This window comes from Enhydra lutris, unplaced genomic scaffold (assembly GCF_002288905.1).
Source record: "Enhydra lutris kenyoni isolate GAN:26980312 unplaced genomic scaffold, ASM228890v2 scaffoldscaffold54, whole genome shotgun sequence".
Lineage (NCBI taxonomy): Eukaryota > Metazoa > Chordata > Mammalia > Carnivora > Mustelidae > Enhydra > Enhydra lutris.
Window position 1 is genome coordinate 5481922 of NW_019154138.1, and position 144179 is coordinate 5626100.

General features: G+C 42.8%; 1 protein-coding gene across 2 annotated transcripts; it reads right to left on the bottom strand.

Annotated features, from left to right (window-relative positions):
- Positions 1-2589: 2589 nt before the first annotated feature.
- LOC111157354 (TOX high mobility group box family member 3) lies at positions 2590-109092 on the bottom strand. 2 transcript variants are annotated; one of them, XM_022518695.1, is made up of 7 exons: positions 108741-109092; positions 31883-31948; positions 27464-27715; positions 14391-14660; positions 10107-10334; positions 8222-8302; positions 2590-3909 (listed from the first exon to the last, which is right to left on the bottom strand). In XM_022518695.1, exons 1-7 carry the CDS (start codon positions 108825-108827, stop codon positions 3151-3153), a joined length of 1743 nt encoding a protein of 580 aa, XP_022374403.1. In that variant the 5' UTR covers positions 108828-109092; the 3' UTR covers positions 2590-3150. The 2 variants fall into 2 exon arrangements, with proteins under 2 accessions (XP_022374403.1, XP_022374402.1); XM_022518694.1 differs by having other exon boundaries at positions 27464-27718; positions 108741-108827.
- Between the last annotated feature and the right edge of the window lie 35087 nt (positions 109093-144179).

A 144179-nucleotide genomic window follows, 5' to 3' on the forward strand; every position in this document is an offset into this window, starting at 1 on the left:
ACCTCCGTCAGGTGGTAATAATATATGGCAGAAATTATGCTGCACGAAGGCATTTAAGCTTTTGTTCTTTGAGTTGAGAACTAACGACCCCGTGTCAGCTAAAAATGAGAACCCCCTTATGCTCCTCCATCATATGGCGGTGCAGGTTAATGCGAAAAAGGAAACGTGTTTAGCAGGAGTAACCTGGCAGGGGGAGAGAAAAGGTGTGCGTGATGGAGATGGGGGGGGTTGTGAGGTGAGGGGTGCGTGATGGGGGGTGGGTAGTGCGCAGGAGCCTCCTTAATGCCCGAGACCCCTTAGGAGGGGAGGCAGTTAGACCGTTTAGAAATCCCACTAATCAGTTACCACATTTCTCGCGCCTTATTTTTCATTGCCCTGATTTATTTCTGACCTGTAACCAAAGCAGCACAGCAAGTACTTACTGACGTTTCAGGACCAGAAACCAGTCACATGTATAAACTGAAATACAGGTTGTTCCATAATATGCTTTAGCGAATCCTGAGAAAAATAATCGGGTGACAAGGTTGGAGAAGTCTTTTCATGATTCAAGCCTTTTGACATTTTAAACATACAGTTTTGCCTGATGATTAATTTTCCTAAACTGTAGTCATTAAACTATTTTTTTCCCCTTGAAATGGACCGTCAGTGGCTTAGCAGCGTTTAATCAAATGTGATAAAACCCAAGATTTATAAAATCATTTAATAGATGTTGCAACACCTGCTTCTAACTGCAAACAGTTGAAAACAGACTTCGCTTGCAATTAAGTCTTATCACCAGTGACATTTTTTTTCCCAAGCAATACTTCATGGGTTTTCAAAATGACTATGACAAAAATACACAATTACTGTCACATGTAGTTTAGCAATTAATTTTGAAGACATTTGTCTAAAGGTTTCACAACAGAATATAAAATGGTTCTTATTGTTATGTAATGTTAGTTTCAATTCACAGAAAATCTCTTACCATCAGCTCTGCTTCTGATGGGTCCGAGGCAGATCATTTCTTTGTGGAACACAATTGCCTTCTTGTAGATGTGATTAGGCACCGTTCTAAGACTGTTTGAACACTGATACCTGTCAACTAATACATCTTATGAAAAGCTTCAATTTAGACATAAATTTTCCTACAGCAAGAAATCTATAAATTTATAATTAGAATCTCTTGCTGTTCAATATTTGTACATAATACAGAGTACAAGAGGATTATGAAATATTGAAAGCTGAATTCATTATTCATAGCCCACAACATACAGTAAATATTCTTTGAAATACAACAACAACTTTGAGGAATCCATATCCCGTTCTTTCTGAATGTCTCACGCACAGGAACTGTGGACACCATAACCCACACCCTCATTTTTGCCAGATTAGGATTCTGGTCAGGGTTGACACTTTTTGTTTTTAATTTTCATTTTATCATAAGCAGTTTAAGACTGTTGCCAGTGGTAATTTGCAATTTTTATCAAGACCTCTTCATTATAGCTTCTGACAGGACAGATGCTGTAATTAATCATGCAAGACAACTGGGGATAGTGGTTCACACTGTTCTCAAAGAGGAGCCACTACAGAGCAAGAAAAGGGGGGAAGAAATGAACACTGAAATAATTATTTTCACCATCCTTTTTAATAGCAATAACACAATGCCGTAAGTTCTAGCCCCAGACAGAGGACAACCGCTTTTTCCTCTATACTTACCTTGACACTTGCATCTTAACAAAATGATCATTTAAAAAAAAAAAAAAATTCCAATTTTCTTAAGAGGTCCTGGATTTAGACCATACGATCCAAATTCCTAGCAACGAATATCCTATTTCCAACTGAACACAGAAGATGATGCTTTGGCTCAAATAAATGTTGGTATGTGGCGTCCTTTCCCATCATATACGTATTCAAGGAATCGAAAGTGAAATTTGACATATCATTTTATTTGAAAAGTGAACATTTTCCTGGTTGTTGCATCAAAATACAGTCCACAGTTTTTACTGAAATGTGTTTATTCTATAGCAAGATAAAAGCATTTTTGTTTTAGTTAAGCAAAATACAAACAACTTAATTGCTGCTATCATAACTCATAAAAAAGTATAAAACAGCATAAAAACACAATAAGCAACGTAGCAATGAATGGTTTATGTCACCAGTGTTTACGTTAAAGCCTCGTTTATGAAAACTTTACAACACATGATATGAAAACTTACAACTTTGAAAGAAAATATTTACATTGATTATTCAGATGTGGTGCGTTTTTTAAATATTCTACCGGTATCACATCATAATAAAAACTCTTGCATTTTTTTTAAATCTTAACTTTTTGTAATAACTGTTTTCATTTAAGTGCATTTCCCTTTTTAAAAATACAGTGTTTTTATTTTTCGAAACTTGTCACTCAAAACACAGAATATAATATTCACATTCTTTTCCTCTAATTGGAATGAGTATAATGGGCTAACAGTGGCCATAGATATCGTTACAACATATACTGTGGTCTGATTTGGAGAAGTCATGGGTTAAAAAAGTGGAAATGAGTCAATAATGGAATCTAATCACTTGCATTTTTTTTTTTTCTTTTCTGGAGAGATTTAGGAAAAAAAAATAAGAGCTTTGGCAAAAGTCTGTGATTTACATTATTTTTTTTTCATGACAAAAAATGCCATCAACGATTCACGTCATACAAATGTTTGTATGAAGCCGGATCTTCATATTTCAGGTAATTAGGACTGTGCTTTTTATTTTTTTAGGGCTCCGGAAGTTCAAATAGCCTCGAAGTGTGGTTTATTCACTTCTGGGGGGAAATAAGGCCGTTTTCTATGACTCAGAGAGGCCAGTCTACAGTCATCACTATGTCCCAGGATTCGTTAAACTGTTTGATTCACATATTGTAGGTATATAGCCTGAATAAATAAAAAAAGGCATCACATAAAAGAGCACAGCTTCTCTTGTTTAAAAACAAAGTGATTTATAGTCAGCTAGAAGATGATACTCAGCTACACTGTGTTCTTATTGCCTATCTAATAGACACTTGAGAGGACCATGTGATCTGTTACACGTTTCCGCGTCACCGACAGCAACTTACGAGCCGCGGCCGCGGGCGCGCGGCGGACCCTCCTTCCGTGCGCCCGCCGCAGAGCGCACCTGCCTCTGCCGCGGGCTTCTTCAGAAAATACTGACCTGCGACAGTACTTGAGTCTGTGTCTGAGCCTGTATTTGCGACTGGTGCTGCTGGGAGGCTGGCTGGGGGCTCCCGAGGGCGGGGAGGGGCGACGTCATCTGGGAGGCGGCGGGGGAGTGCTGCCGGGGGGAGGGCTGGGACGGGTGCTGCATGTGCTGCAGCTGCTGCAGCTGCATGTGCTGCTGCAGCTGCTGCTGCAGCTGCTGCTGGCTGATCTGCTGCTGGAGGTGCTGCTGCTGCTGCTGCTGCTGCAGGTGCTGCTGCATGTGGTGCTGGAAATGCTGCTGCTGCATCTGCTGCTGGATCTGCTGATGCATCTGGTGCTGCTGCAGTTGCTGCTGCTGCATCTGCTGCATCTGCTGCTGCTGCTGCTGTTGCTGCTGCTGCTGCATCTGCTGCTGCATCTGCTGCTGTTGGGTTTGCACGGAAGGGCTCACTTGGGTGGAGGAGGCTGAGCCCACCAGGGTCGCTCCCATGGAGCTTATCAGCGGGGCCCCAATGTTCGATGGCATGTTGGCTGCGATAGTGACCGACGCCACGATCTGGTTCATGGGGAGTCTCATGGTTAGGGGTTTGGGGGCGATTGACCGAGGGAGCGATTGTTGGAGAGTCTGAGGGGAGGCCGACACGGTTGCGTGTTGCGACAGCGGAGGGTTGAGAAGGAGCGAGGATGTCAGATTGGTGGACGCCAGGGTCTGCTGAACGGAGCGGATGGTCTGGGCTTCTGCTGATTCAGCAGCAGCCTGCATCGTTGGGGAGAAAAGTCCCCAAATATTAAGACAGCCAGAGACAGACAGATTGAACTGTTTTTAAGTACTGTAAATGGATTTTTTTTTTCAAAGATTTTATTTATTTATTCGAGAGAGAGAGAGAGAAAGCGAGAGAAAGCATGAGAGGGGAGAAGGTCAGAGGGAGAAGCAGACTCCCCGTGGAGCTGGAGCCTGATGTGGGACTCGATCCCAGAACTCCGGGATCATGACCTGAGCCGAAGGCAGTGGCTTAACCAACTGAGCCACCCAGGTACCCCTGTAAATGGATTTTTAAAACATGACTGCCGTTACTCATTCTTCCCTAGACCCAAGTCTCTGGTCATGTGACTTTTTAGCTTCCCCTCCCCAGAGGGAGAGTGAAATCCCCCACCCCTGGGATCTTGGCCAAGCCTGGTCCCTTCTAATCGCTCTGGGAATCCGCCATCACCATGTGTGTGGTAAGGGACATACGGCCCAGTCACCACTCGGAAGTCAGCCCAGCCCCCACGAACCTCCAGGCTGACTGCAGACTGAGAAGCAGGACCAGCAGATCCTGTGGGGCCGAGACTGCGTAACTAGCCAGTTCTCTGGTACCCTCTGAGATAAAGACTCCTCTGTTTTGGGAGTCTTTGGGGCTGGTTGTTACACAGCACGATGTAGCAAAAGGTGGCTGATACACTTCTTCAGCAGTTAAGTCTGAGCTGACCTGCATCACTAAGAAGCATATTGAAAGAAACAGAGTATTGACTGCCTGCATTCCAGTTGCGCTCAACTAGTTAACAACTTTGTGACTTTGGGCAACTTAATGTGCCCATCTGTTCCACACTTTCCTTACCTACAAAATGAGGTTCTATGGCATTTACCTTACATAGAGGTTTTAAGCATTAAACTGACTCATATTTGTTAAGCATTTAGAATAGGACCTGGTCTACAGAAGCATTTAGCATATGTGAGTAATTTTTATGAATTAACAGTTACTATTATCAGAAAGCCACGACTCGAAAACATCAGGGTTCTGCACGGGCATAGCAGTGTGGGACCGTGCTCACGTGAATGTAAGAAAAATGTAACTCAATTCTGCAGAGATACTAAATGGAAGTATAAGAAATATAAGAAATTGTTTTAGTTGACCTGGTATTTTCAAAGATCTCCACAATTTACCACAGGAGTCCTAGATGAGGGGAGAATGTTCAGCACTCAGGTGATCCCATAACCTCTCACAGGATAAGAATAACTGATCTGATGTGAGGCTCAACGACAGAGAGAAATGACCTATTACATTCTGCACTGAACATACACAAATATAGCCACAAAAATAAATACTTTTACTCATGCAACGGTGATGGACATAATTGTGCTTACTATTTTTTCTTATTTGTCACAGAATTAGGTGTTTCTGGAGGCATCGAGCTGATATCCAGTCTCGTCAGTGATACGGAATGCTTACTTCCAGATTTGTATTACTCACATTTTAAAAATCTACTGTGAGAAGGAACCTGAGAGGTGATCTTGTATTGGAAATCACTCAGTGTGGGAGAAGCCAAGGCTAATGGCTTCTGTTTGAACACATTATCATTGTAAAGCACCATGCACCCATGGACAGCTCTCTGGTTTCGTGCAGAGGCTTGGTGGCCTCGCATGCCTACTGGAGGGGCACATGCTAAAGCCTTAGGGTAAGAAGAAACCTGCAAAGACTCATCCACCATCTTAAAAAACCGTTAAATCACCCATAAGGTAAAATACACACAGTGTGGTACATATTCACAAGAAAATAATTCTTATATACTCTAATGTTTAAAAATCACCCAGCTAGTCTTAGTATGAAACTACAAGGGAATCTATATTTAGACACCTGGGCAATCATACCCGTGTGCCTTTCAGATGCCACCCTAGGGGCGAATAGAAATGAGTAGATGAAAGAGGTCTTGCTTGCCTGCCAGGTTTACTCCCTTATGTTTTACTATTAGGCTATTAATTTTTGTTGGTTGTTGGGAAGATTAAAAGTAATATAGTACAGTGGCGCCTGGGGGCTCAGTGGGTTAAAGCCTCTGCCTTCGGCTCAGGTCATGATCTCAGGGTCCTGGGATCGAGCCCCGCATTGGGCTCTCTGCTCAGTGGGGAGCCTGCTTCCTCCTCTCTCTCTGCCTCCATCTCTGCCTACTTGTGATCTCTCCCTCTTTGTGTCAAATAAATAAAATAAAATCTTAAAAAAAAAAAGTAATATAGTACAGAAAGATCTCAAGAGAGGGGGCCCAGGCTCTGAATGTAGGGGCAAATGTTAAATGCATGTATGATGCAACCCTACTCACGATTTCTAATGAACATTGAATTTTTGCTGCCCGTGACCTCATTCCTTGGATGAGATCTTCTATCTGGGGCACAGAGTTCAAACTTGGGCTTCCCACATGATGGCCTTTAACTTGAGGACCAAGATCACATGCCCCCGAGTCTCTGCCCCCATGATTCTTTCAATTATTTGAATATAGTCTGATTTTCAGTCTTTACCATCATGGAGGCAACCCTCCAGAAGGGTTTTCAGCTGGTTACCATTCCTTTTTAAATTGTAGGGGCCAAAACAGAATGAATTCTTCAGATGTGGTCTCATCACCACGCGGTACAACGGATACTGCTTCATGTGAGCTCACCACTTTGGACGCTATCTCATACGTTTGGTTCAGACTGAAATTATTCGGAACATCTACCTCAAGGACTATCTTAGTTCCTGCTAGGGCTCTGAATATAAATTAAGGATGCTCTCAAACTGCGCTAACTTAATGAAAAACAAAACAAAACAAAACAAAAAAAACCCAACAAACACTATTTTAAGATTTTTTTCCTTTTAAATTCCATCTTACTGGTTTTCGGGAATCACTGACTTCCATTCGGAGCTACTTCTGAATCCTGATTCTGGAACACATATGTAACTTTCACAGTACCCCTTCCACCTTAGTGACAGACTCGATGAGTCCAATCGTGGTTGCTGTTTCCCGAATGCCTTTTGAGATACCCGCTCTTGGCTGAAATCCACGTGTGGTCAATTATTCATGCTCTAATGCACAAAGATCACCTATTCCTGCTTCTGGGTAAATGAATGAATAAATGATCCACTTAGGAAGTACATGTACACTGTTCCTATTCACGTCACCCCATCTCATTAGCCAACTATATACCTCCCTTCTTAACATCTGTAGCCCACACATTCGGCTGTTGTCTGCCAATATGCAAATCTGAGGCCAGGACTGGTACATCTTACACGATGGGTCTTGCAGTGCCTCAGATAAAGGTTTTACCATTGACCTGATGAATGTTTTCTCTTTCTAATGAAGTGGAAGGTGTCCTAACAGCTGGCAGTGGAAAAAAGGGAGGACCTCTCCTGATCTGATTTGAGCAGCTGCCAATGGTACATCTTAATATAAAGAAAAAGCAGCTCAGGCGAGGAAGAGAAAAAAAGGAATGACACCCTTTCTAAATGGCTTTGCTGGCAACGCCTACCATGCCTTGTAGCCCTACGTGGTACCTGAGGCAACGCGCAAGATGATGGAATGGAATGCCCGATTGCCAGAGGAAATACATCAAGAGCAAAAACATTAGTTCAAGTTATTCTCCCCAAAGCCTCTCTAAATTCTAGGAAGGCCAAAGACAAAGTTAATTAAATCTTAAAATATAACCTAATAGCTCATGCTCCTTTTGGATCAAGGTAATAATAATCTAGACTGACATTTGCTTTGGGATACTGGTGCATTTTATAATACACCAAGGTCCATTTTATACTCTATGTATAATACATATACATGTCTTTTTTTTTTAAGTACTTGGAGCATAATTTTATTTTAAATAATCATGAGGTTTATTTATTTATCTGATGGGGAACAGTTTGGTCAAAAATGCGACACCCCCTATTACAATAATATAACCACTGGAGAATTTACTTTAGGATGTCCCAAATATGACCAAAACACCACCTGTTTAAACAGAGGACATTCGCATAGATCTCAGTCCCCGACAAAAAGCAAAGATAAAGAGGCTATTAAAAACCTGTCTACCTTATTTGTGTCGTTAAATAGTTTCAACACGCAGAAAGAAAGACCACAGAATCTTCTGGAAACAACTCAAGATTCAGCAGCTTCCATTAACTCCTACTTTCTGGGCCATCACTGTGGTCATCTCTCATGGAAATGAGTTTATGAGTTGTCCAAGATGTCTTTTTTTTTGTCAACTCTAAGGGGAGCTGCCTTGATGTTTTCAACGCCCAGGGGGTGTTCTCAACGCCGTGACTCAGAGACCCGCCATCCCCACGCAGGCTTACCTTAGAAACGAGGCTGGCCCGGTATGCGGCCAAGGCCTTTAGGTACTCCTTTTTGGCAGCTTCGGTTTTCCTTTTATACACCTATTAAAAAAAGACCACAATTAGCACCACCTTTAGCACACAGTTTCTCAGCCATAAAATCACAGCCACGCAAATGAGGTCACAACTGAACTCACCGAAAAAGTTGGTCTGTGTGGCTTTGATTTTCAAATGTGAACACACACACACACACACACACACACACACACACACACAGACATATTAAAACAAAACCCTGCCATGCTCATTAGAGCACAATCTTGATGTTTCCAATGATAAATGGAAACAAGATTTCCAGTTGTAGCACAGATACCTTGAGAGAAACAGTGGAAGGCCTCACGCTAGGGCAGGAGATAAAGTGCAAGAAGAGTCAAATTGGCTACCAAGTATAAAATTACAGAAAATCGCAAGTTTCTCCATCAGTGCCTCCTTTCCCTCACACATATTTCTAACCCGCACCAAATCAGAGGATTTAAAGACCAACCACAACAGGTACGTGTTGTGAAGGCACAAGAGAAAAGAGGAAACCACCTTGGGTTTCTTTGGAAGGAAAAAAAAAAAGTCAGGAATGAGAAATTTCCGTTAGTGAGGCCAATGAGTTACATAAACAAGTCCCAATATATTAAATGTGATGGGCGCTTCCTTTTCTTAACGGTGTCTGATGGCCGTCTGTTAGACCAAAATGCAACCATCTTTCCGGAGATAAAAGAGGTAGGAGTCTGCCAGTCCCCTTAGGATTACATTCCGGGGACAGAAAATCAGTGTGCCACATACAACAATAAATGGTCAAATTCTACAGCTGCACTGCACCATCCCAAGCTAGTAGGAATGAGGTCATGATTTCTAAAGAAAAATCAAGGATTTTCCCCCCATGTTCATTTCTGAGATGGTGATTCTATTTTGTTACTAAGAGAGGTCCATTCATCTGAGGACATGGAACGTCCATTCCTACTAATCGTCATTGGGAGTTTCACACAAGGAGCAAGGAAGCCATTCTTCCTCTCTGTTTTTGGCGGAGATGCTGTAAGGGGAAGCCCAGGAGTCCAGACCCTAAGGAAGTATCTCCTGCCAGCTTGGCTAATCACTCAATACCTCTCATATGGCCGAGCTTTTCAATGACCTTGGAATAAAATTTCAAATGCCCAGTGATGGTAGTGAGACTCGCGGAGGTGGGTTCAAAGTTTGGAGACCCACCAGGACGGCATAAGGGTTTGGACAGATGATCAAAGAAAAGACAAGAGGGATGGACCTAATCCCTTTGTAGTGCCCTTTCTGAATAAAGGGGGCAAATTTCACATTACTTAAAATGAAAAGATGATCATCAAAATTTAGGTGGGCAGGATGCCACCTGAATTTCCCCAGTTCTCCTCTGAATGGGTTCTGAACACGCACCCTTAAGGGGGACCGAGAAATCCATATAACTGGAGAGGGGCTTGGATTTACTCAACTGTGTTTCTAAATTCCATAGCTTAGAAAGGCCTTGATGAGAAACAGTCATATTAAGTGAACTTTCATGCAGGAAAGATGTAAGAGGGGCGCCTGGGTGGCTCAGGCTTAAGTTAAGCGTCTGCCTTTGGCTCAGGTCATGATCCCGGGGTCTTAGGATCAAGTCCACATGGGGCTTCCTGATCAGTGGGGAGTCTGCTTCTCCCTCTCCCCTTTGCTCCCTCTGACCCCCGTTCATGCTCTCTTTCTCTCTCAAATAAATAAATAAATAAAATCTTAGAAAGAAAGAATGGAAGGAAGAAAAGGAAAGGAAAGGAAACGAAAGGAAAGGAAAGGGAAAAAGTCCAGGAAATACTCTGGTGACTTTTTCCTATATGGCCATGCTGGGTCTTTACCTTACCTGCTTTTGTTCTTCTCCAAGGCTGTCCCACATGGATGCCACGATTTTTGAGACCTCTCCAAAAGTGGCATTGGGGTTTTGCCCTTTAATTGCAGCCTGTGTGTCCCTGAAAAACAGGGCATATGCTGACACTGGCTTCTGGGGCTCGTTGGGGTCTTTCTTTTTCTTTTTCTTTGGAGTCTTGGGCTTCTTGCCAGTATCTGGAGCAGCTCTTTTCTCTCCAATGGCCTGCAAAGCAGGAAGAAAATTCACTGCTTAGAATGTCCTTGCAGAGAAGGTGGCAAGACCTACCCAGGTCCGCAACTGTACTGTGAAGGTTTTGTTCAGCTGATTCATCAATAGAGGAATCCCCAGCAAAAGCAGGGGAGGGGTGAGTTTTCTTAGAGTTAACTGGACAGCAGAGATTAGCATTTAGAACATTGATTAATGAGACCCAGAAGTATCTTCAATACATTCACAACATATGCTCTAAATAGCAATTATGAGTAATGAAAAACAGAACAGTCTCTGTACCAGGCAAAGACGTGCGTGCGTATGTGTGCATGTGTGTGTGTGTGTATGTGTGTGTGTATGCATTCCATGTATACACATACAATATTTTACATTTTCAGAGGCTTCAGAAGTAACTGTAAGTAATTCAGGATGTTGATCTTATCCAGATATTTTAAATGAGGTCCCTGGCCATAGTCACATGAATCGACTTTCGCAAAGTTTCATTTTTTTATTTTACCAGAATGTTACCTTGCTCATGGGTCTCCAGAAACTAGCAGAAATTAGCTACAATCCCCGAGCTTGCACAATAAAAGAAAAGTCATCTTTATTTCTTTAAGTCATGATAACATTCGAAACAATAGGCTAACAAGAACTATAAAAAATGTCAAAATTCCTTTAACTGGAGATAGAGAGGAAATTTTCTTCATTAAAATTAAAAACCTCTAAGAGTGCAATGATTGTTAAAATCACCAAGGCTGAAAAGAAGACTGATAAGAAAACAGTCCCACGGAAAGTAACTCTGTTCAAAAGCTGACTGCCACAGGGACAGTAAGTGCCTCACACATAGTTACCATAGGTACGCTCTGAGATCAAGGCCACAGAAATGACCTGGGTATAACTCTCCACTTTCATATACCCTGGAGCTCCAGATTCACCTGCTACTCCCATCATCTAATTTCAGTGATCATATAATATACTTATTAGAGAGGCAGGAGGAAAAATTTATCAGCCTTGCATTCTCTCCCTAGATTACAACAGGACTGAACTGAAGATCATTTTGTAGCTAACTTCATCGGGAAAGCTGAAATATGTGACAAAATCGGTTTTAAAAGCCAGCCGTGGGGAAGATCAACAGAGATAGACTCAAGTTACTAACAGATTGGTTTTTTAATGGCCTTGAGTCTCGGATCCTAAATTCAAATTTTCCGAGAGTATCATTACCTCCTGAATGAGAGTCATTTGGAACTTAATCCGATTACTAAAATTCTTAAGGAGAAGACTGTGAAGTAACTTGTCTCTGAGAGCTCTGAACCCTCAAGATGGGGGAGAGCCATAAGTCTACTTCTCTGTGAACCCCCCTCGAGTCATAACAACTGTGTACTTCACACAAATAGTTTACACACCTCCAATGGTGGTAAGCCACATCTCAACTCTCCTCCAAAATGCCATCTTTCATAACTCACGATTAATTCAATCATTTTCAATAATGGTCTTTTTTTTTTCTCTAAATTCTCAGGATAAATGAGTCTTATTTATTTCTAGTTAATGAATCTGAACTTTTAAGAGACTCGGATTCTTTTCAGTTAGAGACTGAACAGGAGCCAAGTTTTCCTTCAGTGAAAAATATCACTTTAGCCCCACAGGAAAAAATATATATATAGGGACACAGATTTTTCTAATTGAGTCCAACAACTATACTGTTTTCCTGGAAGAAAAGTTGATACTGTTGGCACCAACAATGCCCCAACTGATGGCAAGGTGAGAGTAATTTCCAGGGCAGCTCGATCTCTCTCTCTGTAAACCAGCATTCCATGGTGACAACCTTTGATATTTCCCTTGGATAACCATGACTTGCCCTAATCATCATTACCTTTGAAGAGTAAACCTGAAATGAAGAATCTCACAGTTTAAACAGAAGCTCAGAATTAATTCTCCAAAGGAAACCTGAGCGTTGGGGAAGGGGGAAGGTGGAAGGTGGAGTTTACCCTCAATGATGATTTTAATCTTTCTTTCTCAGCTCAGGTGCTTGGAAGATAACCAATTGGATTCTGTGCCTTTACACAAAACCTAGACGCTTGCTTACAACGGAGTAAGCGAGGAGTCGCAGATAAGGTTCTCCTTAGCCAGGACAATTTCAGAGTGGTACAAAAGTGAGTAGAAGATCTGTGGCCATGTGAGTGAAATGAAAGGAATCCATGTGACTTGTGTCCTGGCCAGTTGTAACTTAGCAGGGCCTTTTTCACATCTCCTGAGTTTCTTTATAATCATTGTTCTCAGGTCACCTTCACAGAAATCTGTGAGCAGAGACTGTTAATACATTAATGCATTGACCCCATCTGTGTCCAGCAGGGTGCTAACATGTCCAGTGAGGTGCTAACATGTCCAGGGGGTGCTAATGTGTCAGGACAGATCAAACCCTTCTTCTTCCAATCCCTGCAATATATTCTTACCTCCCTTCCCTCCTCTTCCTCACTTTCAACCCTCTCTAGTTCCTCTTCTTCCATTTGCTACTTAAAAATAAATGATGCCCAGGGCTCTGGCCTTGACTTGTTCCTTACACACACTGAGAAATCCCGATTACTTCCATATCTTCACATCTAGGTGCTGATGGTCCCCAAATGTGTAGTCCCACCCCCCATGAACTGAGTTCTAGACTCAAACATGGCTGCTTTGATTTCAACCCAGACCATGCCAAACTCTCATCTTCTCCATGGGAGAAAAAGTAACACTCCTCTTTCTGGGCCAATTCTCTCATTCCCTAATAATCCTTGCTGGCTCTCATACTAAAATCCCATTTATCTTTCATGCCTTCAAATCCCAGTGGATTACCAATCCCAGTGGATTACCTCATGATTCTCCCTCTTACTTAAAAGTCTCGCTCATCTGGTACCTCCTGTCCATTCCTTCCTTGGCTAAAAGGAAACACTTCATAGCAACTGTTGATCATTTCCTTTCCTCCAGTCCCTCCCTCTGTAATACATTCTCTACACAGCCAAAGCCATCTTTCTAAAGCATGAGTTGCTTATGCCCCTCCTCTGTGCAAATAATTAATCAGCTCTCAACTACCTGCAGGAGAAAGGCTACCACATTTCAGCGACTGCTTTCTTCAATTCCTATTTCTTTCTTCCCCACATCAAACTGTTCATGATACTCATAAATTGACGTGTACTTCCACTGCTCCCTCGACCAGAATGCTGGCCTCTCTCTTCTGCCTCACAAACTTTTATGTATCCTCTTAGACCTAATTCAAATATCACCTTCTCAATAAAGTCTTCCTCAAATCACTCTCCCAAGCAGAATCGATTACAATCTTAGCACACCAAGATACATCAATTATACCTCTAATCACATCTAATCACACCTGGAGCTAGTATTAAACATTGCTTTTCATCCCCAGTGGGGAGTCCCCCAGGTAGTAATTCTCTTATAAATCTTTATATCACCAGAACCAAGTAAAAGGCCAAGCACAGAGTAGGCGTACAAAATATGATGAAAAAGGAAAGTACCCAGGACAGGTAACTTTAATGAAACAGAATACCTTTCTAAGCACTCAGAAAAGTCCTCCCTGAAATTAAGTTTTGATTTCAAACCATGTATATTTGAATTATCATTCTCTATGAAAAAAGCAGAGATGTGGAATGATTATAACTTACTAAGTGATCAACACAGAAGGTGTAAGCCTGTCAAATATGACAGTGGCTCAGCCAACTAAGTGGATGAACCTTATCCACATGAACATTAACCCAGAATCAGAGCACTTCAGAACTCCTGGGGAATCTAGCGGAAGTCCTCCCTTCCGCAGAATGGGAAAATCACGCCTATAAGAGTTAAGTGACATTTCAATGCCTTATAACCAGTAGGAGAAGCCAGATCTCCCAATTTCCAGTGGAATACGCTTTTTCACAGAAAACAAGTAAGTAAAAGAGAGAAGAAAAAAATTAAACTGTCATGAATTTAAATGCTAGCCAAATGCAGAAAGAAGGTAATACCATGAGTGAAATTCGAAGACACAGCATGGGGTGATTCCAAGTTCTTAGGTAGTGACATAACGAAGGCAGTCAGTCAACTTACTCTGTTGGATTCATCACCATCCTCTTCATTGATGGAGCTGGAAGGGGAAGGGGTCGCAGACTTGCTCGCTGGTGGTGAAGGAGACGTGTGTGGCATACTGGCACCTCCCAAATTCAACCCCAACTGGGCGCTGAGCTGAGACTGGTTGATGGTGGTGAGCTGAGTGGGAGGCATGATCCCAGAGCGAGCAGCATCAGTCATGTGGACGATGGACCTCATGATCAAGGAGTGATCCTGACGGTACTGGGGCACTTGTGTGTGGCTCTGGTCCTAAAAAGACAACAGACAATGGTGGGGGTGGGGGGGGGAATCTTAGTCTTCCCAAGTATCAACAAGCTGAAAATGTTAGCACTGGTTCCTTAGATAGGTCTGACCTAGTCCAGGATGATAGTCCCTGTTCATTAACTCTAAGGACTCATGCCCCAAAAGTTGAAAGGTCAAAAGCACAAAGCCCAAATGGTCCAGCCTCATTAGTCTATTTCACTCTAGAACTGTCACTGAATGACTTTTAAAGAAAATAATAAAAGACCTGGCAGTGAAAGAAAACGTCCAACTCTTATGGAGGAAATGGGTAAGAAAGGGTTGAAGCAGAGGCTCAGGCCTTTCTGGCTCAGCAGTTGGTCTAGTCCTCCATCCTTCTCACACACACTTTCTAGCTCCATTCCCCTTGACCCAGCTCTGTGAAGGAAAGTGAATCCAGTCTTTATTTTATCCTTCCGGGAATGCATCTGACATGTAGAGAGGACGGGCTTAGGGAAGCAGAGAGCCAACATCTGTTTGCTTCAGGGCACCCTTTCTATAAAACCCTCTGTGGTTAACCAGAGGGTCATTCCAATTCTGAATTACATTGTCAGAGGCATCTGGAAGTCATTCAATGTCTTTGGAATTGGATATCACTTTCTTCTTCTTAAACCTGCCTTGTTTTCTTTCCTTCAACCCGCCATGATTTAATGGGCTAATGGATTTTAAAAATATGTATAAGGAGGAGGTAGAGATCGTCAGAATTAATTTCTCTGAAAATTACTGCAGTCCCTTCGAAAGTAGCCTTCTGTTTTTGGCAGTCATGTAAAAGGCTGTAGAGTTGTTGCCGCTGCTTCTTTTTATAATTCCAAAGAATCAAAAAAATGAAGACATGCTTTCAAACAACTTACTTTAAGACTTGTCATTAAGTGTGAGTCTGTGATTTTTACTGAAGCCAAATTCTCTTGACTCACAGTCACCCAGAATCCAATTCTATACACAAGCCTACAAATTTTTAAGTGTTCTTCTTTTGAGTCTTTCCAGTAACTTATTTTTGCTTTTTAAAGAGGCAACAAAATGAGTTGTAAATATCTAAATTGGAACATTTGGTTTCTTAATATTAAATATATAAATGCCACTAAGTAAGAAGCCATAGCTATCAATACGGAACTGGTTGAATAAATTATGATCTACCATACTACAAAGTATTATGAGGCTTTTTAAAATAATGAATTAGATTTATGTGTATTGACTTAGAACAGGGTTTCCAATCTTGGTTCTATTGACATTTTGAACCAGATAATTCTTTGTTGTGGGGCTGTCCTTTGCCTTGTGGGATGTTGACCGCAATCCTGGCCTCTATTAGATGCCAGTAGCAACCTCTCCCTCCCCACCAGTCATGGCAATCACAAATATCTCCAGACGTTTCCCTTGAGGGACAAAATTCTCTCACCTGAGAACCACTGACCTAGAGTGATATCCCAGCTATCATAATTGAAAAAATGAGTTGTAAAATAATTAGAGTATAGCCCCTCTCTCTTTTTTTTTTTTTTCAAAGAAGTATCTAGGGGCACCTGGGTGGCTCAGTGGGTTAAGCCTCTGCTTTCGGCTCAGGTCATGATCTCAGGGTCCTGGGATCGAGCCCCGCATCGGGCTCTCTGCTCAGCAGAGGAGCCTGCTTCCCCCTCTCTCTCTGCCTGCCTCTGCCTACTTGTGATCTCTCTCTCTCTGTGTCAAATAAATAAATAAAATCTTTAAAAAAAAAAGGGAGTATCTAAACTTTTAACAATGGTTATATTATAAGGGGTAGAACAGGAAGGGTGAAGAGAAGAGCATCTTAAATGCTTCCATTTATAAAAACACAAAATGAATTAAAAAAACCTAAAAAACTTGAGTCAAGAAAAGCTAAAAAGAGCAATGAGCCATTAAAACAGAATAGCTAATTGCTTGAGTTACATCTTAAATATATAAACTTCCCATTCCTAAATAGTTTGAGTTATTAAATTGCTGTGCCATCCCAGGAGAAACGTGTCACATGTACTAGAACAATCGCACTCTTTTCTGTCTCACTGACAGTATCGATATCCTCTTCCACTGTTCCTAAAATATCACATTCTATTGGCAGGTGTTCCTCCGCAGACTTGTATCACAAAAGTGGATTTACATTATCGGTTCGTCCTCTTTTTTCTTTTTGATTAGCATTCTACTACTCGTATAGCTTTTTCTCCTCAAGAATTTGAGCTGTCTACTCTTCCATGTTCTTTTCAAGATTTTTTTTTAAAGATTTTATTTATTTATTTGAAAGACAGAGATCACAAGTAGGCAGAGAGACAGGCAGAGGGAGAGGAAGGGAAGCAGGCTCCCTGCTAAGCAAAGAGCCCGATGCGGGGCTTGATCCCAGGACCCTGGGATCAGGACCTGAGCCAAAGGCAGAGGCTTAAACCCACTGAGCCACCCAGGCGCCCCTCAAGATTTTTTTTTTGTAATTTACTTGTCAGAGAGAGACAGAGAACACATAAGCAGGGGAGATAGCAGGCTCCCTGCTCAGCAGGCGACCTGATGTGGGACTCGATCCCAGGACCCTGGGATCATGACCTGAGCCAAAGGCAGACGCTTAACCCACTGAGCCACTCAGGCGTCCTTACTCTTCCATGTTCTGTTGAAGTTCCACCATTGCTTGCTTACATCATTTCCACCCTCCAACTACTGGCAATTAAGCTACCCTCTTCTTTTTATTTTTTTCTAAGTTTTACTATTATTTTTTAAGTAGGCCCCATGCCCAACATGGGGCTTGAACTCACAACCCCAAGATCAAGAGTCACATGCTTTACTGACTGAGGCAGCCAGGAGCCCCTGAAGCTATCTTATTCTTCATTCTACACTCCATATGTGTTCTTCAGAATGCACTTTAAAAGTCCTTTCAGACTTATTTAAACCTAGATGTTTTAAGTGTTTACAAGCAACTTCCAGAGTCCATTTGAATTAAGTATTTTAATTTGGACTGTAAAACAATAAATTAGCTGACTGGCATGACCGGGAGATACGATGATCTGATTTATGCAACTTTCTCATTAACATAGAAGTTGCTTTGCTCCAATACCTATGAAAATCAGCACATACAGATACTTGATTGACTTGTCTCACATCTACAGCATTCCAGATGAATCTCATCATCAAACAGAAGGCCAGGAAGTAAGTTTTCTTGGCTTCATCAGCTCTTTCTAGCTTCTATGGAGCTAGGGTGATGGGAAAACTGTGCTCTAGGGAGCCATGGTCCACCAGTAGAGGCATGTGTTGACAGAGAGAGATGAATGGGGCCCCAAGCTCTCTACCACCATCACCTCCCCACCCTGCCCTTCAATGAAAGCACTCTGTATTCATTTATTTTATAAGTTGAGTGTGCTCGTAACATTTCACTTTAAAAAAGAGAGAAATAATGGGGATGTTCTGCAGTGGGGACAGGGGAACACTATTCAAGAAACATACTGGTGGTGAGGCCCAGGCCTGACACAGCTTAGAGCCTTCACATCTGCAATCATGTGGGCCCCATCTTTCTGACCTCCCACGGGACAACACACCGAGAGCCTCTGAAGTCTTTTCAAGGAACCCCTGACCACATCACTGATATGTCAAAATGTGCTAGCTTTTGCCATGGTCCACAGCTGTCCCATAATAACTTCCTATGCGTGAGGGTTACGGGATGAGGAGATTAACGGTAAAAGGGTCTTTTTAGAAATTCAAGTTCCTTTAGGGCTGCCAATTATTCACAACTACCTTGGGGAAGTTGGTGACTCTTAACAGTTCCAATCGTTTTCCATAAAAAAGGGTAACCTTTGAAAGATACTTCCTTTGATCTTAGATTCCCACTTAAAGAAAGATGTCAGCACAGTTCAAAGGTACTTACTGAGCACCCGTGATGTGCCAGGCCAGAGAAACCAATAGACCGATTGCTCAAATCCTTGAAAACTAGAAAACCAGCATGTGATTCTTTTAAACACTACCCGAGTGAAGCATAATTTAGAGTGGATTAATAGATTGACAAAGCACAGGCAAGAAGAATTCATATCTACTTCTCAAAAATAGCTTGCAATTTCTCCTAGTAGTCATGACACAATAAGGAAATATATAACCATCGATAAAGCCCTAAGAGATGTAATGCATTTTTGAAAATCATTACCTCTCCCCTATTTGAATTCAGTCTTAAAAGACTTACCCATGATCACTGAAAGGCAAAGCAACTAGTGGGTTCTAAGAGATTGCCATGATTATGTCCGACGTAAGAGCTGAATGCTAGCTTTCACAATTACATTTTCTATCTATCTAGAGTTCTCTTGTATCATTTCCTAAACTGTTCATCCTTTGGGAAAAAACTTCTTTCCTTGGTCTTCTTTCCAATAACTCTTTCCAATAACTTCCAAACTCCTTCTTTCCAATAATTCTTCATTGGGGGAGGAGTATCTTGGGCACAGTAGACTGCTTAGCACCATCTCTGCTTCCTACACACTAGATGGCAGAAGCCTCCTCTCTCCAACCTGGTTGTGACAATCAAAATGTCTCTCAACATTGGCAATTGTCCCCCTGAGGATGGGGAGCAAAATGCCCCTCGTTTGAGAACTACTTTATTAGGCAATTATAATGCAAACATCTTGGGTGTGGAGGAAGAGGCGGAGCCAACCAGGAAAGGAGGGGAAAGAAATCATGCTCCAGGCAGAGGGAACAGCATGTGCAAAGTCTGAGGTAGGAGAAAGCTTGGCATGCCTGAGAAATGGAAAGGATGCCAGTACAGGTGGGAGCAGGGTGGGCCAAGTGAAGAGGGCAATGCAATGGACGGAGAAGTGGGAATGCTTCCCGAGGAGGTGACCCACTAGAGCCAAGGTGCAAAAGGAGAGTAGAAGCTACGTAGCTAGAAAAGAGGGAAGAGCATCTAAGGCAGAGAAGAATATGTGTAAAGGCCCGGTGCACGAAGAAGTAAAGGAGAGGCCAGTGTCACCGGGTCAGGAAAAGCAGGACTAGCTATGAAACTGGAGAGGCAAGGAATGGCCATAAAATGACAGTGTATCCTAGGAAGTCTGCATATTATTCAGAGTGTAGAAGGATGTCACGGTAAGTATAAAGGGTGGTTATCTATCTAGCAGGGTTATTTATTCCAATAGATATTAATTGATCGCCCCTCCAGGGCAACCCATCTAAATCAATGGTGGGCTATTGGATTATAATATAAGTAATATAAATATATATCCTAACACTTTAACCTACATTTTGAAGAGGACCCAAGTCTTTCTGAACGGGCAGGCCATGGACTTCACAAGATAAGAGGAGGCACACTGCTTTCTAGTTGCCCATAAGCACAATTCAACAGAGCTTTGATGGTCTGCACACGTCTTGGTGCGGGGAGTGCCCAGCTGACATACCCTTCTCTCTCCACCTGGTAAGAGCCTCTCTGTCTTTTTTTCTTAAAACAGGAAACCATGGAATGGGTATTTCTGGTAGTGGTCCCTCATTTTCTTAAATTGCCTGAGATCCAATTTATTCCTGAACATTAATTATTTGAGTGAACTGTTAAAATCCGAATAATTTTATATGAAAAGGGAAAACTTTGGATCACTAGCATAAATTAAAACCCAGGGACACGTGGACCAACGGAATGCCAAAAAAATACCCAGAAAAGGAAACAACACGGTTGTAGTCTGTCTAAATACGGGGCCTGCCTAAGGCTCTGAGCCAGACCTCTGCTTTCTCTTATTTAAAAAGGATAAAAGAGGTGTAGAAGACTTATTAGCCCCACACTGAGACTTTCTCCTGGACTTAAACAAGACTAAAAGCAATTGGCAAGGTGAAAAATGTCCTCACTAAATTACAGTGGGGTATTACCCTTGGACACGAATCATATAAAGATATGTCGGGATTCTGGGGGTGGGAGGGGGCTGGGTGGAAAATGGGCAGTTTGCTCTTTCCTTCTCAGCCAACAAAACTCTACCTCCTCTACATATTAAATCTGTTCTTTCTCATTCTACCAGTCCTGGAGCAAGGGCCGGTCCTTCATGGCATTTCCTTGGTGCATGGGTGAAACCCCTTTCCCTCCTCCATTGGCATTTATTATAATATCTGTGTGCTGCACGCTTAGTAGTGTATAATTACACATCCTCAAGTACTGGGTTCGGGTTTCTTTGGCAAATGTGAGACGGAGGCTTTCGAACTGATACCTTATTTGAGGTATCACACATGACTACTCTATTTTATTTATTATTTTTCTCATGGCAGTGTCACTTACTTCCTTCTGGGTTGATTTTTGCCATAAAAGATTTTTAAACATCTAATGTGCATCTTCTGTGCACGTTTACAAATAAATATTCTCTGTAACGATCCAATGTTAGGTTTTCATAACAGAAGACAGCACCTAATTAAGAAGCAAATAACCCAAATATATTAGCGAGTGTGACTAAACACATTTGCACTGGGGTGGTTTTTTTAATCAATATTTCTTGAGAAATGGAGCAATTAAACAATTATCAGTAATAAAAATTGCTTTGTATTAATAAAGATCAGAGAACTACAGATACGAAATTCAGGTCGGTAATTTTACGCTCAATTATTTAAGTTACTGCGTCCTATAGCGATGTTAAAACTTGGTCTCCAAATGAACAACAATCAACTGTCACGGCCAGCTAGTGTATTCCTGACCCCAGTAAACCCTGAAATAAACACCGTTATGACAAATGCATACCAAGGATAATTACAGACCTACATCCCACAAACCTTAACTTCATCAAAATATCTGCCCTGAAATAGATAATTTTTCCTTAATAGCTACCCTCAGGGTTATAATCAAACATACCTACACATGAGTGTTTTGTGAAAAACGGTCTTCCTGAAAGTTAATTAATAGTTTCTTAGCAAAATAAAATTTCCAAGAGTTAGCCATAAAACACTTAATGGTATTGCACCTGTAGACCCCGTAACTCCTTTCTTTTACCAAGGAGTCGGCTCCTTGTTGATTTCATTCAGGCCCCAAAGAAAAGTTCAAGGAGGAATTCCATGTTTACAGCTGTTTATACCTCAAATGGCCTTTCATTTTTACTTAATAATCAAGTTATGCTCTTAATAGCAAATACGCAGTCTGTCTTTCATTCATTCATCATATATGCAACAGATAAAACACTTATTGAGCTCCTAGCGTATTCTAGCCCAGACACCGTTCCAGGTGCGAGCACAAGAGGCAAGACAGGCAAGAGGAGGGGACAGGCTGTGTATGGGCAAAGGAGGCCACTTCAAAGAGTGACAGGTGCCACGATTAAAGGAAATGGGACAACAGCACGGAGTATAACCTTCACCCCTCTACAAAAAAAGTCTGAGCCCTCACGCCAGTTTTATTCGTCAATCTGAGCGATGTAAAAAATGCTGTCTCTCCTGTCCCTGACCCACTGGGAGGTGCTGGCGGTATCACCATATAGTAGGTTACTATAGGTTATATAAGCTAAAAACAAGATCCGGGGCAATAAATCAGGGCATGACTTTCTAACAATTCTTTTTCTTGAGTGTTATCAATCAGGCAAGTGATCACGTGTCACGTTTTGCACACACGCGAACTGCGGTTAGCAGGAGTTTGGAACACGCTCCACCTTTTAATGGATGACCGTGAAGTTAACTCAACTTTAAAGACAGAATAAAGAACATTTATTTTAGGGGCACCTGGGTGGCTCAGTGGGTTAAAGCCGCTGCCTTTGGCTCAGGTCATGATCCTAGGGTCCTGGGATCGAGCCCTGCATCGGGCTCTCTGCTCAGCAGGGAGCCTGCTTCCCTGCCTGCCTCTCTGCCTACTTCTGATCTCTGTTTGTCAAATAAATAAATAAATAAGCTTTAAAAAGAAAAAAAAAGAACATTTATTTTAAGCTATGCATGGGCCAAGGCTATTTGCTCTACAAAGAAAGGCAGATCATAAAAATGCCTGTGGCCTGTGTATTTGGGGCACACAATGGTCAAGGTGTAGTAACTGCTAAGTTAAAAGTGTGGATGAGAAGAACCTTTAAAGCAGTTATCAGACTCCGCGAGTTTTTGGATGACCTGGAAGAGATGCTGGTATTTGAGAAAGCAACTTTGTACATAGGAATAATCACTCTCTAATCATTGAGAACAATATATGGCACTTTGGTAGGTCTCAGCAAATACCTGCTAAAGGTTGATACCATTTCAATGTGCTCACATTTGGACTTGAAATGGATAGGTCCCACTCCACTCAAAGTGGATGTTCTGTTGAGGTAATTGGTGCCTTTTCTACTGTTGACTCAGAATAAAAATACTTTTTTTGACTATCACTTGACCAAAAACATATCTAACTCGTCGTTATCATTCAATCTGTAATCATTCAATCTGTATGAGAGACTGTCGGTCCCTCCAATGGCTACGTGGTAATTATCCTGTGGCATGTAGCTGTGCAGACTCTGTTGACAATGGCGATGAACATGTGCATAACAATAATAAGGGCTTGTTTTAATAGAACGTTCTACGCGTTAAACACATTAATGACCCATGAAATAACTGTTTTATCTGTAACACATTAAGCAACATTGCTAAAACAATGTATTAATTGGAAGTCTGCTATTTGTCTAAATGTAAGATTCTTTCTTAAAGTGGCATAAAAATGGCATGAAAGTCATTTTATAAAATCGAAAATAATTCAACTTTGAAATCAGAGCCATAAGAATAGCGATTGCGAGAAAAACTTTGAAAACAGGCCTGGTAGTTTTCGATGTGTTATTCTGCTTGTAGCCCCATTTCTCTGCTTATAAGTGGTATCCGTCCAGAGTGTGACTTAAGAATCTTATGAATATTTTAAAAGCTTTTAATTTTCTTCTCTGCATGCATATCTTCTAAAAGACTTTTATCGCTCCTTTTCTTTTTCCTTAACAGGTACAAAGCCTCCCATACTTCAATACACTTCCCTTACTTCCTGCCTTTTCAACTTCCTAACACTATGTCTGATATGACCAGAGCAACGAGAGTAGCATTTTCCATAAATATGCGGTATCACAATTAAATCCAAAGCAGTATCAAACAGAAGAATGTCAGTCCTCTAAACATGAAATATAATGTATGAAGGAAAAGTATGTGAATTATCAGTGTGTTTTATAAATTCTCTTTTGGGGGGCATACAAAATATCAGACTAGAGACAATTATTTTACTGTCTGTTTCTTGGATATCAAAGAGAATTTTGAAATTCATCAAAGCTAACCTTCTGTTATGTACAACAGGCTAAGCCGAAAAGAATGTTAACAAGTTCAATTTTCATTCAATCAGCACTACTGCTCTCTGAAATGTTTCATTGCAGGAAAGAAATAAAAATAATCTATATGGTAATTATGAGGATGAATCCCCCAGTAACTTTCAGCTACATGAAAGGTCAGTTCTATTCAAGATATTTTATCAGTCCCCTGCACATACTCCTGTCTTGTCATTTTAAATCTGAACAGCATTTTATTTTCCCATTTACAGCTACCTGCAGAATTAAGTACTTAAGCCAAATAAGAAAAAAAAAAAAAAAAAAAGAAAGAAAGAAATGTTGAACGCTGGCAAAGGCTATAATAGCACAGAGATAAATCGTTCAGCTGCTCTCTCAAGCCTCTAGGGCTGCTGATTTTTCTTCTCCTGGTGCACTGTGGGTATTCAAAACTTGTTCAACATGATTTCATTTCATTTCAGGCACTGCCTCAGAAAACTAAATTACAGAATCAATCATACAGAAGGTCAGAGTGAGACTTCATTACAAGTATTGCATGCTTGCATGAATATCTTTCATTTATGACTGACCCAATATGTCACAATGGCTGTCTAGTAAAAATAATCCACTTTCTGAAATTGATGTACTACTGATGTCAGTACTACTCAGCAGGCTGGGCAGATTATAGAGAGGTGTTAAAAAACAAAACAAAACAAAACAAAACAAAACAAAAACACCACCAAACCCTCTGGAGCTCACGTTGTAGATTTTTAGAATTGCAATCTTTTGGAGATTAAAATAATTTCCAGATGATCATCTGTACTGACAGTAATGCTTAGAGGTAGAGTTGTTTTTTGTTTTTGTTTTTGTTTTTTTAACCAGAATATACTGTTGGTTTTGACTGGCCAGCCGCGTCCTGTTTCAAAATACACATACCCCCCCCCCCCCCCGCCACCACACACATACACGCAAATCAAGGTTGTTCTCTGAAGTCACAAACGCATTCACGTTCAATTTTTCAACAATTTGCTTTCGACTACGAGGGCATTCTTTGCATATGTTGAAATATGAATGCTAATCACTGGGCTCTTTTTAATCCCTCCTGTTTTGTTCCCCGCTGTCTGTTTTTACGTATAATGGCATAAAGGTAAGGAAGATAAACACGTTGTGTTTGTTGCCAACAAAAATGCGGCTCATCAGTCATGTGACGAAGCTGTCAGTCTTTCTAAAGGAAAACCGTGAAGCTCTGAAGAGAAGCCGGTTGGATACAGCATGAACAAGCTGGCTTCTCTCCTTCTGGGATAGTCTTAATTCACCGCAGCAATCCTTAACAGACGGCCACATTCATTTGGATAATAAAACTTCTTACTTGGATAAGGTCTGAAATATCCTGAAATATCCAGCACACACCGGGAAACCGAATGCATGATGTATAAAGTATTATTTATTATTTTTCTGGTGACCTTCCTAAGGCAAATCTCCAAGGAGCTGCTGTGGAGTATTATGATGAAGCCAGCCAACTCAGTACCCGGAGGGAGATCTAGAAGAACCTTGACATAGCCTATTTTTAACCATGCCTCTGGCGATTCTGAATTCAAGTTTATAGGTGAACATGTCAGGTAGTACATAGAACAAAGCCAACGACACATTGTATTCATCATAATTCTGTCCAAGTACATTTTATTCTTTCCAACATTTGTGATTTAAAATCCCATGACATTTCTTCAAGGTGAAATCCGACTAGAATTTTCAATACAAGATTAGTTTGTTTCAAGCCAAAATAAATATCACTCAGGTTCAGCAAAACTTCAGAAAGGCACTCCGTAAATGTGATGAGGTCTATGTCCGTACCGTGACAACAGCCTGCACTTAGCTAAAGCACTTCTCCTTTTAAAAATCAATGAAATAATTCAACTGCTTTAGTGATTAGCAATACATTACAAAAGAAGCATTAAAAATTGAGTCCTCTCTCCCAAGGCCAGTCCGTGAAAGCATTGTTCTTTAAGTGTATGTGAATATCATAATTATTTTATGATTCCATCTTTAGTTCTTTCCAATATAGTAAATTCAATTGACCATGAAATGAAATTTCATAGTCAAAATGCCTCCTTTACACTTTTTTATAGCAGCAATAACAGTTAAGGCAAGGTAATTCATCAGATGTTTAATTTAAAGGCAGATTCTTATATTATTAATAAATATTTACCAATTTAATAAAATACACATTTTAGCATGCATTCTATGGTCTTTTAACTATTTCTGCAACTGAAATGAGCCTCGCTGAGCATCTGTGAATAATGGCGAACCCCGATAAACTCCCCTGGTGACTAAACACCCTTTTTATTTTCATGAGTTTCTGGGCACAGCGCTACAAGGCTGATTGTAGAGGAACAGAGGACAGAACCCTCCATTCCAGTGTCAAAGGGACAGAAATGTTAAGAAAGTCCACAGGAAACAATTATTTGCGATGGTGAGGGACGTTTATGAATACTTAATGACCATTTCCCGACTGTTCGCTGCATTCTTTTCTGACAAAAAAAAGTAAAAATAACAGCTCTGATGTTCAGCTCAAACACAAAAGATCACAAGCAAAGAAAATTATGTTGCCGCAATCCTATTTGGGAAAGTAATCTTATATCTCAGAGAGCACGCTGAATCTTTGCGCCGCTAATCCACTATATATTTTGCAATCATCTGTTGTTATCTGGGGAATTAACAATGAAACCAATAAACGTCACTGGCATGGTCCTAATGTGCAGAGAAATATGTAAACAAGAAATAGGATTTGTTTTTTGTTATACCAACACATCTGTTTCATTTTAGCAGGGTTAAAAAAAAAAAAAAAGCCCTATAAACTATTAATCTTGTTTTAAGACGTCTGCTTAGTACCTCACCTAGATAGACACAAATGTATTATATATAGTATGATGGAAGAAAAAACCAATCCCAGCAGAAGACTTTAAAATACTTAAGCAGATTTACTCTGGTGATTGCTGACTATAATTGCACACTAAGAAAAACAGAACCAAAATTATTGCATTAGTGATTTTGGCTCTCTGGAGTGCCTTATTCCATGTTTATGACAATAAATAACACAATTAGGTATATTTCACACAATAACCCACTCTATGTTTTCCTCTGCTGGCTATGAGCAATTACTCTTTTTCCCTTTCTCTGTATCACAGTTTGATATTTCATTTGAGGTAGGAGCAAATCATGTAGCATAAACATTATGTTATAATCCAACGAATGCAAAAGGCCTAGGTACCCGGTATGGGCCTCCATTTCTAAAATCTCTCCTGGGCAAACTTTCGACTCAAGTACATCTCTGTGTTAGACCAAAGCCAAGGGAAGACTGCCTACTTCCCAACCAATGGATCAGACTTGTTGAAAATCATTTCATATCAGAAGGATCTTGCTGGGTCATCCTCCATCATGTGATCGTCAATCAACCCATAACCCTCTCGCCTCTGTGCTTAAATGGCACCGGGAAGAATAATCCTCAGGTCCATCGGCAGATGGGCAGAAGCCCGTTTCAGAATGTGCATTCTCAGGTTTTTACCATGAGAAGTGCAAACAATTAAAAAAACACTTTCAAGCAATAAAGGTAGCACCTACCATATGCAACCCACTGCTATGAAGCACGCCATCTTGTTCCACGAGATTTCTTGAGATTGTAATGGAAGGAAGATCCAGGCTTTGAGGGGGGAACTGGGGCGTGAACTCACTTCCCTGGGAAGGCAATGGATCACTGAGGCCTTGAAAGGGTAGAAGAACATCGGGCATGCCCAGGGCGGGGTCTGACTCTGGAGGAGGCGTGATAGGGGGGATCTCAAACTCCTCATCCCCAAGGCTTGGCGTATGGAATGTCTGCTAAAAGGAAACAAAATAGAGACATCTTCATATTCTCTTCCTACATCTTATTTCTCCTTACAGGGAAAAAGAAAGATTTTGCATGATAACACTGCATAGCTAGGCCAAATATTTATTTCTCAAATGAAAACATCTTAAACACAGATTTCCATATATAAAGTTTTGCTGATCGTTCTGATTAAAGATTTAAGTCTCATTATCATATGGTTTTAATGGAGTATCAGTATTAACAGTTTTTTAATGCGTACTTAATTAGCAACATCTGTCTTTGTTGTTAGTGAGAGCATCAGCGACATTAGACTTGGCTATATAACAAATTGCCACTTTATTGATATGTTAGCGAAACAGCTCAAGCCGCTTACATTATCCACATGCTTCATAAAATGCTGACGATTTTGTGGTGCACACACACAACATTAATCCGGAAGTGAACATTACACATATTTACTTTCTGCCACAACATATAAAACATGTAATATTAAATTTGGGGTGTGCTTTTAAAATTTCCTTATTGGTCTACTCCCAAGCGCAGCGAAGGCTTCTATGGAAATTGTTACGGTTTATAATACAAAATTTTATATAAGGATTATCGGAGCATATATTAGAAGGTCCCAGGGCTTTTATTTAAACTATAAGGAGAGTTATTTTCTTTCATGATGATTTTAATATGTATGCATCAGAACACTTCTGGCAGTCTTCAACTTCGAAAGACTATCTATAGGGGTGCCTGGGGGGCACAGATGGTTAATCATGAGTCTTGATCTCAGCTCAAGTCTTGATCTCGGGATTTTGAGTTCAAGCCCCATGTTGGGCTCCACTTAAAACAAAACAAACAAAAAGACAAAACCAAACCAAAAAAGACTATAGAATGAACACAGAAATACACTGATACAGACGTACTGAATCGACTGAGGTTGCTCACTTATTCAGAAAAGTGTGATTTCTCAAGACCTAAAGAAATAATAACACTACACTCTTCATTGCTACTTCGAGTCTTAAAGATAGTGTTTGAAAACTGGGCATTTGGATGCAAGCCAGGGCTGCCATGTTCTATCAAGCTAACCACCTTTCTTAAACTAGAACTTGGATTTGGTGGGGTTGGGGTGGAAGACTAATATCCAGGATATTAGTTTTGGCGGGGTGAAGGGGTCAGATATGATACCTTCATCTGATGTCAGATGAAGGTATCATCCATTATTAGTAGCATTTTTTTTTTGAAAGATTAACTGATGCAAGGTAATCTGAATCTGCGACAATTGGTTTAGAGAACTAATTAAGAGCTACAAACCATCACTCCTCAAACTATTAATGACGCTATAACTTAATAGTCACTTGTGAGAAAATAGAAACAAACTCAAGGAAAAAAAAAAAAAAAACATTCCGCATCTAGGATCTGTCCACTGTTACTTGTATCTTCCCAGAAATAAAGAGGTCACAAGCTATGGGAGGCTACGGTGGGACAAGTGAACATCTTGAGGTCCCTAGCAGATTTGCTATATATGCAAAACGTGAGAGCATAAAAAGATATTTGAAAGCTAGGATGGAGTACAAGATTCTTTGACATACTTATTCTAATCCTGACCCCCCAAAAGATATCAATGTCTGACTGTGGTACCCCGAGTTCTCAAACACAAAGGGATAGATTGGCCACAAACGTGGTTGGCTAATGAACATAGCCCTATAGCTGGCATTTGCCGTTACTTTGGCACTAATGTGGTCTAGTAACAGATGCAACTGTAATTTGTGACTCATTTGCTACCCCATTACTGCTTAATGAAATCTAACATATCACATTAACAATACGGATAAACACTCATTCTTGATATGTGGCATTTGGCTGTTTTCATTACCACTGTAATTAACACTTGAAATATTATTTCAATAAATATTTAAAGTACTTTAAAAATGGTCAGGGTAATCATGACACAGACAGAAAACATAAAGCAAATGTGTGAATTTCAAACTCGGAGTATCTGAGTCCCCGTGGTGTTATCTACAGGGCAGTATCTATGGGAAGGGAATTGGTTTCAGGCACAATTTCGACTTTACAGCATTCAAACCTAAAGTCTGCCTGAATTACTTTGCACTCATTAAAATGTTAAAAAACCAAATAAATTTACTTTTAATGCAATGATTGGGAAATTAGGCACATGCTATAATGCGGTGCATTAACATTTACTTGGGCTTTATTTTTTGTTCAAGAAAAGATGTACGGCAAAATCATTGCGTAAGATTAGGTCTTAAACTCTAACGTAAAGCATGTCTTCTGCTAGGCGGTCAAAATTAAAGAGGCTTTTGTCTTTATTTTTGTTAAGGGACAGAGAGATGTCTTACGTGTAATACGTCCCTGTGGGGTAATTTAAAAAAAAATTAATTTTAAGGGAGACTCGGGTCCATTACTAGAGCATAACCTAGCAAAACAATATAATAAAACGACATTATCATAAATAACCAAAAAAAAGCTAAGATCTTGAAACACTTTTAAAGAGAGGTAATATATGAACAATAAAGTTAAGCATTCCTTAGAGAAAAGAGAAGGTGCAAACACTGGGTATGTCTGAGAAGCTACAATAACTATATATGGTCCCACCACCAACAAAAAAAGACAGACTTTTGCAACCCTGCCGTATGACCGGTATCAGGTTCATCATCGAGAGCCTACATGATTCCTTCTCACAGATACAGACTCTTCAAGTGTTTACCTTGAACATGTTAAAATAGTATGTACATGGTTAAATACCATCTGTACTGAAATGTTCAAAACATTTGTTCCTTTTGATAAAAATGCAAATCCCGAGAACTGTTGTATCAACATATAACAGCCAATGTCTGACACGGTGAATTATCACAGCTGGAATTAAATTGTCTCTGAACAGCTGCTGGCAGTAGAGCTTTCATCAATGTTTGATTCAAATGTAGGGAAAAAAATCCTACAGAATGAAACATCATGTTGTCCTTACAGATGGGGTTTGTGTTCATTATCACAAACAACACAGCAGCCAGTGCCAGACAATATCCCTTATCTGGGCCGTCTTCTTGGTGAGAGAGAGGATGGTCACTGGAAAAAACGATTCATCCACGAATACCCTTAATTCTTAATTCCTCATTTTTTCTACTAATTTCTCCAAGTTAATTTCTTTCGTACCACTTGCTTCCCTGTACCGAGATCATTTACAAAGCCATTATGATTTTCATCCTCTGGGGTCAAGTTAGTTCAGTTTCCTAAATTTGAGAATGTATTTGGGAAAATGAAGACTTTTTATTATAGGAACCCCAGGAGGAAATGTCCCATTTGGACCACTTTCACCTGTGTGTTCTTGTTTTAAAATCTGAAATCTCACGGTTTGCCTTTTTTTTTTTTTTTTTAGGAAACTGTTTTCTTGATCTCGTCAAGATCGAGATTTTTCTGGAGGGCCAGCCAGTGAGCCCAGAAAACAGCCATAGGAACGTAAGCAGGGCATGTAGTAAAAACAGCAACAAGAAGACGTTTGATCCCTTTGTTCTAGTACATTCTAGACAGACCCAGAGCCCACGTGGTGCTGCCTCTCAAGTCTGCCACCCAGTTTTTCCCTCCATGGCCAAGTCTTGGAACATACCCTCTCATTCATTCATTCTATCTATATTCATTGAACACCTACTAAGTGCCAGGCACCGTAATAGGCTGTGGGGACTCTAAAGAGAAAACAAAACACTCGCTTCATATCATTCCCCTGAAGTGAAGACCCAAGAAACCATAATACTACCCTGCCACATCCTTTCCCCAACCGGGGCATCTTAATGAAATTATCTCCAGAGCTCAGTGAAGTTGAGATATTTTCTATTGAAAGTCACTTCCACCCTAAGTTTTAAAATCACCACTTGCTCAGATACCAATTTGAGAAGATAGATTTTATGTACTTTCTTATGTATTCACTTTCGTTTGCATGAGCATTTCTTTCCATCAAGAGATGTGTGTGAATTACTAACGGTAACAGCCTCTGGACAAGTGATAGACTTGTCAGGTCATTTTCTTTTCCAAAAGGTTTTTCTCGTTTCTCCTCCAGAGTCGTTACCTTGCACCACATAAGAGAGATAAATTCGATACTTTGCTTTTTCCCTGCAAGCCTTTTAAACCATCTAAATGACACACAAAACATGAACAGACATATGAAGGCAGACACCTACCTCACTGGCTGCAAAGAAAGCACTGTTTGCCTCAGCCATGTTCATGTAATTATTGTTACTCCCGAACTGAAAGAAAACAGATTGTTTTACGTTAATATGCAGAAAAATAAAGAATCCTGATGGTTTCCTTAATACTCAGATGGGATTTGGCAAGAATGGCAGTGTCAAAAGATAAAAGAGTGGTTTTCCTCAGACCAAATGGGACCTGGGACAGAGGCTCTGTGCTACGTGCTGTCTGCTGCTTCTCTCAGGAAAGAGAGCACAGAGTTAAGCTAACTTGAAAATTCTAGAAAATGGTGTTCCTCATCAAGACTGGCGGCGAAGGGAGACGTACAAACATTTGGCCAACTGGCCACGAGTGGGTGTGGCTTGCTGAACCGGCCTTTGTCAGAGGGCGGAAGGCAAAGTTCCCAAGAAAATCACCTTGACACATTTTTAGAGCATGTTGGGATTTCGCAGCGTACTTTTCAGGAACATATGTCACAAGTGTGAGGAGGTTAAAATGTGAAATAAAGGAAATAGAATTCAATTCTCGGGACTCAAATTCTATTTTCTTGTGAATGGGGTGTGGCATGAATATAAATAAATAATGAGATGAAAGAATTTTTTTTTTTTGATCTCCAAACAGAGTTGAAAACGATATCTGTGTCCATCAGAGCTGTTGAAAACAGTAATATTTAATCTCTCAATGTTACATTAAGTGCAAAGAGGTTTAAAAAATAAGCGGGATCCTATGAACACAGCAATTTTTATTTAATTCCCTACCACAATAGCCTATTCATACCATCACAAATAAGACTGTATCAGCATTTCAGACATAAGCTCTTTACTGCGACAGACCTGTTATCAAAATGTAAAACTTGGATTTTGCCAGAAATGTATTTTCAGGTTCAGAGGGTATAAGTAGGCACATTTTGTTGCTTTAAACATTTCGTTATCCATCTGGCAATATGGAAAGGCTCCATGAGCACAATTATTTGTTGCTATATTATTTTCATCATCTTTCCATGGTGGAAAAATGCCCTTCTTTTTTTTTTTTTTTATAACGCGTATTGTTTCCTCCCTTCAGTGCATCAAATAACACGCAGGTTTGGCCTCCAAAGGGTGAAATGTATATGTCCATTCTCTAATGTAAACAGAGCTAGTTAATTACTTAAAGTAAAAGCATAACTTTCCCAAGGAGTGAGAGAGAGAAAGAGAGAGAGAGAGATACAGATACATGGACAGGTAAATGTAGAGAATAAATATAGACTTGGAAGACCTACATAATCCTCCCCTCAGCAATTCTAGGGGGCTCTCAGCCCCTGACTCAACCTGTAAGATCTGCGCACAGACGCGGGATTGACATGCTACACTTTATCATGTCAGGGATCCAAGAACTAAGCGGGATTTACATGAAAGGCTCTAATGGCTCCGGAATGCCGCTCTGGTCTATGGAAGCAAAATCCTACCCTGGAAAACGACCCCTAAATACATACTCACACAATGAGCCCTCAGATTCATTTGGATAAACATCTTTATAAGGATTTCTGAAAGATGTATTTGTTAGCACTTAAGAAAGACCTTTATCTGGTTTCTCTGAAGGCGTGTGATTCCAAAAACATGGGAGGATGCTTTCACCCACGTATACTTGTCTCCAGACTCACAAAGGCGTCTACGTGAACTATGCACAGTTTGTTGTGTGTCCACTGCATTTCAATACAGGGGTTTAAAAATAATTTTAAGATTAAGAAAAGTACATATGGGAGCAGGTACACGTGCACTGCTGCCCCCCTCCCCAGACACCGACATCTTTCCTCCATTTTTCTACAATGTTAGTTATATGCAAGAAAAAGCATAGGTTTCTGTCTTGGAATTTTCCATGAATTAATGGTGCTAAGATAAAATCTCAAGGCCCCCCCTTCCGAACGTTCTTTTTGGGTATTTTCTGAGAACCTGGGTCATGACGTAAATTCCAGGGACCCATCCCGCCTCCCCAGATCGCCCGGCAGCCTGCATCCCAGCTTTAACGTTATTTAAATGTAGGTTTTGCTGGGGAATTAGAAATCCATTTAAGGAAAGCAGCTCATTATCAGAGAGTAATTTTTTTTTTTAAGATTAAACTCACTTATTATCTAATAGCACCTAAAACAACAAAGAAAAATAAAATGGCTATTAAACTAAGGGCCTAAACAATTCAAAAAACAAATTAAGCTTAGAGTGAAGTAAGAACTGGGTTAGAAATCCTCTTCTGAACAGTTAGTCTGCGAATGTAATTACTGAAGAAACTACAGCTAATCAGCTGTGAATTGTATCCATTAATTAGTATTTGCCCTGGAGAAATGAGAAAAATCAGTAACAACGCTGGCACCGCGGTGTGCTGATGAGCCACAGGCCCGCCGCGTTCCGTTTAGTCAAGCAGGTGGCTCCAGTGGTCCACGTAATTTGAAAAGCTCTCACCTGAAGTACGGGGCTGGAATTACAAAGCACTACTTGCATATCTTTTGTATCTATATAAGGCCTTAATTAATGGCTTTTAATTTGGAAACCCTTGGCGATCAGGCGGGAACAGTTATAAATCATTTCAAATAGAAGCGAAGGTTTTCTTTTCAGTGTGGGGTTAAAAAAAAAAAAAAAAAAAAACCTCCCCTACAAAGATGCCGCAAGTATTGACTTAGGTGGGGAATGAACGGCCGCTCTCTCTCTTGCACAGGTGGCTGGGCCCCTGGTTCAGCGTGGTAGGGTAGCTTAACAGACAGAGGGTACCCAGTTAAATTTGGTTTTCAAATAAAGAACTTCAAGTGTAAGTATGTCCCATGCACTATTTGGGATATACTTCTACTAAAAAAAAAAAAGTGTTCTCTATCTGCACTTCAACTATAACAGACCACTCTGTATTTTTACTTGCTAAATTTGGCCATTCTACAGTGTGGTTAAATTGATCAGGGTGAAAGGGATGCCACTTTCCATCTGATTTACCTTATCTGGTAACACTAGCTTAATTTAATTTGTTTTATTTTAAAATGTGACCTATGAATCCTCCTCTACTCATTTTGTGTATGAACAGATCTGATTCTGAGAGAAAAAGTGATCCTTTGGGGCAGATCTCTAATATAATGACCTCGGAACAATTAACTTTAACTGAATTGTGTACAATTAAATTTACTTTATGTTCTAAGAGACAGCGACATTGGTAAACACAATATATTACAAAAAATCCCTAGGTCCATGAGGGAAGGGGCCTTCACTGCATTCACTACTGTCTCCCCAAAAATCAACAACAAAACTCAGCATATTATAAACCTTCCAATGTTTGTTGGAAGGCTGTTTAGAAAGATTGGTCACATTTTTTTTTTTAACTTCAGTGTCTCATAATCACACATCTTGACTGGAGCAATTTCATCATTTTTTTACGATGATATTGAGACAATAATGATAGCAATAATAATAATTATCATGAGAAACCCTCTACATACATTACTTCCTTTAACTTTCCCAAGTGTGACTAAATGCAATTTATTTACCCCAGAACAAGTTAGGAAAAAAAGTCATTATTATCCCTATTTAATAGATAAACAGACTGAGGCTTCTTTTAAAGGTCAATGGCCAAAATCATAGATGTAAGCATGGGAGTCTGGCATCCCTCTTGCCTCACAGTATGTATCACTTATGTTCCAAGGGCCACAAAACCTTGACTATTTCACTCAATGATCAATTCAAGGTTAAGACTCCATTTTCATCAGTTTTATTCAGGGCTAGAATTTCCCGGGAGGTACTTCCAGGCACCTCATTCTGGGAAAATGCTCCTCAAGGGAAGAGTTCCAAGGCTCTTAAGTTTGAGAAAGGCTGCAGACCACTCTCCTTCTTTGATGAGCCACAGTGCCCACCACACCAGGTTCAATGTTCCGAGAAGTCCTGCAGCTCATTCATTCAACAAACATTTACTTATGCACCTCCTGTGTGCAAGGCACTGGCCACAAAATGGTGAGAAAGGTGACAAAGTTCCTATCTGGATGAAGCTTATATTTTTCTTTAAGTGGGAGATGGCAAACCCTCCCCCTCTCCCCAAATTTGCCATGGGATGCTGCTTTTGCATTCCCCCACAACAGTCTGTGGGAACACTCTGCGAAACCTTGTTCCAAAGCCTTTATTGACAATACTCTTTTATCTTCCCTGAATCCTTACCAAAGCTAATATCCTCATTTTGTACCACGGTAAACTTCACACATTTAGTGAATCACCTGAGTAAGAATTTCTAAAAATTATGCATTCCAGGTCATCTTAATTGGCTGATTTCCAAACTTTCTAGATAGTAGCTGTTCAGGGATATTCCTTGGAAGATCCCTAACTCAACCAATATAAGGTTTTATAATGTGATTTCAGGAGTCAAAACAAAATATTTCAAATAAACTAAATGAACATCGGGTGAAATAGGGAGTTACCTATGGCAAAGACCGTATAAAAACATTGTGAAAGAAAGAGTCCAATTCCAACGGTTTCCAAGGGCTTATATACTGGGGGAAATGGTCACTACAAGGGAGGGGCATTTATGAAGTACACTGGGGATGATCGGTCCTTTCCACTCTGATAGGCTCTAACAGATGTGATCCCCAAAGATATAATCCCCAAAGATATAATTATAAAGCAGAACTAAATTACTCTGCCTGTCGAACTTCTGTATCTTAATAATTTCACAAAAGAACATCTTCATTGTACCTGGAGGTAGATTTGCTTTGGCTGCTTGATGAATAATTACAGCTTCGGCAAATACAATTTATGAAGGACATCAATTAAAAAGGAGCATTGCAGGATTTCTAAAAAAATTTATTAGAAAACATCATGTTCATGGCCTGTCTCACCGTGTGAAGTGCCAAAGTAAATTAATGGAGATTGTTAATTCTAGCTTGTCCAGCAAAAGGCCTGGAAGAAAGCAGAGCAGCACAGACAAAAACCCATCTGTAATCACAAGACAAAATACTCCAGCCCGATGAGTCCACACAACATCATTTCCCCTGAAATTATTTTGACGCCCATGTGAAGAATTGTATGGGCTTCTAATAAAGTGGCATTAACTACTGGGTATCAAATAGCTAAATGGCACAAACGTAATCCTTTAAAAAAAAAAAAAAAAAGATAATCCTTCGAATTCTCTTTTCTTTTTTCCCCATTACATCTGTTAGCAAACACCATCCAATTTAGTGCCTCAGTAAGGACATCGGTCAAGTTGCTTACCCAAATGAACTGTGCCATCGGGGCTCCAGCGGGCCAAGCATGGTCACGTGAAGGGAAGAGCAGAATCCCGCTCACTCACATAGTTCACGCACTCTCAAAAGCTCAGCTACCTACCCCCATGGAAAAGAACTTCCCTGAGATAACCAAGTTTTCACCATTTCCAGCAGTGGTCGTCTGTTTCAAGATAGACAGCCCCAAAGAGTGAACACAAGTCCAGTAGGACAGAAGACAATAAATACTGGCGATTATCGGGTGCACCTGCAATAAAGACGGTCTACACCAAAGGTTATGGACAAGACCACAGCCTGGACATGAAACACTGCCAACAATGGACTAGGAGGTATAATGAGTGGGAGAAGATATACAGACGTGCGCAAACACGTCTGCTAATTATGTATATACAGTGAAATAGAGAGAGGCTGATGTACACACATATGTATAATTATACACATGCATATACATTTGCATACATATATTAACAGGTCCAAATATAAAGCAAGATTTTTTTTTAAGAAAATAAACTTTCAAAAATATTATTTGCCTTTTCCATATGCTAAAAACTCCTAGATAATTATCTCCCGAGTGCCAGACTCATCTATCCAACTGCCTACAGCATTTGCATTTAGATGTCAATAGGCAGGCTCGATCATATGCACGAAACTGAATTCCTCATCTTCTCCCCAAACCCGCTCCACCCACCGCCATCCCCATCTCCTTTGATGGGGAGATGACTCACTTCTGGTGACTCAGGCCACAATTCATCCTTGAATCCACTTTTTCTGCCTGCCCCCATCAAATCATCAAAGATTCCATTGGCTCATCTTTCTGGTTATGCCCCCACGGCTGACCACTCTGTCACCCAGGCCCAAGCGACCCACCCCCTGGTGGGCCACAGCGCTCACCTCCCAGCTGGTCCTGCCATCTCTAACATGCTGTCCATCAGTGTATTCTCAGCACAGAGCCAAAGAGATCCCTTGAAAACCTAAGTCAGAGCCCATCTCTCCTCTGCGCAGAACTTCCAATGGCTTCCTACTCCCTCAGGGAAGAAGCCAAGACTTCACAATGGCGCCCCGTTTCTTCTCTGACCCTTGGACAATGTTCTTCCCCTTGCTTATCCTACCTTAACCCTGTTGGTTTCTCTGTTGTTCCTGCAGGACCCCAGACACATTCTGACCTCAGGGCCTTTGTACCAGCTCCTTCCTCTACCTGAGCCATCATCCTCAGCGATGTCCTCATGCCTCTCTCACGTTCCATCCGTTGGAGACTTTTCTCAGATGTCGTACTCTGACTACGCTATCAACTGTCTTTGCAGCTCTCCTCCTCCTCCACCACTTTCTATCCCTCTTTCCCGTCTTGTTCTTTTCTGCAACACTTTTCCACGTAACATGTTTATTGTCTTTCTCCCCCAACCAGAAATAAATTTAATGAGGATAACCATGTGTTGCGTTGTTTGCGCTAATATCCTGGTGCCAAGGAGAGAGCTTGATAAATAGTAGGTGTTCAACAAATCTGCACTGAATGAACCAACAAAGAAATTAATTTCCAGATGGGAAATGCTGGTATGCAGAACTGCTCTCCAGGCCCCATCTAAGCACCTGAAATTCAAGCCAAAGGAGAAACCAGGCATCTATCCCCACAGGTTCCAGCACTAACCACACCTATGCGAAAAAAGGAAAAACAAGAAAGAGTTCTATAATCTAATAAAATTAATATTTTAAACAGTAGAGTTACTGAGCTTGAAAAAAAAATGCTTTGCTCTAGAAAATGCACCAACCCTTTTATAGAGAAGATATAGAGGCCTGGGTGGGTGGGGTTGGAGTGTGAAGGGGAGGTGGCTGAAAACACACTGCAGGGAATCACGCTGATTTGAGTCTTCAGGCAGAGAATCCAGAGAAGAAAAAGCCAATAACCTAACATCAAAGGGGCAAGAATCTTCAGTATTAAATATTTAGTAATAAATAGGACAGTTGATTTTTTTTTTTTCTAATTTAAAATACTCTTTTTAAAAAAAATGTTTGCTTTATTGGCTAGGTCGGAGTTTCTCAAACTCTGGGCGCCAGGGAACGCCAACTGACCAGGTTGAGCAGATGCCTGTTAAAAATGGGGATTACTGGGACGCCTAGGTGGCTCAGTTGGTTAAGCAGCTGCCTTCGGCTCAGGTCATGATCCCAGCGTCCTGGGATCGAGTCCCACATCCGGCTCCTTGCTCATCAGGGAGCCTGCTTCTCCCTCTGCCTCTGCCTGCCATTCTGTCTGCCTGTGCTTGCTCTCTCTCCCTCTCGCTCTCTGACAAATAAATAAATAAAATCTTTAAAAAAAAAAATGGGGATTACTTGATTCCCCAAAGTTTACTGTATCAGCATTTCTAGGTGGTGGGGCCCCACGAATCTGTATGTTTAACCAGCTTCTCAGGAATTCTAGGACACACTAATATTTGAAAATGACTAGCCTCATTCCTTTTAGACAAATATGGAATTTTTTTTTTTAAATAAACCTTTCCAAACATCTGATGATGATCTCATGGAAATGTTGATGGGGCATGAGCTGTTTTGTTTAGAGCAACAAAGGCTCAGCTCAATTATTTCCAATATCTTCTTGCCGTCCTCACTTTCAGGAAAATGGAACCAGCCATGAGGGGGATCATCGGCCCCTCTCCCAACCCTCATGCACAGAAGGAAGGATGGGAACATCTTAAGTTGGACCAAGTAGGGAATGCAAGTTCCACTACTAGATTTCTCAACAAGTTCTGTGGACCCACACAAGGGACAACAATGCCTAAACATATGGGCTATACCCAAACACGGGGGCCTTTGGATTTTCATGATCTGGACACATTTGAGTCTGTAAATTGCATAACCATCTGGACTAGTTAGAGGTGGCAAGGGAAAAAAAAAAAAATACCCACAACACCCTCTCAAGCCCAACTGCACTTGTTTAATATCAGAAAAACAATTAGAAGCAGAGGAGAGGATCCTAGGCTTCCCAAATCAAGCTTTCTTTTTAACAAAAATGGAGCAATCTTTGGGACTGGCCCTGCCGGCAAGCATCACCAATATTCAGAGAATGAAGAAAGAAAGACCTGATTTGCCTTAAACACACACCAACAAAAGAAGCCAGTTGTGCTGCACAGAGGGCTAAGTGGTCACCTCTTTGGTGTAATTCTGGTTTCTTCATGCATCCCCACCCCCAAAAGGCCTTACCAACTCTAAACCCAGTACCTACTAGATCCCAACTAGTAGCATACGTCTGGGGAATACATCTACCTTTCCTAAGACAAGAAGCAGAAGTAGAAGATACTCTAGTTGCTTTTAAGGGATGACAACCCAGTTAGGGAGATGAGGGCAAAACATTTCTCCACCTAAGGGCCAAGTCAGGGAGTGACACTGACCCATGACATGCTCATTTAGAAGAACCAAAAGGGAATGAGGAACTTGTTCCACTCTGAGGAACAAGTCTTGAACCGAGGAAGGAGGGGGAAGGAGAGGGGGTCCCAGGTGGAGGTAACAGAGTGTGCGAAGCTGCAGACCTACATGAACAACACAGAGACCAATGTGGCAGCAGGGAGGTGTCTGTGACTGGGGGGAGGGGGGAGGCTGGGGGAGATGGCAGGCAGCCACGCCCTGGAGAGCCCCCAAGGCCAATCTTAACCACTTTGAAATGCACTAAATTTCAAGGTCTGTGAAGGATTTTGTTGGGAGGAAGAAGGAGAGAGAGATGGAAAACCCAGCCCCGAGCACAAAGATAGTCTGACGTGGACAAGGTTAATTACAGGGAAAAACTGGAAACAAGACCAGGTAAGACTTCAAGGCAGGCATGAGGCTGCAGGTGTCTAGAATGGGCAGAGTCAAGAGTGGGAAGACTCGAATACGGAGAACACTTCATCTCGAGAGTCACACAAAGTGGCTTCGAACCCCAGTCCTGCCACGGTAGCTGTGGGTTGGTAGTAGGTAAGTCACTGAACTGGTCTTAAGGACAAGTTCGAATCCCAGCTGAGGTACTTGCTAGCCACGGAACCGTGCACCAGCCACTGGGCCTCCGTGCGCTTCAGGGTTTTGAGGACTGAATGGGTTTGTACCTAAAAAGCCAACTTTTCCATCTGTACTAATGGCAAGGTAACACTTCAGTGAGCCCGGCAGACACCAAAACAGACCACGCATGTCTGTTTCATACACTGTCGTGGCTTCTATAGTCAGAACAGAAGAGTTTTACTACTCAAAGAGCTCCAATGGCTCCCCAATGATATTTACAGTAAAATCCAAGTTCCTGTATGATGTGGCTGCTGGTTGCTTCTCCAGACTCCCTCCCACTGAGCCCCAAGCACACTGCTCTGACTCCTCCTCACTCTCTTCTCGGGGCCTTTGCACGTGCCCTCCTCCTGACCTGACCATTCTCTCCCCTCTCCACCTTTTATGAAGCTTTTGGCTTCACAACTGGTTCTACGTGGTTTCCTCTGGCCTCGGGGCAATGGGTGGCCCACGGTTTGTAGGTGCTCAGTAAATATTTGTTGAACGTATGAGTGAAAGAATGGGCCAGAGAGATCCAAGTTTAAATCCCAGTTCTGTCACTTACAAGCTGAAGATCATCAGGTAAGCTGCTTCATGTCACCACTATGAATTTCTGTTTCTTTACTTCTAAGGGGAGAAGAAAGGAGCTTTAGGGGGACTAGGCTGTGTTAGAAGAGAGACAACACGAGGTGCCTCCCCAGCAAATGGTCTTAGATGGAAGAGGCACTTGGTAAATGTCAGAAAGCTGAGAGTGAGGAGCCTGGAAAGCTAGGACTTGGATCATCTGGGAAAAATAAATGGGTGATGGAAATATTTTACGTAGTATTTATTAGGTGCCTATAATCTAAAAGAGATAATGGTGGATATTAGGTAGGAAAAAACATGTAAGACTCAGACTCCACGTGGCAGGTGCCACTGCGTATGGATATAACGCAAAGCACTCCCCATGAACAGTCAGCAGATCTCAAAGAAGAGAAGTCACTGGAGTGGGGCTTTGAAGGATGCATAAGAGCTTGCTGGTGAGACAAGAGCATCGTCGTAGAGAAAACCACTCGGGCAAAGGCCCAATGTCATAAAAATGGGCCTGGCTGACAAAGAAATGGGGACACAAGCCTTCTTGGCAGAGACAGCAGAAGGAGGGCTGAAACAGGAGCCAGCAGGCACAGAGCATACTTTGGAGAGGTTTAGCTCACACATGCTTTACGGATAAAAGGAGATTCGCACGTGTTTGTAGGTGGCAGCAAGACCAAACACCAAAGTGAGGGGAAGAGCAGCCAACACGAAGCAGAAGATAATACGATTCAGAGCACATTTTCCAGAGAGTAAGAATAATGCCTATTCTGTGTGTTTTCGATTGTTTCCAGCAAACTGGGGGCATCTTTCATGTAATGCCAGCGACTTGTGAAACCGATGTGCGGGGTCTGTTCTGGTTTCTTGAAAAGCACTGAAATGATAGCTAAGAGGAGTGATTAGTCCGGATGGAAAAGGTGGCTCCTTTCTCTGAGGTCAGGATTAGAACCAGAAAGACCGTGGCCCCTGACGTTTTGACCGTCACATGCAGATTTCCATCACTAGCCGCAGTAGACTGCTTCACGCGCGTTTCGAAAGGGCTATGTCTCGTGATAGATTCTAGTATCTCTGCGAGGAATAATAACTTAGCTCTCATCTGGTAGAAGCACCTCAGTGCGAATTCGTTTACAGGGAATGGATTCCCCTGAAGCACACAATAGGTATCGTCAGCAAGGATGGTAGAGAACTAGCCCCTCAGAAAAGTCCTCCTTGGGACCACCTTGCCCACCGCTGACTGCAACCAAGTTCTCCTCCTCCAAGCTCCAAGGCAGGCTGTGTGTCTCTCTGTACTGTGCTCAAGTGATCTACTTCCACACCTGTCTCCCTTGAGGGCAGAGGCTATATGAGAGCCCCACTGGCCACCAAGCACCATTGCCTGGCACACAGTAGGTCCTCAACTGATAAGGCGGTGCCTCGGGGTCAAGCTCAGAAGTACTTCCAATTGGCAGCTTCGGTGGCATTAAAAACCTGTAACCAAACTATTTCTTTTTCTGTACACGTGATTCCGTCCACTTCGAATTCAGGTGAACCACCATTAACATCAACCAAAGTACGGCCAAGCCTTGAAACAGAACAGAAAGGGAAAATCAGAGAAGAGAAAGTCAGTTATTTTCCTCATGCTTCCAGACTCCGTGGTTCACGCTGCAGTCAAATGACTAAGGGCCTCAGAGACTTTCCACCGAAAACAAACTTTAAGGTCTCTAACGATGTGACCTATTTATACCAAACACCCTTAGTAAGTCTCCTGGGCGGTGTTCCTTACACACCGTATGAAATTTCAAATGTAAAAAAAGGACCAACAAATGAAGCCAAATATCCCTCAGTGGTTTTTAAATGAAAACGTTTTAACCAATTACAGTATTTCTTGAGTTCCATAACTAAACTCTATTAACCAATGGTAAAGCTCACCCTCTCTCGTTTCAGCTGTCCCTGTAATTATGATTTATCATGAATTCCTTCAAAACATCCATGACTTCTATTATCGGTCTTCTGTTCTTTGATCTCTGAAGTAGAAAATGCAGTGCTCTTCAAGAGTAAGGTGTTCAGGTGCCTAGAACAAATATGCTACTACAGAAATGGCAGATAAAGCCATAGACGTAGAGAGGCAGATAGAAGCAAAGAGGTCTGCAGATCACACATTCCCAACCATGAGCAGTTTTGTCCCCCTCCCCCCGCCAGGGACATTTGATAATGCCTGCAGAGTTTTTACTGTCACGACTAGAGGCCCCTTCTGGCATCTAGAAGGATACGGCTAAACATCCTACCATGCACAGAACAGCGCCCACAATAAAGAATGATCCTGTCCACAATGTCAACAGTAGCAAGACTGAGAAACCCTGGTACCGATCAGTCTACACATTCAGCATAAACAAAAGACATTCAAGTATTTTAAAAATAAATATTACAAGATTATTGCTTCTGCACTATCCAAACACAATCAGGGGTCTTTCTTCAAGTGGGCATTACGCTGACTTTAGATGGATCTACGTGTGAGACTATCGCCTAAAATCAAGGATTACTTAAATGCGTTTCCAGTATGTATCAACTAGTTGGTTGTCAGCTAGGAAGCTTTCCATATACATAAATACTCTGTTGCTTTTTTTCCCCCTGCTGCACATACATCAAGAAATAGAAACAGTGTAACATGGTATGCTAAGGCTAACATTTTAAAAAGAGCAACAAATCTATGAATTCTTCCTGAAGAACTGTAAGTGATTTCATGTGTTTGTTTTCCAGTCTCAATCATATTTGATAAACCAAATACCGCAGGCCTACTTTACTCAAAAATCATCAGTGATAAGAAGATACCAACCAGATATAATATGTCATCATTTAAATCAAACAGGATTCACGCCTATGAATTCACATCTATCATTTCCAAAAGTTAAGAAAAAAGGCTCATCTACTTGATAAGAACGAGCATTTAAGAAACTACTGGCTGGGTCTTGGCTACTAGAACAGGTCAGGGCTAGAGTTTTATAGCCTGGTGGCCCGGAGCTTTTGCTCACACTGCAAGAACATCTTGATTACATACATCTTTCTGTGATTTTATGATTGCCTGAATTCTGTAGGGACAACTTTTTACCAGATGGGTGATCGTACAGCTTTCATTAATTTCCTGTATCTTACCAGTTATGTTTGTTTTTTAATCTAACATCTTTGACTAGGAAAGGGCTCACACAAGACTCCAAATCCCACTTCGGATAAGGTCTTGGGGCAGGAGGGAGGAAAACTACGTTCCTTGCAACCAGCTCTTCCAAAATGTGTAATTTAAGATTTCATAACACGTTTATTTTTGAAAGAGGGGGTTTTGTTTTTTTCCCCCCTAGACTTATATTTTAATTGGAGTATGAGGCTAATGGCTTCTTAAACATAACCATAAAATTAAATCTCTTAGATTTCATCTGGGAGACAAAAAATGGAATTCAGTCAAGATGCCGATGTTAATATGGTATATAGCTCAAACTTATTCTAGAATTTTCATACAAAATAACCATGAATTTAAGTAGTCCTAAATAAAGGAGGCATTTTATTCTTGCAACCCCAGAAGTCGTTGTGTACTAATACATTCAAGATTACCTTAGCATTACCTTGCATGAATTTAAAGAGATGTGATTATACAGCAATCTGTCAGCAGCTCTCCTTAAATCATGTATCAAATTTTATGCACTTCAGCAAAATCCCAATTCTATCCCAGAAGAGTGACTCAACTATATACGAAGGACAACTGTATCCAGTAATAAATGCAAAGGCAACCAAAAACGAGGTAAAACAGACACAAAAATCTTAAAACAATCATAAAAGCGTATTTGTGAGGCTGCTTTTTAAGCTAAAGACAGTTTACGGATACTATCTAAAAAAACTGCCCAACCCTTTTGACACACCACAGTTAAAAAACGCAACCTTATTTGGGGAGGAAATTTTTGCTTGGAAACTTTATCACAAAAGGACAAATTGCTTAGCTTTAAAATAAAATGTTAGCACCTTTTTATGGTGACTCAAGTATACACACTACCAACCTGTACCGACTCCATTTATTCCTAGAAAGAGATTTTTTTTTTTCTCATTGCTACTAGCACAAGAATATATATGGCACAAAGGAAAAATTGCTACACATTTCACAGCGCTGGTTAATAACGGAGGGAAAAAGTAAGATCCGTCTATAAAGCCTATCTATAAATTTCTTCGGCTACCATAAAAATAAGTTAGAGGTATGATCTTTTTTTTTTTTTCAAGAACTGCAGCTGCTTTCATATCAGGATTAATATTGAAAACAAACCCCATATAATAGGGCCCCCTGGGATAAGTAACAGATTCCATGAGGGGTGTCCATCTGGTACTGGCCATAAGCGACTCCCTTCCCCATCGTGCTGTGGAAGCATTCCATACCAAAAATAAGCGCTCACAGAAAGACCATGCCCTCAAAAGCCATGCTTATTGCCCAAATTGTTTCACTCTTAAGTTTTAATAACTTTCATAAGGTGATAAAGCGGGGAAGCTGGTATCCAAATGAACAACAGGGAAGGGGGAGTGTGGAGTACATAGAGAACAGAGTTTAACATAAAGATGAGGTTCCGGGGCACTTGGGTGGCTCAGTGGGTTAAGCCTCTGCCTTCAGCTCAGGTCATGATCCCAGGGTCCTAGGATCCAGCCCCGTATGGGGCTCTCTGCTCGGAAGGAAGCCTGCTTCTCCCTCTCTCTCTGCCTGCCTCTCTGCCTGCTTGTGATCTCTCTCTCTGTCACATAAATAAATAAAATTAAAAAAAAAAAAAAAAAAGCTGCTGCCTCTACTAGTCAGGGCAGTTTTTATTACAGGAAAAGTAACTTAACCAAAGAGACACAATTACATTTCTAATGACAGACCCCGAAGTCCATGCTTTATGGGGTCACCTAGAACTGTATAGAGAGTGGCTCAGTGACCAGTACTGACCAAGGCGTCCTCAGCCTGCTCTTGAGAAACGTGAATGATGAAAGGTCAGAGGATAACACGGAGTTTTACAAAGTAGCAGCAGGACTGAAGTAGAAAACGTACCTTTGACGCTAAACACAACGTAATACACTTTAAATGCACCCTAACTTTCAACAAACCTTATGGACTCCAGGAGTGTAGAGAAACCCCATTAACTAGGTAAGGTCTTTCTGAGAGCTTAACTGCATCAACTATAAACATTCTGGAAAGGTTGTAGGTCTCAAATTTATTCATTTTAAACAGTTCTGAAGTGGTTTTAACGACGTAGGAAAATGGCCAGGGTGTACAGACCATGGTTCAAAACCATACACAGTGTGATGTAATTTTTCTTCTTTTATTTTTGTATGCTTTCTAAAATTAGTACCTACTAGTTCTGTACTCAGAAAAAAAATATATTTACAATAGAACTGCTCAGGAAGGATTTCCCTAATCTCTATCAGCCTAAAGCATGTAAGTAAATAAAAATCCTGGAAATAAAAAAAAACAATAATCAATTTTTACTGTTCATTCATGTACTCATTCTAACAACAAACATATTCTGATAATATCTATGTTGCCAGGCAGTTTGCTGAAGTATTGAAAATACAACATGAGACCCAAAAGTCCTTGCCTTCACAGAGCACATAGCTCTGATCAGGGAAATACGAGAGCCATCACATGATAAGAGAAATACATGGTGAGGGGCGCCTGGGTGGTTCACTTGGTTAAGCGTTCGACTCTTAATTTTGGCTCAGGTCATGATCTCGGTCATGAGACTGAGCCCCGTGCTGGGCATGGGGTCTGCTTAAGACTCTCTCTCTGCCCCCCCCAACCCCTCTCTCTCCAAAGAGAGAACAGAAGGGAAGGGGAAGGGAAGGGAGGAGAGAGGATATGGTGAAATGTCACCTGTGAAGAATGCCATGAAGAAAGACATAAAGCGCAGAATGGATTAGGAATGGTGCTGAAAGACTAGCTAGGAAAATAATCCAACAGACCAGATGAGAGATGATGGCAGCATGAACTAAGGAGGTAATGGAGGACAGAGGCAGGGAGCAGGGGCAGGGGCAGGTGAGGGATGAGAAAAATTAAGAAGTGGATGGAGTCCCAGGATTTTGACTCTGGATTTGATGAGTTGAGAGGGGAGAGCGAGAGGGGGCTGCCAAGGAAGGCAGCTAGGGTTGGAGCCTGCATAACTGGACACAAGGCAATATCGTTCATGGAACTAGGGGAGGCAGAAAAGAATGAGTCTTGAGGGAAGGGGGGCTGGATCATGGTGCATTTTCAATATGTTGGGATTGAGGCACCAAGAGATGTCTGTAGTTTAACGGAAAGGTGTAAAATAGAGACGGTATATGTGTGAGAGAGACCTGGGTGCAGATGTTCAACGAAGCCAGGGACACGAATGAGCCCTATGGAGAGAGCACCTACAGAGCTGGGCGAGAAGAGCCACCGAGGGCAGAACCTTGAGGAACTGGAGTGTTTAATGACCCAGATGTAGACCCAACAAAGGAGCCTATGAAAGTGACAAGGGTTATAGATGCAGCTTAGAGAGGGTCGTGTTCCTGATGTCAGGAAAAGGTTTCAGGAAGAAGATAGGGATAAGTGATGGTAGATACAGAGGCTGAAGTGTACCTGTTTGTTTCATGACACCCAGACCCTTTGCCATTCACAAAAAGCACAGAGCAGAAATACAAGAGAGGAACAGGACCCCCAGCCCTTGAGGAGTCGTGAAGGCAAGACAGACAGACTTCCAACAGCAGGGAACCATATCCAAAAACCCCTCAACTACTTACTCCAGGTTTGGCGGGAGAATACAGAAGGGGAGGAGCAAGAGGGCATGCTGTCGCTAAGGATAAATCATACATACGGGGACTCCTGAACAGTGTAGGGGCGAGGGGCACCAACCCCCACACCGTTGAAAATCCACATATAACTTTGATTCCCAAAAAACTTAACTACTGACAGCCTACTGTTGGCCAGAAGGCTCACCTACAGGTAACCAGTCAATTAACACATATTTTGTATGCTGGAGATAATACATACTGTATCCTTCCAATACAGAGCAAGCCAGAGAAACGAAAATGTTACCAGGAAAATCATAAGGAAGAGAAAACACATTTAGAGTTCTGTACTGTATTTACCCAAAACATCCACATGTAAGTGGACCCATGCAGTCCAAACTTGCATTGGTCAAGGGTCACCGGTATAAAGAAAATGTGCATACTCCTCATGAGTTCCTGATTTATTATGGAAGGAAAGATGGCAAGCATTATGCCCATGGCATGTAAATTACCCCTCAACAGATAAACAAGAGTCTAAAAATATCTGTCAAGGAAAATTCCTTAGAACAAATGGACAAAAAAGATTTTCTTACAATGAAGCAGTGATGTACCTTTGGGGATTAGCGAAATGACCTTGCTCCACCTATGAACTGTAAGTGCTGTGGGTTCCAGAAACTGGTGGGTTTCCGGTGGTGACGGGCACAGGGCTACTACTCCGTGCTCATGCTGCTACCTCATATCCCTCCCCATCAGGGGCCACTGGAGCAGCTGAGTCAGAGCTGACAAAAAAGGAAAAGGAAAAAAGACATCCCCTTCATCATGAGTGGTGCAAACAGGAGTAAAACTGGCTTTCCCGATACCCTCTCACTGCCAGGAAAGGTCATATATTAAAAGGTATTCGAGGTTGACTCCAACCTCAAGACTGAATACTAATCTAGGGGCAATTCAAAATTAAACATCCACGTATTGAACAAGAAACACCTCTCATCTCCAGTTTTACTGACCCACACACTTCAGTATGAGGAACTTCTAGACATGTTCGGAGGAAAATGACGTCTACTAGGAGAAACAGGATGGAAAGCATTGCCTCTATGTCTGGGACAACTGTAAGCTGGAAATTGTTACTGTCACGTGTCTTCACGATAATGTTTTAAGAACAAGAGAATCAAACCAGACTTTATAGTTCAAGTTAAGGCAGGGCAATAGGAACGGGACATTTGAGGAAATTTTTCATAAAACTTGACACCATTCTTCACGCAGCAATTTGGTTTTGATAAACATTGGTGTTGGGGCTCTATTAAACTGTCTGCGAAACAGTGTGAATTCTACAATTTATACAATTTTTAGAACCGCAAACGGAATGATTAAGAAAATATGGAAATATGGGGCGCCTGGGTGGCTCAGTGGGTTAAGCCTCTGCCTTCAGCTCAGGTCATGGTCTCAGGGTCCTGGGATCGAGCCCCGCATCGGGCTCCCTGCTCAGCGGGGAGCCTGCTTTCCCCCGCCCCTCTCTGCCTGCCTCTCTGCCTACTTGTGATCTCTCTGTCAAATAAGTCAGTAAAATATTTTTTTAAAAAAGAAAATATGGAAATAAATTCTGAAAGAAAACAAAAGTAATGATGAATGGGGAAGAGTGAATTCCATCCACCTTCCCCATTCTTATAGTGTATAAGGAACAAAATTCACCCACGTGGACTCCTTTCCCTTTCCTCTGAGGTCCTGTCAGCTCTATTAAGGAAGCAGAAAACTTCCAAGTCCTCAAATCTGAGTAACTAACTGGCTGCACTGTCTCTGTATGGGAAATCCTGGAATATATTTTCTGCCTCTAACATACGTGCAGTCTCCCAACTTAGTGCGTGCGTGCACCCCTCTCTATCTGAAATGCTTCTCCCCACCCCCATTCCAACAGGCCCTTGCCTGAAGCTAGGGGCCTCCCCTCGAAATTCCTTGCATTCATTGAGATGCTGAGCAAACAGCTCTGGCAGAAAGCCTTCTCAGCTCAGGCCACCAGAGTTGCTGTCTCCTCCTTTAGAATCTTCAAAGCCCTTCCTTTCTATCTCTTTTATGGCACTCAGCATGTGCTGGTAATAAGGAGTTCCTCCTGCTTCCCCCAACCACCCACTTCTCCCACTCCACTGGAAGCTTCTTAAGGGCAAGGACCATCTTGTCCCCTAGGACTCTTTGGCAGGACTAACTATCCGCAGAAGGGACACAATTAAGTATTTGGTTTTATCTTTTCATTCTCCGCGGACTTTTTTTTTTTTTTTAGTGTTAGAGGAAATACCAACTGAACACAAAGAAACACAAAGGTCATAAAAGTAAAACATAACAAGGAAAAGGGACTGAAGTCTTAACATTATATTATCTGGGTTCCAGGAAATAGACCTTCCCCAAATGGTCTGCAAATCTACAACAATTGACTCATTTATTCAACAGAGGTGTACTGAGCCTTCATTACAGAATATATAAATAGACATGGACACACACATATATGTACACACAAAGGATTAAAATAAGCCTTGGAGACATGAGCACCAATAATATGTATGTCCCAACAGGCATGATCTATCTCTTTATTATTAGGTTTCTGATCTCAGCAGAGCCCCTGTGAGCACTCAGGAATCCCTAGTAACTCTTCCTACTCATTTCTTAGAGGAGCTCTATCAAACCTCTGCCCCTCCTCCCCTTCCCCTGCCCCCTCCCCTCCAGCATTCTCTCCTATCCTCCTCCAAAGAACGTTGTTCCTTACCAAGAAACAGGCCATGAGTTGAATTCTTCACCTGTCACCCCAAAAAACAGCACCTGAAATCATCCTTTTCCTTCCCTTACCAGAAAAAAACACGTTCTTCTACCACTACTTCAAATCCCGGCCCCATCTAGAGGTGACTTCCGTCAATTCACCTCTCATTTGGTTCTTCAGGTTTTCCCACCGCACCGCTTCCTCCCTCAATTTACAAAAAATGTTCCAACCCTGTTCCTCTGGTGTGGAGGGGGAAGGAGGGGAAACCACTGAGACCACAGAGTCCCTCTCAAATCAGTATCACCTCCATCCCCCATCACCACTCACTGGCTCCATCCCCACACCTTGATCTTCCATTCACCCCTAACCCTCCTGACATCAGTCTTCCTCTGTAATGAACCGCTCTCATTAAGTCTGCCATGGACTCCTAAATACCAAACCCACGGACACTTCCCCACCGTGTCTTGGTCTCAAATGATTGCTTTTCCTCCTCTGACAGGTTCAACCACTCTTTTTACAGAAAGAGTATTCTCATTTGGAAACAGTTACTCTCAGTTTTCTTATCCCCCTGAAGATTTCTCAGTTTCTTCTTAACACATGCTTTGATAATTCATCACGTCCAACGTGTCAACCACCACCAACTCTCCAGTCTAAACATAAGTTGTTGTACTGAGCTACAGTTTTCCAGCTCCTTCTGAATAGGACCAAGGGCATCCTACCAACTCAAAGTCAACAAACCCAACACAGAGCTTTTCTTTACCAATCTTCTGCTTTTCTTGACCAACTGCAGACAAGTTCCCCTCAAGGAACCCACCACTATCAGTTCAACCTTCTATCGAAACATCGCCCTGGATCCTCTCCCTCATCTTTGACCAGAGGTCGTTCGGCTAGTCCCCTGGTCAGCTACACAGACCTTCTTTCCCATTGTTCTTCAAACGGCCCTGTCAGTCCCAGCCAGCCCTCAGGTCCCAGTCCAGATTAGAATCCTTCTAACCCATGTCTGCAGTTACCTTTCTTTCCATTTATCTTCCCGATAACACTTTTATTACATTGTAGAACAAAATGGATAATATCGAAGAGCACAAGGAACAGAAAAGTCATTTCTCAACCCACCGGATACACCATCCAATATTTTCGTATAATGCTTTCCCAGCGTTTTTTGTCTTTCCTCTCCACAATGTATAGAGTAATCTCTCAAATAAAGTTGGGACCACAGTGTATATGTAATACTTTTGGAGCTTAAACCATTTTCCTCACCATTACCTTCTAAGACGTGACTTTTAATAGCTATACCATGGGCCAACGCATGGGCACGGCAAAATTCACTCCATCAGTGCTCAGTAGGTTCAGCCTTCCAAAATGGAAATCGGACCATGCCTGTCCTTGTGGGGCTCAAAACCTTCAAAGGCTGCCCACAACTTACTGACTACAAGCTCTTTTCCTCAGTAGGACAAAAAGGCCATTCACAAATGGATGTCCCCTTATCTACACAGCATCATTCCCGTTCCTTCCCCTCCCCTGCCGTCAACTTCACCCCCTCTACTCCCATGACCCTCCGCTTCTTGGTTTGGCATTTCTCCTAGAAATGTCCTCTCCTCCTATTAACCAATGGTGACAGGTCTGCTGCCAAGATGCCTGGGCTGTCTTTCACACTGAATATGATTGTTTGTCTGTTTCTCTCTTTAGGCTGTGAGCCCCTATGAGACACAGCATTGTCTTGCACGGCTGAAGACTCAGCAGCCCCTCAAATTTGTGTTAAATAAGCGGGGACAACGGTTTTTGATTCGGGCGTGTCACCCATGAGGACTTACTGTCTAATACCTATTATAACAAGAGCTCAAAGTTATTGAACATTAAGTGTGAGCCATGTGAAATGTTGTCTGAGCTTCACAGTTGCAATTTTATTTGCATTTGTATAATTATTTGCCAGACATACTTGCCCTCCCCATGGACTGGAAATGTCACAAGGGAACCACTTCCCTCTGTCTTCAGTATTTGGGTTGAGTATTGGACACAGTGGATGGCATGAGGTAGGTGCTAAATCAAGGTTTCCCACGTCGATGAACAAATGACCCTGGGAAGTCACTAACAGGGTCATCTTCATCCTTCAAGAGTGGAAACTCAAGTTCAAATGCTCAGGTTGGGGTGTTATACCAAAACTCAGATGATGTGTCAGTACGGTTTCAATGTCCCCTGACAACTTCTCTGAATGTTTCTTGTCTCTCATGAAAGAAGACACACGTGGCCATATGCCAAGCAGTGCTCAGGGCTGGATGCCACGTCGCCTGGAGCAATAGAAAGTTCGGGGCTTTTGAAGGACTCCTATCTGAACAGCTCAGACAGGCCCCCTTGACAGGACAAAGGCCGACCTTGAAACAGTACTCCCTCAGTTGTTCCTGGCTTTATATATCAGATCCATTTTGAGAAATGGAGCTCTACAATGAATTTTGGTATCAAATTCTTTTGGCAATATTCTGAAAATGTTTTCATGGAGCTACTCATGCCAGTCACTTTTAAAACTACCCAAAAAATTCCTTCATTTGCTTTTTATGTAGAATATTCCCGAGAAGCTGCATTTTAAATATACCGCACCTAGGACCCAACACAGATGGCCAATCAAAGCCAAGTCCCTCTTCCCCTTCCCAACTGAGTCGGGGCTCCAAACGTTACCAGGTGTTCTCGGCTATGACAAGAAAAATAAAAGGCCATTTCTTTGCTTCTGAGTCACAGAATGATGAGAAGCATCTTCTTTTTTTTTTTTTTTTTTCCTCAAGAGTGGAGTCTTTCAACTCTCAATTTTGTTTTCATGAGAGGCACAAGGTAGATCAGACAACCCAACTGACAAAAAAAAAATTTCACCTCAGCTTTCGTTCTGAGAACAGTCGGATCAAAAGAATTTTTCTGAAGGCAAAACAGGTGGGTTTTTCCCCTTTATACTTACAAGTGAAACAAATATGTACTTTGTACTTTGACTGAACACAGAACGAGTGGACAGAACCGGGCTCCTCCAGGCTTCGTTCAATACTCGCACCTGTAAAGGACTCCTGTCTCGCAAAGGAAAGGGGGACCAAACCAGTGACTTATCACTGGGGCAGAGGGAACAGGAACTCGGACACAGCACTGCAAACAACTCGTGCAGAATAAAGTGCAAGGGAGAAATAAATGTAAGGAAATGTTAAGAAATATTTAACTTTGAAAAAAAAAATATTTAACTTTGTTCACACACCCCTCCCCGCCCCCGTGCGCGTGCGCGCGCGCGCACACACACACACACACACACACACACACACACACACACGCCCGTCGACCTGCTTCCTCTCAGAAACCGGCTCTTTGGAACAGTGAGAGCTACGATTTTTACTCAGGTTCAGCATATCCATAAATTGGCCCATAAAATAAAAGTAGTAATGGTGAGCTCCCAGGAGAGGTTAAAAAATAAACGTCTAAGTAAACGATGGGCTGATGAGAAGCAATAAAGCACTTTTTGTACCAAATCTCATCCGAAGAGAATTACTTACTGGCAGGAATAAAGAGAGACAGTCGGTTACAAATGTCTGACGGCCCTAAATACTCTCTTTGTCCTTCTCGACCCCTCTGTTTCTCCCAAGGAAATGTCCCCAATGTTGTCTTTTCATCCCAGCCTGTCTCGCAGAAATCTTCTTTAACAAACTGTGCCTTGGTTGGAGAACATGCCTTCTCCTCCAAACGTTTGTTCCCACCTCTTGAACCCCCACCATCCCTCCAAAGCACCCCCTCACCTTTATTTGGAAGAAAGGTGGTAGTTATTTTCCAAACTCCCATCCCTTTAAGCGCCTAATTACCCAGACAGCTCTTGTCAACCGCCACCCCCCCCTCCTATTTCAACGTCAGGACTCGAGATGCTTTTCCGGTGTTTTCTAATTCTCCCTGCAGACGCATGATCTTTAAACATTTATCTGCACCAATACTGAAAGGCTCGAACGTTCTGTCTTAGCAGAGCAGGCCGCTTCTGACTGATAATCCAAAACTCCCCTTATACATTGAGGAATAATTTTCCAGTCTCTTCTTCCAACTCCCAAAAGAATCCTCCCATCCTGGCAGACAAACCTGCTTGTCATTTGCAGCCGCAGCGAACTGTTTTCTGCAAATCAGGCTCCTCTTTCCATCAGGTAGCAGGCCCGGAAAACCCCCTGCACTTCCACGAGACCTCGCACCCAGCTCTCACGCATGCTCTTGCCACGGCAGGGTGAGCAGAAAGGAGGGGCGTCCCTCCCGGGGCCCGAGCAGTTGAGAAGCAGGTGTCGCTTTCCCACTTCCTGTCCCGGCTGGCTACTGGCACTTGAAAGGAAGATGGCAGAGCCTCCATTAGCCTAAGTTCACTGCCCACCAGATCATCCTTGAACTGTACAGGTGAGGAAGAAATACACCTTGACTATGCGTACCCCATCTCACAGTTGAGGTCTACTTGTTAGAGCCACTAGACTATTCTCACTGGGCCGCCGTCTCCTGTTTCCTCATGCTGTCATGCCTCCAAGGCCATCGCCATGGTTCTACATGACCAAGATCACCCTGCGCCCTTCAAGTCCTTCACACCTCTGACGAGGTCCATCTCTCGAATAGAAACTTCCACCAAAAATCACCCTCTGGACACGTGTATTGTTTATGTCACCACTCACTTGGGCCTGGTTCCATCAGCGTTTTGATCCCTCTCTTAATAAATATGTATTTAGTACTTACCATCAGATATGCAAAGTTTCTACCAACCAGCTCATCTGATACTGGAGGAAGAAGGAGGTTTTTCTTATTTGCATGATTTCCTGTGACAAATCAACCACCCGCGTCACAGGCCAAGGGGTACAAGAATTTATATCTCCTAGCCAACAGGGGTTTACTTCCATCATTTAGGACAATACCCTCCTTCGTACCTTCCAAGGAGGGGTGGCAAATAAATCCCCTGTGAAGAATTCCTAAAAATAGGAACAGTGCCTGATGTTGTGGAAAAGGGCATGGGTGTGCAGTCTGGGGGACGTGGGTTCAAATCCCACCCACCAGCTGGGGTGACAGAAGTTCCTCACCAGTTCCTTGAATCCTCTGAGCTCCCACCTCCTCATTTATACAAGGGAGCTAATGCTGAAGTTGGCCTTGCAGGACTGTTGTCCATCAGCTGATGAGAGATGTAACCCTCCGTACCTTCAAGACCTCATACTACCAGCTTCCAAAGAGTCAACATTTCCACAAGTGCTTCTGGAAACAGGGAAAATCTTCCTGTTCCTCAAAATGCAAACTCCCCTGATGCCTCTCGTCTCTTCAAAATTCACGGGAGATGAATTTGAAGGGAAGATTTGTTGGGAGACGTGGAGAATAGCCATGTGACTTTACACTAATCATTATCAAATAATGTGGTGGGGGAGGGAACATTAGGTCCCAAATTTAGCACTCCCGAGTCAGCTTTTCCAGATCTTACTGGCTCTGAAACATCGAAGAGAGAGACCACACGAACAAGGTTTACTGGCAAATTTCAGTACACCCTGCCTTGACCACGAACCAACGAGGGATGCACTAGTGTCTGCCCCTGTTGCAGACGCAGCTGATTCTCAGAGAAGTTTAGTATCTTGTTCAAAAGCCACACAGTGCACGCACATGCGGTGGACACAGGTCTGGAAGGCGGTCTGCCTGTTGCCAGATGGTGTGCTCTTCACCGCCAGCACGGTGTTGACAGACACCCTGCCTGGCCCTTCCAGAGCCCAACTGACATGTCTATAATCTCCAGATTCTTACAGCAACGCACTGGATCCTAAAATTTCCTCCCCAGATCATCTAGAAATTCTCTGAACTATATTGGGTGGGGGGTGGTGGGCGAAGGTACAAAGCCCTATTTCGGTACTGTGAAACCCATGGATCACATTTTCTTCCATTTGTTCTCAGTATGGACTTTAGACATGAGAAAGGTGGCCGGCCACCCCCAACCCACCATCAACAATGATTGGACACGACCATAGTGACCCACAGGCCAGTGAAAAGAGGACTTCGGTCCAGTTTTATTAAATGCTGTTCACAAAAGAGTATCAAGTTCTACCTATGAGTTTTTTCTCGTTCTCTTTAACTAAAGACTAAAAAGCCTACATAAAATAGTAACTGGGAGCTTAAGAAAACATGTAAAATACCATATAATCAAGATTGTTTAAATGTATAAAACTGTCAAGTAGATTATCCTTTATGCAATTCAAATGAGCCTTTGGGAAACAGAATTAACTGAGGGCAAACAAGAGCTTAACTTTAAAAGACAAAGAGTTGGCTTATATCAAGTTGACACTTGGAGATAAGATACCGCATTATACCAGGTTATACTCGCAATAATAATTTTTGATTGGCATATCATTTGCTGCTAACTACTGCTTGGCTCCTACTGAGCACACGCAACATACTATAAACTGTTTTGAAAGATGTCTTTGTATTGTTCAATATTTACAGGGTGTGTTCTTTTATAAATGCTCGCGTTGGCATAAGTTAAAAAAAAAAAAAAGACATTAAAACATTTCAGATCAGAACGATCTTCTCTTGCCTTACAAAAGAAGTACTCTCTAAAGACAGGTGACGGTTCTGTTCAGAAATCTTCACACCAAGGCTAAGTAAATGTGCAGTGGTAAAAAAACAGAATTGCTTTGTTCAGCTGCACAAACAGATTTCTACATCGCCTCTATTTGCGTATTCCTGAATATCCCCTTTCAGATCCCACTTTTATGGGGAGCAAAATCAATTTTCTTTGGGACAAAAAAGTGAGATCTGGTCTAATGATTTTAATCTTTTAAATAAACATGAACTGAACTTGGAGCACAAGCTTTTTCCCTTAAGAAAAGATCTTTGTTGTTCAGAAAGATCTCTTTCAACCTCGGAGCAGTTAATGCCAGCGACAAGCTAACCTGGGGGGGCAGGGAGAAAATCTGTATTTCTACCAATGTCTTTTTAAAAGGAATAGCGAATATTAAACACACACACACACATACACACACACACACATACACACACAGAGCCGGCGACCACATTATCCAGCCCCAAATGCAGACTGATGTGAAGTTTAATTTTCGAAGCAAATGAGGCTCCCCAATTCAATTTTCAACAAATAGAAAATGAGAAACAGAAAACTCTGACATAAAACTTTTATGGCTACTTTGCTAAAAAAGCACACTCATGTTTATGAAAGAGAGTCTCCCGTAGCCTCAAAAGGGATTATTCCGAAATTCGGCAATGCTGCGGGACCCTCACCAACAGCAGCCCGGTGCAGCTTTTCCAGGCCTGTTTCAGGCCTGCTAATAGTTATTGTTTGTACAACTGTAACCAAGTACATTACCAACCAGTTGTTCAATCTATATAAATTTAAGAAACACACATTGCCAAGGAGTGACTCATATATCAGTCTATTATATGCTACAGGGCTGACTGTATTAAACAAATCACTCTGCCTACAGCCGAAGAATAGAAGGTATACACAGAGCAGAGGTGATTGTCTAATTTAAATCTTGGCTCGCTTCCCAGTGCTGTACAAGATTCCAATTTGTGGAAATGTTGCTCTTTGCTACTGCCAGAAAGGCTGCAGAAAATGGTATTGGGAGCCTTCCAGAAATATGTCTGCAAAACGCCAATCAACAAGTCACTAAAGATTAACAGTATGACTATACCAAATTAATTTAAATTATAGAAACATATGGCTAGGATGTTTGCTTTGCACTTAAGACAACACCTTCCTCGCGACAAGCTAGGTTTGCTCGGCGGTATAAGATCCTAGCCCGGCAGAACGGGAACATCGGCTAATAAATTGGGAGCCAGAGGTCCTTGCCGAGCCCATCCTTTTGAAGGTTTAGGGTCTTCCCTCGAATATATTCAAAACATATGGGAAGGTATGATCTCATCACAAGGTAGTTTTTCCCCTCCAAAGATATAAAGAAAAAATCAACATTATTCAGCGACTGAAAACAATTTGCTCCGTAATGTGGAGAAAATTCTGGCTTTATTGAGATTTGCCGTAGAACCTGGAGGATGATGTGATCTATTGCACATTATTCCCAATTCTAAAATATGAGAGTGGGCTAAGAATTTAATATCTCGCCAAGAGAAACGCACCAATTATATGGCCAAATCACGAAAATCAAAAGACAACACGATTTATACCCCGCCAGCTGCTCTCAGTATATATGACATTCATGCTGCCTCCCCATTATTTTCACACGGATCTTTAATATATACAATCATGTCATCAACCAAAAGGGGGGAAATCAATGGCACTTCAAGCCATAGTTACACATTAGTGTACGCTGTATTTCAACTGAATAGGAAGAGAACTGTTTTATGTTTCTCTCCACTGCTTTTCTATTATTGCCTAGCTAATGGAAATACATCAAACAAATGTTCTACAAGAGCAATAAATATTAAAGTTGACCTATCCATCTGGGAGAAATGAGAACAATACTGCTCACTTTTAGCCCAAATATGACACTGATAAATGGAGCGATGAGATTCTATCACACTCGCAACAGTCTGGGCCGCAGCCCCCGCGTGATCCCGGTACCAGCAATTTTCTCCATTCATCTTCATTAGGCAGTCACTTGACCTGCCTCCCGACATCGCTGTCAAATCAGAACCTTTGGGGGGCTTGTTGTACTTTCTAACAATGTAGCCTAAATGTGCTCTTCATTTTTTTTTTTTTTTTTTAGAAGCCAGAAGAAGGCCTCAATGAGCATGAAAGAGGGTACGAACAATTCCTCCGGATGCAAAGAGACATCAAATGTTAGTCATGATTAAAAGGGAAACCGCGGTATGAAATGGAGCCACGCAGCCCCCTGCTTGCCAGCGCATCGCCGGGGTGGCAGGGGACGCCTGGGGCGGGGGCAGGGGCGGGAGCGGGGCGGGGGCGGGGGCGGGGGGACAGTGCGGGGGAGCAACACGCACCCCCTGAGCCCTACAAAGACAATTAGGTATTCAAATGAAGGATATATGCGGGGCTTTATCACAGATGTAGAAATGCTTTCCATTTCCTTCCTCAATCACAGTTGCAAGTGAGCTGGAACAAGAAAGGAGGACATTCTTACCTCGCACAATGAGCGGGTGTCATCACATTAGCGGTTCTACATTGCAGTTCCCATTATTTTCTATTTCAAGGGCATAATAAGAGGGGTGCTGATTTGATTATTCCGTAATAGTGAAAATGAATACCAATGCAATATAAAATTGCTATTATAACACAAAGCTACTAATATGATTCACAAGACCCCCTGGAAATTAGGTTTTATAACCATGATCACAGGGGAAAAATTAGAAAGCCAGTAGGCAAGAAGGGAATTAGGTGTTCCTACATCGGTCTTAGCGAGGCGGGAGGTTTGCTCAAATGAAGCTGGCGTTTCCTTCCAACCACATACAAAACCCAGTCCACGTGAATTATCTGAGACGTGCTCCTTTGCCTCGGTCTTTCTGGCATGTGTTCTAAATACTCATAATGTTAACTAAAGCCATGTTCGAGGGTGGTACTAAGGCAAGGTTTTCTGATTCAAAGAAAGCCGTAAATGAAAGCACGCTAGGCAAAGTACAAAGAATCCATCACTTTCCCCAGAACCAGAGTTTTAGGACCAGACGAATTCTAAAAATCCACAATAAACAGAACGAGACAAGAAGTACAATTGCCCGAGGATTTCCATCGAAGGGCCTCTTTTATCCCTGCCCTTCACCCCCAATAAAAAAAGATACCAACCTCATGATCACGGCTAAACCAATCTCCTCCCTCGCAGTCTTGGAGGATCTAAGACCCAGCTCCGGATCTCAGGAGGCAGGGAGTACACGCCTGGTATCAGAGGGGCTAACCAAGCTGAAAATACACTTTCCCTTTCGCTTCCAACACAGGCCTGCCTGGACAAGGAGTGGTCGTGAGCATAGAAGATGCTGGACCACATCTCTGCCATCACCAACCCCTTCCCCTGCCCCGGGTACAAGGTAAAGATCCAAGACCCTCTACAAAAGCTCTTTCCAAGTCAGTTCTCTTCCAGCTTCTAAGGGTGTATGAGATGTCTAAGACAAGCAAAAATCATGGCAAGCGTCAATCTTTGCCTTCAACACAAGTGTCACCAGCCCCCAAAGGGACAACTGTAGATTCTCACATCTGACCCAACATGAGAAGGGATACTCTTACGGAGGCCGGAAGTCGTCCACCTTGGCAAAGACAGGGCATTCTAGAACTGGAAAATGATTTCCTATTCCTTACAGGACAGGATTTTCTTCTCCAAATAAAAGAGATGCTGCTGTATCTAAGAGACCTAAGAAACAACTTGCTAATGTTCTGTTGGCAGAGGAAACCACCTCGCATCAAATTTTACCCTGTGTCTGCGTATTTCCTTCGTGTGTTTCAACATCTGTTATGGGAGGAGGCGGCATTACTATGAACAAAAACCAAGGATTATGTAGATAAAACAGGTACATCCCACACACATCACCCCCTCAGCAAAGGCCATAACTCCTGATACAGCCTTGTCATCAACAAATACCCTGCCAGTTGACAGGGCCGGTACCACCTCAGCAGTAGTCGGTCTTATGAACCAATGGTAATCACAATGGAAGGCCGCGTAAAGAGCTCCAGAACGTTAAAATGCTTCCAGGTTTCTTAAGCAGGGCACCAGAGAGGCACTTCCAAGACTGGGGAAGGTTGATAGTGACACTCCAAAACTCTGCACTCAGCGCCACCACGTTTTCGAATAATCCATACGCAATGTGTCTTGACAACAATATTTACTGAGAACCTTCCGGACGCGGGGTATTATGCTAATCACGTCCCAGTTATTTCATTTATCCTTTACAGCTATCTTAGGAGGTAGAAACTACCATATTTCACAAAATCTAAGACACTACTGATTGTAAGATAAAACCCAACTACAGATGTGTTATGATGTGGAAAAAAATGTATGCCTTAGGTCAATGAAATATGGCATTATCATTATTAGTAGTAGTAGTAGTACAATTACTTTCCCCATTTATATCTAAGACTCAGAGTTCAGAGCTCAGACAGGTTAAGTAACCTATCCACAATCACACACCAGGAAAATCTGGACTCCATACTGAGAACAGTTGGATTCTGACGTCTTAAATTCTAAATAAGTAGTCTCCAGTTATTTTTATTACATGCCTCTACTAAAGATATTCATAGAAATAATCATAGTTCACACATTGCTCTTGCTTTCCATGGTGCCAAACACAGTCCAGAGCCCTCTCCATGGGTTAACTCATTAACCTGCAGGACTGATACTGTCACTGTACCCATTCTACAGAAGAGCGACTGAGCCCCTTGGCCAAGGCTACACAGTGATGCAGACAAGCAGGCTCCAAAGCCCACACTCCTGAGCCACTGTACTGTCTCTCTAAAAAATGGGCATCCACCCCAACACTTGCAAATTTACATATTTATAATTTATATATACAATGGTTACCATCTGACAAATTATGCATATTTCAAAACATCAAAAACTATAATAGGAAAGGATTGAAAATACAGAATTACTAATACTTTCTCCAGCCATAAAAGTCACTCCCTGAGCTCTGTGAACTGTACTAGGGAAACCACTGCCCTCAAGCCACTAATCTAAACAGATTTGTTTTGACAACCTTCCCTATCTAGAATGATCTATAAAAGACAATCATGCCACCAAAGAAGGCTCCCTCCGTCTTCCTTCCCAGGGGGTTGCATGGACTCTTCTCAATTAAGCCCTACAATTACTTGAGGGAAGGTAGCAACAGAAAAGGACAGTCTCCCATTATCTGAATCCACCAAATAAAACCTGTGCCATGTCAATAAGGGAAAAGAGGAAACCATCCCCCAGGTAGCTTATCAATACATAGTATCCTGAGACACCGTAACTCCATTTCTTCCTGAAAGTTCCTTCCCGCCCTCTAATAAGAAACAATTAAGCATCTCTTGAGCGCCCACTGTTTGCCAGCTCATGTGCGGTACCAGAAGCACAAAAATAAAAGTGAGAGTCCTTCAGGAAAAAGATTTCACAGTCAAAACAAGGAGGAAAATCAAACTTTGGTGGAAAAAGCCCCACACTTCCATGTTTCAAGTTTAATTATTTATAAAAGTTCGTCCCTTAATATTAGCCAGAAAGCCAGTCTCCAGTAAGATAAGCTCCAATAAATACAATGCAAGTCAAACCCACAAGAACAGATCTTCAAGAAAAGGAAACAATTTTCGGATCCATGCTGCCATGTCTAATGAGAAACAGTGAGGTTTCTAAGAAAATCTTCAGTATTGAAGTTTGACCAAAAAAATTAATTATGTTGTAGTCAAAATGAAGAACTCCACAAAGAGTTCTCAAATATCATTTTTTAACAAAACTAAGAGCAGAGGAAGTATTTTACAATCATGATAAAAAAATTTTTTGAGGGACTAACATAAGAATTCCATGATATCCTATTGAAGACTAATCCCAGTAACTCAGTTTCTAGGAATTTGAAAACACTGTCAAACAATATTGCTTCTTGCTTCATGTATAACATAGCTGGCAGAATACTAATGCTACTAATAAAAATAACAATGCATTTTTTCACCTTATTTTAAATCAGGGGTTAGCAAACTTTTTCTGAAAGGACCAGATCATAACTATTTTAGACCCTGTGGGCCATCAGCTCTTCCTGAGGTAGCAAGAAATCAACCACAGAAGACAGAGAGTACAGAAATGAATGAGCATAGCTGTGTTCCAATAAAACTTTATTGACAAAAAAACAGGCGAACCAGCCTGTTTAATAATTTAAACCCATGCTTTAAATTATTATTCGTATCTACTGAGTTTCTTTTCAAGATTCATGTTTCTCAGGCTCTTTTCGTCACAAATACTATGTTTGTTCATTAAAGACATTTGGAAAGTGTAAAAATGCAAAATGAGGAAAGAACACTGGGCTAGGACGTCAAACAAGGACGAGGTTCCAGGGCAGCTGTGGGAATCTGAGCAAGTGACCCACCATCTCAAAGTGTCGTTTCTTCACTCAAGAAATCAATATGATGACCATCCTGACTATTTTTTTTTAAGATTTTATTTATTTATTTCACAGAGAGAGATAGAGACCACTAGAGGGAATCCAAGCAAGGGGAGTGGGAGAGGGAGAAGCAGGCCTTCTGCTGAGCAGGGAGCCTGATGAGGGGCTGGAACCCAACTCTGGACTCTATCCCAGGATCCTGGGATCATGACCCCAGCCCAAGGCAGCAGCTTAACGACTGAACCACCCAGCCACCCCTTCTCCTGACATTAAGCATCATCAACATTCCCAGAGGAGTGAATGTGAGTAGAGTTCAAGCCCAGCGCTGGTACTCTGTCACAATTACCGCTATCAATTTCCTTCTAATTCATCTCTGAGGATATTAAAGCACACCCAGCATGATACCCAACATAACTAAGTAGAATGTACTCCTACATAAGCAAATGAAAACGGTAAAAGGATGCAGGGAGACGGTGAATTTTGACCTTAGTTTCCAAGTTAACGTAAAACCTGAATGAACCTCTTAATGTTTTCTAAAAGAGAAAGGCAACAGAAAGTAATCACAGATGTTTGAACTGCATTAGTAGGTTTTCTAGAGAGAATTCCCATAATTTGTTTTATTCAAACTCCAAAAGAAGACCTAAGTGGTAAAAGAAAAGACCTGCTATTATACGATATGACTTGAACCCAAGGATGAGGTCACAGAAATGACACACAATACTCCAGGAGTAACAGTACCAGGCAGTCACACATCTCTCCAAAGCCGACTTTGTCACTGTTTTTAAAATCAAGGGGTCCTGGGCGCCTGGCTGGCTCAGTGGGTTAAGCCTCTGCCTTCGGCTCAGGTCATGATCTCAGGGTCCTGGGATCAAGCCCCACATTGGGCTCTCTGCTCAGCAGGGAGCCTGCTTCCCTCTCTCTCTCTGCCTGCCTCTCTGCCTACTTATGATCTGTCTGTCAAATAAATAAATAAAATCTTAAAAAAAAAAAAAATCAAGGGTCCTATGTTGGTGTATGTCTCCCAGCAGCATCACCACTTTTGTATTCACGACAGTAGGAGATGAAATATTTAACAAATAATAGGTCAGGAAAATAAGGGATTAAGTTATTTCTTTTGGCAACACTGGACAGGAGAGGAGCATAGGCCAACCTAGCTGTGCAATAATTTTTGTTGTTGGGAATTGATGAAGAAGTCCGGTGTGTTCCCTGAAGGAGATCATGTTCTAAAATGGGGATCATTGGGGCGCCTGGGTGGCTCAGTGGGTTAAAGCCTCTGCCTTTGGCTCAGGTCATGATCCCAGAGTCCTGGGATCGAGCCCCACGTCGGGCTCTCTGCTCCGCGGAGGGCCTGCTTCCTCCTCTCTCTCTGCCTGCCTCTCTGCCTGCTTGTGATCTCTCTCTCTGTCAAATGAATAAATAAAATCTTTAAAAAAAAAATAAATAAATAAAAATAAAATGGGGGGCATGAGGAAATGTCCCTGTGCCCACAGGCCCCATAGACCCACATTAGCTGGACAGCACGGTCAAGTCAACACGCTCTCTTACCCACATGGCAATATTTCAAAGCACGGGTGAGATTCAAAGAAGGGAAGGGGAGAGATGTGGTTTGTGTCACTGAGGGACTAAAGGAGGCTTGCAGACATCTACTGGGATGGCCAAGTAAAGAGTCAAGTGTGAGAGACAGAAAGGCAGGATGAGGGGCTTGATCGAGAGAAATGGGAAGAGGAGATGAAAAGAGGAGACGGAACAGTAGTCCCTGGCGATGTATGAAAAGAAGAGAAACTGAAAGAAACAGGATAGTGAAGATCAGGTAAGGAAGGCAACAGATGGGAAAGAAAAGGCTTGGCTAGGAATCTCTAAACCTTAGCATTTCTATACGGTGTCATCGTAGTTATTGAAGCAGTGAAGATATAATGATTAATTTACACCACCAATAGCTCTGCTTTTATTAATCTCTTGCTCAAACAACAATAATCTGGCTAATCTATTGCTTCTGAGGGATGACTTATTTGTTTGTTTCCTTAGCTATAATAAATTGTGAATGCCAGGGTCTCCAAACTGAGCATTAAACAAATTGATTGATAATTTGGAAGCATGGGAATAATTACAGATTATGCTAGACAATATAACTAGATTGTGTTTTCATGAAGCTGATGGCTGGATTTTGCCACCAAAATCACACAAACTGCTTTGGCGTCCAGAGAATGGCCTCATGGATAAGCCCCAAGTTCCTTCTGGAGAATGCAAAACAGTCAAAATCACATTCAACGAGCTAATAATTCCGTATCACGATAAGAATTCAGAATCCCTAGGAAGGTCTCAATTTTTATCTAAACCTATTTGAAACCTCAATGATAAATTTATGAACTTGGCCCTGAATCGATATTTCCAGTCAAAAATTACTATCACTGGAGAAGGGTCTCAGCCTTAAACTCTTAGGTTGTTTTATTTACATTCAAGAATTTGAGGAGCACAGTAATGAAAATTTCTCATGCTAAGAACAAGGCATCAGAAGTACTTCTTAGTTTTAGGTCTCACTACGCACATGCCAGAAACACACAAAATGCTCAAGCTGTCAATACCCAGGTGCCCAAAGGTACAGCTACCAAAAGAGAAGAACAAATAGAACAGACAGGAGTATTTTCCGCCAACTGGTAGAAGCCAAGTCCAAGGTGGAGAAAGAGGACAGAACACAAAGTCCTACTGCCTTCATGTCAACCCAACTCACCGAGTAATATATCAAATTGGACTGTAGAGAGATTAGGGGCTTTTTTTTTTTAAAGATTTTATTTATTTATTTGCAAGAGAGACAGTGAGAGAGAGCATGAGGGGGAGAGAAGGTTGGAGGGAGAAGCATGGAGCTCCCCATGGAGCTGGGAGCCCGATGTGGGACTCGATCCTGGAACTCGATCCCGGGACTCCAGGACCATGATCTGAGCCGAAGGCAGTTGCTCAGCCAACTGAGCCACCCAGGTGCCCGAGAGATTAGAGGCTTTATAAAGTGGCTTCTGTATACAACCGAAGGGCTTTGTGAATTCATAGCCCTTCTTTGAAGAAGGAGGGCTTCTGGACAGTGGAATAACCACGGGCTCATGGTGGCCAGCCCCCTACCATAAGATGCTCATGACCAGAAGCCTACTGATCAGGTTCGTAAAGTAATGAGGACCCTTTAGAAGCTACAGGCAAGACATAGCAAAGAAGACTCTTAGTGGGGCAGGAGAACAGGGCTAGAGAGGCCTCCAATGACGAGATACTATTTACAATCATTGTAAAGATGAAAAAAGATGACTGAATCACATCTTAACACTCTCTTCCTTAGAACTCTGCCTTTCCTTAGAATGCCCTTCCAAACCTATTTCATCAAACAAGTGCTACCATTCATAATGTAATATGGTTTGTGTCAAATTCTCCAAGGAGGTTATCATGGAGACTGGAAGTACCTGGAAGCCCTAGATAGAGTCACTCACAGAGTTGTGAATTCTGCTTAGTGTTTGAAGCTTCCCAAAAAATGGTCACCGACCCTCACGGTGATGAGACCCCTTTAGCTCACATTTATTATTAAAATGTGTGGTGTTTGGGACCCCGCTACTGGGGCTCACAGACACCCAGGATCCATACAAAACATTTGCAGAGTTACAGAGTAAAGTGATAGTTTCCCAAATGATCAATTTTACTCAAAGCATGGGGAGAGAACGGGAACTGTGACTTACGTATTGTAGCAAACGCGGGGACACTATATAAAAGAATGCAAAATCTGCATTAAAAAAATAAAACAAAGGACTTTGAAGAGTTGTTGCAAGCTATGGGACTTTGAAGAATAGGAGTTCTCTACCTTCTTTGCCATCTAGGTGCTCCTGTGATAAAGCTGAAGAAGGTGGGTCTTTCAGAAGTCATTGACATCTTCATTTCACCATTTATGCTTACCTGTTTGTACATATTGTAGTAAATAAAAGAAGCCACAAACAAGAGTTAGGAAAATATTATGTCAAAGACTATTTTTAAGGAAAACGATCTATAGTCAGTATGACCATGTTAATGGAGCAAAGGAATGCCACAAAAAACCCAAGAAACCTGGTTCTGAAGTCTAGAAATCATCCACTAAGAAATGAAATCCACCAGACTTTTCACAGTTTATCTATGATCTGAATCACACTTTAGAGGGCTAGTATCTTTTTTTTCCCTCCCCTTGGTACCTAGATTATATTATTTGAAAATAATAATCTAACCCTATTAGGTGGCAGAAGAAAGCCCAGGAAACAGAGAAAGTAAATCAGATAACTCAGCTACGTCCCAAATAAGCTATGGAGTTTGCCTACCTACAACAACATCGTAAGTTTCAGGTTGGTTACAGAACATGTTTAATATTTGATCAAAAATATTGAGTGCTTCTGATGAAGCATGGTAAGCAAAGAAATATGCCATCTAAGCAGAACTCCTCTAAGTTTCCATTTTATAAGAAGTTTCCCTCTGATTTAATCAGACAATCAAGCCTACAAATATCTGGAGATAGTGTTATGGAGACTGATTTGGACAAGCTGTCCAGCAGAGACACATTCTGGGTGGGAGTGCCCATTAGTGCAACCACTCCGGACAACATTTCACCGTGACCTAATCAAGCCTGTTACCCTACCTGAAACCCCATGAGTTGTACCCCTTGGTAAAGAGATGAAAGGAACTCTTGCATGATGCACTGGGGTGCAGACACTCGGATGTTTGTAGGGATACCGTTCCTAGGGGCAGGATGTGCAGAACACACCAAATGCCCACTGACAGAGATGGCATGTCCATATAACGGAATACTACAGAGCGGTGAAAACAGAAGTACAGACCCGTGCGTCAACGGAGGGGAGTATCACAAAAATAATAATGGTGGGGGGGACCACAAGTCACAGAAGGAAATGTACAGTGTAATTCCACTGCTACAGAGACGAGAAGTGTGCAAAACCAGACAATATACATAGTTGAGGGATAACCAGATGCCCAGTCAAACCGTAAAGAAAGAAAAGGAAATGATAAATTCATGAGGATGACTACCTCCAGGGGATGGGGATGGACCAGAAAGGACCCCAAGGGGAGAGGGGGAGGTAGGAAATCCATGACAACTTTCAATTAAGTTGGGTGTTGAGTAAGTAGGTGATCATTTTATTATTATTCTTTAAAAGTCCTCATCAGGGGGCGCCTGGATGGCTCAGTGGGTCCTGGGATCAAGCCTCACATCGGGCTCTCTGCTGAGCAGGAAACCTGCTTCCCCCTCTCTCTCTCTGCCTGCCTCTCTGCTTGTGATCTCTCTGTGAAATAAATAAAATCTTTAAAAAAAAAAAAGTCTTCATCAATCATACTCTTGTATATAAAATAGATTTCATTATTTAAACCCACATGTATAGCTCTATATACATGTATATATTATATATGTAACAACGAAGAGGCTTAAAATGCCATGGAAGAGGGAATAAGCCCAAATCTCTGGCATACGAACAATCAAAAGATGATTGTTATTAATAAAGTAACTCAAAAAGAAGCATTAGTGTATTGCCAAAAATCCCGGCTGCTGTGATGTTCCTTCAACCCAGGACAGCCAAGTTAAGGAAAGTTCCATTTTGTGTATCCTTCTTCTAAGCCGCAAGTATGAATAAATGTTTACTTGGAATTATCTCTATAACTATGCTTGAAGCTAATGTTGCAAGCGAAGCTATTTATATAGCCTCATCATTGGTTTGAATGCTTATCACCGCAGTTTTATTACAAAGAACATCTAAAAGATTTCTTTCCAAGCTAAGAGGAAAAAAAAAAAAGCAGTACTATAATAAGGTATCTTACATTAGCGGGTAAAAATACTCCGTTTAGAGAACATAATATAATTAGTTTCTATTCCAAGTCTGTCAGTGTGCACTGTTAACCTCTGACAACTATACATGAACCTTTAATTAGTGTGTTATCTTTGGTGCAATTAATAACTTGTACCTCATGTTATAGGCAAATTAAAGTTTTCCCACTAAAGCCAAATTCTTCAGTTAGCCCTAAAACTGTTTTGCCATTTAAATGAAATTTTAACATTCAGATCTCTTGCTCCCCAAATACATAAACCATTTTTCCAGAGCTAGACAGCTTTTTGCTATCACTGTTCTTTCAAATATTTTACCTAAGACAGAGAATCTCATATTAAATTCAATTTCACACTTGCCAATCACACCCACCCACTCACAATTCCTCCAGATGATGTGGCGTGGCCTAATGCCTGTGTGTATGTGTGTGTGTGTGTGGGTGGGTATGCGTGTGCACACAGCACGCACAGAATGCTTAAATACACAGAAACACATTAACTGCTAGAGACTGGTCAAACCAACAGATTTTTAGCATACCATCTTCTTATACATTGAACATAATGGCTGATAGTATCAGTTCCACTAATACCTTTAAATGTGAACTGGCAAGTCCAAGGTCTAAGGTCCATAGCTGTGGTTCTCAAGTTTGTGCTATAATGGTGAGTCATTGTGTTTATGAGATAAATCTAAAAGGACCCCCCTCTCTCCCAGTCCCACCTTCCAGAAACCAAAAGTATTTGCTACTGGTAATGGTGAGGAGGAAGCTTCTAAACGCAAAATCAGCTATATTCCTCCAACCCCTGGAAACCCACCTCCTCCCCTTGTGCCTCAAAAAATATATGTTGCATTTCCAAGAGAAAGAACAAAGATGGTAAAACAAAACAAAACAAAACAAAAAACAAAAACCACCACTTAACAAGATAAAATGCAAGGCTCTTTTTCACTTGTCTTTTCCCTTTCTCTTATGACAACCTTAGATAATCTCAAAATATCTGTGTCAGTAAAATGATGCACGAGACACAAAAATTCAAGGAGAGAAAAGTGATACTTAGCATGAGGGCCTTAAAGATCTAAAGTAGTGATGTTGAGCAGAAAGACCTATGAAACATTTATATTAGAACAAAATAAAAATGGATTTAGTAAAGCTGGATTTAAATTGAAAATAGCTATTTAAACTCATGACTTTAACCAAAAAAAAAAAAAAAAAAAAAGATCTTTTCAGCTATCTCCTTAAAATGACTTAATGGAGAAGTCATTTCTTCCTTCGAGAAGTATGTACATGGAACAGTAGCCAAACTTTAGACTTGAATCTGTTCTCCACTCAAAAAGATCAGAGCTCCTTGGAGAACAGTGGATTCCAAGTGTTGGAACAGGAGAATATCGAGATTGGCTGGAACTTTTTGTGATTCTCAGAAAACAAAAATGCTTTCAGGAATGCCTGGGAGTGAGGCTGACAGGCCATGGAGGGAGCCCCAGAGGTCACACTGTGACCATCTGAGAAGCGACAGGAGAATATAATTAATCAGAACAAGTGCATCTTAGAAAAAGCTGAATTGAAGATGCTAAAATAGAAAAGTTCATGTAAAGTATATTTTATTTAAGATTTTTATTTATTTATATGATAGACACAGAGAGATCACAAGTAGGCAGAGAGGCAGGCAGAGAGAGAGGGGGAAGCAGGCTCCCTACTGAGCAGAGAGCCCGATGCAGGGCTCGATCCCAGGACCCTGAGACCATGACCTGAGCCGAAGGCAGCGGCTTAACCCGCTGAGCCACCCAGGCGCCCCTAAGAAGATATTTTAAAATAAATTTTAATGGGGGAGTGTGAAGTATTCACAGATTGGGACGTTCTGTTTCTCCTATTAAGCATTCGCCTCTTTATAAAGTACAGATCTGCATTCTTTTCTGTATTCTTTCAAATAGGTTATATAAATTTTTTTTTTTTTTATGAGAGAGAGAGATCACAAGTAGGCAGAGAGGCAGGCCGAGAGAGAGAGAGAGAGAGAGGGAAGCAGGCTCCCCGCTGAGCAGAGAGCCCGATGTGGGACTCGATCCCAGGACCCTGAGATCATGACCTGAGCCGAAGGCAGCGGCTTAACCCACTGAGCCACCCAGGCGCCCCCAGATCTGCATTCTTCATTATGTTGTGTTTGTAAGAAAGAATGAAAACAGGAACTCTGAGTAACCCAATAGTTCCAGAAAAGTATAATACGTTCCGAGAAAACATGAAGGATCGCAGCCCCAGTTGGAAGAGTGATCTTAATTAAAGAGTCAGGAAGTTTGAGAACTCTTAGTCCATACTCTCTTGAAAATGTAGCATCCTTTAAAAAAAAGAAATTCTTCAGTATAAAATCCCAGTGGAGCTCCTGAGGGAGGGAGACGGCAGAACACAGTGGAGAAGCAAATCGGGAATCAGATAACCCAGGTTCAAACACCACTTTCCCTATTTCCCAACTTAAAAAATGTTAATGCCTGCCATTCCTCCCTCTCAGAGAAAATGAGAGGATCAAATGTGCAATAATGTGTTTAAAGTGACAATCTCTGAAGCTTGTATTTGTTTGAGGGCATTTGCTGGTCCATCTTTAAGATAGTTGGACCATGAAAAGAATAGGACATTTTATTATCACCATACTTCAGAAATCAGGACTTGTTCTGGAAAAGACAAATATTAGCTCTGTTGACTTTCTTTTGACTGAATCAAAGGGGTAAAAAATTTACCTCAGAACAGTTGCTAAAGTGTCTGGAAGGTTCTGGAAGGAAAAACTACCATACTGGCAGATGGCGGTCAACCTCAAAATGATTCCAACCCCAAATGCTCTATAACCCAGAACTTTACTCTGGGGATATTCCAACCAACATGAGCCTCTGTCTTCCATTTACCCAGAGCATAGCTACCGCTCAATATGTCCATTTATACAACATATGCCATGTGCTATTCTACGTGCTTACGATGTAGCTGGCAACAAAAGAGAACAAGGTCCCTGAGCGTGACAAGTGGGGACAGGCAAACACAGTTGGCAATCAATAAGAACTGCAGATGAGGAAAACGCAACAAGATTATGTTACTTAAAGTGAGTTGACAGAAAGATACTTTTGAAAGGGGGACCAGGAAAGGCTTCTTGGAGAAGGTGACACTTGGAGCTGAGACACACACAATGAGAAGACAGCCTTAACCAAAAACTGGGGCAAGAATTCCTTGCAGAAGAAAGAGCGGAGAAGCCCTGAGTTAAGAATGAATGTGCCCCCCCCCCAAAAAAAAGAATGAATGTGCTTGAGAGAGGAAGAGGAGGGAAGAGGAGGGGAGGGGAGGGGAGAGGAGGGGAATAAGAAAAGAATAACAGAGGAGAGGAGAAGAGAGGAGAAGGAAGGGGAGGGGAGGGGACGGGGGAAGGGAGAAGAAGGAGGGAAGGAGAGAAGGAGGGGAGAAGAAGCAGGGGAGGAGAAGGAGAGGAGTTGGGGGAGAGGAGGGGAAAAAAGAGCAAGTAAGCAAGCGAACTAAGATGGCTTTAACAAAATGAAAGCCAAGAAAAATTATGACTTGAGCTTGGACAGGAAGGAAGGAACCAAAGAACATAATGTAAGCAAGGTAAGCAAAAATAAATAATATCACTCTTAACATCCAAAACTTGATCAATTTTCTTTTTGCAATTCCAAACACTATGTAAGTACATAATATCACATTGTGCACAACTGCAGCAGGTGAAAAGGAATGAATGGTTATAATGTATATAGACGGCAGCGGATTCTTATAGGGGCTTAAGAAAACAGAGGTGAAGGGGTGCCTGGGTGGCTCAGTTGGTTAAGCGTCTGCCTTCGGCTTAGGTCATGATCCTAGGGTCCTGGGATCTAGTCCTGCATTGGGATCCTTGTTCAGTGGGGAGCCTGCTTCTCCCTCTGCCCTTCCCTGCTGCTTGTGATCTCTCTCTCTCTCTCTCAAAAACAAACAAAACAACAACAACAAAAACTAAAAAAAAAAGAGTAGAAAACAGAAGTGGAGATGCCAATATGCCAATACAAAAAGCTGAATAAATCACAGCCTTATCCAACAAAAACTTGTAAGGACGGATGCTGTAGAAAAGGCAACCGGTTCTCCATTTTCACTCATGCCCAGCTGAGAGCTATCACTACCAGTAATCTTCCAAGCAATCGATACACATCACCTGTGTCCTAGAAACATTCTGTGTTATGATAATGGGAGATTTATGGGATATTTGTTACAAGGATGTAACAAATCATCTCCTCCTTTGTACACTCAATGTAAAGACATATCTAGGACCTGGTCCATTCTTCCCAAACAGTCACATTAACCAGAGCTGTTGTAAGAATAAAAGCATGAGTGAAAATCACAGAAGCCTAGATGACACAGAAATTGAAAATATACTGAAAACAATTTCTCTTGCAGTTAAAATAGGAAAATCTATGCAAAGCTCCTAGCAGAGTACCTCAGATCCTATAAGGGTTCAGTAAATGCTACTTCCTTTCTAAAATAAAAGTAACCTAGTTTTTTCTGCATTGCTTCTACTCTAGTTCTAAAGCTAACTCTACTGAATAAAAGCAGAGTGATCTAGAATTGTAATGGAAAGGTCGATCGAAAAAAAAATCTAAAACAGAGAACTTTCAAAATAAGGAGGAGTTATTTGATTCATTAAAACTACTCAGCAGAAGGGCAGGGAATTTACATATATTTTTCTAGATGCTTTATAAACATTAAACCTTCCAATGGAACTGAGGTGGATATTATGATCTCCTTATTTCTGAAGAAAAAAAATCACAGTTCAGAGATATTAAGTAATGTCAACAAAGGCACAAAGCCAATAAACGGCAAATGTGGGAGTAGAACAGAAGGTTTTTAGGCTCCAAATTTAGGTATTTTTCCACTATATCAGACTGCCTCTCAGATACAAAAATTTAACAAACTCCAAATCACTGAGACCTAAATAAATATATTTTTTATTAAACACTTTATGTCTTCTTTTGTGTTTCTGGTCACTGTAGCCATAAATCAAGAGCTAGTGCTTTCTTTCTTTTTTTTTTTTTTTTTAAGATTTTATTTATTTATTTGACAGAGAGAGGTCACAAGTAGGCAGAGAGAAAGGGGGAAGCAGGCTCCCCACTGAGCAGAGCCTGATGTGGGGCTCGATCCCAGGACTCGGGGATCATGACTTGAGCTGAAGGCAGAGGCTTAACACACTGAGCCACGCAGGCGCCCCAACCAGTGCTTTCTAATTTAACTCCACATGACTGATCTTCAGCAAGATCTGACTGATACTTAGTCCCTAAACTACTCATAGCACACTTCATTCAACTTTGAAACAGCCATTTTAAAAAGGGGGAAATGGTATTGTTTTCACAGTGTGGTTGTAAAAGATGAGGTAAGAATAGCTCTAGCAAGCTAAATAGAGCTGGAAATAGAAGACTCCAGAAGCCTATGAGAGGATGGGTATACTGGAAGAAGACAAGTAGACTGAAAAATCTAAGAACAGGTATTTATATGGGAGATAGGAATTATCTTGTAAGAGCCAAGCCCCAGAGGAAAAGAAAGAGCATATAACTTTAGAAAGGAACCAGCTTTATAAGGGGACACAAGAGAATACAGTCCCATGAGATCAGAGTTTTGGTCTGTCTTGTTTTGTCACACAGTAGACACTAACTAGGTATTACTGGATAAATAAATGAAGCAAATGGTAACTTAAAAGCATAGGTATGTAGAGTTTATAAAAAAGTATTTTTTAGCAGGGAGAGGCATGCCTGTGTCCCTGTCCTTGGTCCTGAACGGTTGTATTTGGTTACATATGGTTTTCCTAATCCCAGGTCACTGGTGTTCAGATTCTTTGTTTGAATTTTCATCTTTATGAAATAAAAGAGGATGATTTTTTTTTTTTGAGCTGCTGAACAAATCATCCCCTGACTTCTGCTCTGAGCTTGCTTTGCTGGCTGCATGGACTTAACAGCTCTACCATGCTCCACTCACAAATATTTTCCCTACTCCCTTTGGGAAGTTGGGCGTTATGTGTTTCTCATCCTCCCCTGATGTTATACTTTAGTTTAAAAATAACAGTCATTATCACTCAATTATTCAGTGATCAAGTGTAACACCAGGTGCAAACAAAAGTTCTGACAACACTAAAACATGCCCTTGTTACTGCAGAGGATTTAAGAGCCTGGCATTCACGAAGCTAGTGATCATGTTACTCTCTCAGTTTGAAGGAGGTAAAACAGAAGACCAGCTTAAGCTGATTTCTTTTTTTCTTTTTGCCTTGTAACTTCCTTTTTTTGGTATTAAGGATAGCTGTAGCAAACTATATGCTAGCTTTCCATTTTCTTCACTTTCTCATCAACACAATCAACATCGAGAATTCTTTTAAATTATTTTCATAATCAATCTTCTGAAACAGTAAGTCTAAAATAGCAACAGTATAACCACTTTGGGTTTTTCTCTTTTCCTTTTCATTTATTATTCATGTGTGTTTTGTGGGGAGGGTCTGTATATACATAGCCCTATACTACCACACACACACACACAAATATAATGCACACATATATTGGGGGAGGGGACTCAAAGAACTATGTATTTCGCAACTGAAAGGGTATTTGAGTCCAAACTCATAGTCCTACAGATGATCTCAAATGTAAATTAACTTTCAAATTTCACACAGATGTGTAACATGGTCATGGATATAACAGCTAAGAAAATCAGCTAAATAAAGATTAGCATTAACATATTTAGATTTTAAAATCTCATTTAATATTTTTATCAGTTTTCAGATTCCAGGAACTAGATCTTTAAAGCCCTGTGCAACAAACTATAAAAGAAAAATTACATTTTTCCCAGTTTAAAAATAAATATATAAATGAAAATTTATAATTGCAAGAGAAAGGGACCTGGATGCATTACTTATATGCTTTTAGAAAAATCTATCTCAGGGGTGCCTGGTAGGCTCAGTCAGTTAAACATCAAATCTTGATCTTAGCTCAGGACTTGATCTCAAGGTCATAAGTTCAAGCCCCATGTTGGGCTCCATGCTGGGCATGAAGCCTACTTAAAAAAAAAAAAAAAAATCTATCTCATTCATCAGCAACACTGAAAAAGAAAGGCTGGCAACAGAGATAATTAATTATACTTATTTTTCAAGAAGCAAATAATTTGGGGTATTTAAAAATCTTTTTTGCTATAATTGATATAAACCCTTCACTAAAATTCCTGGCATTCTTTCTTTCTGATAATGACTCAACATCACCAAAAGTAGCAAGAGACTGAAGAAATAAAACATATGTTAATCCACAGAGGTTTACCAATATGGATATATTTAAACAATTACATACTTCTTGGCTTAACTTAATTGCTTTAAAAATAAATGTATATCATAAACACTATATAGACAGAGACAAGGTGAGTGGTTAGGGGTTAAGTTGTACAAAGGGGCACAAAGAAACTTTTTTTTTTTAAGATTTTATTTATTTATTTGACAGACACAGCGAGAGAGGGAACACAAGCAGGGGGAGTGCGAGAGGGAGAACAGGCTTCCCGCTGAGTGGGGAGCCCCATGGGGGGCTTGATCCCAGGACCCTGGGATCATGACTTGAGCTGAAGGCAGACGTTTAATGACTGAGCCACCCAGGTGCCCCTACAAATAAACTTTCTGAGGTGACAGAAATATCCAATTATCACGGTGGTGGTTGTTCACAACTATCGTATTTATCAACTTACCAAACTACACGATTAGAATTGGCAAGTTTTATTTTATGTAAATTATCTCAATAAATCTGAGCCCACCCCCCACACTCCCCCCCCAAAAAAAACCCAAGCCCTGGTGTACCATGACTCCTAAGAATAATTTCTATGGAGTACCTGTCTAGAACACCATGTGCACACAAATCCTATGACCCAACATGATATAAAGTGTGCAGAATGTACATGGTGTTCTCCTAGACAACCACACACATGCTACATGTTAAGGAATAATAAGTACAAAAATTCAATCAGACACCATCATACAGAACAGAAAATATATTTCCCACCCCCTGCCCTGACTATCCCTTAATCATGCTCAGTCTAACTTAGGGCAGAATGGGAGAATTTCCAGAAGTGTCTTAAGTCACTTCCTCCAGATATCCACCCCTCGAAGAATGCCCTCCTTCCCAAGCACTTCCGTCTAGTCTCACTAGATATTCAGAATGATCCTGACAAGGAAAGAGTGGCTCACCTCCACCCACACCACTGCCTCAACACCAGTAAGAATGAAGCAGAGAAAGAGATTCAGATACAGGAAGGAAAAAGATGTAGCGGCAAGCCAGGTTTGTTATTGCAAAACCTTCTCTTGACACACTGATAGCTCCCTTCTCCTCGGAGGTGCCCTGGGCTGGCCCCCAAGAGTGTCTATAAATAGAGAGCAGAGGAGAAAAGCACTAATAACAACTAATGTAACATAATTAAATAATTTATGAAGGATAAAATATTAGAGCCAGGGGAGCTCTGGAAGAACAGAAAGGCTACATGTGTCTTGTGCACAAGTTCAATCTTTAAAAACCTAACTGTTGGGGCTCCTGGGTACTCAGTGGGTTAAGCCTCTGCCTTTGGCTCAGGTCATCAACCCAGGGTCCTGGGATGAAGCCCGGGGTTCAGCTCCCTGTTCAGTGGGAAGTCTGCTTCTCCCTCTCCCTCTGCCCTTCCTACCCCTCGACCCCCACTTGTGCTGTCTCTCTCTCTCAAATAAACAAAATCTTTAAAAATAAATAAATGAAAATAAACAAATAAAAGCCTAACTGTCTATACGGTGCCATCACTTTCCACGCAAAATAATAAATCGGGAACACTGTGGTCTTTCTGGTCAGAGTGAACCCATCAAGACCACTTTGAATGTATGCAGGAAAACACAAAAGTATCAAACCATAGCATTGTATTTTTAAAAATATAAACCACTCAAAGTATGAAAACATTTGTATTCAGTCCATCTGCGAGCCCTCTCAAACCCCCAAGCAAAGGAGACACACACATTTCGGCTTCCAAAAAACAGTTTTGTCTTTCTCTGTGGGGTGTTTTTTTTTTGTTTTGTTTTTTTTGTTTTTTTTGACAAATGGTATAATACATGTGCTTTCAATTTTCAATTTTATTTAATAAAAAGTGGGGCAAAGTAAAAAGCAGGTGCTTCTACAGATGGAATATGCTAAACATATGCAACCCCTCTGATAATTCCAGATCCCCACCCCACCCCCTGCTTTTGGAATTTACAACAGCCCTAAGAACCTGCATTTCAAATATTGCTAAATATTTAGAGTCTAAAAGGATGGGGGTCGTTATTTTGCATGGTAACACATCTTCAAATAATATTTCAGGCTAGTTTTGAAGATCTGCAATTGATATCTTTTCCATATATACTTAACCTCCTACAGATTTATTTGATTCTCAATAATTACTATTCTCTGGTAAAAGGCATATGTTATTACAGTACACTGCACTCCCACAAGCTGTCCATTCAGTGTATTTTAATAAATCTCTGCAGAGCTGTATAAATTTGATCCTGTTTAAATTTAATAAGGATCAGAATATATCAAAGCACAAATACCCATGGGAGAAATAGATATTTTGCATAGTTATTGAATGGCCTATTCAGGGATACAATATGTAAGAGCCAGACCATCAACCTTGAATTAAAAAGAGAGATTAATGTGTTCAAAGCCTGCTACTTGTTAAATAACATATGAAATTAGTATTTAATAAAACATCTTCTCTCTATTGCTGCTAATGGTATCAGTCCTAATACAGCTTTAATATCAATATTCCCACACAGAATTCTAATATTTACAAGAATTGTCAGCAACATATTTCTTAAATATCTACATTTACTCTGATAAAATGCAATAGTGGCAAAATGCTACATGGCACAGGGATGAGCAGTACCTTATACTAATTTAGAATCCTTAATGTTCACCTGAATAATAGAAATTAAAAGAACAACTACTTTACTTGATACATTTCTCACAGATTCCAAGCATGATGAACAATGAATCGCTTTTCCAAACATCGTCTTACCATGGTAGGATGTTTCTGATTTGAATCCTATTTCAATGATCATTAATATTCTGTGATTAAGCAAATCATTTCAATTTTTTTCCTACCAAAATTCACACTGGAGTGTAAACACAAAAGACAGTGACTCATGAGCCTGGATTTAGGACCAGGAAGAAGGTTAAAAAAAAAAGGCAAAATGTCAGTCATCAGGAAATCCTTCCTCACAGTGAGGACAACGATCACCAAGATCAAAGGGAAACTGTATCACTCAAGACATGTAAAACCAACCTCTTCTAACACTAAACGACCTTCCATGGCAGATGGATAGGCTAAGAGGGCTTGAGTTATCTACAAATATTTTTGGAGGCTACAAACTGTTTAAAGCCCATGAAATTGACATTAGCTCCCACGTGTTACATTGAAATTTATGTTTTGTTACTCCCAATCACTTTCATCTTCTTTAGACTAGAAATGTAAGGGCTAGTTCATTCATCACTCAAACTGATAAAATAACACTACCACTTGGCCCACCAAGATCCATTAGCCAACCTTACCAGAAGATTAGGTCTTACTATCAGATAGGTAGTTATCAGGTAACTAAGCCTCATGTCAACATGCTCTGTGCCCTGAGCTAGGCAATCACCCCTCCCTCTATCTTCTGTGAGCATCTGAGTCTTTCTTCTCTGCCACTTCTGCCTCTTCTGTCCCTCTGCTGGACTGGGTTGGATGAAAGAAATGAATCCTAGTGAGTAAGTGAAGGCAGGAGGAGAGGGTTGGGCCATCAGCCATTTTTCTTCTCTGGTGAGAAGACACACTTAAACACAATGACCTACAGATACAATGGCCAACGGAAACCGAAATGTGGATGCAGGTATCGCGTGTCAGATAAACCCAATGGTATGAAGTACTACTGCATAAAACCCAAACATAAAAAAGAGATCCGTAGGAGTAATCGGTGCATTTCAAAGAACCTTGAGGTCATACCTCTACACCTATTTACAAACTGGCTCTTGGTTGAATGTCTTCAGTTTTCCAACGACAGTAGTATAATTTTTTCATACTACAATTTCCCTGAGAAGCTTTTAAGATCAGTTTAGCAAGAGGACTAACCCCTTATCTTAGGCAGAAGACAGAAAAAAGAGAGATGCAACCACTAGCAACTGTTTAGAACAGCAAAAGCTGAGCGCTCTATCAGATGTCATGTTTGTTCCTTTCACGTTAATAGAGTCACCACGAATCATAGCTCTTCACCTTAGATCAGCGTCTGCCAAATTTCAATTATTCGTATAACACCTTTATGCATTTTGCCATTTAAAGCAGGTGCACATTCATCTTTAACCCTAAAACTTTGGGGCCAGAATATGTTTTACAGTTGAGAGTTTTTAAGGTTTAGAAAAGTAATACAGGACATATTCCATCTATTACATAATACCTCTAGTGGTTGGACACAGGACCTCATAATCTGTAAATATTTCTGCAGCAAAATGTCTTAATATGGACAAATACAGAATGAAAACAGTCTTGTGTGAGCTCAGTTCAGGTTTTGCTGCAAACGTGTTGCCATAAACTTATTTTTTAAGCAACTTTGTTTTACAGAGCTTTTAGAATTTTGGAATTATGGATAAGGTATTGTGAACCTTTATTTCTCCTTAAGTCAGCCACTTGAATAAAAACAATTGTGTTTTTTACTAACAAAGAGATACTTGATAGCCTAAGTGGGGAAAAAAAAAAAAAAAACAAACCCAACAACATTCTTTGCCATAAATGGAACATAGTCACCAAAAGAAATACAATGAAAGTAAAGTAAGTTATTTCATTCTAGCAAACTTCTAGCTCCAGGATTCTGTAACTAAGTAACTAAATCCCTGGCTCTCTCCCTCTCCCATCCCTCCCTCTCTCCTTTTCTTCACTCTCCCGTCTCTCAATCTCTGTGTTGAAAAAAAGAGATTAGCAAGTGTTAGGTGTTAAAGACAGATTGGCACCAACCTGAGATTTTTCTCATTGATGTAATAAGAGAGACTCAAAGGGAAATGGAAAGAAAACACTTTCTATATAATCCAATATGGTTCAATGACATGTCCTTCTAGCCAAAAATCAAGTCACACCCTACCAATGGTAGAAGCTCGCCACCATCCAGTTTCCTCCTGCCCTACACCAATGCATCCATCCCAGTGGTTGCTGGTGACCCTGGCCGGCCCTACCTTCTCTGTCGGATGTCTGGAAACTCACAGAGGTCTCCAGTATTTGCCTGAAAGGAAACTGAAGTTTATATAAGGCCACAAGGGAAGTGCTTCATTTCCCATAAAACCCATCTGAGGCCTGTTTAATAGGTTTTGCCTTTGTCTCTGGCTGCCACGGCAGAAGACACTATCATCCCCTGAGTAGGCAAGCGTAACAGAACATGTGTGTGCGCAAAGCTCCAGTGGACGCCAGTATATTCTCTCCAATGGCCCCTGACCCCTTCCTTCAGAGGCCTCAGGATGGTTCACAGCAGTGGTAGGTACTCAAACTGAGATCCCAAGACAACAGCATCAGCATCATCTGAGCATGTCAGAAATGCACATTTCTGGGCCCCACCCCAGACCAAGTGACTCAGAACCTTTGAGTGTGGGACCCAGCAATCTGCATTTTTACAAGCCCTCCAGGGGATTCTGATGCTCATTAAAATTTGAGAAGCAAGTTGGAGGAGGTGGGGAGGTGGGGGAGTTGGGTTTAAAGGCCCTGGAAGAGTTGGGTTTAAATCCCTGCTCTGACACCTTCTAGCCTATGACGGTGTATGAGTTCCTTCATGTAGCCAGGCCTCTATTTCCTCATCTGCCAGCTGGGACATTAGGAGGGCTTGCCTCCGAGCTGTTGAGGGTTTAATTTACTAATACACATACAGTGCTCAGAATAAGTCCTGGAAATACTCCACACATATTAACATCATTCCATGGAAGCTACGTAAAACCTTTACCTACAGCTAATCATGACATTTATTTTCTCCAAACAATACATTCAATAACCATGTTCTTCATTTACCACTTGAAAATTAAGATTCACGGGCCCTCTCTCCTAATGAATTGGAAGTCTGGGTCTACTTCAGTAGAGGTAGCCAAATGACAGCCCACAGGCCATATGTAATCCTTAGACAGTTCGAGATTAGCTGCCAACATTTACAAATGAAAAACTACCACAGAAGGAAAATCTCTTATTCCCCTTGAAAACTTGGGAGCTCAGAGAACACTGGCCTACAATTCCCCAGAGCTGTCAGAGTTATGACCACTGCCTTCAAAAGGGTCTGTGTCCCTGTTCGCCAAAGTCCCCAGCCACACACAGGAGCAGGTCCGCTGTCACCAGGTGTCATCTTCCAGGTGTCTGTGACCCGTGGTTTTGGGAGTCCTGTCCTCGTGCAAAGTCCAACATCTTCCAATATGTTCTCTGTGCCCATGGTAACCAACTGTCCCAGCCTGCCCAAGACCAAAGGTGTCCCCTAGACATGGGTCTTTCATGCGAAAATGGGAGAGTCCCAGGAAACCCAGAACACCGTGGTCACCCTTTCCATGCATAGGGTCACCAGATCTGTATTCCAGGTGCCTCTACTGACTCTCTGGTCCAACTATCGTGGGGAACATTTCCCTTGCAAATTACACTTTTGCCTCAAAAAATGCCTTTCCTTCCTTCACCCATTCCTTCCGCAAACACTTCCTGAATGCATCCTCTTTGGCAACAGGGGTAAAGCAATGAAGAAAGGAGACAAGGCTCTCCGTCCTCACAAGGTTATGTCCAACATGGAGGAGAGAGGAAACTGATAAAACAAGAGTATGTTTTAAGACCACACACTTGGAGAAAAATGAAATAGGGGCAGAGGAGATGGAGAATATCAGGTGGAGGAAAGAGGGTTCAATTTCAGACAGGGTCGGTCATACACGGCTTCCCAAAAGACCCCGAGAAGATGAAGAAGGGAGATATGGAAGTATCTGAGGAGGGTTGGGGGCAGAGGGAGGTAAACCAAAGGCCCTGAAGAGGGGTATGTGCTAGAGTTTCGAGTGATAACCAGGAGGCCAGTGTGCGGCAAGAGCAGAGTGAGCCATGCCCAGAAATTTCATGGTCAAGGACATCATGGCAGTCACCTAGTTAAGGCGGTGCAGGCCTGCATGTGGACTGTGACTCTTACCGTGAATGGATCAGAACCACTGGTGAGTTCTGAGCACAGGCGCAATGGGAGAGATAGTAAGTAGCTCAATTACTTTTCTAGAATAGTCACCACCATACAGTTGCCTTTTGGTCATATCCAAGTCAGCTCAAGGAAGGTAGGTTCTACCCCTCTATCATTTCAGCATCATTCCCACCCACCACAGGAACTACACCGAACATCACAGGGTCCTTAAGCAACAAAGACTGACAGAGAATCAGGCAGTTGAAAAGCATGTCTGACCTCAGTTCCTCCGCTGGGATTTATGTACTGCGGGCTACTACGCTATTTGTGTTTATGAAGACATTCTGATGAACGATACTTTTTCTTTTTTTCCGTTCATGAAATTTTCAACATAAAAGAACCCTGAATTCCTATTTTGAAATCCATTGTGCCATTTTTATTCTGCCTGTATTTTAATATAGCATCAATATTTAACTACTCATTAAATGAAGTGTGACTTTTATAGTGAAAATGTCAGTCTTTGCAGTTCATTAAATTCATTTAAAGCATAGCTGCTTGATATTTTTTTTCCCCCCTGGAAGAATAAAAGGACTATGAATTGAAGGCATAAACTTTAAATTTAAGCATGTGTTTTCCTCAAAATTAACATTCAGGATCTGGAACATTTTTCATAAGATTGAGGGACTGTTTGTATCTTCCTGCATTTTACTGAGTGACTGTCGTCTTTATGGAGTATAAAGCTGTTTATCACAGTTGGATATGACCAGTGGAATGTCACTGTGGACATTAAGATGTCATAAGCTATTATGAATCTCTGGAATTCTGCATGTAGTATTAAAAAAACATTATCTTGAACTATGGCATCAGAAAAAATAAAACCCTGGGAGACGTGAAATTTAATAACTCGCTGCATCCGATAGGGGCTAAAAGTGGCCTATTTCAGTTTAAAAAAAAAAAAAGAATTCTGGTAGGACATTAGATTGCCTGAAAGAAAAGGGTATATTAAAGATGGAATTTGAGAAATGAATTCAAATGAATTTTTTAGATGTTTCTGATTTTTTTTTCCTAAAATTACTATGATTTACATGTATGGAGCAGTAAATGCAAATGATTTCAAATCACCACGGGTACGTGTGCATGATTACAAAGTCTCCTAATGAGATTTTGGAAGACTTCAGCATTCACAGAACAAGACATAAAGAGAATGAAGGCTTCCAGGCCCTTCCTCCCCTGGCAGAGGGCTGAAAGGGACTCAGTTCTTGGGACAAGGACAGGGCCACTCCAGATACTCCTCCCTCTCCTCCTCTCCCAGGGGTGCCCCTTGACGCCAGTTCCAATCTTCCAAAATGGAAATCTAAGCATGTCCCTTGATGTCCATGGAGCTATGAAGTACCTAAAAGATAAAACCTAAACTCTGAAGGATGACAGCCTAAGATCTTCCAAAATCTGGCCACAACTCTCCTCCCCAGATCTCTTCTCTGAGAATCCCCAGTTTTGCCCATTTTTGACCCCTTGGCCTGCTGATGCTTTTTCCTCACCCCCCTCCCCTGCCCTGGCACATATCTCCTAATGTTCTTCCACTTAGGTAAAATTCCCCCAAACAGTTTCTTTAGCTGGAGTGATCATGATAAAAGAAAAATTCTACTTTATCCTATTCTGGTTTCAAACATCTAAAGAGAAAGCTATTTGAGTGGGGGAGAAAAGAGGTTTGTGGGTTTTTTTTTTAAATTATTCTTTTTCTTTTTTTAAGATTTTATTTATTTATTTGACAGACAGAGATCATAAGTAGGCAAAGAGGCAGGCAGAGAGGGGGAAGCAGGCTCCCTGCTGAGCAGAGAGCCCGATTCGGGGCTCGAACCCAGGACCCTGGAATCATGATCTGAGCCGAAGGCAGAGGCTTTAACCCACTGAGCCACCCAGGTGCCCCTAATTGTTCTTTAAAAAAAATAAAACTGCAGAACCTAACTGGGGCTGTGTGTGCCCAATCCCACCACACCTATGCAGATACAATAAATAAAGTGACTGGAGATTCCTTGTTATGAACGCAGAGGTTGATGGCTGGGGGAGGGACTATCCATGGGTTATGACGCAATACACTTGAATCTGTTCATGGGGTTGTTTCTTCCTTTTCTTTTTCTTTTTCTTTTGTCCTTTTCCCTGCAGCCCCCCTGTTGGAAAGGAAATAGAAAGAAAACTTATCTGGACCCCAGAGTACCTACCTAAATTACTCAGACAGTAGAGCACCTACAAAATAAAATAATAGGGGGCCTGGGTGGCTCAGTGGGTTAAGCCTCTGCCTTCGGCTCAGGTCATGATCTCAGGGTCCAGGGATCGAGCCCCGCATCAGGCTCTCTGCTCAGCGGGGAGTATGCTTCCTCCTCTTTCTCTGCCTGCCTCTCTGCCTACTTGTGATCTCTGTTTGCCAAATAAATAAATAAAATCTTAAAATAATAATAATAATAATAAATCAAATTCAACTTCAGGCATCCTGGCCACTTGCTAGCAAGTGTGCATCCTGCCTCAGTGACTTTACCAGCTACACCTAGAGGGGCAAACACTAATTTCAATTCAGTGGCTACTGTCAAACGTTTATGAATTTATCTCATTGCTTCTTTGCTATCAGAGATAGTAAGGGCATGAATTACAAAGGCAGCAACCAAAGGAATGACCTCTTTCCAGACTTTGCTCCTCTCCCTGCAACCCCACTGGGAAGTCCTTGGGGACAGCAGGTGCCCAAGCCCATGCTCACGCACACCATAACATTTTCCAGTATTTTTGTATTTGGGGATAATGGCAGTAATACTCTATAATACACAGCTGTCAAGAAAACCCAAAAGGAAGAGAAACTTTAAAAACGTGTAATATAGCCCACTGAAAGATACCTCCCGGATTAAATTATTTGCATTATTTGTTCCTACCTTTAAACAGCAAAAATCTTGGTCTGTCATAAAGAAATAAATGTTCATTTGTTTTCATTCAGATCTTCCAGAATTGACTCTACAAGAACTGCCCCTGAGCTCCAAAGTGGCTACTTTTTATAAAAATTTCCCACTGCCTCGAAAACATTCTCCAACATTCCCACTGGCTTAAGCATTCTCTCCTAGTTTTCCGCCTAAATTTGTCGTTCCCCAAATTTAATTACCCCAGAACAATTCAGTCATCGACAACCATCTAAAAGAGTATGGAATTTTTTCCCCCCATAAATCTATTCATTGAGATTCTACCGAGCCTGGAATGTCCAGGGAAAGATTCAATAATCAGGGGAGAAATGAGTTGCAGAAACTCAAAGAGAACAGAATAGCCAAGGCAGGAGATTAAGAAGCCAGGAGATGAGGGCTCACTGAATTAAACATTCTTAAGCAGACTTACATACATAATGAATTGGTCAATTCTGTCCAATGTTTCTGAAAGAGATTACCCTTCCAACAAGCCAAATGAGTGTTCAAGGATGGCAGCTCGGATGGATTCCCGAACAAAATAAGTGTTAATCACTTTATCTCCTCCAATCTTTTTTGTGAAGAAGAGCAACTTTTCATTTCCATAAAGCCTTGAAATCGTTGGCTGGCGGGAGCTTGGGGGGGATGGGAGAGAGCTGGTTAGAGGATGCGGACAATGAAGTCCCTCAAAAGGGGGATTTCCTGACAATAAAACCCTGATCACAGCCAGAGAGGGGACATTGTTGTCTGCAGCACTCCCCCCTTTCCTTTGGGAATTCCAGGCATGGTAGAGAGGGAAGGGTCATGGCGACAACTGCTTTGGGAAAGATCAACCAGGTAGGCTTTGCAATTTACTGCTTGGGAAATAATGCCGGACCAGCACAATGCATGTTCTTGGAGTCTGTCCTTTCAAACCGAATGCTGTAGCTTCCTTGAGACATCCTCCCTCAAAATGGTTCAAAAAATGTGTAAAGTAAAAAACTACGAAATCCTTAAGCAAGGGACACTGAATAGTGGCATGAAATCTTATAATGAGTTACATGTGAAATGTTCCTACACACCAGGCACAGTGCCAGGCACTGAAGACGGGGCAGGGAACAAAACAGATATGGTCACTGCTCTCTGGAAGCCAAGTCTGAAAGGCCGAGATTGTTTCTAAAATTTCTATGCATGCCACACCATACACGGTAGCCATTCCCAAGATATTTGAGGAATAAATGAAGAAGAGACTTCTGAGGGGCACCTGGGTGGCCCAGGTGGTTAAGCCTCTGCCTTCAGCTCAGGTCATGATCTCAGGGTCCTGGGATCGAGCCCCGCATCGGGCTCTCTGCTGAGCGGGCAGCCTGCTCCGCTCCCCCAATGCCCCCAACCTGCCTCTCTGCCTACTTGTGATCTCTGTCAAATAAGTAAATAAAATCTTTAAAAAAAAAAAAAAAAGACGAAGAAGAAGAAGAAGAAGAGATTTCTGAGCTTAGGGTTCATGTGATTCAAGACAAAAATAAATTAATTAAATTAAATTAAATATAAGCAGAATATAAACTGGAAGTGACCAGAAATCTGAAACAGTCAACTTGAGTCTGCCCCCAAATTAAAAGAAATTGGATGAGAAATTGAAATTATTTTTTCTAAGATTTTATATATTTATTTGAGAGAAAGAGATGGAAAGGAAGCACGAGGAGGAGGAGCAGAGGGAGAAGCAGGTTCCCTGCTGAGCAAGAAGCCCCATGCGGGACTTGATCCCAGGACCCTGGGATCATGACCCGCACTGAAGGCAGACGCTTAACTGACTGAGCCAGCCACGCATCCTGAGAAATTGAAATTCTTGACAGTCAGGTCCTATCCATTATTCTGATATGATCACTGCACAGAGCTAGTCCAGTTGCTCACCAGTGTTTTCACAATTCCTCCCCGATGGAACATTCTTAAGCAGACTTACATACATAATGAATTGGACTTAGTTGCAACAGACTTAGTTCAAGCACCTAGAGACACAGGTAGGCCCCGATGGCGCCAATTCCCCAGATGATGGTCCCTTACTCCCTCTAACAAACGCAGGCCTTCTCTTCCCCATCCTCTAGATCACACAGCTTCCAAAATTAAAGACATCTTTACTAATTCCGTGAGATTCCCAAACAAGTTGAGAGAAGCAAAATGAGAGGAAACCGTTGGCAGGTGCCAAAGACAGGTATCGACTCTTGTACTTGGCCCTGGAGCCTCCCTTCCCTGCTAGCCATCCATGGCTCAGAATGGATGGTGGCCTTCGTAGCCCTTCTGAGGAACATGCAAGTGAGAGAGGCTTCTTTTAGCTCCATCAGGCCCGGGAGAAGAAATTGCCCTATATTTAGACAGATGCCCTTTGTAACAAAGGAGTAACTCATCCCCGTTAGCACTCCCTAAATGACAAAACCAGAAAGCTTTTCCAAAATATTCCTTTAGCTCAGTGGTTCTCACGCCGGGGCAATTTTGCACACGTGCATGCACGCGCACGCACACACACACACACACACGGAGAAGATCTGGCAATGTCTGGAGACCTCTTGAGTTGTTGTCACTGTGGGTGTTACTGGCATCTGGTAAGTAGAGGCCAGGGGTGCTGCTAAACATACCACAATCACAGGAAAGTCCCACAGCAAAGAATGATGTGGCCCAAAACATCAATAGTGTTCAAGCTGAGAAACCTGACCTAAGTAAAGAACAGAGAGGGTCTACCCAACAATGCTCAAAGTGTTAACGTCTCCCCAAAGAGTTCTGTTAAAATATCACACTATTCTGTGGCAAGATTCTTCTCCCAAAGTCCGTGTTCAGCAACCTATCCATATGTTAGGAAATGTCCCAGATCTCAGGACAATAACAGTATCTTATAATAACCGTGATGACAATAGCTAACATTAAACGGTACTTTGTATGGGGTTACAATCAATACATAACAGCAAATACTATTAGGATCCTCTACACAGTCAGCTTCTCACCCACAATAACCCTATGCTGTAGGTGGGTTTCGAAGTCCCCAGAATCTAAATGTGATGGGGCAGGACTTTCTTGGTTTCATTGACCACTGTTTACCCAACACCCAGCAGAGGAAAATGCCCATTTTAAGAGAGGAAGACACTGACAGGCTCAAGAATGTGCTGGAGCTCCCAGTGCCAATAAGTAAGTGGTGGAAATGGGTTCAAACCAGGCTTCTGCCCGCAGGCCTTTCCAGCCTGCCAACTACCCGATATCCGAGGACATCAAAATCCAAAGTACTTCTTGGGCCTAACTTTAGATAAATAAAACCCACAGCAACTTAAGCAGGAATGAATCAGAGACTGCTTTCCAAAGTTACCAAAATAAAAATGTCCACTTTTCAGGAAGCTGGTTAAACAAAACAGTGACCCCAACACAATGGTGAAGTGTATTTGCATGGCCATGAGTCACTTGAAATCAATCTGAGAGGGTGGCTGGTTTTACACGAAGTTAGCTGCTTCTTTCAATTTGAGCAGAGCTCACGAAGCACCAGGCAGCTTTCCCCAAGTCAAGCCAGCTTTGTCAAAGGACAAATGCCCTGGGTGAGCACAGAAACTCTTTTCAACCACTGGAAAGCCAACTCATGCGTCATGAGATGCACCTGTGGACCCAGTCAACACTTGACAACAGGTCCAATGGACACCCCAATGCCAGCCCAATCTTCCCACACATCTTCCTCAATTCAGATCGATACTGATTCTGGCATGATGCAAACGTTCGGGAATTTGTATTTTTTGAATAATAAGAGAACTCAAACTTATTGAAAGGCTCAGGGAGTGAACCAATTTCCCTATTTTCATCATTTCAAGAGATGCCATGATTCCGGGGGAAACATCCTGTAAGAAACAAATTCTAGGGAGAGCTATAAATTGAGAATTACATTCATCCTTATAAAAAGACCAAAAGGGGAAGTGTTAAGTTTTTTAGTTCTACAATACTGGCACAAGTAGACTTTTGCTTTTTTAAGTGGAACTTTCTCTTGTAGAAAGATAAGCAAAGTATCCTTGACACTACACAAACATATTCATCGCAATTCTAAGTACTTGAAGTATTTATTCACAGTCTGCTTTTCTCCACAAAGGAGTTAGGGGTGAATTTTTAAAGTACTTTTGACTCTAAAAGGAGGGGTAATACTTAAAAGAATCAAGGCAAAGAAAAAATAAAATTAAGAAGGTAATAAAGCCAAGATGGCCAGCACACGGAATGCGTGTACTACTGTGGTCAGTTACATGTTGGTTTTATGTTGGACTCCAAGCTTCTTGGAAGCTAATGACAAGAAGGAAACAAGAATGACAAGATTAGTAACACTCCTAAGATAAAACTAAGTGATTTTTTTTCAGCTCTTCCTGATACAGTAAGCTAAGAAGACTCTCTGATAAATCATTATAAAAATGGACACTCTTGGGCGCCTGGGTGGCTCAGTGGGTTAAGCCGCTGCCTTGGGCTCAGGTCATGATCTCGGGGTCCTGGGATCAAGCCCCGCATCGGGCTCTCTGCTCAGCGGGGAGTCTGCTTCCCTCTCTCTCTCTCTGCCTGCCTCTGCCTACTTGTGATCTCTCTCTGTGTCAAATAAATAAATAAAATCTTTTAAAAAAAATGGACACTCGATATGTAACAGGCTATATTCTAAACAGAGCCCCAAAAAAGGACATTCACAAAATTATTATTCGTTAACTCCACTCAGTGCAAAGTGAGTGTGCTAATTCCACACATGAGAGAGAGCCAGGGAAGGCAACTGGGCAGGGCCGTTCACAGTGATGAGCTATCATAAGCATTCAGCTCCCAGGCTGACAGAAGCCTCCCATCAGATTAGGTTCTCTGGATGAACGGAAGCACTGCATCTTCTTCAGACCACTCTCCACAAATATATCATTTCTAACAATAGAACTTTTAATAAGGATTCAGCAGCAGACTTCAAGACCATAATTTCTGATAAGAAACCAAAGAACAAAAATGTGGTGTCAATCATTAAGCAGGACTGGCAAAACAGCATCACAAAAAAAATTTCCCAGAAAGTTGAATTCTAACCAGTACATGTTATATCCCAGTGAGAACTTTTCGTCAGCAACTGGAATCAAGCAATGAGGGTAATGAGGTGTTGTCTGCCCTCTAACTTTAGGTGGAATTCTCCTCATGTCTTAAAATCTACCATCTCTTTTTCCTCTCCACAACTAGATACTGCTTTTTTTGTCTCTCTTCCTTATTTAAGAATCTTCTAGATCACTCTCAGCCATTGTCACTCTTCTTGTCTTCTGTTATCACTATTCTTACTTTTCTCATTAGTCTATCAGAATTCCCTTAACTTGATTTGGGTTTCTTCACTTGGTTTCTCCCTTGAACTTCCACAAGTTTCTCCCTAATAAGCATGCAGCCTCGAAAAATGCGGAGGAAGGAGAATGGAAACTGCAACCCACCATCTTGCCCCTGTTTGAATGGCAGTAAATTCAAAGTGCCAAACTAGGAAGAGAAGCTCTTCATAAGAAGAAAAGATCTTCTTCGTAAGAAGATGATCAAAGCAGTATGTATCCTAACTACAGAGTTGCCTAGGAATCTAAGATTGAGACAAGCCACAAAAATGGAAACACGTAGTATATGATTTTAGCCCACTGGCAGTTAGAAACCTGTTAAGCCAAAGCCAGAATTGAAGTGGGTATTTGAAAAATTATTAAGGAAGACAGAGCAAGGCTTTTATGCCACCCAGAAAGCTATTTATTATGAACAACTGGGATTTGGGGGACAGGGAAAAGAGCTATTTCAAATTAATATTTTCAGAACAACTAATATATCTATGTAATATCTAAAAATATTAAGACAGGCAATCCTACTTTGTGGTGCTGATCTATAACCACTACAGGGACCTTGAGCAGAACTCTAAAATTTAAGAGAATTCACCAGCTTTTTTCTAAGGAAGTTTGGTTTTCCTTAATGTGGTAACTCTGGCATTAGACATGGAGGGTCTTCGATGTCAAACTGAAGACACAGCAATTTATCCTGTCAGCCAGTTCTCTCATGATCTATTACGCACACTGGACTAATTTAATTGGTGTATGAAGTTTGTAAAATGTTCATAGTGATGCATTTATTGTATGGGTAATTTTTATATACTGAAAGCTATACAAGGTTGCCTTGGGCAATAGTGGTATTAATTTTAAAATGAGTCAATGTAGGGAGGCCTGGGCGGCTCGGTGGGTTAATAAGCCTCTGCCTTCAGCTCGGGTCATGGTCTTGGGGTTCTGAGATCGAGCCCCACATGGGGCTCTCTGCTCAGCAGGGAGCCTGCTTCCCCCCTCTCTCTCTGCCTGCCTCTCTGCCTACTTGTGATCTCTGTCTGTCAAATAAATAAATAAATAAATAAAATGAGTCAGTGTAGGGGCACCTGGGTGGCTCAGTCAGTTAAGTCCCCAACTCAGGTCACAATCTCCATGCTCAGTCTGGAGTCTGCTTGAGATTCTCTCCCTCCACCCCTCTCCCTGTTCTCTCTCTCTCTCTCTCTCACATAAATAAATCTTTTTAAAAAAACATAAAAAATAAATTAAAATGGGTCAATATAAAGAAATTCAAATAAATAGCAATACCCATGGTAGGTAGATGTGGCATAGATGAAGGTGGCGGGTCTGAGAAAACACTGCTCGGCACAAGGACAAGTGATTTGAAGTGTTTTCAGAAGGAGAATGACAGCTTAGACTGGTATCCTTCCAAGGATTAAAGCAGAAGTGGGCCATAGATTCAGCTGTAGATGGGAGAAATGCAGGGTACAGGGGGTCAATGAGGACCCTGCAACTCTAGGCAGAAGCCCAAGCTAGGATCCGTGGAAACAGACACAAAAGAGATCATCAGGGGGCGCCTGGGTGGCTCAGTGGGTTAAGCCGCTGCCTTCGGCTCAGGTCATGATCTCAGAGTCCTGGGATCGAGCCCCGCATCGGGCTCTCTGCTCTCTAGGGGAGCCTGCTTCCTCCTCTCTCTCTGCCTGCCTCTCTGCCTGCTTGTGATCTCTCTGTCAAATAAATAAATAAAATCTTTAAAAAAAAAAAAAAAAAAAAGAGATCATCAGAAGGAAAAACAAAGCCCACGTAAAGACTCACAGCACGAAGGGAGTGAAAGGGGACACGTAATCGAAATTCACTTTTTGTACCTGGGAACACAAGAGTGTTGAGAAAAATGGCAAGACCCGAACAGGAACTTGGGTTCCATGAGGTTTATGTTGGACTTGAACTGCCAGCCCGCCATGAAGGGATGGCCTCCCATAGAGAGCCACGTGCCATCTAGGAGGTGACACATACAGGTTAGGGTAGGGGTGGGGATCTGAGACCTTGGGATCAGCCGCAAAAAGGGGACACAGTCCTTCCCACCTTCCTGTGTCTACACCCCTTTGCAACTTGATTGTTGATGCTCCTCTCCTGGGCATATGGAATTTATATCCTTTCCCCTTGAGTCTGGGTTGGCCTAGGGACTTGTTCGGGACAGCAGAGATGGCAGAAGCAATGGTGCGACATGTCTGCACCTGGGCTCAAGTGCTTCAGGGTACCCCTCAGAACGCAGCCCCCAGGAGGGCTCTTGGGTACAGCGTGCTGGAAAAGTGGGACTCTGTGCAGTGAGAACTGACAGGGAGGCCCCAGCTGGAGCTGGCCAACCTCCAGAAGCAAAGTCAAGCCTGTAGTCGACCGCTGACACAGCGGGGAACCCAGCCTACAGGGCGGACTGGCAGAATCATGAGGGAGATGGGTTTGCAGGTTTGATGGTTCGTCCAAAGCCTCAAAGTTTGGTTTGTTACACAGTAATAGATGACTGATACAAACAGTACCAGAGTGGGAACAGCTAAAGACAGAAAACAAGATGCTCAGACAACGTTAGAAGAATACAGAGGCAAAAGAGGAAGAAGCAAAGTTTTGGGAGGATGTCCCCCAAGGCCTAGGAAGAGGCTGGAGAGCAGACAAGGTAACAGAGCAACAGCAATCAGAAGTGTCCACATATACAACAGTAGAGAAAACCAGGGACATGGGAGGTTAGGGGAGACACATGGATAGGGCGGAAAGACAGAAGGTCAAGGAGTCATCAGAAAAGCATAACCCCAGGGCTCAGGGCAGTGGCTGGCCTAAGGAGGCGCTCCAGAAGCTTGGATGAGTGAAAGCAGTCAGGTCTGGCAAGGTGGAGCGCCCTGGCTTCAGAAGAGCGGGAAGATAGTTTTGATAATGGAACAGACAGGGCCTGCGGCGTGTTGGGGAGGGCCACATGGGAAAGACATGGAAGCCTAAGTAAAGATTTCCGGTTTGAGGAACTGTTCAGAGACATGTTGGAACAGGGGCCCATGGAGTCAGGAGGACTTCTGAATGTGCATGGTCCTTTCTCTTGGACTCTACAGTTCCAAGAGGGGCCAGCGGCCAGCAGCAGCAGGGGCCCCCTGGCAACCTGTGGGCAATGCCAGTTCTCAGGATCACCCCAGACCTGCTGATCTGCATTTTACCCAGAGGCCCAGTTGACTTGCAAGCACATCTGCACATCTGAGTAGAAGCAGCACTGCTCTGGAGGTACAGAGACAACAAAGCAAGAGAGCCTTTAATTACATCTTGAGAAAGTCATTCTGTTTTGAATTCCCTTTCAAGCTCCCCACTGGCGTCCCCGCCCGCCCCCCCCAAGATAAAATCAAAGACAAAGTCTCAGTTTGGTGCTAAGGGGTCTTCAACACCTTTCTCACACTTGCAAATCTCCCTTTTCCACAAACAGAGGCAAAGCCTTAGGCAAGCAAGGTCTCCAGTAAGCTTTGGATAATGGTGTTTATTTTCAGGATTTTCTTCTGTGTAAGGAAAGTGATAGGGTTTTCCATTTGTGGTGGTCTTCATTTCACATTTATCTAAGGGAAGAACCAGAGTTCCACAAAAACATGAAGCGAAACAGAATGTGGATGGAATGAGGAGTGAGCCAACGTCATCGCAAGGGAAGCGACGCTCAGCAACCTGAAGACTGGAAAATCCTTGTGCAGGTCTGAAGACCCTTGAGCACTGGTGGAAAGTACAAAGGAATGAAACAGGAAAGACGGGAGCTGTCTGTGAAACCAAGAGTACACTACACTCAGGAAGGGATTAGCACTGCTGGAAGGATTTATCCCAAATAGTAGAACTGCTCTCCCCTGGGTCTGGAAAAATGACAAGGAGGGACAGCAAACTATCAATGTTCCCCATAATGTCAAAGACCAGAGCTCCTATCTAAGGAGAGTAGGGCTGGGTGGACTATACCAGCAGAAATCTTGGACCAGCCGTTGTGGAGAATGGCCAAGAGAATCAACAGATGAACGGAAGTTTGACACAGCAAAGGCCCAAGTGCTCATCGTTAGTCAGGAAAATGGGCACCCGAGTTCAGTCACCCTCAGGTTGAGAGAGGCCACCTCCTGGAGGCTGATAGAACATACATAGCAAAAGGGGAGGGGATTGAGGGGGTTGGTAGGGGCTGAGGACGGTGACATGTCTTTGTCACCAAGGCTGCACAACGGTCAAGGGTTAACAAAATCGGCCAGTGGAGGGACAGAGGAAGAAAGAGTATACAAGAGCATAAAGAACCACAGGTTTCTAGGGAAGAAGATGCAGGGGAGTCAGAGGTAGCTGGGTTTGACTGAAAAAGAAAAGCATCAAGTAAAAAAAAAATTAAAAAAAAAAAAAAGTCTAGTTTAAAAAACGCTGCCTAAAGATTGACCTGTACTCAAAATTTTGTTACCAATGGTCAGGATTGCTGAAATGGCAGTACAAAAATTCAAGAGGTATTTTTTAAAAAGAAGAGAAATGTGGGCCGGAAATAAAGGTAATCAATTAAAATCAGGACATAGGATTTGCAGTTCCTGCAAGAAGAAGATAAATCATTGAGTATTTTAAGCATGCCCCAAATAAAACCCCCGAATGAACAAAGGACTGAAAAGCTCTCTCGTCACAATGCATCGCTAAAAGGGGACCCCTCCAAAGAGCAAATGAAAACTAAAATATTGAATAAGGTTTACCAAAATATAGTGCTATACTTGGTACCCAAAAACCTCAAACATGAAGATACCCAAGAAATCTTCCTTGGACCTCCCCCATCATTCACTCACTCCCATGCACCTGCTGAAAGATGCATTTTGTCCCTGCCTGTCCACTCACCCCTTCTTCCACAGCAGTGGAGTATGTAGCGGGGCACAAGGCCAGCCACAGCATGGACCACATTTCCTGGATACCTTAAAGGCGGAAGTACGGCCATGCATCTCAGTGCCCACCAATGAAAGTAAGCACGTATCACGAGGCGGCCCCTGGAAACCTCCCTTTTCCCTTGACTATCTTTCTTCTGGTTAGACAGGGATGTTGATGGAGCTCTACCCTGCAGGGTAAAGGGTCACATGGAAGTCAGAGGTGGCTTGGCTCCCAGGTGTCTACGAAGCCCCAACAGCTCTGGACTGCTTACCCCTTGAGTTCATCAGAGAAAAGAGAGATGAAGGTCCACCTCATTTATGCGATTGCTACTCAAGTTATGTTTTTTCCACTGGCCCACCTTAACTAACACACTCGTCTTTGCCTTTTAGCAAAGTCTTCCTGTCCTTGACCATTTGACCTTCCTCAGCCAGCCTGGATCCTTAGGACTGAGAACAGTCATTTCAAACTGCCCTTCTTGCAAGCCCTGTTCTTCTCTCATTCCTGCCCAAGCAAGACGCAGGCCCTCGTCCTCACCACCCATCGCTCTGTCCCCTGCCAGCAGCACACGATACAATGAAAGGGGAAATTTAAAATAAAATTTAATCTTAAAACCGTCCAAGAGGGATCATCCTTTCAACCCCAGGCCAGTTCCTCACAGGGCAGGTGACCCCTCACCATCGTCTCCCACTGTCTCCAAGTATCTGGTACATAGTAGGTCCAGCATGTGCTTATAACTGAGGGTTTTGGAGGGGAGGGGGGTGGGGGGTGAGTGAGCCTGGTGATGGGTATTAAGGAGGGCACGTATTGCATGGAGCACTGGGTGTGGTGCATAAACAATGAATTCTGGAACACTGGAAAAAAATTTAAAAAATAAATATTAAAAAAAAAAAGAAAGAAAGATTAAACTTCCACGAGGTCTACTCAACAGTACTCTAACTCATCTCCAGTTCGCTCCTTAGCATGCCTTCCTTCCCATGCTAAGCACTGTTCTAGATGCTGGGCATACAGTGGTCAGCAAATATCCCCACCTTCACAGAGCTTTGCATGCTAGTGGAAAGAGGTAAACAGGGAATATATGAATGAATGAATGAATGAACAAAAAAGTTCAAACAGAGATACACGCTACGAATGAAGTAACGAGACAGTGACTGGAGGTTGGTGGGGGGTGGTGGGGAGAGATTTTAGATATTCAGATGTTTTTAAGTGGCGAGGGCCACACTGGCAGGGTAAGACACACAAGGCCAAGGTGGAGGGACCAAGGGCCAGAACCGAGGTAGAAACACGCAGGGGATGGATCCTGAGTTTGTCAGTCATCTCCCCCACCCATTCCTCCTCACGTTCTCTTCTTCCTCCCCACTTCCCTCCCTCCTTCTCACTCTGTCTCTGTCTCTCTCCCTCCCCCCACCTCTTGTCCACTAAAACACACATCTGAATCTTCAACCATCTTCCCTTTCTGCCCAATTATCTCAGAGGAAGGGGTAGCCAACTTTCAAGGCAAATAGCCCTCTATCTACAGCCTTCATTCCAACACCAACTGACCATCTGTCCATCAGTTCCTCACTCTCTCTCTTCGTGTGTCTGTACTCTCTCCTTCAAACATTCTCGGGTACAGTTGAAACAGCCTCTCCTTTCCTCCCCCCACCATTCAAATGATCATCCTCTATGTACACGCACCCCACAAAACTGGCACATATACACATATGGAAACACACACACATGCCAAGCAGATGCACCCCCACACACATACAGGCACACATCCTTCACCAGTATCTGGTGAAACCTCAGCTCTGTCACCAGACATGCCGGCATCACCACACCCACATCAACCACCAAAGGAAACGTCTACACAGATGCAAACTTATCTCCAAACACTGTCCCACGGGACCATCTTACACAGGCCCAATGGGAACTTTACTAGGGTGTCATGCTTACACAGAAGGCCTGCCTGGAATTCCCTCTCCAGCCTTCTCTTCTCTAACACCCCTTTTCCAACTTGTCCTTTCCAAACCCTCAGCCTCTGTGAGCTCCTGTACCAAACCACACCCCCCGACCCCCGCCCCCCCAAAAAAACACTTCTCTTGTCCCATCCATTCCTGGAGTTCTTTTACCTACTACAGTATCTCCCTTAGGCTCACATATACTTTCTTTCTCTGTTTCTCTAACACACACACACACACACACACACACTTCATGAATGCTCACATGCACACACCTATGGGGACGTGGGGACGTGCCTTGGAGTTACTGCTGGAACCCTCCCCCCACCTGAGTGGGGCCTGACAGGGAAGCCAAGAAGGAAGTGTTGATAACATCCCTGGAAACTCTGGGTTCAGTCATGCCTAAGAGAAAGCTCACTACCCCTTTCCTATCTAATTAAAAGTTTAAGGAATTTTTCCCATTTGCAGTTGAAAGAATTTTCACAAATCCAACAGTTTTAACTACCTCTCCATTTAACACTTTTATCAGAATTTATATAAAAGCCAAATAATAAGGGTTGAGGTTCTCATTAAAGACACACAGGCATAAAGGAGGAAGAAGACAGATCTACTGAGGGGTGCCTGGGTGGCTCAGTCAGTTAAGCGTCTGATTTTGGCTCAGGTCATGATCCCAGGGGCCTGGGATCAAGCCCCACATCGGGCTCTCTGCTCAGCCCAGTTCTCCCTCTCCCAATTGCCCTGCTTGTACTTACTCTCCCTTTCTCTTTTGTCAAATAAATAAACAAAATCTTAAAAATAAAAAAAAAAAGATCTACTGAGTATGCTGGAGTATCCAATGTTTCTTATAAAGCTTAACTCCTCTTTTTTCCAGAAAATCAACTTCCAACCAATCATACGTATTTCATAAAAGCTTGGTAGTCAGTCAGCATTTGGGACTTCTACCTCCTATACCAAGAAGATTTTAAGAGAAAGTGCAAAAACTTTTATTATTTTAGAGTACATCAAACCCCTTGCTCATTACAAATCGGAGGGAAAAATTACTACAAATTTTCACAATATGGTACCATCGCTGAAATCACATCAATTTGGAGTATTAAAAAAACTCACCTCCCTCACCATGTTTGATAGAGCTCTTCTACATGAACGATTCAGTCAATGCAGAAATGACCACATTCAACTTGCACCATTTAAAATAGGAACGCCTAGCTTAAAATGTATCTCCTCTAAAAGAAGGAATCCATACCCTTCACATAGGCGTTTAGAGCAAAATCCAAATACTTCTCGGTATTGGCCAGTTTGTTTAACTTATGGATTGTCAAGACATTCAAATTATTCTTTTATAAGTGAAGTACAATCAAGTTAAGATTAAAGACAGAATGTTGGTCATAAGAGAAGGGCCATTGCCCAAGGTCAGATGTTCTGCGCACAAGCACAGAACATATTTAAGAGAACATGGCCTCCCTGAGGAAGGGATTAAGGATACAAACCCAGGAAACAAAGAAAACAAAATAATCTACTACAAAGGGAGAAGACAAACCTATCAGAGGCTCATACAGACCTTGAATAAAAGCCTCTACTTTATTTTAAACAGGGTTTGGGGAGTTTCGTTTTTGTTTTTGTTTTTAAAGAGCTCAATCCACTTTCCAAATACCTTTTATTTATAAGCATCCTTAGCGAAAATCCCATCCCTCCTCATTAAGCACACTCAAAACAGATTCTCCAAGGTACTCATGACTTCACTCATGTCATAAAATCCAACTAGAAATTGCACCACTTAAATAAAGAAAAGACATGAAACGTTTTAATTCCTAAATGGCTGAGAAGGTTTTCAATTACATTATTATAAATTTTACATCATTCCCCCTTAATAACAACAATTTAAAATTGTTTCTTCCCAAACAACTATTGAGATAAAAAGGCTGCGCCATCACACACACACACACACATACGTACTCCTTTTTTATACCATTGTTGCAATGGTACAGCAGGACTTCCAAGTTTTCTGAGTCCCACACATCACTTCGTGAAACACTGCCTTGCCAACTGGGGAGGTGAGTGTGCAAACTTTGGGGGGAGGCAGTCACTTGCATTTCCATCACTCTACTGCCTACAGGACTCCCACTTGGGTCCGCCTCAGCCCTGAGGGCTCTCCAATGCATTCATGCACGTGTCTACATGATGTCTCTGTGGGAACATAGCACCAAAATAGCCAATATCAGCTTTTGCTTTCCTTCAAAACCAGCTTCTTCTGTGACATCTCTGCTTCGGCTCCAGACCCTACCATTTGTTAAGAGCCTTATTTCAAACACCCTGAGTCACCCGTGCCGCCTCGGTCTCCCTTCTAAGTTACAGAGATGCTCTGTTCGGTGCCCTCCTCTCCCTCCCATCCATAGTCACATCACCTTAGTTCAAATCTTCTCACACCTTATCTCCATCGGATGATGGCATCCTCTCTTGCTCCCCCTACCTCTTATCAGGCTCTACACTAATATAGTCAAAAGGTCAGATCCATTCTCACAATGTACAACTCCAACCACGATGCTGGTCCACGCCAAAGTCTTCAAATGTGCTCAGTGATAGAGCTGGTTGTCTTTCCAAAGGCCTTCTTCCTCGCTCACAGAGCAGCATTAAGATCATTGATGTTCATTGGCCCCCAGGGGATGACAGGGGATTGGTCTAAGTTGATCACAGCAAGCTCCTTCTTTGTCAATGGCTGGCCTATGCCCATCCGAGGTCAGCTGATCCATTTCTGATCAATAAATTTAAAAATCCAATGGAACTGTTTCCAGGAAAGCTAGTCCTTCTTATTAAGAGATACATAGAAGAACTTTTGCCATCACTTCCACCCCCATTGCTATCTTGCTTCCTGTTTTGCATGCTATCATGTGAGGATGTGATGTCTGGAGCTACAGCAGCCAACCTGTGACCATGAGGAGATGGCTGAAACTTCAAGAATGGCAGAATAAGAAGAAAAGAGGGTCCTTGAAGACATGGTTGCTTTCATCCAAAATAGCCTGAGACTGATACCCTAACAATTTCTCTGTAGGTAAACAAATGTCCTTACGCTTTACACCGCTGTCTGTTGGGTGTCTGTTACCTACAGACCGCTGTCTGTTGGCTGCCTGTTACCTACAGCCCAAAGCATTCTCACAAACTCTTACAAGGAACAAACTCTTTGCCTTACCACTGGAAGGCCCTCTGTGCTATGTGTTGTACTCAAAGCACAACAGCAGCATCAAGTGGGAGTCCCAGCTTAGACCCCAGGATTCAGAACCTCTGGGGGTGAGGTCCAACAGTCTGTGCTTGAAAAAGCTCTCGGGGTAATTCTTGTGTATGCTGAAGTTTGAGAAACACTCTCCTGTAATATGATCACAAATTACTTTTTCCCCATTCACCTATTACCCTACATACCCTAAGGAACACTGGGGTCTGTATTTTCCAGTGGTGGTAACCCCACTTCACTAGGTTTGAGCATGACATTTTTTGCTTATTTAACTTCATCTCTTCTTAAAGTTTTCAAACTCAAAGCCTCCGGGTGCTGGTGAGGGACACTAAGGGCTAAGTATGAGAAAGTCAGAGTGGAGAGGAAAACATTGCCATGCAAGGGAACAAATACAGGACTGCCAAATTTATGATTATGTCAAGGAAGGAAGGAAGGAATGGAAGGAAGGAAGAGACAAGTCAAGAAAACAGAAAGGAAGGAAGGAAAGACAGACAGACCTCAAGTCCAGATTTATATGCAAGATTTTTAGACATAGACAACTAACCGAACTTTTTAAACTACTGGTCCAAATTAGATAAAACAAGTCCTCAGGTGGACTCAGCATCCCCCTGTCTATGACCCAAAACATCAAGTTCTTAAAATATGTACACGTACTTTGAATGTTGTGGCCATCTACATTCATCGACTTGCTCTAAAACGACTATGATTATTTCTCTGTGGCTTACTGTGTATCAGCCTTTCCTGGGCACAGGGTCTTCATCAACACTCCCCTGTTGGGGGTGGTGAAATGGTAAGTTCATGGACCTTTAGTTAGTGTCAAAAGGACTATTTTATCCATCAGTCAGTGAAGATGACATCTAGAAACACAGGCTTCTCAAGGGCTTACAAAAATGCTTATGACGTGAGGAAAAAATTAATTGGCCACACCCCTTCCACACACATGTGACAGAGTTTAAACTAACAGATGCCTACAACATGTGAATATAAGTCAACCAAGCAGCATCAGCTCAGATAGGGTCTAGTAATATGTCAGCACTGTAAATTCAGGACGTGGACACAGCATATTAACGTCTGATCTGATGTGGAGGGGAGCCAGACCAACAGGGCTTAGGACCTGCTGAGGTCTGGAAAGGGCCCTGAACGTCAACATGGAACCAATAATCACTCCGTCCTAAGTCTTGTCTACTTCAAAGCAATCCCCAACTTCTTGACTCCGTTCTACTGCCCCTTAAGGTTGCTTACTCCAAAGGAGGATCCCCAGCCTGAAACAAAGTTTTCAACCATGGCAGCACGTTGGAATCACCTAGGGAGCTTCAGAAACATGGCTGCCTGGTTCCCTGCCCCAGAGGCTCGAACTAAACTGCACTAGGGTAAGGCTGTGAGGCTGAGTATCTTTCACGAGCTTCACCCCACTCACCATAGCTCGAGTATAGCCAAGGTTAAATCCCCACCGTTTTAGGAACATTCTGGAACACCGTCTCTGACATAGTTCATCTACCCAGTTACACCACCTCATTAACTAGATTTTCTTTCTACTGCCAAGTCTTGGAACAAAGGAAGACCCTGGTGCTATCAAGCGCTCTAGTGATCTAGAACAGAGGTCAGCGAACTGTTTCTGTAAAGGGATAAATACTTAATATTTCAGGCTTCGCAAGCCATACCGTCTCTCTCACAGCGACCCGACTCTGACACGGCAGCATGCGGGCAGCCACAGATGATATATAAACAAATGAGGGGGCCGCGTTCTAATAAAACTTTATTTATGGACACAAATGTGAATGTCATGTAATTTTCACACTGATGAAGTCATCTTTCTTTTGATTTTCTGCCATTTAAAAACAGAAAGACCATTCTTAACTCACAAACCAAGCAGGAACAGATGGTGGGCCAGATGTGACCCATGGGCCACAGTTTGCCAACCCCTGATCTAGAACTATTCCACAGACTCGAGACCTAAAATTAATGAATGACAGAATTTATACTATCCAATCAGAACTATGCTGAAAGTGGTCAGATCCTACTACCTGCACCCATTCCACCGAACTGTCCACGCAGGTAGATGCCAGTAGAACTGTCCATACAGCTGAACATAAACCATAAACGACTTACTAAAAAATGATTTTCAAACCTCAGTTGTATCTGAGTTTATCAAAGACAAAACCCTGCAAAGAAGCAGTACACAAGCATGTTTTAAGGGTCTTACATAAGGATTTCAATAATGGGTTAATTTGCTACCAACATTTAGCATTCAGGCTATTTCACATAAAAACTCAGATTATCATTCTCTTGGAAAAATAACTGCAAAATACAGATCCTGGGCCCAAACGTCGGCATGGCAACAATCTAGGGATGCTGAGCAAGGCTACCCCTTTACACGGGGCATGTTCTCCATCTGACCACAAACCCTATCTTCATGTGGGTTAACTGGCTGTCCCTAGAGGCATTTTGAGTTTATGACCCCTTGTCTATGGTCCTTAGAAAAACCTTCTATCTCTTTCACAACATGGCTTCAATAGCTATCTTATTTGAAGACCTCACATGGAAATCTCTCAATCTTCTCTCAAAATTCAACACCCCCATACACCAGGCCCTAGAAACAAAATCACTGGTTCTCACACCAGTGCAAGGTATCAACTTAAAAAAAGTTTCAATCAAATCCCCCTCTCAGTGTGGCCTCAATTTGAACCACGGTCTCCAATAAGATAGACAAATGACAAACGACCCTTCAGGTCTTCTTACTCTCCAAGCTGGCCAAGGTAGAGGCCAGCCCAAGGAGGTGGGGTAAAAGCACTCACATCAGAACACCTTAATTAAGCAGAGTGATCAATCACACATATAGTAATTAGAAAGCAAGATTTGGGACTGATAAATTAAAACCAACCAAAGGCCATTCTGCACAGGGTAAGAAGTCAAGAGCCAGATTTTGGAGGGGGGCAGGGGATAAAAATAATCAAACAAAACAAAACAAAACCTAAGAATACACAGAAAAAGCTAGTAACCAGAGTCTGGTCCAAGTTCATTATTAACCTACTGTGTCATTTCACTTGGCTCACACCCACCTTCAATACAATAGTTTATTTGGGGGTGGCAGGCTTCTGACAACTACATGCTAACTGATCTGATGCATATTATCTTATTGGTGAAAGGACTGGGTCCTTTCCCCTTCCCTGGGGAAAGAAAAATTCCAGATATATAGACAGCGGATCCCTAATGCACTTGGGCAACATAAGCCTAGCCCCCCCCCCCCCCCCCCCACAGCCTTTTTAAAAAATATAGGTGTTAGTTTAATTTGTTAGCCACATCAGAAAAAGGAATGTTCAAACAGTAGATCTTCCACTTGAAATTAAAATGGAAATTAGCCCTTAGAAAGCAGAGATGACTGTAAGTTTATACATCAGCGGCTGGTTCATGAATTATTAACTGATTTTAATGATCCTGGCTATATTTTATTTGAAGTTATTCTCCTACTTGCAATGACTTTTGAACCCTCAAAACTCTTTCATCCATTCTCCATAGACAGTACACTTTCCGAGCGCTGACATTTTAAAAGGATCCATATACTCACAGAACGTAAAGATAATACACACAACATATAATTTATACGAAGACTCTGGTCATTTGTTAAAGAGAGAAATGAATGAAACCCTATTATTCACGGTTTGTAAATAAATTTAAAGATAAGTGCTAACTTTTCACTTGTTAAGCCTGGAGCAGAGGGTTCTGTATTTCTTCTAAAGTTTCCCAGATGGTCGTTAAAAACAAGAAAGGGCAGAAACATACTTTGTTTGAAACCCATCATTTCGCCTCCGGAGTGATAATATGCCTCACCAAGAGTTAAGTCTTAAGAGATTAATAATTACAGGTATTTCCAAATTAAAATAAATGCATGTCTTTGTATGCTAGTTTTTACATTTTCAGTATAAATCTGTACTGAATAGTACCACCTCAGACACACAAGTTAGCTGTGAAACAAAATGCTATAAACCCTTAATTATCACTTGCTGTTTTATACCCACAAAGTTAATACTTCCTCTTCTACTACATTCTCCCTATAAAGAAAAATCACTGTGAATAAAATTGGGTTTTTTCTCTGCTGAAATTAAGACTACGAAGATAAAGTATTGGGGCTCAAATGCAAGATTACTGGATTTTTATCTGCAAGGAATTAAATGCGGACATCCCTTAAAAGAAGTACAATTTGATTTCCACCAATATTAAGTAAGCACTGTGTCTAACTTTCATAAATCAGATACACACAGCACTTGCGACCACCAGATCGCTGAATTACTAAGAAACCAGGTTGTTCCAGGCAAAAAGCTGTGTAAAGAAAATATGACAGCAAACCAACTTGCATTCTCACTCACGAAGTTGAACAACCATCTTGATAAATAACGGGTGGGTTTTGAGCTTTCTATACCCTCCTGAAGTAAATGTTCTGAGTTTAAATGGGCTCAAAATAGCTTTGCTCAAAAAAAATTAAAAAGAGACATACACACAAAACACCCACAATTTCCTCTGGTCCCTTGAAGTACCCTTGGGATCGCAGTGAACAGAGATTTGCCATGCACTGCAGTGACTGGATTAGTACAAAAGGTTTCTATTTTGGTGTCATTCGAGTGTTGCTGATCTTAAATCAGAGAAAGAAGTAGTTACATTAAGCAAGGTAATGGCTTCCAAAAATAAGAGCATGCCCAGTTCTCCCAGGCTTGCATACACAGGCTAAGTTGTAAGCAGATAAATAATACCCCGCTGGAACAATTAGGTGGGTTCTCAGAAACACGACATACTTAATTAGGCTGCCTAAGTCACTAACTGAGCATACAAGGGGGACTTTTTAAAGCATTTAATAACCTGAGTAAATCCAAAATCAGAGGACAGAAACTAAAACCCTTAACCCTGGCTACTGACAGAGGCCTTTTCTTGCTTCCCTTTCTAAGCTTCACGTACCACTCTTGGAATTTTGAGAGCATGAACGCCCCCCCCCCCCAACCCCGGCCCTCCACCGCCAGCACCACCAAAGGGTTAAAACACACTGAATAATGTCCCTTGGTTCTTTACTGGTGGGGAGGCCCGCGGTGCCAGGCGCGGGGCTGGGCGACGGGGACACAGGGGTTAGGCAGAGAGACCCTAAAGGTCTTTTACAAACTTCAGCACTGGAGTTGGGATCGGAGTATAAACAAATAGAAAGGAACACGAGCCTCCATCAGCCACGGGGCACAGCAAACTGTTCCTCACTCTAGATACAATCCCTCCTCTTCCTGTTATTTATTCATTAGTTTTGTATAGCACCTTTCTTTCAGCGGCTCCTTATTTCCTCCTCTGTTATCCAAGCAATCATAAACAAACTACGATTTGAAAGAAAAGGCGGGGGAGGGGAGGGAGGAGCAGGGGGAAGGAGAAAGAAAAACCACATTCAAAAGGCACAGGCCATCCAGAGCACAGCTCTTTCTCTGAACATCGCCCTTGGGGTGAATGTTTCCTCCAAAGCTTGGCCCTGGGGGCTGCAGGAAGGACCCAGAAGGGGAGTCCGCGCCGCCCTGGCCCAATGGTTGCGACTCCAGCCCCGCCTCGCGGGTCCGAGCTGCGCCAGCTGCCTTTCCGAGACCCACCTTCGCCCACCTGAAAAGCTCGGTGCTCGAAGTTGCCGCGGGGGAGTGGGGGGAGAAGAGGTGGGTTGACCCAGGGCGTGGTGGGGAGGTCTCCAAGCCTGATCTCCCCGAAATGCAAAACTTACCCCTTCCCCAAAAAAATGAAAGATGAGAAGCAGCTTGGAGCTAACGAGGGAGGGGCTGGCACCTCCGTTCCGGGGTCCAAGGCGCCCCAGCGAGAGGGCAGCAAAAGCCACCTGCGGGGGTCCCAACACTTCGCGCCCCCACCGCCCCCGCCCAATCCAGGGCACGCTCAAAAGTTTGTTCCTTTCCTCCCCCCGAGCGGCCCCGGGTCCAGCTCTCGAGTGCGCGGGGAAGGTAAGAGGGGTTGGGGGTGTGGGGGTGTGGCGAGGTCGTCGGACCACGAGATCGGGACTCGTGAGGTGCCCCCCCAACTCAGGGGCGCTGCGACCATGTTTACTAATAACAACAACAAAGAATCACAAGCGTGTCCCCTCTTTCAGTCCTCGGGCTGCTCTTCGCTTCTTTGGGGCAGCAAAGGAGAGTCGGCGGGGTTGGAGGGGGGAGTAGTGGGGGGAGAGAGAGTGTAGCGCCGGCAGAGGGACAAAAAGGGGGTTGTGGGAAGGGGGCAGAAAGAGTAGAGTGAGAGAGTTGGACAGAGACGAAGGCGCAAAAAGGAAAGGCGTGGAGAGGGGAGAGAAAAGTGCAGCGGGCGGGGAGCTGGAGCGCGGGGTGCGCCCGGGATGGGGAGGTGGCCCCCGCCCCGCCGCCCCCCGGCCCCGGCCTGGTCACCTTGCTGTAGCCGTAGTAGCCCAGACACTGCGCGAAGTCCAGGCCGGCGGGGTCCCCGGCCGCCGCGGGGTAGAACCTCACATCCATGCCGGAGCCGGGCCCGGGGCCGGGGGCCGGGGGCCGGGGCTAGGGCTCGCCGGGTCCGGTGCCCGCTTCCTCGAAGCCGCTAGATCCACCGTCGGGGGCGCCCGGCCGGGGTTGCCCGGGGGCGGCGCGCGGGGCTCGGGGCCGGAGGAGCGCTGCGACCGGAGCCCGAAGAGCCCGGGAGCCGCGGCCGCCGCACACAAAGGCGCGGCCACGCGAGCCGCGGGAGAGCGGGAGGCGGCCCGGAGGACGCGCCCCGCCGGGGCACCGAGGCAGCGCTGCGCGCGGGCCGGGCGCCCGGGGCGCGGGGCGCGGCGCGGGGGCCCGGGCGGCGCGGCGAGTTCAGGTGCGCGGGGCGAGGCTGGGACGGCGGCGGCTGGCCCCGCTCCTCCTCCTCCTCCCCGGGCGGACTGAGGAGAGGAGCCGCGGAGACAAGGGGCCCGGCCCCTCCCCTCCTTCTCCCCCCCCTGCCTCCGCCGCCGGTCCCCTCCCCGCGCCGCCGCCGCTCCGCCCCTCCCACCGCGGGCAGCTGGCGCGCCGCCCGCCCCGCCGGTGCGCTCCTCCGCCCGGACCGCCCCCGGGCGCGCCGACCCCGCCCCGCTGCGGCCCCTGCCCCTCGCGGCCCCTCGCGGCTCACCCCGCGCCTCGCGCAGCCCTGGCTGTGCCCTTCGCGCGCGCCGCGGCCTCCCCCTCCTCGGGGCCCCTCTTCTCCCCACCTCGCCCCCCTTCCCTCTCCGGTCCTCTTTGTCCCCGATGCCTCGGAGCGCTCCTCTCTCCTTTCCGTTCCTCGGCCGCTTCGGCGGGCCGGCCGCCAGCCCGGTGCCCGGTGTGGCCCTCCCACCCCCCTTTCCGAGCCCCGCTTCGCTCGGCCCCCAGCCCAGGCCACCGGCGTCCACACGCCGTCCGCTCTCTTGCCACCCCTCTTTCCATCGGTTTCCTCCCCTCGCCCCCTTCGTCCCTCGTGGTGCCGGTCCCCCGGTCCGTCTACCCTACTCCGCCTTCACGCAGGAATGGCCCCTGCTCGGAGGCACCTAACCGAGCAGCTAACCGGCATGAGGGCCTCCCGGGACCCGGGAGCCGGGACCCCATGTACACCTGTGGTATTTTCCAGAAGGGGTGTTGGGGCCTGACCTTTCACAGGTAGGCAGACTTGAAGCTTCCCGAGTTAAGCTTTGTGTCGGTTCTCTCCGTATTTCCTTTGCTCTTGTTTGTATTCGAAAGGCATTTGAGTAACTGGATCTAGGCGGATCATTCACTGCTCTCAGAGAGAAAATGTCCCCATTTTCCTAAAAGGTTCTGGGTGATTAACTTCCTCAAACAGCACTCACCCACCTCCTCTTTATCTCTCTTTCTTTAAGCTACATCTCTCTCTCTGTCTCTGTCTCTGTCTCTCCCCCCCTCCTTCCCCTCTTCCCTCCACGCCCCCCCCCCTTTGCTTTATTGCTTTGGGTTAATTTGAGAGTTTGACCCTCAGCCTTGGCGAAGGGAAGTGACTTTATTGCTTAGATGAGAACGTTAAGGAAAGGCGGTGGGATTTTTGCCCCCCCCCCCTTCACCAATTTGGTTATCTAGAAGCTGCTTTAACCAGAAGGGAGAAATTTCAAATATTTTAGCGGACACTCTCCAACACTTCCCTCGCCTGAACACACTTGGCTGGCCCCGGGGCCTGAACTTTTTCAGACGAGCTTCAGATAGGTTGCTTTTCTTCTGTTCTTCTGTTCTCCAAAGTAGGCTCTCCAGCTTGGTGACACCGGTGTGTGTACCTTCCCCCAGTATTATCTTTCTGGAACCAAGCAGGAAAAATAAACGTCAATTAGGTGAAAGTTTGTGTATTTGCTCTTCTCTTAGCCGAAACGTGTGTTTGGACACCGCCCGAGAGAGCGGTGTGTATTCAGGGAAGGAACAACTGCTTACATTGTCCCTGGGTTGACTCCAGCACCCCCCCCAAAAAAAAAGCTTAGGTCCTCTCTCCCCGGTCTCCATTTAAGGTTGACAACCCAGCGGCGCTCCCTAATGGCCCAGCGGGTTGCACAAATTGGCAGTGAGCTGAGATATTATCAGGACAACACCCCATTGAGCAGGTTCTTGAAACTGCAGACGCGGAGGCCCTTTCTCTGGGCCACTGGGCGCCTGTGGCCTTTCCACCAATCAGAGCGGGAGGGTGCAGTGGCCACCTGTTGCCTCGCACGAGAACATCTTTTAAGTTTCACTATTAGTATTTAACAATGGCGTATAGGGCAGCATCTGGCCGCAGGAGAGAAGCAGCCTGCTGATCTGAGGTACCAAAAAAGAAATTATTTTTTTTTTCTTGCAGATAGTTGTTAACCGGAGCCCCAAAGGCTGGGAAGAAGAAGTTTTTCATTTCACACTTCCCTTGCCCACCTTGTGCTCACTCTGGTGTAATCTGAGCTTGATTCCACGGGATGAGGGAAAGTATAATCAGAGTTACGGAGAGACTAAACCTGTAGTTGTAATCAGACCTCGGGGATCCGGAATACAAATACTCACAGTGGAAACCCCACTAGCTGCGAGCCTGGGAATTGCATGTGGGCTGACGTGTTGCCACAGCCCTGAGCTGTAGACGCTGGAAACTGAAGCGAGAACCTTCTCCCAGGAGGCTCCGGGGAGTTAGGAATGCCGGGTCACATCCAATACCACCTCTTGGCCCTCATTTTGAAAAAGCCTTCCCCTTAAAACCCGCCCCCTCCCCCTTATGATGCAAATGCCTTGGGGAAGGGAACAATATTCATCAGTCACTATTTTATTATGATGATGATTTAGGAGGTAAGGTAGGTGATTTTCGAGTGTAGATCTTGACTAAAAGGGGTAGGTAGGGCGGAGAAAAAGAAAGTGAAGGGTCTGAGATACGTGTGTTCAGGCATTTGGAACGGAAAAAATCCCTGGAGCAGAAACACGTCCCTTCGGGACAGCTGCTGACCTCACAGTCTTGCCTACAGTCTCCGTGCCCTCAGCAGCTACTCGCTTGCCTACCCCGTGCTGTTTTAGGCACTTGTGAATGAGAAAGAGGGTCCCCAGATGACATGCGTGGAAATCCTCTGGGGACACTATGATTTGGACCTGTCACACTCCTTGACACACATATATCCCCATGCACACATGGATGCATGCCCCATCCCATCCGCTCACCGGGAGATCCTGGCCTGACTCAAGCCACCAGTGCTATTGAGAGAAGCAATCTGAGAAACACATTCACAAGTAGTAGGAGGGATGCCAGGCTCTGTACTTCCATGATATTCGTAAAAGAAAGCTCAGGGTGGGGGAGGAGGGGGCGCGGAACATGCTGGATGGCAGCCGTATCCCAAGAACCTTGGACCATGCTTGGTACTCAGGGGGGTTTGCAATGAATGAATATCCATTTAAGTGAGGACAGCAAAAAGGAAGAAAGGCAAGAAGGGAGAGGTGGAGAAAGGGAGGGACGGGGAGGGCAAACAGAGGTTTTAACTGTAGACAAGCATTCCCAGGGAACCTGGTCAAGGGAAGATTGGAGAAGAGCGACCCCAAGACCTCTGATGTGGATAAGAACAACCTTCCTGAAGGGGCGGGGCAGGGGTGGGGGTGGTCTTATGCACGCTGCTGTTTTAGATCTCTTGTATACAACACAACTAGAATCATACGTTGTTTCATTTAGAGTTGGTCTGACACTGCCCGTCGCATTCAGAATACCACCCAATTTTAAGGATTCGAGTGGATTTGGAAGCCCATCCATGGAACACTTGAGAATGACGCCTGTAAAACATGAATGCAGTTGTAACTGCCATGCTATTTGTCATCTTAAGGGTGTCACCTTTTTCAGGCTGTCAGCATTCGTTTCTGAAGTGCCACAGACAAAGGTTTCCTTTGTACTAGGTTAGCCTTGAGTTTGAAGAAACTTCTCCAAGAACATATCTTAAACATGCTTTGAATTTATGCTGAGCAGTGCTAAGTTACCGATTTGGAAGGGCAGTACAAGATTCAGCTATACAGAAAATAGAACTCCTGGGCATAAGAAAATTCCGGTAAAGTTTTTGGATGACTTGAGTCAAAATGTCAGTCTTATTACCTTGATGTTTCCAACTGAACAGTACTATGATCCAAGAATCTCTAAAAAAAAAAAACAGGGGTGGAGGGGTTGGGGGGGTAGAAACACACAAGCTTATCTTTAAGAGATTCAGTGAAAATAGTTTTTATGAAAGGAGAGAATTCATGATGGGAAAACTCTCTTACCTCTTGAAAGAACTCGAAAACTCTGTTTCTCTACTCTGTGTCCAAATTAAGCAAGGAAGTTCCCAGGAGGATTGCATTCAACCCGCCAAATATTATACCCAAAGGTCTTCCTGAGACCCCAGCTTTTAGGGAATCTGTGAACAGTGATTTAACCTCTCTGTGAATTGGTTGCCCAGATGAGATGAGGATACTATTAAACATTACGTACAGTTTAATTTTCTTGAGTTTTGGTCATGAAAAGTCCTATCCAAATATTATGATCCTTGTTTGCAGTATGTAATGTAGCCAAATTAACAGCAGCTCCAAATGGAAATTAACAAGGCCAGAGCTACTCCAGTTTCTTCTCATCCTATTCCCATAGTAACAGCTAATGTATTATATTGGTAAAACATTTTATATTTGGTTTTATGTCTGAATTTGGCTTCCTGTCATAAAGCAGAGCATTTCTATCCAGCATGGATTCTTAGTATCTGTATAACTCATCTCCGTGAAATTTAGAGTTTCATGTCAGAGAATCACGACTTTGCATTCGTCATCTAAATCGCATGCAGATAAAATCAAGTCGAGACCTACCAAGGCTCTCACAATAGGGGATGGTATAGAGGAAGCATTCCGACCTCGGGACCTCAGTACAAATCCCCAGAGCAGACTCTAAAACTACTCACCAGGAGAGTTCCACACAGGAATTAGGGTGTGAAAAGATCCCCAAGCTTTGTCATTGTTAGCTTCAGTTTTCCATGAGTCCAAACTTTTCAGGTCGGGAAACAGGAATTATATTGATATTGTTACTTAGGTCAAAAAATGCAGGAACATGAACAAATTGGGAAACAATCAGCTCACTTTTCATATATGTTTACACTTATGTATATACATATATACATACACATATATATACATACATATGTATGTATATACACATATATACATACACGTGTGTGTGTGTGTGTGTGTGTGTGTGTATTTGTGTGCATGAGATCACTTCTCCCATTACTGCAACCAACTTTGGCCACATTGGTCTCTGTGCTACCAGGTGCAAGAACCACTCTAGAAAACCAATCATTTTCCCAGTTGACTATTACTTTTACTAAGAATAGGTACAGCCATTGGTTCTGAGAGATATATAGTGATTAAGGAACTGTAACCCCCAAAACCCCTAGTAGCAAAAAAGTACTGAGCGGAGAATTCATTCCCAGAAATATGAAATGCAGCAAGTATTTGCTTGTGATCTAAGTAGCTCTTCAATAAAGCTATTTTAAAAAACCAATACACTCGACACAATCAGGAGGTGTGCAATTTTCAGTGTGTTTACACCCTGCCTTAAAAAAAAATATCCTGTATTCACAGAAATCCTAAACTGTTGTCCTGCCTGTTTTCTGAAATATATTCTATTTCTTTTAAAGTGAAAGAAGACCTCTTTTGCAGGAACAATTTTCAGAGACAGCGTGTTTATCAAATGGTTTCTCTGCTTTCATAAAAACAATTTTCACTGAACCCTTCAAGATAAGCATCAAAGCCAGGAAGAATGTACAATGAAGTTTATAATTACACTCCAGAAACAAATACGGGATAGTTTTTATTTTGCTCAAGTGAAAAGATTTTTTTTTTTTTTCCCCAAAGAGACAAAGGTAGTGATGGGGGTGGGGGGTTTATATAGGAGTGAAAATCAGGAAGCTCAGAGGCTCTCCAGCAGGAGGGGCCCTGCAGTGTTGCCCACAAAGACCACTGCAAAACAATGAAAGCTGAGGGCCAGGACTCTCTTAGCCATGGGTGGGGTGGGAGGGGGTGGTCAGTCCGTTTTTTTATTCTTCAGCAGGGGCCAGCTAAAAGAGCATTAAGGAAAGAAAATCATTAAGCCGATATTAATTAAACCCTTCCGTGACATCTGTATAGCATTGCTCATATGTATCTCTCCCAGTCGGAGCCTCTGATGACATCCTTTCTTTGCTAGGCACCCATGCTTCTAGGCTTAATGGATACGGCATGTTATTCTCAATAGCCACCGAAAAATAAAATTGTCCAAATAAACAAGAAAAGAACCGAGTCGCACAAAGATTCCGTGTCTTAAGAAATGGGAAACAATTGCCTTTGATCACAGAACAGCCAAGGACCAGGAGCAAAATAATCTCCCCTAATTTACATAGATCTGTGCGTGCCAAACAGATGAGTGTTTGCTTTTCGAGTAATAGTGCAGGTGCGTATCCTGCAGTGACAAAATCTCTAACTCATCAAACTGTTTCGCCAGAGTGGGACATGCCCTCTTTTCTGGAACAGTTTCAAGCTCTCTCCCCAGCATTCCAGCCACCTGTTTATGGAGTTTGTCCTCGGGAGTACATGCATGCCATTAGAAACAAGAAAATGAAAATAAATGACCTTGTTTGTTATTTATAACAAAGAAACTCAGCGAAATTAATGCTGTGCAGCTTGACCTCTTGACCCGGGAGAAACAGTCACCTCTTGGCTTTGTGAAGGATGAATAATACTCCGGCAGCTCCCCTTTGTCCAGCCGGCCTGACTTTTGGCTGGTCACTAAAGCCGTATATCCAAAATATTAAATGTTTTACAAGTTAGATTAGAGGATTTGCGCTCTTTAAAAAAAAAACATGTTTAAAGAAGCGAGGCGAGTGGGCCAAAGACCTCGTCTTTTTAAGGCGAGCAGGTAAAATCACTTAGTTTTATCTACTCAGTGTGTCCTGTGTCAACAGCATGTTGAAGAAAAGGAAAATATTAAAAACTTTGAACTACAGCTTTGGGAATTGAGGGATTATTCAGTATGTAAAGGAACTCAGACTGAAAGGTGGTCTTGCCCAGTAGTTCAGGGAAACCATCGTTCCCTTGTTGTGGAGGCTGCTGGTGGGAAAGGAGAGGGCAACTTCCTTCCGTTATGTAAATGCAGTGCAGACAGTGCCCCCAGGAGTTGTGCAGTGACGTAGCACTGTCATCCCTTTCCCCCTCAACTCACCTCAACCCACAGAGTCCAGAAACCCAGGGCAGGCAGGACATGGTGGAAAATATTTCAGAACCAGTACTTGGGGGCTGCTAGGGGGCTTGGTCAGTTAAGCATCTTCCTTTGCCTCAGGTCAGGTCACGATCCCAGGGTCCTGGGATGGAGCACCCTGTCGGGCTCCCTGCTCAGTCGGGAGTCTGCCTCTCCCTCGGCCTGCCGCTCCCCCTGCTTGTGCTCTCTTACTCTCTCTCTCCATTAAATAAATAAATAAAATCTTTAAAAGAAAAGAAAAGGACCAGTACCCGATTGAAACATCTTCAGGTGAAATCACTGGTCGCAACAGACACCCCATAACTTGTGTGGCTGGTCCTCAGGCTGGCCTCTGCTACCACCTACCGCCTTCTTTCTCCCTTCTTGGAATCCTCCTTCATTCACCAACAATGCATTCATCCCATGAGTGTCCTGGATTCTTCTAGTCCTTACATGAAAAATCTAAATTTGGTTGTTTTTCCTACTCAAGTTGTTCATTTCATGTCCTATCTGTCCAGTGCTCCTAGGTCTTCGGCTGTTTTATTTTTCCCCAGGAAAAAAAAGTACTCTTTTCTCAAGAAGGACTCACTACTGTTCCTCAAAACTATCTTTTTCATTGTACAATGAAGCCAATTTGATGCGAGTGCAGACTGCCGTGTGAACACTACCATATTAACTGACAAACCCTCCTCACCTTTTCTTTCCCTGCTGATGCCATGGGGTCCTTCACCGGGTGCCTCTCCCCACCTTCCACTGGGGATGTTGCAGCCGTAAATCTGGAGCCATCACTACAAAGCCTTGTTGGTCACTCCCATACCCACACAGCAACAAAATTAGAGCCACGAAAGGTCCAATCTCCTGGTTCACATCCGTGGGACTGGTCAATTGTCCAGCCCAAAGAAAGAACCTTCTGCACGTCATTGGTCTAAAGAAACCCATTCTGCAACCCAAAGCCTCATGTCAGTTATCCTTTCAGTAAAAGACTAAGCTTTCATAATCTAGAAACGTCACCAAATGCCTCCCTCTGTGGGCTCCAGGTTCCAGGTGTTATAGCTGCTTTCAGGGGGAGCCCTAGTAGCCTGCGATTACTCTATCTTACCCAAAACTGAAACTCACACGTACTATTCAACACATTCTCCCTCTGCCTTTGTAAGTATGTGGTCCTTAGGTTCTAGAAATGGGGGGTGAGGGGGGCAGGAAGCATGATCACTGTCCACCCTGAGGAATTTAAGACACAGGGAAAGTATTAAAATAATGAAATTTTCTCATCGGTGTCATAGGAGAAGGACCCCCTCCTTGATGGAGTCAGCAAACATTTATTTACAATTTATTTACAGGTATTATGGAGAACATGTTAGGGTGTTGCTTAGACAAGGGAGAGATCGTGGGTGATCAGGAGTATCAGGGGAAGCTTTCTGGAGAAGAGAGTTGACAGTAGAAAGCATTTAGGGGAAGCAAGAGGGATGAAAGAGTGCCCAAGGGAGAGAGAGATTATGAACACAGTTCTCGAAGAGAAGAGGTCATATTCATAGTGGGGAGATGAAGTTGAGTTGGCCATTTCTTGGATAGGTTATGCTACGGTAACAAATAACCCCAAATACCTTAGAGATGTCAGTTTACTCCCACAAAGGGCTGTTTGTTGCTCACCCACGTTTCTATTTTACCACCAACCAGCTGCCGCTCTGCTCGACACTTCCATCTCAGGGCCAAAGCTGTCTTGTGGCAGAGGAAGAAGACAGAGTAGAAGCCTGCGATGGCGTTCCAAGTTCTCACTCGCATCATGGCTACTGACCTCACTGGTCAAAGCCAGTCAGATGGCCAAGCCTCCCGCCAGTGGGGCAGAGGGGATGATCTTCCTAGAGGGAAGCGCCTATAATTTTGCCATCATGCGGTCATTGACACGGGAAGAGTTTTTTGTTGTGGCTGCTGTTGTTTAGGGACTCAGCGAAAGTCTCAGACCACCAGTAAAATTGTTCAGCAGAGGGGCGCCTGGGTGGCTCAGTGGTTAAGCCTCTGCCTTCGGCTCAGGTCATCATCTCAGGGTCCTGGGATGGAGCCCCGCATTGGGTTCTCTGCTCTGCAGGGAGCCTGCTTCCTCCTCTCTCTCTCTCTGCCTGCCTCTCTGACCACTTGTGATCTCTCTCTGTCAAATAAATAAAATCTTAAAAAAAAAAATTGTTCAGCAGAGCAGTGAGTGCGGGGTGAGGAGGTTGGTGAAATAAGATGTTGGGAAGTTGTGGAGAGGAGACGGCCAGAGCAGAGAAGCCTGTGGGGTGGCCGAGTTAGATTGGACGTGGGCGGCTGTGAGGACGGTGCCACAAAAAACATGCTGGGGTACTCTGATCTCCAATTTGAACCAACTCATCCATAGCAGATTTGTTAACATCTTATGAGTTTATATCGTGTGCCAGTGGCAGTGTGATGTAGACATTTGCATAGGTACATATATTTTTTTTAAAAATTTTAATCCTCATGACATCTCCCTGAGGTAGAGCCTATGCCCCTTCTTTTTTAGCTCAAGAAGTGGGCTCGCCGAGGTTAAATGACTTGCTTCAGGACACAGGAGTGGCGCACAGGAGCTGAGATGCAAATTGAGGTCTCTTCTTTCCACGGCATCACTGCAGGGCGAAGAAATAAAAGTGTCACCTCGCTTTAGTACTGACTTGTTATTCCTTATGTCTCCCTAATACCCAACAGTCTGAAAGTGAGGTTAACAGGCTACTTTTTCTCCTCCAGCAGAAGTTGTCATTAACGTGATGTTTCTATAAGCACTCCTTGCCTAGTAGAACTTTGTAAGTGAATAAAGAAGAGACGAGTCTTTACCTGAGGTATTTATTATAAAATCCCGTGGCAGAGACAGTCGCTATTTACTAGATGTTCCTGTGCTGTCCCCCACCCCCACCACGTATTTCCCAACGTGTCTTGCCTTCAGGTGACCAGGTGTGGCCAATGGACTCTGAGCACAGCCTGTATTCTAGGCTGAGACAAGCACGAGCTGGTATACATCCTCCACATTCTCCACACACCTTTCTTGCCCAGTGGTGGTGACATTGGTGGCGGGGGAGTCCAGATACCCTAGGCAGAAGTTGGGGGAGGACCATCCAAGCCTCGGAATTGACATGAGCAAAGCCATGTCTCTATGGTGTTACTCCGTGAGATGTCAGAGTTTACTAGTTACTGCAGACTAGCCCACCCTGATCGATACGGATCCCTCCAACTTTAAATAATGCAAGGAAAGGTACCACGTCTGTCTTGCTCATTTCCTGATTCCTGTTGCTGAGTGAAGAGCCTGCCATATGGCCCATTCTCAGGAGATACTGGTGGAAGGAAAGTGAGTGAATCCAAAATGGAGTCTGGTCTCTGTATGCTGTTCAATTAAGCCACCTACGAAGTGTTTTTGGGAATCAGAGGTTGGTCCATCTTCCTGAAATATCTTGCATCATATCAGATTAAGACTTTACAATATATTTTTCAGTTTCAAATTCCTCCCCCTAACACTGAAGGTTCTCATAATCTGACCAGGATTCTTATGATTTTACCGCCTTGTATCTCTGATGTAAGCCATGTGACATGTGGCCTCTGGTCATTGGAGAGAGATTAAAGAAAATATCTGTATTTCAGCCACACATTTGTCAAAATTGTCAGTGATAATCTTGTACATACCATCGCTGTCTACAGAATCTTAGTAACAGGAACCAGGAAGGCACTGTTGGTTACCTTCTCCAAATTCATTCTCCCTCCTTTTCTGTAACCCTCTCTCCCATGTATGTGGTCCCACCATCTTCATGTGGCCATGTTCACTCAGGGTGGGTGATATCATGACAGCCCCATTTTTGCTGGCTATGATGCACTTTTGGTCCAGGGGGCATAAACAAGGGTGCAGGAGGGTTTCTAAGAAGGGTTTCTTTGCTCTTGAAAACAAACACTCAAAAAGATGTAGTAATTTCTTCTTCTGGACAATATCATGTCTGACCATGTTGCAGCCATCATGTCAACAGGAAGGGATCTAACCTGAGGTCAGAGCTGACATACTAAGAAGATAATGGTGAGGCAGAAACATGCAAAGGACATAGATCCTGGACGATGTCATGAGCCTCTGAAATAACCAGCCCCGGAGCTCTTTTCCTCCGGACTCCTAGTTATGCGAAATAAAACATGTGCTTATCCTTGAATCCAATTAAGCCCAAGTCTTCTGTGTATACAATTAAAAGCACTGAAACCCACTTGAACTTGCTGTATTTGTTTGTCAGCGCTGCCATGCAATAAATTTATCACAGACAGGATGCTTAAACACCAGAAATGTATTTTCTCACAGTTCTGGAAGGTGGAAGCCGCAGATCAGGGTGCCCACAAGTTTGTGCTTCTCCCAACACCACCTTCTTGCTGCCTCTTCTCAGGGTCGCCCCTCTGGCCTCATACATCCTTGGGTTTCTCTGTCTGTCCTAATCTCTCTTTAGAAGAACACCCGTCCGATTGGGGTGGGGGTCACTCCATCAGCCTCATTTTCACTTCAACACCTGTGAAAGGCTCCATCTCCAAACACAGTCACATTCCGAGGTCCTCAGGGTTAGGGCTTCAGCATAGGACTTTTGGAGGCAACAAAGTTACAACACTTGCTCAAGCCAAAAAGGGAGTTAATTTTAAAACTACAGAAAAACACAGAATCAAAGTACAGGTTATAAAGTTAGACACCTCATGGGAACTGGGAAGCCAACAGACAGCTACTCTCTTCATCTTTTTCCCTCTTTCTGCTTTCAGACTTCTGTTTCTCTCAGCACGTATGCTTTGGTTCTTTCTTTCTCCGTACAGATCAGTCCCGACTCAGCTGCACGTACACAGACCATTATGGTGCCCCACGATGGTGGCCTCAGCCCCTAAGTCACACAACCCTCCTATTTAGCTTCCTACAGCTAACAGACTCGGGCTTCATGTTTTATTTCTCTTTTCATTTTCTCTGAGTTTTCTTTAGATATCATTGACATATAACATTGTATAAGTTGTGTGAGGCGCACAATAGCATGATTTGATCTATGTATACGTTGCAAAATAATGATCACAATAAGTTTCGTGGCACCCATCACCTCATGTAGTTACAATTAATTTCTTGTGATGAGAACTTTTAAGATCCAGTCCCTTATCAAGTCTTTACTAAGCTCCTGAGATAGAAAAATCTGATTGGTCCACTTAGTTCACCCTTGGTCCAACCTAATGTGGCCAGCTACCTGGGGGCTGGCTCTTCAGATCTATGACTAGGTCAGTTCAACAAGGAGAAGATTTAAGTGGGAATGAAATATCCGGCAGTCCTCATGGAATGAAGAAAATATGGGTAACTTTCTACTACAGTCAGAGGGATTTGAAGTAGATTGAATAACCATACAGAGGGTGTTGATTTATTATTGACAACCTGCAGAGAAGCTTTTGGTAAAGTCTCACTTTATTCTGCCCTTGATTTTGATTTTTTTTCATTTTTCCAATATTTTAATAAATAACTTAGATTAGGACATCGAAGACATGCCAAATGAATTTTCAATTGATAAAACGATGGAAACATTCCTTAATATGGTTGGAGACAAAATTCGGACTCCACAGGATCATGAAAGACTAGAAACCCAGGTAGAATGAAGAGGATGAACGTTAGCTCCAATTGGTATGAACTTCCAAATTTAGAGCTCAGTGTTAAAGCCTGCAAAACAATGGGATGGAGTTTTCAAATTGAGCCCTTTTATAAATTGTAGGAGTCTATAAGCCTGTGTCTTCTCTTCACAAGAAGAAAGCCCTTTTTAATTAGTTGTATGTTAAAGTTAGTTTGGTTAAGTAAATGTTTTCCTAAAGTTGGAGGGTTCCTATAATTTTGGTTTCCCTTTTATTTGCAGATCAAGTAGATAAAAAGACCCAGTAAGTAATTTCGGGTTCCCACAGGTAACTCATCAACCTGGAAAATCCCTGAACTAAGAAGCCCCTCCATAATGTAGCTTAACAAGGGAAAACTACTATAAAATACAGCGTGAGTCTAACCAGGATTTCTCTCACTCTCTCTCTCTCTGTATAGCTGGATATTCCGTAAGCTCACCTTTCCCAAATTAGGGAACAAAAATAAAGATAAGCTCACTTTCCAGATGCTGTATCTATTGTGCCATTTCTAATTCTTTAATTTTTTGAAGTGACCTTATTACTTTCCTCTTATATATGAATATATTGTCATTGAAAACTAAAGCCCAAACATTATAAAAATATGTAATGAAAATGAATATCAGGCACCTGGGTAGCTCAATAGGTTAAGCCTCTGCCTTCAGCTCAGGTCATGATCCCAGGGTTCCCAGATCAAGCCCCACATCAAGCTCTCCACTCATGGGAGAGCCTGCTTCTCCCTCTCCCTCTGCCTTTCCCCCTGTTTGTACTCTCTCTCTTTCTGTCAAATAAATAAATAAAATCTTAAAAAAAAAAAGAAAAGAAAATGAAATATCACATAATCTATAACCAATGTAAACAGGTAGGTGACTATACCCTTTTCAGATTATATTTCTATGCATATTCTAATAATTTATCAATATTTTATTTTAATGAAATAGGATCACACATATATTCTTTTTAACTTTCTTTTCTCGTGTAAACATATGTCCTAGAGCCCATAATGGTACACTTATTTGCCTTATACCAGTTCATCAGCCAAGGTCAACTAGAAAAGCCAGACAAAGTATTTGATTAGGTTTGAGGCATCAGAGGACTTGAGGGGCTAATATTCTTGAGAAAAGGCAAGTATAAAACGGTGAGCTCAACATTCATCCTGCTTTCCCCTCAAGGCCTTCCTCTGGTTCACAAGCAGTAGCTGAGGACAGAGAAGCTGAACAATGTTTCCGGCAGTCTCACCAGGCAGATGGGGAACATGGGAATTCGGAACCCAGTAAAGAAAAGAGGTCATGATACGCATGCCAGGTTTTCCATTGGCATCCACAAAGGCTGTACTCTAGAAGTGGTCGTGAACCAGAAATAAACCAACCCTCACAAAGAGTGAAGTCCAGTTTTGAATAAACTCTATCTCTGATATGATAAGGTGATTTGCCTCTACCCGGATTGCGAGAAGTAAAAGCAAGTCTTCTCTGTAAGAGCATAAAGTTACCCAGAGCCTCAAAGGATCTAAACTGCCTTACCTATGTACAGTCGACCCTTGAACAACACAGGTTTGAACTGTGTGGATCCACTCATCTGCGGGATTTTTTTTTTCAATAAATACAGTCCAACATAAATGTATTTTCTCTTCCTTAGGAATTTCGTAATAACATTTTCTTTTCTCTAGCTTACTTTACACAAGAATATAACACAGAATACACATAACATAAAAATATGTGTTAATTGACTTGATGTTATCAGTAAGGCCCCTGGTCAGTAGTAGGCTCTTAGCAGTTACATTTTGTGGGAGTCAAAAGTTATACATGGTGTTTTAACTGCATGGGGTTGGTGCCCATGGTGCCCCTAACCTGTACTTTGTTCAAAGTTCAACTTGTGGTACCTGGCACTTAATTCTAAACTAGCAGTCATTGAAAAAATAGTTGAAAGGGGTACATTTAAAGGATGTCCAAGTATTAAGCTAATTTATTAGACTTAGATTTTAAAATATCCATGATTAATACCTTAAAAAGTAGACTTGTAATGTGGGGAATTTCAGCAGAAAATTGAAAACTATAAAAAATGAAATGGAAGCTCTATTACTGAAAAATCATTGATATTAACAAACCATTAATTTTGACAGTAGATCAAATCGAATCATTTTGACAGTAGATTAGCCACAGAGAGCTGGGAGTTATTGAGAAGAAAACAGCTGAGCTAAAGTGGGAGCCTGGTTGGTTCAGTCAGTGGAACGGGCCACCCTTGGGGTTGTAGGTTTGAGACCCACATTGGGCGTACAGATTACTTAAAAATAAAAATCTTTAAAAAAAAATACTGAGCTAAAGCAAAGAAAGAAGAAAAAAAGATGAATGTAGTTGAGCCTCGTGATCAGATGGACATGGTTTTTGTAGAAAGATACGTATTTTCCTCTTCTCAAAAGATGAGGAAAAAGCAAATGGGGCAGAAATAAGATATGAAAAAAACAAAGGCTGAAAAATTTCTAAAACAAATAAAAGACTTCAATCCACAGATCCAAGAGTGACTTTGAATCTCAAACAAGAGAAATTTAAAGAAATAACACTGGGACGCCTGGGTGGCTCCGTCGGTTAAACATCAGACTCTTGGTTTTGGCTTAGGTCATGATCTCACAGTCAGGAGACCAAGCCCTGCATCAGGCTCCATGCTGAGCACAGAGTCTGCGGGAGATTCTCTCTCCCTCCCCTTCTGTCCTTTGCCCTCTGGTTTACTCCCTGCTCATGCTCTCTCCCTCGAAAATAAATAAATAAAATCATTTAAAAAAAGAAAGAAAGAATACTTAGCACAGTATAGTAAAACAAAAAAATCCTGAAAGGAAACATCCTTCCTTTAAAGAGGTAACAATTAGAATTGCAAATGACTTCTAAATGGAATTACAGAACTCATTATACAATGGAGTAATATATTCAAAGTGGGGACAGAAAATAACCGCCAACCAAAAATTTTAAAAAGAAAACTCTAAAAACAATGGTATGGTATTGTAAAGATATCCACTCTCCCCAAATTTCTGTGCAGAATAAATGCAGTACCAATCAAAAATCCAGCAGAAATTTTTTTAAAGAAACTGACAAGTTGATTCAAAATTTATATTAAAATGAAGACGTCCAAGAATAGCAAGACCATCTTGAAAAAAAAACAAGTTGAAGAGGCATACTATCAGGGATAAGACTTCTTATGAAGCTATAGTAATGAAGATAGTGTGGTATTGATTCAAGGATAGATTAAAGGAGACCCACACACATACGGACACTAATTTTATGAAAAAGGTAACACTGTAGAGCAATGCAAAAGAATGGTCTTTTCAGAAAATGGTTCTGAACCCTTAAAATTCATACAAAGAGGGCTTCTGGGTATCTGGGTTAGTTAAGTGTCTGACTCTTGATTCTGACTCAGGTCATGATTTCAGGGCTGTGAGATCAAGCCCCACTGGGTGAGGATCCTGATGAAGATTCTTTTTCTCATCTCCCTCTGTCCCCACCCTAAAAAAATCATATAAAAAAAGGATCTTTGATTATTCTTCATCTTCTACATCCAAAGTAGATTGGAGATGTGTATTGAAAGGTAAATTAATAGAGTTTTCAGAATAAAATTTGGCAAATGCCTTTATGCTTTTGGGATAGACTTTCTTAACATGACATAATAAACAGTATAAAAGAAAAGATTGGTACTTTGGACTTCATGAAAATAGAGAAATTGATCTGCATTAGAAGATACCTTGAAGAGAGTAGAAAAACAAATTGCAGAGTGATAAATGAACTTTAAATACTAAAACTAGGAGAGTCATATCCAGATTATATGCAAATTCCTACAAGTAGATAAGAAAAATAACAAAAAAGTGGAAAAAGATTTAAACAGGCGCTTCACAAAGAAGGTATCCAAATAGCCAATAAACACGTGGAAAACTGTTGAGCCTTGTTAGTCACTGGGGAAATGCACAGTGAAGCTACAAGTACTTGAGATTTCTGAAGACTCTACCTGAAACCAAGGCAACTTAATGTGGCACACAGATACTAAATTGCATCTAAGAAGTCCTTTCCTTTTCTCTCCTGTTTTAGTCCTTCTGATTATGACATGGAGGATCCCAGCTCCATGCTAATATGTCTTTCACACTACCCTAACACGACTGGATTTCCCTTTTTAATGAAGAAGACTTCAAACTTGGACCACTGGCAGTCTGTATCTTGGTATCTGTTTTCCAGGGGTCTTAAGAAAGATGCCACAGCCTCCTTGGGAGGTTTGGTGATGTCTGTGGACTGTGTATCAAAATAACATTTGTAAATGCATACAATAAAATGCCTAGTTTTATAAAGGAAACAATATGTTGAAATAGCGTTTCATTTGCCACTCCCTTGGCACTAAGGTTTATGATCACTGTATTCATACTTACGGTTACTTTCTAATTATGGAAGTAATATTGGTTTCCATTTATAGTCATGACACGATGTATACTTTCAATGTATTTAAATTACAGAGGAGAGATGAATGAAATACACTAAGTAAATAAGAGTAGGAGTTAGGACAAAAACTGTGGGAATGATTATGTCGTGTTTGGGTCAAGAATTCTGACTTACCCAAAGAGGGGACATTAGTGGTGGGAACGTCAGCCTGGCGATTTCACCAGATGAGGCTTGGAGCGCACCCGCCTATCAGTCAGCAGACATCTACTTACTGAGAAGGCCCACCAAGTCCAAGACAATCCTCCAGCTACAGAGATCGGGCAATAAACAAGACAAATAATCTATTCTCAGAGTGTTTCCATTCCAGCGGAAGGATACAGACAGCAAGCAGAAAATCACACCTAATAGTGGGATTAACTTTGTATGCTAGTATTGGCCCTGGAGAGTCACTGGAGAGGGTGTGACTTGGGGTACAAGTGGGAAACACGAGGGAAGGAGTCTTGCTTGGCCCCACGCCTAGTCAGAAAACAACAGGCCCCACTCCAACAGTGCCTGGAAAAATGCAGAGGGGCAGGCTGGGATTTCTGGATCATTACCGTGAGGAGAGGAGTAAATGTGTGTTCTCTTTCTGTCCCTCCTCTTGACACCTGGGTAAATGGCTGTTTGCACAGGCACATCACCCAGCCGCTCCCTCAAAGGTAAACAGTTGCTTCCTGCCTTCCCTGCTAGCACAGATTGGGGCCCCGAAACGTTGTGTACCCACAGGAGAGAGGAGGTGTCCTCCATTCATGTTTTCATTAATTCATTCAAGCAAGATTTATTGAGAGCCTCCTAAGTCCCAGGCACTTTGGTAGATACTGGGAAATATAATAAAGAACAAATAACTTCCCCCATGACCTCGGTCCACTCCACTTAGAATCCAGGGTTGCAGGGCGTCTGGGTGGCTCAGTGGGTTAAGCCTCTGCCTTCGGCTCAGACCATAATCTCAGAGTCCTGGGATCGAGCCCCACGTTGGGCTCTCTGCTCAGCGGGGAGCCTGCTTCCCCCTCTCTCTCTCTGCCTGCCTCTGGTGCCTACTTGTGATCTCTCTGTCAAATAAATAAATAAATTCTTTAAAGAAATAAAAATAAACTTTAAAAAAAAATTGAATCCGGGGTTGCCCAAGCCAGAAGTGCTTCAGAATCCCAAGGCCAGTCCACTCATGGTGCAGACGGGAACATCCAAATCTGGAGAGGGAAAGTGACTTGTCAAAGATGCTAAGGGAGATTATTGTAGATTTCAAACTGGTCAGCTCTGAAAACTCCTTTGTCAACTCCTTTCATCTGTGTGCTGCTTTTTTTTTTTTTTTTTAAGTTTTATTTTTTTTAAACATATAATATCTTTTTATCCCCAGGGGTACAGGTCTGTGAATCGCCAGGTTTACACACTTCACAGCACTCACCATAGCACATACCCTCCCCAATGTCCATAATCCCACCCCCCCAACCCCCTCCCCCCATTAACCCTCAGTTTGTTTTGTGAGATTAAGAGTCACTTATGGTTTGTCTCCCTCCCAATCCCATCTTGTTTCATTTATTCTTCTCCTACACCCTTAACCCCCCATGTTGCATCTCCTCTCCCTCATATCAGGGAGATCATATGATAGTTGTCTTTCTCCGATTGACTTATTTCGCTAAGCATGATACCCTCTAGTTCCATCCACGTCATCGCAAATGGCAAGATTTCATTTCTTTTGATGGCTGCATAGTATTCCATTGTGTATATATACCACATCTTCTTTATCCATTCGTCTGTTGATGGGCATCTAGGTTCTTTCCATAGTTTGGCTATTGTAGACATTGCTGCTATAAACATTCGGGTGCATGTGCCCCTTCGGATGACTACGTTTGTATCTTTAGGGTAAATACCCAGCAGTGCAATTGCTGGGTCATAGGGTAGTTCTATTTTCAACATTTTGAGGAACCTCCATGCTGTTTTCCAGAGTGGTTGCACCAGCTTGCATTCCCACCAACAGTGTAGGAGGGTTCCCCTTTCTCCGCATCCTCGCCAGCATCTGTCATTTCCTGACTTGTTAATTTTAGCCATTCTGACTGGTGTGAGGTGGTATCTCATTGTGGTTTTGATTTGTATTTCCCTGATGCCGAGTGATATGGAGCACTTTTTCATGTGTCTGTTGGCCATCTGGATGTCTTCTTTGCAGAAATGTCTGTTCATGTCCTCTGCCCATTTCTTGATTGGATTATTTGTTCTTTGGGTGTTGAGTTTGCTAAGTTCTTTATAAATTTTGGACACTAGCCCTTTATCTGATATGTCATTTGCAAATATCTTCTCCCATTCTGTCAGTTGTCTTTTGGTTTTGTTAACTGTTTCCTTTGCTGTGCAAAAGCTTTTGATCTTGATGAAATCCCAATAGTTCATTTTTGCCCTTGCTTCCCTTGCCTTTGGCGATGTTCCTAGGAAGATGTTGCTGCGGCTGAGGTCGAAGAGGTTGCTGCCTGTGTTCTCCTCAAGGATTTTGATGGATTCCTTTCTCACATTGAGATCCTTCATCCATTTTGAGTCTATTTTCGTGTGTGGTGTAAGGAAATGATCCAATTTCATTTTTCTGCATGTGGCTGTCCAATTTTCCCAACACCATTTGTTGAAGAGGCTGTCTTTTTTCCATTGGATATTCTTTCCTGCTTTGTCGAAGATGAGTTGACCATAGAGTTGAGGGTCTATTTCTGGGCTCTCTATTCTGTTCCATTGATCTATGTGTCTGTTTTTGTGCCAGTACCATGCTGTCTTGATGATGACAGCTTTGTAATAGAGCTTGAAGTCTGGAATTGTGATGCCACCAACTTTGGCTTTCTTTTTCAATATTGCTTTGGCTATTCGAGGTCTTTTCTGGTTCTGTGTGCTGCTTTTGAGGTTGTCCATCTTAGACAGTATTTGGAATGGACTGTCTTAGTGTGTTCTCCATTACCAAACTGTCACAGCTTGGAGAGAAACCAGATTGAAATGTGATCCAGTTTAAGGTTCTTAAATCACCACTTGGTGTGCCTGGGTGGCTCAGTGGGTTAAGTGTCTGCCTTCAGCAGCTCTGCCTTCAGCTCAGGTCATGATCTCAGGGTCCTGGAATCGAGCCCCGAGTCTATGGCTCCTTCCTCAGCCAGGGAGTTGGCTTTTTCCTCTGCCCCTCCCCTTGCTCATGAGCTCTCTCTCTCTCTCTCTCACTCAAATAAATACATAAAATCTTCTTTAAAAATCACCACATGAACTACTTGGACCGCCTGAATTTGTCTTAATGTTTATTTACCTTATTCTCCAGAGAATGTTCCCCAATTTCAGTTTCCATGTTGCAGTTAGTACAGCCTATAGTCAGGACAAGCATACGTTACATTTAACAGTACCTTCCATTTTCATAACTCACGGTATTTTCAATGGTTTCACTCATTTGTCAAATCAGTGTTTCCTCGGTGCCCACTGTGTGCCGGGCTCCATAGGAGGGGCTGGGATTTAATGGTCAGCCAAAGACAAACATACCTCGTAGCTAACCCCTACTTTCATAGTTAAATCTAAGAGGTAAGCAAACATCAAATAATTCTATTTATAAATTTAAATTTATCCCCATAATAGATGCTTTTGCTAGTTCAGGTCCTCCAAGGAGGACACTAGGACAGGACTAACAAGCAGGAGATTTATTTGAGAGAGAGAATAGGGAGGGGGCTGGAGAAGACTGGGAGAACCATCAGATGGTAAAGCAGGTCTGGGGAGGAGAGAGCTGGGTGGTCTTGCACTGTAGGGTAGTTCCAAGGGGCTCTCGGCTAAGCCAAAGTCATCCATCCGAAGAGTCTCACGTTCTGAAGAATAGACCTGCTTTAGAGTTCTGGTGAGGCTCCATCATGGGCTGGAAGCAGCCTGCGGGAAGAGTGGCCCCAGCAGAGGGGCGGTGGTAGATTCAAGGAAGAGCAGCTGGGGCCATCAATTAGACTCCCCTTCCTAAGGGATCTAAGAAGTGTATTCTCATAACCACCACAATGCTTGCTGTCACCCTACTGGCAAGGCCAAGTAGGACTTGGGGTGGTGCACAATTACTCTGGTCCAGGAGGCAGTCAAGTCCAGGGAGAGCGTCGTGGTAAGACACATCATCTTAGAGCACATTGTACCAAATGACGCTGCTTCATGCAACTTCAGAAATTTCATGCAAACTTTTAAAGATGGATTTTCAAGACTAGAGACATTATTCTGATGTCGCTTCCTGACAGTTATATGGTAGAAATTACTAAACCATGTTGGTAGCCCATAGAAAAGAAAGAGCTAATTACTAAGACGCATTATCAGTTTTCCAAGAACAGATCATGTGGTCCCAACCAATTTCCATTGTTGATCAAGTTACTTCACTGATAAGTATTGATCTAAGCAAGGCCTCTGGCCATGTCACTCATTAAATATTCTTGTGGACAACATGTCAAAACACAGATAGGATGACTATACGGTTATAAAGGGATTTGTTACGGATTTCAACCAACCCTACTATCTGCATTCTGGAAATCTCTAGAGATACGCCATAAAGTTCTTGTTTTTACCCCTGCTGTCTTTAATATTCTTTCTCATGATGATTTGGAGGAGGACATGGCAGGCCTCCATACCAAATTTATGGATGGCCTAAATAAGCAAGGAATCGTTGATAGGTTTGATGACAGAATAAGGATTCAAATTGCATTGACAGACCAGTCTGTGAGGTCAAAAACAGCCATATAGGGGCGCCTGGCTGGCTCAGTGGGTTAAAGCCTCTGCTTTCAGCTCAGGTCATGATCCCAGGATCCTGGGATCGAGTCCCACATTGGGCTCTCTGCTGGGCAGGGAGCCTGCTTCCTCCTCTCTCTCTGCCTGCCGCTCTGCCTCCTTGTGATCTCTGTCTGTCAAATAAATAAATAAAATCTTTAAAAAAAAAACCAGCCATATACAATTTAAGAGTAATAGAATCTCTATTTAATGTTTTTTTTTTTAAAAAAAAGGGGTCAACGGTGTAAGTATAGTTTCAGGGAGCCAGTTTGACAGTGATTGAGTCAGAAAAGATCAGAGGGTTAATTAACCCAAAGCTCCATACCATTCAACAATGGAAATTTTTTCTTTTATTTAAAGCAATTTTAGGCTCATTAATAAAGTATTATTTTCCACTGAAGGGCAGTGGTGATCCTAATAGGTTCTGTGAGGGGCATATTACATCTGGAGTACCTCGTGCTCAGTTCTGGGTGAAAAAGTGAGCAATTCTATTCAGGAGTTATTCGGAATGCATGTCACACCAAGAATGGTTATCAGCACTGGGATATATGAGAACAAAATGATAATATTTTCGGGGAATAATAGCGGCCTCCATCTATTGGAAGAGATTTCTGGTATAAAAGGAAGTATACCTTGCCATATGTCTTAGCTATTGCCGCATTAATGCTTATAGCCAGATCTATCTCCCCCTTGCTTAACCACAGGTGAGGTGGAGTTTGTTTGATCTGATGTAAGCTCCTCTGTGCTTGGATCCAGGTCGTGATTTGAGTCCATTTTGTTCCCTGTGTTTCTTTTTCTTTGGGAATCAGTAGGTGCCCCTTGGAATGATTTTCTCATATTGATCGAAGAGTACAAGATGGCATTCGCAAATGGACACACGCATTGAAAGCCTTTGCTGGCATGACACCCACCAACATCCTAATTGCTCAAATCAAGCCATCCCAAAGTCAAGGGTAAGGAAAACACACTCTATTCACTCTGAGACCATGGGAAGGGATGGAATGTATTAACACTACAGATTAGTAGAACCCATAATTCAACTCATGTCATCCTCATAAGCAAGTAAAGCAAAAACAACGATCAGTGGGGCTATATTTATAAAAAGATTAATTCTGGTATAATGTAATAAAAAAAAACAGAATAATCATGGAAACTGTCTAATAATAGAAACCAACTCGTGAAATCTTTGTCCCAGAAGATGTTAGACAGAGTCCAAGGACTCATTTCCCAAGAGTGGCAAACATGGAATTCCTGTATCACTTCGAAAGTGAGACACTAAGCTGGTAGCTATCTTTCCATCTCTAACATCCCACAATTTCACAATCCTGATCTGCCCCACACCATTCTTTCCTGACTCTGACACCCTAAGGCTATTTCTCTCTGTGCTGTCACCTGGGGAGTTTAATTATATATGGCATATTTGTTTTCCTGAGAGTTTCACATGAGTAATCCTTGACATCCCAACTGCTTTCGAAGCATTTCAATGGTCAGGCTGGGTCTTATACTTCTCTTTCATCATCTATGGCTACTAACTCAGTGTTGAGCACCAAGCCCTTAGCATGGCATTAAACTGCCACTCAACACCTAGTCCGGCCCCACACCATCATTCTGGCCTCATCTACTTTTCACACCTTGTGACGTGGTCAAGTTGAGCTATTTGTGCCTCCCATACACAGCCTGTGCTTCTCGGGGCTTAGCTCCCCACAATACTATATTCTCTTATTCTCCTAATCTCCAAGCCTACCCATCTGCCTAGGCCAAACCAAATGCTACCTTCTCCAAAAATGTTTTCACTGATAACCCACCCAGAAAGAAGTCTCTTCCTCTTCTGAATAGTTTAAATACTTCTCATGATGCTTGAGCTTTTCGTGGGATAGAAGAGTGGTTCTGAATCCTTATTATGGAGAATTGGGAGTATTTAAAATATGCATAACCAGGTCCCACCCCCAGACAGTCTCGTAATATTGATCTGGTAATGGAAATTCCAAGCAGCAGCAGCTTAGGCAATAAAAACATTTAGTTTATTTGACATAGCAAGGTATGTGGAACTAACTGGTTCTGGGATTGGCACAGAAGTTGAATAATGCCACTGAGAACTTAGGCTCGTTCTGTCTCCCTGATCAGCAATTCTCAATGTATCAGCAATGTCTCCCCACATGGCTGCAAGACAGTTGCTATGGCTCCAAGCATCACATCTTCACACCAGCATACCAAGCAGGAACAAAGCAGGCATGAGCTAAGTGTTCTTCTCACAGGTTTCTCTTGCCAGAGAAAGAGAGCCTAGAAGTTACCTGCAGACATTTGCTTACATCTCATGGCTAAAACTGGGACAAGCCTATAGGGTGTTCAGATTGCTTTAAGCTAAGCATGATGCATTACTGGAGCCAGACTGTCCTGAACAAAACCTAGACTCTGAGCTGGGAAGCAAGTAAGGAGGAATGGTGAGTAAGAAGGGCAGCTTGTGTATATAGATGCCCCTATGGGAGAGTAAGCTTGGGGAAGGAAGGAACATGTCTGCACACACAGAAGCCTTATGACTCTTCAGAGAGCTCTGTAGTCAGTTGCTAAATAACGGAAAACCTCTCTCTCCAAACCATTGTCTTAAAGGCTATTTTTATCCATTTTTTAAGATTTTTATTTATTTGACAGACAGAGATCACAGGTAGGCAGAGAGGCAGGCAGAGAGAGAGGAGGAAGCAGGCCCCTACCCCCAAGCAGGGAGCCCAATGCGGGTCTTGATCCCAAGATCCTGAGATCATAACCTGAGCTGAAGGCAGAGGCTTAACCCACCGAGCCACCCAGGTACACTATTTGTATCCATTTGTAATCCATGCAATCCCCATGCCCCATTTATTTTGACTTCTGAAGATGTTTGTTTCCCCAGGATCCCTAAATACAAGTTTTTACTGTGGCCTGCAGAGCCCCTCTGAGGTATAGAAACCACCTAAGCATGTGCTAATGAGTTAGGTTCCTAGAAAATGTGTTATCTATGACGAAAACATGGGTGAAGCAAGGCTTTTGTCTTCCCTTTTATCAAATATCATGTGGCAGGACGGGGAGGGAGTAGATCAGACAAGCCAGGGTTCAAGCACAAGGGCCACCATTTACTGCCTGTGTGACTTTGGGCATTTATTCAAAGTCTCTGAGCCTTGATTTCCTCACATGTAAAACATGACCCTTCTCCAGGGGTGCTCTGTAGACCAACACTGATAATTCCTATAAGAATAAGCACCATGCTGTGGGGGCCCTTTCCATGGTGGGCCCTCATCTAGGTATTTCATACACATTTTTATTTCTTACATTGCCCAAAACACAATGAGGTCGGGGCTTGCTTTGTCCCCGAGGCTCAGAGACGTTGAGGGACTTGCCCAAAGTCCCACAGCTCGGGAGCGGGGGTTGAGGTGTTTGACTCCAAAGCCAATTCTAAAACGTATCAAATTGCTCAGCCTCTCTTGCTTTCCTTTCTCCTGTTGTCCAACTATCTGATGCTATTCCGAAGTCACCAGAAGGCTTTTTGTAGGCACTTCTTGCCCTAATTCCCTAATTCAGCATTCTTCTTCTCTCTTTTCTGTTTGGCTCCTAGGTAAATGTTTAGTAATTTTTAAAAATTTTATCTTAAATAAATTTTAAATTTGAGAGAAAAAGCCCACCTGCAAGCAGGGGAGAGGCGGGGGAGAGAGAGAGTGTGTCCAGCAGATCCCACACTGAGCTCAGAGCCACGCAGAGCTCGATCCCAGGACCCTGAGTCATGACCCGAGCAGAAATCAAGACTCCTATGCTTAAGCAACCAAGCCGCCCAGGTGCCCCAGTGTTTAGTATTTTTTAAAATGCCCCTACATTGGGCGCCTGGGTGGCTCAGTGGGTTAAGCCGCTGCCTTCGGCTCAGGTCATGATCCCAGGTCCTGGGTTCGAGCCCCACATCGGGCTCTCTGCTCAGCGGGGAGCCTGCTTCCTCCTCTCTCTCTGCCTGCCTCTCTGCTTACTTGTGATTTCTCTCTGTCAAATAAATAAATAAAATCTTTTAAAAAAATAAATAATAAAATAAAATAAAATAAAATGCCCCTACATTATATGTCCTTTTTAATAAATGCCACTTTTGGACTGTCCTGCTTTCGCATAGTTTCAGAGGAAGCAGGAGAGAGGCCGGGAGACAGACCAATGAACTTCAAGATCCTTTTTAGCTTTTATTCTGCCTTCAAGCCCTGAACCTCCATGAATCCCCGCATCTCAGTCTCTCCTTTCCTGGAGGGTACCAGCCTGCTTTCACTTCCCTTTTCAAATATCCAGGGATCTTTGGGGCCTCGGTCACTTGGGCTGTATTGCACTGGGCCTGGCTAATGGCACAGAATTCTTTTTCATAGTAGGGTATCCCAAATGGCACAGTAGACCTTTGTACGCAGCCAGAATCGCGGCACTGATTACAGACACCCTGCACCGTTCTATCGGATTCCCTCATTTTCCCTTTTCAGGAAGGACTGGTGTCCACTTTCGTCCTTCCTCTTATGAACCAGCGGCTCCTTTTCTCCAAGTCTTGAGGTTGCTGTTTACCAATCTCTGCCAGTTCCCATTTCTGCCTGTTACCGATTGAACGGAATTACCTCCCCTCCAGAACCGCGACGTGGGTGGGTGGAAGGACAGCTGATTTTCTCCCCCAAGTCCGTTCTGCATATATTCCTCAAAACTTGTTGGTCTCCTGTCCACCTTCTTTTTTCCATAAGTAGAGTCCGATGGACACATCACTCTCGTCTTTGGTTACTAGTCTCACCCACTTATCATACAGGAGCCATTATTTGGCTGCGGCTGATGGTCACGTCGTGGGAGACTTAGCGTGCGTCAGTAGTGACCACAGAACATGCTCTAGAAATCGAAAAAGAATACTATAATAAAAACCCTGATGTGACTTTTTTCTTGAACTATGAGTGTCACAAAGAAATGTAAGAGGAGAGAGCTTGAAAATAGATTAATTGCAGTTTGATTGTATATAATAAGAGCTCTCATTGACTGCACCCCTAATAATGCGGGGCACCCTCCCAAACATGTTCTATACATTAGAACATTGCATCTATATAACAAGACTCAGAGAAATGTATCATTATCACCCCAGATTTACAGAGAAAATTAAGGCAAAAGCCAGTTAAGTAACTTGCCTAATACTGGATAGCGAGTTAGTATCAAAGGAGGGATTTGAACTCAGACTTTGGCAGATTTCCAAGTTCATGAGCTTAGCTACTGTTTCCAGGCTTCACTTGCTTTTTGCTCCGTGCACCACCTCTCTGATGTTTCCGTGTTTGCTTTCTGGTTAATATTTACTTCCTCCTCCCTAGTACACCCTGTCAAGGGTGTGGCATGGGCTTTTTGCTTCCTGAACGTTCCTGAGTTTCAACTGGCTTTACTCCCTTCCAAGGGGACATTAAAAGTGACAGCCTAAGAGAAGTGGGGAACAGAGAGCTGACTCTAGTGAATTATTGGCTACTATGTAGGATTTTGATGATATTGTTGAAGGTTCTTTGATGGCAAAATGTGATCCATCCTTCAGACAATCCCAAAGGACCTATAGGAAACCCCCAAACACCCAGGATGGGTCACTGGGTATAAATGGATTAAGGAAAGGTCTTGACTCACAGGATTAGTGGTGGAGTGAGGGCAGTATTTTGGACTTTTTTGTTCTATCATGAAGTCAGTGCAGTAGAGGGAATGTGGGTTTTTGAGTCAGATCCAGGCTTGTGGGATGACCTTGGGCAGCATTCTAGACATTTTTGGCCCACCTTGGATTCCTCAGTGGGGAAACAGAGATACCAATATGCCTTCCCAGGAATACTTTGTGCATTTATGAGATTTTTGTCTATAAAGCACCCATCAGATACCTAGCACATTGTACATGTTCCTCAAACCGAAGCAACACGTCTTCTGAGAGATGTAGCTGGGCTCAGTCTGAGATCCCAAGAGGTCTGGGGTTTCCTCTGAGCCTCCATCCTATGCCAATGAGTGAAACTCGACTTGTTTGCCCCTTTACTGATTCAGAATCCTAACTTGGGAGGTAGAAAAAGTCCTTATTCCACTCTGCCTTTTGTACACTCTGATAAGAATCTCTGGGAAATCCATGCAGCATTTTGAACATCCAAAGTGCTGTTAGATAATTCTTTTGTTTTCAGAGTGAAAAGAAAAGGGAGGGAGGGAAGAAAAATAGAAAGGACCCAGGATGGCTGTCTCCAAATTTGCAAAGCAGGTAAGAGTGGTGTTTGGTACTTTTTGGTCTTTTCTTTCCCTGTCCCTTTAGTCTCCCCTAAAAAGGGGGGGGAAGTGTATTAGGATCTCCCCCACCCCACGTCCAGAGAGAGAGAGAGGAAGAGAGGGGAGGAGAGAGAGAGACAGATACACATCTCCCATAAGCCCTCCAATCATGCCAGAGACAACTCCTTGCTCTGCTCCTATGTCCCCTGGGCTACAGTTTTCTCATCTGTTGAAATGTGTTTAGTGGCAGCTGCCCTGCACACCTGCCAAGCTGTTAGAGTCGTGGGGAAAACAGCTAGTATTCGAATTGAGATGGGGAGACTTCCTGGTAGAGGGAAGGAGCACTGGGCAGGAGTCAGCAAACCCCGAGTTTGAGTCAGCCCTTGACAACAGCAGCACTGTGACCTGGGGCAAGTCACCTCATCTCCCTGCCCCTCAGGTTCCTCACCATGCAACCCGCAAAGCAGGAGCGGGCACCCGTGCCTCACGGGATCAGAGAGTCCATGGGCTCCCATGTGCGAAGGCACCTGGAAAATTGTGCGCTCAGGACACCGCCATTTCTGCCAGGGTTTAAGGTCAGTGTCAGGTTATGCTGACCTTTTGTTTTGCAGGATACAGGGGGGCACTGGGGTGTCAAGGAGCTTGCTGGTGTGGCAAGCTCCTTGACACCCCAGTGGCCCCCCTGTATCCTCATCCGCGAGGTGCAGATAATAGTACCTTGTGGGGTTGTTGGGAAGACTGGTAGAGCTGACCTCCTGGAGCGCTTAGCATTACATTCAGCACTGAATGGGTGCTATTATTGTCCACATGGGCGGCATGGAACACAGATGCATGAGCTCAGCCTTTGTCACTAGAGGCAAAGTAGTCCCCCCCCTTATGTGTAGGGGATACATTCCAAAACCCCCAGGGGATGCCTCAAACCAAGGATAGTACCGAATCATAGATAGTTTTTCCTCTACATCCATGGCTATGACAAAGTGTAATTTATAAATCAGGCACAGTAAGAGATCAACAACAATAACTCATAATAAGAATCTCCGTAACACTAACCTGTAAAAAAAGTGTTGTGATGTGGCCTCTCTCTCTCAAATATATGCTACAGAACTCACCCTTCTTCCTTTTGGGATACTAGGACATGCTGAATTGCCTGCTTGAGGAGAAGAAGTGAGTCCAATGACATAGGCATCAGGAAGCACTGCCCAAGGAGTAACCCTCCGCCAGTGACTGACCAGAGCGTCTGTATGAATACCCACCCGGCTCCCTCCGCCTCAGTGGGACTACTCTGCCGGACACGTTCTGTGCTGGTTCCTAGAGTTTCCCAGCAGGCTTGATCCCCGCTTGCTGACTGGCTCGATGACCTGTCATTTGTTGACTGTCTTACTGCCTTGTCCCAATCCCTCGTTCCCCTCCCGGGGTTCCCTGGGATCATCTCCGCAGAACTTACTTGCACTTGAATCCGAGTCCTAGGAACCAGATTAGGAGAACTACAAACCGAGGAGCCAGGTTGAGTATCCCGAAGTGCCATGATGTCTGTGTAGGCTGCAGGTGCCAGGAATCCATGGCCAACCCCCGGAGAGAGGCCTTTCGCCCTGGTTTCCCACCGTGGGAAACTGCTGTCAGCTTGAACATCTGATACCTGCGCTCCACCAATCCACCCGACAGTCCGTGTCGGCGAGCAGGCTTCCTTAGCGATGTCCGTGGAGGCTGGGAGCCCTGCGAGGGCTGATGCAAGAAGCCGGATGGTGTCTCTAGGCTGGGACCACATCCCAGCGGCTGGGGTCTCCGCATAAACTAAGCATCTGAACAAGAGGAGGGATGTGCCACTCAGGTAAACCGGAGTTTTCCCTTCTTTCGCTTCTTTTTTTTTTTTTTGCGACTGAGTCTCAATTTTATTCTCAACAACAAAAATATGGAACGCTTCACGAATTTGCGTGTCATCCTTGCGCAGGTCGCTTCTTCTTTTTAACAGGGGTCAAAATGTAAAAACATTTCAGTCTTTGGCTCCTTTTCTGTAAAAGGATTAAAAATTTTTAAAAATATAATAATTAGGGGCACCTGGGTGGCTCAGCGTCTACCTTCAGCTCAGGTTGTGATCCTGGGATCATTAGATCCAGTCCTGCATTGGGCTCCTTGCTCCACGGAGACCTGCTGCTCCCCCTGCCTGTGCTCTTTCTCTCTTTGACAAAGAAATAAAATCTTAAAAAAAAAAAAAAAAAGAAATTCATAATAGTTAGAATAGTAAACCCAGCTGAGGGAAGTACGTCTTGTGCAAACGGGAGACTCTAAGATGCCCTCCTGACGGGATGAGGAGCTGGTGAGATGGAAAGGAGAATTTAGAAGTGCTGCTTCTGAACTGGGTAAATTGGCATGCGAATGAGTGAAGTTCTAGTGCAATTGTCTTTGCAAAATAAAAACGCAGAAAGAGAAGGGAGGGGGGAACCCACACAAGACACTCCCAGTCGGCACTGACACTCAAGCATTCGCTGGTGAAAATGAATGTATTACGGAGACAAATGTGCTTTCTCCAAAAAGTTGCCCCACACCAGAGGAACACGCTCTTCATTGTGGCACTTTCCCTCCACAATGACCAATAGTTTGAAAATATAATAGAAGCCCAGAGTGTGGGTGGGTGCCCAGGCCCTAAACAAGGAGATTAAAGAGCGGGATTTCCTTCAAAGAAATTTGATTTTTGTAACAAATCAGGGCCTGAACAGTTTGGAGGAACACAAAGAAGACTCAGAATCCCCTCCCGAGGCTCTCCCAAAACCAACACGGTCATTTCCAACCTCTCACAGGTGTTTTTCCTCCCAAAACAAACACAGAAACAAATATTTACAGAGTTATGAAAATTCAACAGAAGTCACCTGGACTCAGGGCTTCCCCACCTGTGCCCAAGATCTCTGGCTCGAGATTATTAACCAGAATGTCACACCTAGTTTCCATGGTGGGACAGGAAACCCTCACACCAGAGAGAATTTGTTCCCAGAAGGTATTCATGAGAATAAACGCTACATGTTTTCAAGAAAGTGTTTGTAGCTCTGAGAGAAGAATAGCTTTCAGACAAAGGAAAATGTCAGTGGCTTTCCCTCCCACATCTGTCAAAATTTGCAGCCCTGCCCTCAAAGAGCGAATGACCACCTTGTGAATCAATCCGTAATGTTCATCAGTGGCCCAGGGTGTGGTGCTGGTTGTGGCGACTCTGACCACCTTGAATAATTTCTCATCTTATTATTTGAATAATTTCTCATAATTTCCAGGAAAGGCCCTTGTTGGCCTTGCCCAAATGTCCCAGATGTGACTGGGTCTCAAAATTAGGAAATGCAGCAGGGGAGTGGTTGCGGTCCACACTCGCTATGTCATCCTTTGGTCTTCTTGGGTGGATCCCGAGGACCAGGCAAGCAAAGACAGTGGATGTGTTATGGGAGAAGGGAAGGAGGAATGGAAAAAGTACGGGAACCGGAAAGATGCGCAGAAGGAGCAGGAAGGAAGAGAATGGAGAGGAGGAAGGAGGGACAGAGGCAGGAAGGGAGAAAAAGAGACTGAGAGAGACAGAGACACTGAGAGATAGACCTGCTGCTGTCAGACCCTCACAGGTTTCTACCGAGGAGCCAGATAGCCGCTCAGTGAAAAGCTGAGATTAAGCTCACAACATAATTTCCATTATGTTAATGTTGCTTTAAAATATATTGCACAGAGTGCGGCAACAATCAAATTATCAATTATAATGTCTACTCAGAGTAGAAAAGTGTTGCAAACAGAGGGCTGATTACTGCTTCAGTACATCCAATCTGCATACTCATTGTTCAGTACGGGGAAAACAAATTATCTTGTGTTGGCCCCAGTTCAAATTTAATTAAATGAGTGCAAAGCAATTATAATAAAGTACAATAGTGTAGTAATGAAAGGAAAATAACTCATTAACCTATTAATCTTTATTTATGTTCCTCTCAAATAACTATGTAATTTCTTTATCACCGCATCCCATAAGAAGTAGGGTCTCACTGCTTGTGGCTTGGTTTAACAGGTTCTATTTGGTTAAGATGCCTTCACGCCAACCATTCATACCAACTTGCCTTAGGTTTGGGGCCACCCCCCACTCAACCCTTCCATCAAGCTCCCTGCCCACGCATAACGGACATGATCTAGATTTAGTGCTCCTTTCCTGGTGGAGAGAGATCCTGAGTTGAAGTCTGAAGAGATTTCAATAACCCAGACTTCACAGTGCCTTCCAGTTGACAACAGTTTCCACATGTATGATCTCATTTAAGTCTTGCAACACAGTGCAGGGTGGTATGAATATTGTTGCTGTTTTCTAGATGAGGAAATGGACTTTTCAAACAGGTAAGCATTTTGTCCAAACTTTGAAATTCACCAGGAGTAGATCCGGGATTCTTTTTAGTCCATGGCCCCTATATCCTCATTCTCCCCCACCCCTATCCCCCGAATCTCACTACTCAAAGTATGTTCCAAAGATAGCAGCTTTATCATCACCTGAGAGCTCATCAGAAGTACAGAATCTTGGACCTCACCTTAAATGTGAAGAATCAGAATTTGCCTTTTTACAAGAAACCTTGGTGATTCTGATGCAGGTAGAAGTTGAAGAAACACCACCACTGCTGGATACCACCAGGCGTTTCCAGAAGAGACTCAGAAACCCCCCGCCACCCCCCCCCCCCGAGAGATGCTTTTCTGGAGCTCTCATAGCAATGACTTGAGATAACCTTAAGATGACCTTCAACAATCAGGGTTCACTCTGGCTTCCACTGGCCTATCACTTGAAGAAACAGCTGGAGGTAGAGGAGGTAGGCAAAGCAGAAATAGTTTCTCTCTGTAGCCCCACACCAGACCCCCAAACCCGCACCCCTGCCTTTAATGAGAGATTAGAAGAATGAAGAGGAGAGAGAAAGGAGAAACTGAAGAACTAAGGAAGGAAATAGACATTTGTTAAGTTTCTTCATTCCTGAAGATTTTCTGTGTGTCATTTCATTTAATCTTCACAAAGTACATCTTGTTTAGATAAGATGAGTAAGAACAGGTTTAAATGATGTGCCCAAAGTCACCTAGGCTGGTAAGTGAGAGAGAGGAAACTGTGCTTGACTTCAAAGTTTATATTTTCATCGTAATATATCTCCTCAAAAAAAGAGAGAGAGAGAGAGGCAGGTGTACAAAGGGAAGGAGAAAGGAAGGGAGGAAGAAAGGAAGGGAGGGAAGGAGGAAGGGATGAAAGGAGGGAAAGAGAGGGGAGGGAGGGAAGAAGGGAAGGAAGGGAGGACAGAAGATAGGGAAGAGGAGGGCCTGGGAGGGGAGAAAGGGGAAGGGGAGAGAACTACATGAGGTAAAACGGTGGTGTGGTAGTCATCAGTGGTGTTCACAAATATCTCCAGATCTCTCTCTGAGGTATCAGGAGGATTCTATTTCCTATCCCTCAGGAGTAGATGGAGGCCACAGGGATAGTTCTGGCTAATGAAATGCCAGCACAAGTTTCATGTTTCATTTTCAGGTCAGACATTTTGTTGCCAATGGACACCTCGTAGAGCTCCCTCTCTCCCCTCTGCCATGGCAATTGGCAAAATTCACAAGGGTGGCTACAGCCCAGGGTAAGCGAGTGTGGCAGGGAGACCCCTGCCAATCTGTGATGGATTCGTGATGTGAGGAAAAAAATAAGCCTTTTGTTTTTGAGCCACTGAAGTCTGAGGTGGTTTGTTACTGCAGCATGACTGAGCCTATCCTGACTGTTACAAGTACTGATCTGGAAGAAGCGGGAGGGAGGGAAAAATTTAACACTATAAGTGCCCTCTCCTCAGAGTACAACACTGCATTTTTTTCCTTCAAGACTCACAGGCTTCTTATGACAGAGCTAAGACATGGCATTGTTTCTTACATTGTTATTCATTATCATTTATTTTACAAATAATTTATAAAAGACATAGTTTTAAGTACCCTGCCCAAGGTCATGAAGTTGATACGTGGTAGTGTCAGTTCTGGAGCACAGGTCACCTGCTGGCTAATCTTTTTTGGACACAGGTCATTTCCTTCAAGAAGGAACTAGAGCCCTGTTCCCTGACTTGTCCCCCAAACTCACATGCCACATTGGTACATCTAGTGCTGTACTCATGCTTCCCTCCCTCCACCTCTCAGTAGGAGTCCAAATTACTGGGCAAAAGTCAGTCCGAAGGAAAACAGGTCATGCAGCTGCCAGCAGATGACTGCCCTGGGTCTCTGCTGGGGGTAGCAAAACCACACAAGGGTCAGAATGATACCCTCACTGCAGTCAGTTACAAGCAACTCTACGGTCTGTTCCGCTTTGTCTTTCTTATGATTGTCTTGGGTTGTCTGCAGGATAGAAAGGAAACATCAGTGATGAAAGGATCATCCTTTGTAATGTGACCTCTGAAATATTTAGTGCTACTTTAGGTACAGTAAAATCTCTCTTCAAAACCTCTATTGAATCAATTTACCAAAGTAACCACAGCTCTCCCTTCTACCTATAAAACGCACTTCTCATGCCCCCAGTGGGTGGAAAGCTCATGGCAAATGGGTTCTATTCCCGGATGTCCCTGATCCTGCTCTCTCATCTGTTAAATGCTGTACCTACTAGAAGTCCATTCCCAAACTTGGCTAATTTCTAGTTGTGCCTAGGATTGTGATGACGTATATTAACGTCATGTGAGCAAAGGAAAGGGGTGTTTCTGTGAAAACTAGATTGTAAGCTTTGGAAACATTTGATAAAGAAAAGCCATTAAGAAGAGTGTTGGTGGGTACCTGGGTGGCTCAGTGGGTTAAAGCCTCTGCCTTCAGCTTAGGTCATGATCCCAGGGTCCTGAGATCAAGCCCCGTATCGGGCTCTCTGCTCAGTGGGGAGCCTGCTTCCTCCTCTTTCCCTGCCTGCCTCTTTGACTATTTGTAACCTCTGTCTATCAAATAAATAAATAAAATCTTAAAAAAAAAAAGTGTTGGGACATTTATTAAAAATTGAGGAACATGTGAAACTACATCGTATGGAAACTGTCCTCAGAATATTCTCTAAGTCTCTTAAGGTTTTATCTTTCATTTTAAAGAATGTGAAACTGAAACTCATAGATAATGCATCATGAATGAGCTTTATGCAAGAAAGATAATCTA

What these genes read in the sequence shown, in the direction of transcription:
- LOC111157354 (XM_022518694.1), bottom strand. Translation starts at nt 108,827, where the DNA reads ATGGATGTGAGGTTCTACCCCGCGGCGGCCGGGGACCCCGCCGGCCTG. An exon ending in GCTACTACGGCTACAGCAAG is followed by an intron (nt 31,949 to 108,740) that starts GTGACCAGGCCG and finishes GTTTTCTTTCAG; the next exon opens with TTCGGGAGTAACAATAATTA. An exon ending in ATGGTGATGAATCCAACAGA is followed by an intron (nt 10,335 to 14,390) that starts GTAAGTTGACTG and finishes CCTGCTTTGCAG; the next exon opens with GCCATTGGAGAGAAAAGAGC.